Raw genomic sequence first — 144179 nt, 5'->3', positions numbered from 1 at the left:
GAGGAGGAAGCAGGCTCTCCGTGGAGCAGAGAGCCAGATGTGGAGCTGAGTCCCAGGACTCTGGGATCATGACCTGAGCCGAAGGCAGAAGCTTTAACCCACTGAGCCACCCAGGCGCCCCAAATGAAGTGGTTTTTGTTGGTCTTCTTTCCCTGTGAGAGAAGGAATGTGAATTAGCATGACAGTTGATTTGAGTAATTAAATAGTATTCAGGATTAATTAGATTTGAAGCTTTGTCTTCCCAACTATTCTGAATCAGTTTTCTCATGATATTCTATGGTATAGTTTGTTGAAAAGAGTTACCTGCTATGACTCTTGGTCTCACTGATAGATTCAGTGCTGACAGTACTATTTAATTCTGTTATTACTCAACCACTGTATAAGGATTACATAACTTTTATGAATATTACATATTTATCTTTCAAGTTCTAGGTGGCTGAATCTTTATCTTGTGGGAATATGTACTCCTCAACAATGAAAATATTGAAAAGGTGATTAAAATTTAATAAAGCTGCTAAGTCAATGAGATTGATTTCTTTAGAGATAATTTCCCTTGTGAGATTGTAGAAATCTAAAATTCATTTTCAAACATTTGTCTGCAAAGCTTTTCAGATTTACTTACACTAAGGAGATAACATTGAAGCTCCAGGAGAAAGAATTTCAGCTTTAAAGGCGTCAGAGATTTTTTTTTTTTTTTTAATTTGCTTGCTAAGACAAAGAAAAGCATTCTAGCAAAGGTACCAAGTTACAAACAGCCTTATATTATCTAAATTTGCTTTGGAAAGAAAATTAAAAAGTTTTGTGGAATTGTTTGATGCTATTTCTTTTGCATGGTTTTCTTAAAATTCTGAAGCCACAGAATGAACAAAAAGATCAGCTGATAAAATGCTTATATTTGGAAGAAACCACTGCTCAGAAATGAAGATGACAGTATCTCTCAAGCTTTTGATTTTAAAAATGATTTGATGAATATGCTTATTTTTGAATTTAACAAAGCATCACACTTACCTACTAAGAATCAAGAATAAGAGAGTCTGCTTCTAGCAGTAGGGGAGACAGGTGGGTGTTTTGTTTTGTTTTGTTTTTTAATCCTCCTGCAACAGAACATCTATCTAGATGCCAGATGTATTTCACAAAAAAAAAAAAAAATGTGTAGCTGAGATCATACAAAAGTAAGAGAATGCTTAGGGATCTTACATAAGAAAAGAATAATGTCTGAGTGCCAACCTAGTTATGAAGTCTCAGCTGATCTCAAGGTATCAGAAGGGAAGGGAAGGGAAGTAGAGCCTCGTTTCTTCTTCTTCCTCTTCCTCCCCCTCCCACTCTCCTAGCTCTTCCCCCGCCACTGCCTGCACTCCTCCCCTGTAGAGTCAGTTTATTAATAACCACCCTGAAGATCTACATATGTTGCAACTTTCAGGTTTACAGAGAAGGAGCTTTTTACCATGATGTGTTAGGATTCCCAGCTCTCTGGCAAGTTCTTCAAATACTGAAATAGAGAAGCTGCTCAAGGGACTCTAGCCTCTCTTTGGCCCAATATGCATGAGGTAGTGGTTCCCCAAAGTAAATCTAAACTAGATATCCTTAGGGGAGTCTTTTGGTTAATCTACAGCTGGTCTCTATCCTGGAAAACAACAAACTCCTACAGAGATCTATAATCTCTACCAATATATTTACATGAAAAGTGGTTGGCTTATTCCCATTTAATAGCATTCCAGGAAAAAAAAAAAAAGTGTTAACCTCTAAAAAGAGTCATACCCTTCACCAATCTATTAATAAGGATAGAATTTGTATGAAACACCACAGTAGATGGATTTTGTATGAAATGAGCATTAGGGACAGTGAGCTCCTTTTTAGTGGAATTATTTCCAAAGATGTGTTGACTTCACATGGTTTAAACTACAGTTTTTCTGTGAACTACTCTCAGTGTACACCTGCATACTCATGGGTCACAGCTACATGACCCTTTCACTTGGATGTGTGGTTCAAATTACACTACCTACAGCGTCCAGGAAACACCAAACATTTTTTTTTTAATTTATTTATTTGAGAGACAGAGAGAGAGCATGAGAGGGGAAGTCAGAGGGAGAAGCAGACTCCCCATGGAGCTGGGAGCCCGATGTGGGACTCGATCCCAGGACTCCGGGATCATGACCTGAGCCGAAGGCAGTTGCTTAACCAACTGAGCCACCCAGGCGCCCTGGAAACACCAAACATTTAAAGGGGTCTCAGGCTGATAGTGAATGGGAGCACCTGGCAGAATGGAATACAAGTCCTCCATGGATAAGTATCTCCTCAACTGAGAACTCAGGATGCCCCAAGTCAGCCAAATAGAGCTCCCAATATGAAATGGCAGAACACATGAACAAATAAACCACCATGGGCAAAAGTCATCAGAAACTGAAATGTCTGAATAAAACATGGAAGGATTTCACATACTGAAATTATTAGATGGATAATATAAAATAAATATTTACAGAGGCTGGCTGTCAGTTACATTGTGGTTCCTTTAAAGGTATCAAAATATGAATAAAGAATAACAGTATTATAAGTGACAAGGCAATTTTGGGAAAGAGCAAGTGTTGGCAAGGATGTGGGGAAAAAAAACCCTTGTACACTGTTGGTGGGATTGTAAATTGGTGCAGCCACTGTGGAATATAAAGAACTAAGAGAACTAAAAATAGTTCCTCAAAGAACTAAAAATAGAAATACCATATGATATAATTCCACTAGTGGGTATTTATCCAAAGAAAACAAAAATAGTAATTTGAAAAGATATATGCATGCACCCCTGTGGTTATTGTAGCATTATTTATATTAGCCAAGATGTGGAAGCAACTAAAGTGTCATTAATAGATGATAAAGAAGATGTGTATATATAGACAATGGAATATTACACAGTCATAGAAAGGGATAAGTTCATGCTATTTGAGGCAGCATGGATGGAACTATAAGGTATAATGCTAAGTGAAATAAGTCATATTGAGAGAGACAAATACCATTATTTCATTCATATGTGGAATCTAAATAAGTAAATAAATAAAAAGCAGAATCAGACATATAAATACAGAGAACAAACTAACGGTTGCCAGAGGGGAGAAGAGTAGGGAGTTACATAGATGAAGGAGAGAGGGAGATACAGGCTTCCAGTTATGGAATGAGTAAGACAGAACAAAAAAGCACGGCATTAAGTAGGCAGGGATACTGTAGTAGTGATGTGTGGGGACCAATGGTAACTACACTTGTGGGGAACATATGAACCTTGTTGAATCACTGTGCTGTCTCCCTGAAGCTAATTATGTAACATTGTATGTCAACTATACTCAATTTTTTACCAAATAAATAAATAAATAAATAAAAAGGAAACGTGAGTGTACATTAGAAAAAAAAAAAAAGGAAAGAAAGAAAGACATTTTCCTAACGATATACTTCAGAAAGAAGTAAAGTTCTAGAAGGTAGAACTGAGAGAAAGAATGGTAAAGAAGTTTCCAAATATGGATAAGTAGACACAATTACCAAATTTGGAAGATAAAATATGGTAGGGTCATCAGACCATTTAATCTGCTTCAGAAATCTCTTCTCCATCATATTCCTTTCTCCAATCATGGAAATTTTCCAATATCTGAGCAGCCTTGGCTTTGTCTTTCAAAGATTTTAACATGTAGGCTCCCTCTTTCTCCTTTTTTTCTCCTCTCTCCTTTCAGTGCTTATAATACTGTTATTCTTTATTCATATTTTGAAAATTTATAAATTTAGGACTTTTATTCATCTTTTCAACAAATATTCATTGAATGCTTGCTATATGCAACAGATTGTTTCAGGCAATGAATATACAAAACATCTTGCTGTCTAGATACATATATGAATGAGTACATGGACTACAATACTAAAGAAGTTGCGATAGAAATATTCAGATCAAAGAAAGGAGTGACTGATTCTGAAACTTGAGGGGACTGAAAAGACTTCATAGAAAAAGTATTTCCAAGTCAGCAGGAGAAATCAAGGACATCCCAGGCAGAAGTATGCATGTGTGTATAGAGAGGATTGGTATGAAATCCTATGACATGTTAGAGGAACCTCAAAAAAAGTTTCACATCGGGGCACCTGGGTGGCTCAGTGGTTAAGCCTCTGCCTTCAGCTCAGGTCATGATCTCAGGGTCCTGGGATCGAGTCCCACATCGGGCTCTCTGCTCTGCAGGGAGCCTGCTTCCTCCTCTCTCTCTCTCTCTGCTTGCCTCTCTGCCCACTTGTGATCTCTCTCTGTCAAATAAATAAAATCTTAAAAAAAAAAAAAAGTTTCACATGGCCTTGGCATGGAAAAGGAAGGGTTGAGTCCGTAGCAAAAGATAAGACTGGAGAGAAAATCAGGGTTAGCCCATGAAGCACTTGTCTACCACTCTAAGAAGTTTAGGCCTTACTGCATGGACAGCAGGAAATCATTGAAGGGTTTTTAAGCTGGGAAGTTACATAGTTTGCCTTTAAGATATATCATGTGCCGTTGGTGTGGTAGGTAAACAAACCAAAAGACATAATTTCCAGGGGCGCCTGGGTGGCTCAGTGTGTTAAGCCGCTGCCTTCGGCTCAGGTCATGATCTCAGGGTCCTGGGATCCAGTCCCGCATCGGGCTCTCTGCTCAGCAGGGAGCCTGCTTCCCTCCCTCTTTCTGCCTGCCTCTCTGTCTACTTGTGATCTCTCTCTGTCAAATAAATAAATAAAATCTTTAAAAAAAAAAAAGACATAATTTCCATTTAAATACTAAGATATATAGCCAATCTGTAGAGCAATGTAAGAAAACATCTGAAAATTTTAAGGGTAAGGTCAGAAAATATGACATTCTAACCTAAAAAACCAGAGGATTAACAAAATGCTGATGAGGTTAACCAACCTTAAACTACTTCATAGATATATGCATCAGCCAGATAAGCTTTAGAGGTGTAACATACATATATCAAGAAGACCAGACAGGCCCTCAACTACCTGAGACACCAGAGGACTACTGAAGAGGATCCAGTATTTGGATGAGTCTCCAGAGTTGCAAAGAGCTTTCATCATTGGTCAATAACTAACCCTCTTCCATCTCTTTGCTTAGCCTTTGATTTACTCTTCAGAGCATATACCAGGACAGAGTGCCCTGAGCAAAATGCAAGTACCAAATTATTCTGCCAGCTATCACTCTCACTATAAATAAACAATATTTTTCAGGTCTACTAGTCTTTTTATTTTGCTTTGAATAAGTCAACCCCCAGAATTTCATCAATTTCAAACAAACCAGTAATATTTATTTTTCTGAGCCTAACAATGCTGAGTACTATGAATTTATCCAAGGTAATGCTCACCTGCAAGAAAGTTTCTCCCAGGGTGCCTGGGTGGCTCAGTGGATTAAGCCTCTGCTTTCGGCTCAGGTTATGATCTCAGAGTCCTGGGATCAAGTCCCGCATCGGGCTCTTTGCTTGGCGGGGAGCCTGCTTCCTCCTCTCTCTCTCTCTGCCTGCCTTTCTGCCTATTTGTGACCTCTCTGTGTCAAATAAATAAATAAAATCTTTAAAAAAAAGTTTCTCCTTGGCAATATCTCTATTGCAATAATATATATGAGTGTCCTAAAAAACACACCTGTCCTCCTCTTTTCTCCTTCAGTCTATATCCAACTATGCACCATGAAGTGGTAGATCTCTGAATTTTATTCTGGAAACCTGTCTTCAAGTTTTCATTGGTTGAACAGCTAGTTGCCTTTTACTGCATAAACCAATGGTAACATTTTAGAATTCACTGGGAGAATTTTAACAGATACATGTTTTATATTTATGAGTTTTTGATCTAAGGACTTTAAAATAAATTAGGACCAGTTTCATCTTAATAATTTCTGTTCACTGGCCATGGCCTGAAATTCTGTACATTAACATTCCACAGATTTTTAAAAATTATTTTCTTTCCTTTAAATTCATTTAGCCAAAGTATAGTACATTCTTGGTTTCAGATGTAGAAATCATTAATTCATCAGTTGCTTAAAACATCCAGTGCTCATCATATCACATGCCCTCCTCAATGCCCATCACCCATTTACCCCACCCCCACCCACCTCTCCTCCAGCAACCTTCAGTTTGTTTCCCATAGTTAATCATGGTTTGCCTCCCTCTTTGATTTCTTCCCATTCAGTTTTCCTTCCCTTCTGCTGTGATCCTCTGCCCTGTTTCTTATATTCCACAAGTGAGTGAAGCCACATGATAATTGTCTTTTCTGACTGACTTATTTCTCTCAGCATTATTCTCTGCAGTTCTGTCCATGTCAATGTAAATTTAACTATTCATCATTTTATTTTTTTTTAAATTTGACAGAAAGACAGCAAGAGAGGGAACACAACCAGGGGAGTGGGAGAAGGAGAAGCAGGCTTCCCACTGGGCACAGGGAGCCTGATGCTGGGCTCAATCCCAGGACCCTGGGATCATGACCTGAACCAAAGGCAGAGGCTTAACGACTGAGCCATTCAGGCACCCCAGTACTCATCCTTTCTGATGGCTAAGTAATATTCCATTGTGTGTATGCATATATACATATGCATACACATTTACATATATTTATACCATATCTTCTTTATCCATTCATCTGTTGATGGGCATCTTGGCTCTTTCCATAGTTTGGCTATTGTGGATATTGCTGCTATATAAACATTGGGGTGCATGTGCCCCTTTGTATCACTACATCTGTATCTTTAGGGTAAATACCCAGTAGTGCAATTGCTGGGTTGTAGGGGAGCTCTATTTTTAACATCTTGAGAAACCTCCATACTGTTTTCCAGAGTGGCGGTACCAGCTTGCATTCCCACCAACAGTGTAAGAGGGTTCCCCTTTCTTCACATCCTTGCCAATCTTTGTTGTTTCCTGACTTGTTAATTTTAGCCATTCTGACTGGTGGGGTGGTATCTCATTGTGGTTTTGATTTGTATTTCCCTGATGCCAGATGATATTGAACATTTTTTTCATGTGTCTGTTGACCATCTGTATGTAGTCTTTGGAGAAATGTCTGTTCATGTCTTCTGCCCATTTCTTGACTAGATTATTTTTTGGGGGGATATTGAGTTTGTTTAGTTCTTTATAGATCTTGGATACTAGCCTTTTATCTGATATGTCATTGGCAAATATCTTCTCCCATTCCATAGGTTGCCTTTAGTTTTGTTGACTGTTTGCTTTGCTCTGCAGAAGATTTTTATCTTGATGAAGTCACAATAGTTCATTTTTGCTTTTGTTTCTCTTGCCTTTGGAGATGTGTTTAGCAAGAAGTTACTGCAGCCAAAGTCAAAGAGGTTGCTGCATGTGTTCTCCTCTAGGATTTTGATGGATTCCTGTCTCACATTTAGGTATTTCATCCATTTTGAGCTTATTTTTGTGTATGGTGTAAGAAAATGGTCCATTTTCATTCTTCTACATCTGGCTTTCCAATTTTCCCAACACCATTTGTTGAAGAGACTGTTTTTTTTTCCATTGGATATTCTTTCCTGCTCTGTCAAAGATTGGTTGATCATACAGTTGAGGGTCCATTTCTGGGTTCTCTGTTTCATTGATCTATGTGTCTGTTTTTGTGCCAATACCGTATTGTCTTGATGATCACAGCTTTATAATACAACTTAAAGTCCAGAATTTTGATGCCTCCAGCTTTGGTTTTCTTTTTCAACATTCCTCCAGCTATTCAGGGACTTTTTGGTTCCATACAAATTTTAGAGTTATTTGTTCTGGCTCTGTGAAAAATGTCAATGGTACTTTGGTAGGGATTGCATTGAATATGTAGATTGCTCTGGGTAGCAAAGACATTTTAACAATATTTACTCTTCAAATCCATGAGCATGGAATGTTTTTCCATTTCTTTGTGTCTTCCTCAATTTCTTTCCTAAGTGTTCTATAGTACGTAGAGTACAGATCCTTTACCTCTTTGGTTACTTTTATTCCTAGGGATCTTATGGGTTTTGGTACAATTGTAAATGGGACCAATTCCTTAATTTGTCTTTCTTCTGTCTCATTGTTAGTGTATAGAAATGCAATTACAGTATGAGTTTTAGCAATTTGGGAGTGGAGTCTTTTAGATTTTCTACAGAGTATCATGTCATCTGCAAAGAGTGAGAGTTTGACTTATTCTTTGCAAATTCAGAAGCCTGTCTTTCTTTTTGTTGTCTAACTTCTGAGGCTAGGATTTCTAGTACTATGTTGAATAACAGTAGTGGAAGTGGGCAACCTGTCATGTTCCTGATCTGAAGAGAAAAGCTGTCAGTTTATCCCCATTGAGAATGATATTTGCTGTGGGCTTTTCATAGCTGGCTTTTATGATATTGAGGTATATTCGCTCTATCCCTACACTGGAAAGTTTTAATCAAGAAGGAATGCTATGTTTTGTCAGATGCTTTTTCTGCATCAATTGAAAGGATCATATGGTGCTTGTCCTTTCTTTTGTTAATGTCATGTATTATTTTGATTGATTTGCAGATGTTGAATCACCCTTGCAGCCCAGGAATAAATCCCACTTGGTCAGGGTGAATAATCCTTTTAATTTACTGTTGGATCCCATTGACTAGTATCTTCATAAGAATTTTGGCATCCATGTTCATCAGGGATATTGGTCTGTAATTCTCCTTTTTGGTGGGGTCTTTATCTGGTTTTGGGATCAAGGTAATGCTGACATCATAGAACGAGTTTGGAAGTTTTCCTTCCATTTCTATTTTTTTAAATAGCTTCAGAATAATAGGTTTTAGTTCTTCTTTAAATGTTTGGTAGAATTTCCCTGGGAAGCCACCTGGCCATGGACTCTTATTTCTTGGCAGATTTTTGATTACTGCTTCAATTTCCTTGCTGGTTATGGGTCTATTCATATTTTCTATTTCTTCCTGTTTCAGTTTTGGTGTTCATTTTTATTTATTTTTAATTTTATTTTTATTTTATTTTTTCAGTGTTCCAAAATTCATTGTTTATGCACTGCACCCAGTGCTCCATGCAATACGTGCCCTCCTTAATACCCACCACCTGGCTCACCTAACCCCCCCCACCCCCCTCCCTTCCAAAACCCTCAATTTGTTTCTCAGAGTCCACAGTCTCTCATGGTTTGTCTCCCCCTCCGATTTCCCCCATCTCACTTCTCCTCTCCATCTCCCAATGTTCTCCATATTATTTCTTATGCTCCACAAGAAAGTGAAACCATATGATACTTGACTCTCTCTGCTTGACTTATTTCACTCAGCATAATCTCTTCCAGTCCCATCCATGTTGATACAAAAGTTGTATATTCATCCTTTCTGATGGAAGCATAATACTCCATAGTATATATGGACCATATCTTCTTTATCCATTTTTCCATTGAAAGGCATCTTGGTTTTTTCCATAGTTTGGCAACTGTGGCTGTTGCTGCTATGAACATTGGGATACAGATGGCTCTTCTTTTCACTACATCTGTATCTTTGGGGTAAATGCCCAGTAGATACATAGGATCATAGGGTAGCTCTATTTTTAATTTCTTAAGGAATCTCCACACCGTTCTCCAAAGTGGCTGCACCAACTTGCATTCCCACCCACAGTGTAAGAGGGTTGCCCTTTCTCCACATTCTCTCCAACACTTGTTGTTTACTGTCTTGTTAATTTTGGCCATTCTAACTGGTGTAAGGCGGTATCTCAGTGTGGTTTTGATTTGAATCTCCCTGATGGCTAATGATGATAAACATTTTTCCAGGTGTCTGTTAACCATTTGTATGTCTTCTTTGGAGAAGTGTCTGCTCATGTCTTCTGCCCATTTTTTGAAGCGTGTTTATAAGTTTCTAGGAATGCATCCATTCTTCCAGATTGCTTAATGTGTTGGCATATAGTTACTCATAACATGTTCTTAAAATTGTTTGTATTTCCTTATTGTTGATCTTAATATCTCTTCTTTCATTCATGATTTTATTAATTTGGGTCCATTCTCTTTTCTTTTTGATAAGTATGGCTAGGGGTTTATCAATCTTATTAATTCTTTCAAAAAACCAACTTCTAGTTCCATTGATCTGATCTACTGTTCTTTTGGTTTCTATTTAATCACTTTCTGCTCCAATCTTTATTATTTCTTATCTTCTGCTTGGTTTAGCCTCTATTTGCTGTTCTTTCTCCAGCTCCTTTAGGTGTAAGTTTAGCTTGTATATTTGAGACTTTTCTAGTTTTTTTTAGAAAGTCTTGTATTTCTATGTACTCCCCTCTTAGGATGGTCTTTGCTGCATCCTAAAGGTTTTGAAGAGTTATATATTCATTTTAATTTGTTTCCTTTAATTTTTTAAATTCTTCTTTAATTTCCTGGTTGACCCATGCATTCCTTAGTAGGATGCTCTTTAACCTCCAAGTATGTGAGTTCCTTCCAAATTTCCTCCTATGCTTGAGTTCCAGTTTCAAAGCATAGTGGTCTGAAAATACACAGGGAATAATCCCAATCATTTGGTACCAATTAAGACCTGATTTGTGACCCAGTATGTTTTCTATTCTGTAGAATGTTCCATGTGTACTCAAGAAGAATGTGTATTGTGTTGCTTTAGGATGGAATGTTCTGAATATATCTGTGAAGTCCATCTGGTCCACTGTGTTGTTCAAACCCTTTGTTTCCTTGTTAATCTTCTGCTTAGATGATCTGTCCATTGTACTGAGTGGGGTGTTAAAGTCCCCTACCATTATTGTGTTATTATCAATGTGTTCCTTTAATTTTGTTGTTAATTGGTTTATAGAATTGGCTGCTCCCAAGTTAGGAATGTAATTATTTACCATTATTAGATCTTCTTGTTGGATAGACCCTTTAAGTATGATATAGTGTCCCTCTTCATCTCTTACTACAGTCATTGGTTTAAAATCTAATTTGTCTGATATAAGGATTGCTACCCCAACTTTCTTTTGATGTCCATTAGTATGATACATTGTTCTGCATCTCCCCACTTTCAATCTGAAGGTGTCTTTGGGTCTAAAATGAGTCTCTTACAGACAGCATATGGATGGGTCTTGCTTTTTTTTAACCAATCTAATATCTGTGACTTTTGACTGCAGCATTTGGCCCATTTACATTCAGAATAACTGTTGAAAGATATGAATTTAATGCCACTGTATTACCTGTACAATCATTTTCTGTATATTGTCTCTGTTCCTTTATGGTCTGTGTTACTGTGGGGGTTTCTTTTTGCTTACAGAATCCCCTTTAATATTTCTTGCAGTGCTGGTTTAGTGATCACAAATTCCTTAAGTTTTTGTTTGCCTGGAAGCTCTTTATCTCTCCCTCCATTTTGAATGACAGCCATGCTGGGTAAAGGATTCTTGGCTGCATGTTTTTCTCCTTTAGTACCGTGAATTTAAAAAAAAAAAAAATGTGTATATATATATATATATATATATATATAGAGAGAGAGAGAGAGAGAGAGATATCATGCCAGCCCTTTCTGGCCTTCCAGGTCTCTGTGGATAGGTATGCTGCCAATCTTAATGTTTCTAAGTTAAGGACTTGTCTCAAGCTGTGTTCAGGATTTTCTCTTTATCTCCAAAATTTGCAAGCTTCACTGTTATATGTTGGGGTGAGTGTTGATCTATTTTTGTTGATTTTGAGGGGGGTTCTCTATTCCTCTGTACTTGAATGCCTGTTTCCTTCCACAGATTAGGGAGGTTCTCAGCTATGACTTGCTCAAATATACTGTCTCTCTCTCTCTCTCTCTCTCTCTCTCTCTGTCTTTTATCTTCCTCTGGAACCCCAATCTAATATTATTTCACTCTACAGAATTGCTGATTTCTCAAAGCCTCCCCTCATGATCCCTTAGTTGTTTTTCTCTTTTCTCAGCCTCCTTACATTCCAACATTTCATCTTCTATGTCACTGACTTTCTCTTCTGCCTCCTTTACCCTGGACACTACAGCATCCCTTTTAGACTGCATCTCAGTTAAAGCATTTTAATTCCAGCCTGATTAGATTTTAGTTCTTTTATTTCTGTACTGAGGGATTCTCTAGTGTCTTTTATGCTTTTTTCAAGCCCAGCTAGTATCTTTATAATCATAATTCTCAATTCCATGTCTGACATTTTACTTATAGCCATATAAATCTATGGCAGAGAGTATTTCTTTTTTTAATTTCTTTTCAGCATAACAGAATTCATTGTTTTTGCACCACACCCAGTGCTCTGTGCAATCCGTGCCCTCCTTAATACCCACCACCTGGCTCCCCCAACCTCCCACCCACTGCCCCTTCCAAACCCTCAGATTGTTTTTCAGAGTCCATAGTCTCTCATGGTTCACCTCCCCTTCCAATTTCCCTTAACTCCCTTCTCCTCTCCATCTCCCTATGTCCTCCAAGTTATTTGTTATGCTCCACAAATAAGTGAAACCATATGATACTTGACTCTCTCTGCTTGACTTATTTCATTCAGCATAATCTCTTCCAGTCCCATCCATGTTGCTACAAAAGTTGGGTATTCATCCTTTCTGATGGAGGCATAATACTCCATAGTGTATATGGACCACATCTTCCTTATCCATTTGTCTGTTGAAGAGCATCTTGGTTCTTTCGACAGTTTGGCGACCGTGGCCATTGCTGCTATAAACATTGGGATACAGATGGCCCTTCTTTTCACTACATCTGTATCTTTGGGGTAAATACCCAGTAGTGCAATTGCAGAGTCATAGGGAAGCTCTATTTTTAATTTCTTAAGGAATCTCCACACTGTTCTCCAAAGTGGCTGCACCAGCTTGCATTCCCACAACAGTGTAAGAGGGCTCCCCTTTCTCCACAATCTCTCCAACACACGTTGTTTCCTGTCTTGCTAATTTTGGCCATTCTAACTGGTGTAAGGTGGTATCTCAATGTGGTTTTAATTTGAATCTCCCTGATGGCTAATGATGATGAACATTTTTTCATCTGTCTGATAATGGCAGAGAGTATTACTTCTGGTTCTTTCTTTTGTGGTGAATTCCTCCTTCTAGTCATTTCTCTTCTAGTCATTCCTCCAGCTAGTCCGGAGAAGAACAGATCAATGAAAGAAGGAAAAATAAATAAAGAATTAAAAGTTTAAAAAATATATCAACCATGACCCTAGTGAAATATATACCAGACAAATCAGAAGTCAGAAACCAAAAAAGAAAGAAAAGGGAGGGAAAGAATATAGTCAAACAAGTCAACAGAACAGGGTGATACACTTGGTCCTGGGTATATTTTGGTCTGTTTGCTAGGAGACACTTGATCCCACAATTGTAAAGATAGGGGGAGAAAAAAAAAATATATACACACACACACACACACACACATATATATGTACACACACATATATACACAAAACTAAAATTGAATACAGTGAAAAGAAGCCAAATATCTATAAAACATGACAATAAAAGTAAAAGTTTAAAAAGATGTAAAAACAAAGAGTTGATAAAATAACTATTTGAAAAGGAAAACTTTAAACTGAAAGATAAAAGAATCACAAGAAAAAAACCTGAATTCTATATACTACTTTCCCCTAGCGCTGGTGTTTTGCTATTCTGTGTGCTCCATACACTTGGTATTGACCTGATGTTCTTGCTGGTCTTCTGGGGGAGGGTCCTGCTGCACTGATTCTCAGGTGTCTTTGCCTGGGCGAGTTGTACCACCCCTTGCTGGGGGCCAGGCTCAGTGTAAGCTTCTTTGGTTGGTTCTACCTGGCTTTTGTTCCCTAAAGGCTCTCCATGCCACTCCAGAGGATGAAAATGAAATGGTCCAGCCCTGATCTCCAGCTCTGGAGCTGGAAGACCATGGTCCCTTCTCTTCAGTAAAGCCTCAAGGAAGAGCAGTCTTCACTTTTGTATGCACCAAACTCTGCAGACTCCTGTGGTGTGCACCCATGCGTTGCCCCTTCCAGGGGAAGGAGGAAGGTCATGGAGTTTCTGCCCTCTGCAGGTCCATGTATGGAGAATGGTCACCCTATCATGCCGCAGTTTGCGTTTTATGTCAAACAGAGCTAAAAGCCCACTCCCAAGGCTTGCTATCTGTGGCCACTTTCCCCCCTCTGATGCTTGGGAACTGTGCCGGCTCAGGCACCCCTGTCCTTTCTGTGACCCTGGGGATCCTGAGACCACACTGTCCCACCCAGGATTCATCCCACTTCACCACCTGAGCACCTTTCAGGCAGGGATGTCTCTCATGGGAGCATACTTCTAAAAGTCCTGATTTTGTGCTTTGGAGCTCTATCACTTTTCTCTGGCCGGTTTAAAGAGGCTCCCTCCCCCATGCCATTTATCTTTAGATATATCCCCTTAGATTCACTTCTCCATATCTCCTACTTTGCAAAAAGTGGTCAGGTTTCTATTTGTAGGATTCTAGCAATTCTCTTCTTACAACTCAGGTTGAATTCACTGGTGTTCAGAATTTGATAGCTATCTAGCAAAATTCAAGGGACCAGGATGAAACAAGGTCCCCTACTTCCCTGACATCTTGCCTCCCTCCTAGCATCCCACAGATTTTAATAAAATGTTTATGAAGCAGTTTTAAAATTTCCATTGACTCATAATTTCAAAAATGTTAATGCTTACTTTTTTAAGGTTTTATTTCTTTTAGAGAGAGAGGGAGAATGTGAGTTGGGGGGAGAGAAGAGGGAGAGAATCTCAAACTGAGAGCAGAGCCCCCATATGGGGCAGGTCTCAATCCCAGGACCCCAAGATCATGACCTAAGCCAAAATTAAAGAGGCAGTCACTCACCCAACTGGGCCACCCAGGTGCCCCTAATTCCTACTTTTAAACATCCTCAGGTTTGTTCATATTTATAACAAAAAGCAGGTTTTGAAAATAATTGGAAGCATTTCAAGCACCATCTATCAACCTCCCAAAAGAAGTTGTAACCTTGTATATAATGACATTTTTGTAACTAAATTTACACATCTTTTTGGTTACAAGATATATATGGTACGAAGTAATTATCAGCTTCAGACTGTACCTAAATCTTGTCACTTTAAAGTTGTTAATGAGTGTGATTTTCTGTAAAAACTAATGCTTAAAACAAATAATTAATGTACTTTCTTCCTGAAGTAATCACTAACTTGCTATCACATCTTTTTCTTTTCTTTTTTTTCTTATTTCACAGCTACAGTATTAATTGGCAAATACCAGCTGCATAGTCAGTCTGTATCTCACTGTCCTTTAATTCCTTCTCCAACCCACATACCATTCTAAACACTCACTGCCTTACCTCCATGTCCCTTTGTTCCATTCTGTGACATCCACCCTCATATTTCCAAACTGGATCAGCTGCTGCTGATTTTACAACTGTTGGCATATTGTGATGGTGAGAATAAAAATTTGTTCTGGGATAGCTGAATGTATAGGTTAAGTAGAAGCCAAAGGATACCTTCCCGCAACTGCATCTTACAATCTGTGATTTCTCACTCACCCCTCATAATCTTGACTCGCCGGTGGGATAGGGCTTGGTTAGAAAGAATCAGATGATATGAGTACGATAATGTGCAATTTCATTCAGCTGCAGTATTTATTGAGCCTTATCCTCTGTGTAGCATTATGGACATGAGATGCTAGGTTATGTTTTAAGATCAAGCATAGACTCAATCCCTTTCTTTGGCTGATACTCATAAGAGTTTTAAGAGAGTCTCCAGCTGAGAAGAAATTGCTGTACAAGTAACACCTGCCTTTGCAACAACATAAATGAATCTAGAGGACATTATGCTAAGTGAAATTGGCCAAACAGAGAAAGAAAAATGCTACATGACTTCACTTAAATGTGGAATCTTTAAGAAAGGCTGAACTCATAGAAGCAGAATGGTGAAAGAGTGGGGGAGATGGGGAAATGCTGGCCAAAGGTACAAGCATTCAGTTAGAAGATGAGTAAGTTCTGGGGATCTAATGTACAGCATGGTGACTGGTTTATCATGCTGTGTTGCCTGCTTGAAATTTGCTATGAAGTAGACCATAAGCATTCTCACACACACACAGAGTAGCTTTGTATAAGTTGATATACATGTCAACTTAATTGTGGTAATCATTTCACAAAGTATATGTCAGATATTCACATGGTATTATATTCTTTATAGATGTAAAATTTGTCAATTCTGCCTAAATAAAGCTCAGAAATCAGTGATGGAGACTCTTCTGGTTGGGATGATATTTTCTTAGATGCACAGAGCTAGAGATGACATAAATATTAACATGGGTATCATACTTGTAGAGTTTACAAAATATATTTTTTCTCCATTTGAGAGGCTTACAGAAGTCAAATAACTGACTATGGTTACTCAGTGTGATAGACTGAATAAAGGATATAAAAATATCCACACCCTAATCCCTGGAACCTGTGAATGTTACCTCACATGGTAAAAGGGATTTCATAGAGGTAAAGGCAAAGATCTTGAGACGGGGAGATGATCCTGGATTATCTGGGTGAGTCCAAAGGAATCACCAGGGTCCTTATGAGAGAGAGCAGTAAAAGATTTCAAGAGGGAAGGAAAAGATTGGAGCGATGGGAGGCAGTGGTTATGAGCCAAGGAATGTGGGAGCCTCTAGAAGCTGGTAGAGGCAAGGAATGGACTGTCCCCTGGAGGGACCAAAAGGGGGACCTTCTGAGCCTTATAAGGCTCATTTTGGGCTTTTGAGCTGCAGAATTGTGAGGATAAATGTGTGTTTTAAGACACTAAATTTGTGGTATTGTGTTATAGCAGCAACACTATCACCAATGAAACTAGGAAACACTGGTGTTTGCAGTGCTGGGTAGAATTGATACGCTCATTACTCAGCGCTCATAGTGCTCGTACTGTCCATAACTTGCTGAGATTTTTCAAAATTCCACATCATCGGGTAAGTGTTATATCAAGTCCAAGCCTTTTCCAAGGAGAAAGCAAGACATCCTTTTAAATTGTATGGTTCAGAAATTTTCTTTCTAAATTATAGATGCAAAGGGAAATTCCTACTTTTTTCAGTTGCCCAATAGGAAATCTCTTTGGGCTTAGACAAAGTTTTAATTATTCCTTGACTAATTAACATTCTTAATATTAAGCATAACTAGAATATCATAAAAACTATTTTTTAATAAAGTTCTCAAATGGGATGGACTTGGTAGATCTTAAAATTACCCTGCTGCTCTAAAATCTTATTTCTTATTGTCTTGTTTTACACAGTTTCACTGAAAGTATAAACACCAAAATATAGTCTGTATTATAGCTTCTAACTAGTGGTCCCATTTTTGTCTCCAATAATTCCTAATGTGGTAATAATAGGTTTGTCTTTTTTTTTTTAACTGTTGTGGGTTTTTTTGTTTTGTTTTGGTTTTGTTTTTGAAGATTTTATTTATTTATTTGACAGAGAGACACCGCAAGAGAGGGAATGCAAGCAGGGAGAGTGGGAGAGGGAGAAGCAGGCTTCTCATTGAGCAGGAAGCCTGATGTGAGGATCCCAGGACCCTGGGATCATGACCTGAGCTGAAGGCAGATGCTTAATGACTGAGCCACCCAGGTGCCCCAATAGGTTTGTCTTTTACCAAAATCCATTCAGCCAATTTGCTGAGACTAAAAGAAAATTAATTTTTTTTAGCAAGAAAGATTGTAAAGCTAATTTTTCTAATGCTTTATGATTCACATAAGCCAAAGTTAAAAGATTATATATATTCAAATTTCAGAACTCTAGTGGTTACTTGGATTTCCTAAGAGAGCTTCAGAAAGAGAAAAAAAGAATAGTCAATCCTATTTCAGGGAAGACAAGTGGTATTATAATTTAAAGTAGGCGAAGTAGACTTCACCCATGGGCATTGTTTCAGATGGACGTGGGAAATTGTGTCAGGAGTCAGAGAAGCCATCTAAGAAAGAAAAGCAGGACTGTTTGGGCTGAGAATAGGAGGAGGGTTCCCATTCCCTTCTTGGCCAACCTCAAACGACTTCCAGAACATTTGAGTTTTAGGAGCGCCTGGGACCAAGAATATTTCATACGTAAACTCCGAGAATAGAATGTAAAGAAAGAGGACCTCAGACTCACCCTCATGCCACTATAATCATAGTTCCTAGAACAGTGCTTGACATACAACAGACACTCAGTAGTATTTGTGGAATCCATGCACAAGTGCATGAATGAATAAATATAAAAGCAGTTGCTTCCCTGAATCCCTATTTTAGTAACTAATGACATGTCTAAATTGCACTGAGCTTATTTACTGCTAGTGGAATCACCATCATTCTCAACAAACATTTGAGATGGCCGGGGGTATTGGATATTATATCAAGTCAAGCATGTTTAATTATCAAAAGATCTTCCTCTGAAAGCAATGCCTTCTCCAACTGAGCATATAACAATTTATTGTTCTTAAGGAAGGAAGAATCCCCTTGTGGCTTGATAGGTTTCATAACAACTAGTTGTTTTTGAGGCTGCCTTGCAGACTCAGTGGTCTAAGAGGGGAGAGATCAGAACACTTGGATCCAACAGTCTCTCTCTCTGAAATAGAGACATGTCACCAGGATGAGGATGTAGTTATCTCCAACCAATATGTATCATGTAATGTTCTTCATCGTAAGAGAGCTGAGATTCTTGATTAGCATTTGATATAGATGAATATGGTAAATGACTTCCTCCCAAACTATAAGCAGCAATTTTTCCACAGAAGTCTGAATCTATGAAAACGAAGAGAATGTGGGGCACCTGGTGGCTCAGTGGGTTAAGGGTCTGCCTTCATCTTGGGTCCTGATCTCAGCGTCCTGGAATTAAGCCCTGTGTCAGGCTCCCTCTGCCCGTCTCCAACCCTGCTTCTGTGCTCTCTCTCGAGCATGCTTGTTCTTCCTCTCCCTCTCTCAAGTAAATAAATAAAACCTTTAAAAAGGGGCGGGGGGCACCTGGGTGGCTTAGTGAGATAAGCCTCTGCCTTGAGCCTAGGTCATGATCTCAGGGTCCTGGGAGGCCCATGTCATGATCTCAGGGTTCTGTGATCGAGCCCTGCATTGGGCTCTCTGCTCAGCAGGGAGCATGCTTCCCCCTCTCTCTCTTCCTGCCTCTCTGCCTACTTGTGAGCTCTCTGTCTCTGTCAAATAAATAAATAAAATCTTTAAAAGAAATGGTATTTCAAGCAGTGCCTCTAGCCTGCCTTCACAGACCTAACACACGTGTACTGGGATCTGGGGACAGTAATAAGGCAGAGGAAGTGGGTGGCACATGCATCTGTCCTGTCAGCCCTCAAATAAACAGGGCAGCAGAGTTAAGAACCTAAGCCAGAGGGAGAGAGTAAAGCATGATATACAATCTCCCAGTCACAGGCGGAGGGACAGTTAAGGCCATAGATGGAAGGTGCACATCTCAGGCAAGGTAACATTCCACGGAGGAGGGTGAAGCCAGATGAAGAGGGAGGGAGCCTGACTGGTCAGGCAGCAATGGACTCAAGTGTGATTCTGGTGCAAGCATGGTCAGGGTGGCTGTGTAGATTTCAAGACAGAGGCAAAGACATTGATTAGGAGCAAATATCAGGAAGGGCATTTTAGATTTGGAAGTGGCAAGCTGATCTCTAGGAAGACATAAAGTTGATCTTTGTTTTGTGATTTTTTTATTGTGATAAAACAGAAAAACCATGAAGTTTACCATTTTAATTAATTTTAAGTGTATAATTCCTGGCCATTAAGACTATTCACAATCATTTCACACCAAAAGCAAGGCAACAAAAGGAAAAATATACATGTGACTACATCAAACTAAAAAGCTGCACAGCAAAGGAAACCATCAACAAAATGAAAAAGCAACCTATCAAATCGGAGAAAATACCTTCAAATCATATATGAAGAGTTAATATCCTGTAAGGGCCTATTCAGCCAGAGTAGCCCCACCCCGTTGAACTGCCATTTTGCTGTAAAGCTTAAATTGACCTTGCCCGCCCCCAGGGGAACTTATTTAAAAGCAAGTCTGTGGAGTTTACTGTGTGCGTGTGTTACAGTCTCATTGGCCACCTGTGTGTGGCCAGGCCCAACCACATGGCCTTTGCTCTATAAAAGTTAGTCTGGAAAGCAGTGAGGGGTCATCCTCTCTGTAGGGGCGGCCCCGACCGGTCTGTTTGACGGTTGGTCTGATTCCTGATGCTTGGCGCGAAATAAAGCTTGCTTGACCTTCGCTTTGTATCAGTCTCGCTCCTTTAATCACGGACCCATTATTGGGGTACCCAATTTTGGGGGGACCCAACAATCCAAAATATATAAAGAACTACTACCACACAAGCAAAAAAAAAAAAAAAAAAAAAAAAAAACAAAACAACAACAACAACAAAACTGATTAAAAATCAACAGAGAATGGGTGCCTGGATGGCTCAGTATGTTAAGCATCTGCTTTCAGCTCAGGTCATGATCTCAGGGTCCTAGGATCAAGTTCCGTCAGGCTCCCTGCTCAGCAGGGAGCCTGCTTCTCCCTCTGCCTGTTTCTCCCTTTGTTGCTCCCCCTGCTTGTGCTAACCCACTGAGCCACCGAGGCGCCCCTGAATAGATATTTTTACAAAGAATACCTACAAATGGCCAACAGGTATGTGAAAAGGTGCTCAACATCCCTAGCCATCAGGAGAATGCTAATCAAAACCACAGTGAGAGATGACCTCATACCTGTTAGAAATGCCTATCGTCGAAAAGACAAGAAACAAGTCTTGGCAAGGATATGGAGAAAAGGGGACCCTTGTGCCCTGTTGGTGAGAATGAAAACTGGTAGAAAACAGAGGTTCCTCAAAAAATTAAAAATAGAACTGTCGGGGGGCACCTGGGTGGCTCAGTGGGTGAAAGCCTCTGCCTTCAGCTCAGGTCATAATCCCAGGGTCCTGGGATCGAGCCCCGCATTGGGCTCTCTGCTCAGCCGGAAGCCTGCTTCCCTCTCTCTCTCTGCCTGCCTCTCTGCCTACTTGTGATCTCTGTCTGTCAAATAAATAAATAAATAATCTTAAAAAAAAAAACTGTCATGTGATGCAGCAATTCCACTTCTGAATCTTTGTCTGAAAAAAACCAAAACACTAATTCAAAAAGATATCTGCACCCCTATGTTCCTCGCAGCACTTTTTACAGTAGTCAAGATATGGAAGCAGCCTAAGCATCTATGGATGGATGGCTGACAGGCCAGCAACCATAAGCTCTCCCCTAGACACAGAATGCCTTACCTTCTGGGAGCTCAGAGTGTGAGCATTTGGAGCAAAGTGAGGCCTCCTATGCTGAACTATAAAAGAAAACAACTGAAATTTTTTTAAAGATTTTTTATCTATTTATTTGACAGACAGAGATCACAAGCAGGCAGAGAGGCAAGCAGAGAGAGAGAGGAGGAAGCAGACTCCCTGCTAAGCAGAGAGTCTGATGTGGGGCTCCATCTCAAGACCCAGGGGTCATAACCTGAGCCGAAGGCAGAGGCTTTAAACCACTGAGCCACCCAGGCACCCCGCAAACAACTGAATTTAAAATAAACCTGCCAAAGAGAAAGAGTTGTTAAATTACGAACTTTCACACCAGTTGTCTAGTAAGAGAGAACCAATGTGCACTTCTAGAATAAAGAGGTACTTCTTTAGAATGCCCAAATTGACCTGTGACTGCAGCAGGCTATTTTGTATGCTGTGGTCTGTCTCCTTTTCAAAATCCACTCTCTTGTGAAAGTGATAAGCATTGGAATGATTATTTAAAAAAAAAAAAAAAGAAAAAAAAGAATATTTCCCTCTGAGGGAAATCCAGGCTCTCAGTCTTCGCACCACCACAAAGGCGATTTTGAGCTGCTGAGAGAACTTGGCTTCAAATGTATCTTCCTTGCCAAATTCCCTTCAGCCTAGGGTCTTCATTTCCCTCAGGAGCAAGGCTTGTCTGTAGTGTCATTTGTGAATATCTTCTCCCATTCCGTGGTCTGCCTCTTTGTTTAGTTGACTGTGCAGAAACTTTTTATCTTGAATAAGTCCCAAGAGTTCATTTTTGCTTTTGTTTCCTTTGCCTTTGGAGACATGTATTGAAAGAAGTTGCTGTGGCTGATGTCGAAGAGGTTACTGCCTATGTTCTCCTCTAGGATTTTGATAGATTCCTGACTCACGTTGAGGTTTTTCATCCATTTTGAGTTTATCTTTGTGTATGGTGTAAGAGAATGGTCAAGTTTCATTCTTCTGTATATAGCTGTCCAATTTCCCCAGCACCATTTATTGAAGAGACTGTCTTTTTTCTATTGGATATTTTTTCCTGCTTTGTCGAACATTTGTTGACCATAGAGTTGAGGGTCTATTTCTGGGCCCTCTATTCTGTTCCATTGATCTATGTGCCTGTTTTTGTGCCAGTATCATGCTGTCTTGGGCTGATATCTAAGATCTATAAAGAACTTCTCAAGCTCAACACCCAAAAAACAAATAATCAGGCCAAAAAATGGGCAGAAGACATGAACAGACACGTCTCCAAAGAAGACATACAAATGTCTAACAGACACATGAAAAAATGTTCATCATCATTAGCCATCAGGGAAATTCAAATCAAAACCACATTAAGGCGTGCCTCAATGTGTACTATAACTGGGTGTTATAAGCAAACAATGAATCATGGAACATTACACCAAAAACTAATGATGTACTGTATGGTGACATAACATAATAGAAATTTAAATTTAAATTTAGAAAAAAAAAAAGGAGCAAGGCTTCAGATTTGACACACATCTCCCCAAGTCACACTTCATATACAGTGGCTCTTTTTTCCTTGGACGACCAACAGAGTGGTCTGGGGAGCAGGAAAAGGGAGAATAGGAAATGGTCAGTGCCTGGTATCAGAGGAACAGTCCTGACTGTAGGCTGAGCAGGAAAGTCAAACTGCTAACTGACCACTTGGCATGGGCCTGTCGCTACCATTCTTCCACTTTAATGGGCCCACAGTGCCCCCTGCAGGGAGGAGAGGAGGAGAGGCGAGGTTTGGCTGTGTTTTAGGTTATTTCACTATTTGGGTAGAAACTGATAAGCTGAAAAATATGAAATGGCTCGATCTACCAGATTAATAGGAGTTTAGCTTTCCCAGCTTGCCTCTGAGCTCACCAGATTTGTGGTCAACAGAATCAGTACATCCGGGAATGACGACCTTTCTTTCAAAAGACAAGCAGAAGTCATTTAAAGTTTAATCTTAGAGGAACACATGACCCCTTTCTCTTCGCCTTAATTGACATATCGTGCAACCTTTATGACTTTTATGATTTTTAATTCTGTGTATGCAAATTAGTCTTAAATGATTATAATTATAGCTACACCAAAGTACATTTAATTTGTTATCAATCTATTTTATAATGCTTCAATGGCCACATAAGTCTATTAATATTAAGTTGCTGGATAACAATTTACTTAATCATATTCATATTTTTGCACCTTGATGCTTTGGCCTGTATCTAATCTAAACGATGTGTACAAATGACTTGTTTCCCCTGAATTAATTTTTTAGGATAACAGGCGTAGTGATAGATGTGGCAGATGTGTAGACTCTTGAGGAAGAAAGATTTGAATTGAGACCTGGATTTTTCCACTTTTAGGCAATGTGCCTGTGGGAATATTAATAATTCTCTCTGCAGCTCAGATGTCTCCCCTTTATTACAGGGCTGGTAAGACTTCGATGACAAAACACAAATGCTGTGTCTAATATGTGGTTGCAGTGTAGTCATAACATAATGAAGAGCAGCTATTGTGTTGCAGCAAAGATTATTAAGTTTAAAATTAAGTACTCCTCCTGAAGGAAGAGTAAATTTAAGTAAAATTAAGATCTCCTGATCCTCTGCTTCCAAATCCCAGTCCAGGGCACCTGGGTGGCTCAGTTGGCTAACCAAATCCCAGTCCAGCAACACAGTAAACACAATGCCTATCTAGTTGTCCCCATCTCTCATCCACTTAAAGAGGATGTGTTTTTCATTGCTGGACTTAGAAGTCAGTGGAGAGGGGCGCCTGGATGGCTCAGTGGGTTAAAGCCTCTGTCTTCAGCTCAGGTCATGATCTCAGGGTCCTGGGATCGAGCCCCTCATCGGGTTCTCTGCTCAGCAGGGAGCCTGCTTCCCTCTCTCTCTCTCTCTCTGCCTGCCTCTCTGCCTACTTGTGATCTCTCTCTGTCAAATAAATAAAATCTTTAAAAAAAAAAAAAAAGAAGTCAGTGGAGAGCAGGGAAGAAGGGGCGCCTGCAGGGCTCAGTCAGTTAAGTGTCTGCCTTCAGCTCAGGTCATGATCTCCAGGTTCTGGAGTCAAGTGCTGAGTCAGGCTCCTTGCCCCGTGAGGAGTCTGCTTCTCCCCTCTCTCACTCTGCCCCTTCCCACCACTTGTGCTCTCTTGCTTTCTCTCTCTCTCAAATAAAATTAAATTAAAAATCTTTTTTAAAAAGCGGGGGAAGAGGAAGAGCTCAGTGTAAGGAAGATGGTGCCTGAAGGGACAGTGTTAGAGCACTGATACAGGAGAGACCCTGGACCGTACAGGAAAATCAGAGAATGTAGGAAAGGGCTTTTAAAATGTGTTGCCCCAGATTATGAATCATATCTCTCTACTGTTCTTCAATGAATAAAAATAAAGAATGTAAATACTTCATAAAATTTGGGGCTGTTGATTCTGCCTCTGGAATGTGACTTTGCTCTGCAAACAATGTGGATCCCTAGATGTGGAAGAATTAAACATCATTATCATCTTTATTAATATTATCACGTACTTATTCATAGACTGGAGATTACAGTATGAGGGATGAATTCATTTTCATGACTAAGCTTTTCATAGGTTTACACTGATCTGAGTACCTTTCAAAAGGGAGTACCAAGCTCTTCCCCTGGTCATCTGTTGTACCAGGGGCTCCTGCTGGTTGAAATAGGTCAGTCATCAAGTATCCTCTCTCTAGAAACCTGTGTGTGTCTGGGCTTACTGGTGGTGGGACTCACTTAATCTCGGGGGGGGGGTGGGGTGGGGAAAGGGATGCTTCTGGAGAATGCTGTTGTCTTCATGAGAAGTAAAGGCAAGACAAGTTCTCTCCCCAGGCCACTTGCTTTGGCCCTTCTGGCAGGCATATCATGGTGGGGGCAGGGGTGGGCGATCGTTAATGTTTATTGTCTCAGCAGCTCCACAACTATATCAACAACTATATCACAGATCACAAAAGGTCTAATCTAGATTTATGAGGCTAATGAGAATGGCAGTTTCAGCCTTGAAGGGACCCTCAAGGACTTCTGTTTTCAGAGTTCAAGCAGATCTGTTATCTTCTTGACCTGAATACCTAGTGAAAAACTAAAAACAATATCCATATTAGCTCAAGGTTATTATTAAATGGAAAGCAAAATTTAGAACAAGAGCAGAACCATGGATGTAGACCAGTTCACAAGAGTCATAAAACATTACCAGCTCTGTAAATAAATAATGCCCCTGGCCAGAGTAAATAATTAGCAGGTATCCATCTTTGCATTATGAATAGCAGTAGAACTGAGAATATTCACTTACTAAAGCAATGGCTACTTCAGTAACTCAGTCTAATTAAAGATGAAAAAAATGTAAGACATCTAGAAAAAGGAACTGTTTAGATCCGCCAGTCTATTCTGATAAAAGTCATGGAGTAATACGATAGCTTCTGCCCGTAGTAATAATTCACAACACTGCCACGAGAGTCAGGGCATTGTGTTTGGTTCGGTTTTGGGGTATTTTTTTAAGATTTTATTTATTTATTTGACAGAGAGAAACACAGCAAGAGAGGGAACGCAAGCAGCGGGAGTGGGAGGGGCAGAAGCAGACTTCCTGCTGAGCAGGGAGCCCTATGTGGGGCTGGATTCCAGGACCCTGGGACCATGACCTGACCCGAAGGCAGATGCTTATCCAACTAAACCAGCCAGGCGCCCCAAAGCATTGTGTTGATAAGTTTTGTGTGACACTGGAATCTCTTTAGTAAAATATGATAGATGTTTCTGGAAACGTAAAGTAGTCAAAGATGTCACTGAGTGAGTAGCTTTCAAAAAAAGAAATTATTTAATATATTTAAGCCATTTTAATGGGGAGCTTAAAGTTCTATTGAACAGATTAAATGTAGCAGAAAGTTCTAATTCAGAAGCATGAGATGAAAAGAAGTTTGGAATTCTTGAGATGGAGGACAGTGGCTAGGATAGTGAAGCCCAAAGCATGGTAACCCTTACTCTTACACTTATACACACACACACACACACACAGAGCACATACTAAAAATATACATGTAATTTTTAAAATTAGTCATAATGGCCATGAATGGAAAAAGATGCCTTAGTACCTGGGAAGGCCATTGATTGAGCAGAACTTAGAAGAGCTGGGATGAGTGGCTGGTTTCAGCAAGCTTGTCTGTAAGTGAAACTTGGATCCTTTTAGTACTAGGGTGAAATTCTCCCACCCCGTGCCAGCAGGACTGTTTCATCTGTTCCAACTGGACACCCCCTGACTCACGCCTCTTTCTGCCAAATGCCAAGACTCTATGAGCAGGAAAGGAAGTGGGAAGGAGGGGCAGGAAACAGAAGAGTGGATCTTGCTTTATCAGCTTAAAAGAGGGCCATTGGCTGGCTCAGTTAATAAGGCATGTGACTCTTGATCTCAGGGTTGTGAGTTCAAGCCCCATCTTGAGGGTACTTAAAAAAAGAAAGAGCCTTGCTAAATAAGCCTCCAGAATTGTTGTGTTTAAATGCTGGCCCATCTAACAAATCAGGTTGGTTCCTCATATTGGCAGATAAAAAGAAAATAGGGTATGTAACTATACCTCTAGCATAAGGTATCAGCCTTTTAAGGAATTAAGTCATATAAGTACCTTAAGAAATTATAGTTTTACCTGGTGGTGGGTATTAAGGAGGGCATGTATTGCATGGACCACTGGGTGTGGTACATAAACGATGAATTCTGGAGCACTGAAATTAAAAAAATAAATAAAAATTTAAAAAAAAGAAATTACAGTTTTTATTTCATACAAATAAACACCCCTTCTCCTCTTTATTGCTGTATGACAGATGTATGTATGATAAACATAATTTATTCTCTAGACCCCTCTTTGGAGATAGGGACCTACCACATTGATTATAACCACGTTGGTTGTAAAGAGGCATTAACTGAAAAGCATTTCCTGTGATTAGGGGTATAAAGCTGTTTCCCTGTTACCAAAGACTATTGGCTAAATACTACAAAATAAACATTTTAAGCTGAATCCTTCCACAATCTTAGGCTTATATCCTGCTTCAGACAAAAATGAACACTGGGTACAACAGACACGATACTGCCCCTCTATGCACGTTAGCGAAACGCGCTGCGAACGTTCGGCCTTGCTGCCCTGACTAGGCTGGCCTCGCTCTCTTCCATTTATTTTGTGTTCTGGGCAGCACAGAACTTTTGGCAGAGTTTTGGACCACAATGGCTGAGGGATTAAAAAGGGATACATGCTAGTGATAATTCTTAATCTGCTGCAAAAATAAAACAGAAGGAAAACTAGGTATTAAAATGCAAGATTTACAGTGTCTTGAAATCCTGTGAAGGAAATAGTCAAGAGAACAGAGAAATCGGTGGGCAGTTGGTGAGGAATAGGTGGAAAGTTCTTTGACGTGAAGAAAAACAACCATTATCATCAGGACTTGCTGACAGTGGACAAACGGTAGAGCGGAGAAACTAGTGCCTAAGGCACATTCCGACTTGAAGGGATTTGAAGAAAACAGAAGCTGGGACTAGGTCCCCATGGGAATTCTGCTAAAAAGCAGCATTTTTCGGAGCGTGGTCCTGGACCAGCAGCATCAGTATCACTTAGAATTTCTTAAAAACTAACTCTTGTGCTCCCTTTACCTACCAAATTAGTTAGGCGATTCTAATGGCTGCTGAAGTTTGGGAACCACGGGGTTACGTTTTAGCTGGGCCTTCATTTCCATGCTGTGTCACCAGCTATGTGTGTGTGTCTATAATTAAAATTTTGGTTTGGAATAGAAACCTTTATAGTTTTGCTTGTTTTAAGCCGGGGATGTTAGTGGAGGAATAATCAACACAAAGTGGAGTCACTAAATTATAATAGGTAATCTTTTTCTTTTTAAAGATTTTATTTATTTATTTGACAGAGAGAGTGAGAGAGCACAAGCAGGGGGAGCAGCAGAGGCAGAGGGAGAAGCAGACTCCTGGCTGGGCAGGGAGCCCGATGCAGGGCTTGATCCCAGGACTCTGGGATCATGACCTGAGCCAAAGGCAGATGCTTAACCACCTGAGCTACCCAGGTTCCCCTATTAAAATGATAGAAAAAGGCCAACAGGAAAATAGGCAGATTCTTTTTTGTTTTTATGTTCTTCTTCTTAACAGTCAAATGTGAGTCACTTGAAATTCTCTTGATTTAAACATAATATCTGTTTTCATTTGGAAGGAAACTTAGAAACATCTATTACCACCTTCTCGTTTTACAGTTGAGGAAGCCGATGGGGTAAGGATAGAACTAATGTGCCCACGTTAATCAGAAATTCACCATCCTGATTCTAAGGCAGAGGGATTACAGGTAGAAGTTTAAATCAGTAGCTATTCTTGATTTGGAGGGAAAATAAAATGTGCAAGCACATTTTATAAAATTAAATGGGTCATTTAACTGCCTTCCCCATCTCCTGGCTGCTGCCCACAGCTGGTGGCTAAGACTCGGATCATGAGAGGAACACATGCTCTCTCGCAGGAGGCCGGGGCTCCACAGAGCAGACCGTGGCCCCAGCTGCAAGGCTGTCTTTGCCAGAGGAATGAAAGAGCCTTTTCATTGCCTGCTTCTTCCTGCCCCCATGCCAGGCACAGCACCACCAGCAGCAGCCCCACCTTCCTTCTGCAAATGCGTTCTTCAGTTCTAGAAGGAAATCATAAGCGACCTCCCAGGGAGGATTGCTTGTGAGTAAAGGAATAAACTTTATGATAATTATTAATCACTATTATTTTACTTATGCACTATATCCCTCCTATCAGAAGGTATTTAAGGAAGCACTTTGTTGTTTAAGGGGCTGGATATCTGTCCCATCCTCTACCAGGCCTCAGCGACCTCAGAAGGCAAGGGGACGGAGAGTCAGCCGTGAATCCACGTCTCAGTGCTTCCTGCAGCGCTGAGTTGGCTGCCTTGCACACACTAAGGGTTCCAAATATCCACGGAGAGAGGGATTAGGGAAAGTGGCAAGGGAAATTTTCCCATTTGTCAGATGAGAGGGATAATTCCTAAGAACTGAATCCTTTGGGTTTTGCTTTACTTTTAGGAGTAAAGATAGTAAGAGTACACAAAGTGGTGTTAAGGTCACCCTGAAGTCAAGCATGGCAGCCCAGGTCCTTAGGTATTTCCAAGTCTGGGCAAAGAGTATTTTCTAAGAGGGTAATGCTGGGGTTGGGAAACATTCCAAACCAGAGTCCAGGGAGGCTTCACAACTGGGATAAGTTTTGGTTCCAAATGAAAATGAAAACTCAGAGTTAACCAAAAAAGCAATGGTGAAATCATTCTGAGATTTGGAGACAGATTGTTGTAAGTCATTTAACTAAGGTGTCTGCCAATACTCTGATACCAGTTATCCTGAGGAGTATAAAACTAGAATGTCAGATAAATTCTCCATTGCAATACTCCTAATCTATTTTTTTCCTACTACAGCTTCTGCAATAGATCTTAAGTGACTAGATGAATTAATATGGTTTTTTTTTTTTTTTCATTCTGTCTGGGCCTTTTGCTATTTAAAGTCTTAATAAACAGTGACGTGGACAAGATGTTGACATTTGGAAGAAAAAAAGCTGGGACAATGACCGTGGCAGCAAATTAATAGCTGATTTAGTTTAGAAGAAAGTGGAAGTATTTGAAGAAAAACCCTACAATTTATTTTTTGAAACATTATATTTATGCTCAAAAAGATTTTGGTTTGATACATTAAGGTTTTAAATTTTCACTTTAGTAAAAATTGATTAAAATATAAAACAAACATCTAAATATATAGATAGCTTGACTTTGTAAATATTGAATTTGACACACACAGTAACCAACCAATTAAGTTACAGATGTTTTAGTTTCTAACACCTTAGCTTGCAACTCTATTAGGAAAGGCATAGAAATGACATATTAGAAATAACTTCCTATTGGTGATTTTTTAAAAGTTAAGAGGAATAAAAATATCTTGACTGGGAACATGGAGATTGTGGGGAAGTCATATTCTATTCCAGTGACTGATAAACATGATCTGAACACTGAAATTTTCTGTTTTGTTTTGGATGGCCCTTCTTCCTCAAAAGCTTTCCAGATTGGTTTTTCTTTATTTGGAAGCTCAGGTAAGCCCTATGAGGGAAGAGGCCCTGCCTGTGTTGTTTATTCCTGTATGCCTGTAAGCAGCTAATGAAATGCCCAGCTCATGTGCATAAAATAGAAGGGAGATGGAAGCAACCAAAGAAACAGTATTTTGTTGTTGTTGTTGACATGTGTAAAATATCTTAAACTGATCATTTCCTTGAAAGAAAAACAATGAGCTTTAAAATTTTGTAGCCATGATCATTTTATGAATTGTCATATACATCCCTTGAATCCTTTTTTTGTTTGTTTGTTTATAATATTTAGACTTCAAGCATGTTGCAGCAAGAACAGGGAATGCACCAAAAAAGTATGGACTGTGAATGTGCTGAGGAAAGTGATTATTCATACTTACCAGAGAATATATTATTTTTTAAAAGCTTAATAAAAGTAATTTTAATATATGTGTCTATGAACCAAAAATTTTGGGGGTTAAGGACTATCCATGACACTGGTGAGTGAGAAGGTGTCACCAGGGGAGCAGAAGTTCTGCTTCTCCTTTGCCTGTGTAACTAACAAAGCTGACAAAACATGGACATTTACCTCCCCATTTATTCTCAGAATCCCTACTCTGAGAGAAGCTCAAATTACACTATTTTTAAAAATGCACATAGGCTTCCAGCCTTTTATAACTAACATACTTTCAGAATTCAGCTGTGCTCAAAATTTCAACTGGAAACTGAATTGAGTATCAGAAATAGAGTCAGTGTTTCATACGTGATAGGTAATCAGATATTTGACTGTTTCTTTGAAATTGCTGAATCAGAATTCCTATCCAGGCAAGAAGATGGAATGGGAAGAGAAATATAAGATTAGCTTCAAAATAATGAGCGAGTCCAGAAACTTGGAGGGAGGTGCCCAAGGCAAGGGTGGCCGTGGTGGTGCTGGTGGGGTTGATGGTGGGGAGAAGGGTGTGATCATCTCGGTGGAGGAAGAGGACAAGTTTCCAGGGCAGTTGTGGCATTTGAGATAGATCTAGAAAGCGTAGTCTGTTCTGGAGCAGCTGAAAGTGCAGTGTGGCTGAAGCGTAGAAGTGTACAGAGAGGGAAGGAGGAGGGATGAGGCTGAGAAGGGACATCCGGCCAGCTGTTATGGAGACCCTTAGACTCTTTCTAAATACCTTACATTCAGTCTCCAGGCAATGTGGAATCATTAAAGAATTTTAAGCAGGAGAGTAAAGTGAACAGATTATGTTTTAGAAAACTGTGCTCGCAGATGGAGAAAAGATTGAGTTAGAGAGACCGGAAAGAGGAAGCCTATTACGGAAACCCAGGTAAGGAATGACAATAGTCTGAACTAGAGTGGCAATAGTGGGATGTTTAAAGACATTTTGAAGGTAGAGTTCACAGGATTTTCTCGTGGTTCTGTGTGAGAAAGGATAAGGAAATCAGAGGATGAGACCATATCCCCAGTACCTGGGCACCCTAAAATGAGGAGATGTGGCTTTACTCCTCTCATTCATTCCCCAAATATTTGTTCACCAAGGATTCTATTTCAGGCATTCTGCTCGATTGTGGTGCTACAGAAGTAAATATATAGGGTTGTAATTCTAAAGGCACCAACAGTATATGAAATTACATCACTCCAAATTACATCATTACAAAGTCAAAGCACTAAGGATAAGGTTGAAAAAGTATTATAACATGTATAACCAATATCCTTAGTAGAAACTCAGTAGAGAAGGGTAGATATCTATAGGCAGTTCTTAATAGAAGAAACACATAAAGAGAGCTTGGCTTTCCCAAAAACCAAAGAGATGTACATTAAAATAACAAGTAAATATTTAGGGGAAGAGTCGAGTGGATTGATAAAAATGAAAAAATAAACATAGTAACATATCCCAATTTTATAGACTGGAACACACACACACACACTGACATGAAGGAAAAATGAAAAATGTAAACAATAAATTGTTAATAGTGCTTCTTCCCAGACCATGAGGTTATAGACCTGGCGGTTTTCATTTAATTCTTCATGACTTTTTGTATTATAAAATTTTTTTTCTTTTTAACTATGCATTACTCCTATAAGCTGAAAGTAACTAAGAATGCTATTTCTAATTCAGAAAAAAATGGTAAAGAGCATTGCATGTAGGGGGGATGGGAAGAGAGCCATCCCGGCAGTGGAAAGGAGTTGGAAGTGTTGCGTGTTAGAGACTCATAGTATTTCAACATTCCACAGCATCAGGTGCCACAGACAGCCCAGAAGTCATGCACCAGAGTTTTTAACACTTACCCTAAAAGTAGTAAGGAACTAGGTACAGTTTCCGATCAGGAGAGACATGGTCTGTGAGCCGATGCCTCTGGGGTCAGCATGGAGAATGGACAAAGGGGAGTTGTTGAGTGGTCGGGAGGTCACAGTAGGAGGCCAATGGGTGATGGGACCTCCCGTGGCAAGAGGACCCTCGTCAAGTTAAGTGTGTGACCTTCCTTACCTCAGTTGTCTAATTGTAAAACAGAAGTAAGAATAGCACCTGCCTTGAGGCTGGATGTGTCCTGAAACTAACGAAGGCCAATTTTCAGGACCCATCCCTTGTGCCTGTGGAAGTGTTTATTTTTTAGTACTAATTTTGATATTTGTAATTTTCTTCTCTTTTATTTTCTTGTGATAAGAACAAACATGAGATCTATCCTCTTTTAAAAGAAATGTAAATGTAAAAAAAAATATATGTGTTCCATATAGTGCTATTAACTGTGGTACTATGTTGCCTAGCAGATCTCTAGAACTTATTCATCGTGTGTGTAATTGAAACTTTATATCCATTGATTAGCAACTCCCCAACTCCCTCTGCTACCAGCCCCTGGTAACCACCATTCTAGTCTTGGATTCTATGAGTTTAACTATTCCAAGCATCTCATACATGTGACATCATGCAGCATTTGTCCTTTGTGACCAGCTTCGTTCACTTAGCACAATATCTTTCTTCAAAGTTCATCCATGTTGTAGCATACTGCAAGATTTCCTGACAGTTGTATTTTTCTGTTCTTTTTCTTCAAAAGGGTTGGACCCTATAATGGTACAAGTTTTAGGCTTCAGGGAACTCGGAGCCATTTCTGACAATGCTTAGGATTGCTCTCAGGGTGTAATGAGCTAATTTATATTGAGTGTGTCAGCCACGGTACCTGCCAGAGGGGTGTCAGCTGTTTGTATTATGAGCAGGTTTGGGGCCAGTATGAAGAAGGAGAGCTGAATAGGGCTCAGGGCTGAATCCTGGGGGACACCAGACTTCAACAATCAGATAGCGATGGTGGTTACATGAATCTGTATAATGTCATGGTCGCGTATACTCCCCCTGCCAAAAAGCGTGTGTAAAAACTGGTGAGATCCAGTCTTACAATTAACTGTACTGTGCCTGTATAGATTTCCTATTTTTAATACTGTACAATTGTTTTGTAAGATGTTATCCTTGTGGAAAGCTGGCTGAAGAGTGCATGAGACCACTCTTCTTGCATCTTTTTCTGAGTCTTTGTTTCAAAATAAAAAGTTAAAAATATTGGACCCACCAAAATAGCCAAATAGTTTAGAGTAAGATATTGTGTGCTGATATTATTTTTATGGCGCTCTCTTGAGCAGTGATCCGATTTCAGGCTAATTTAAAAAGAATGTAACCAACTGCTCAAGCTAAAACAGCTGTGACATTCCTGCTATCACCTGTCTCCGGTCCATAAGAACCCTAAATCTTTATAGAACAACAACAACAAAAAATCAGGCAGAGGCAAGACGACTAGGCAGGAAAATTCTGAGAAGGGCCTGAGCCAACAGGGAGCAGCTTGGGATTTCCCTGTGGCACTGGGGATTGAAGAGAGGGAGAAATGCCTAGTCAACACAACCCCTGATTTATTCCCAAGACACTAGGAAAACAAATTCTATTTCATTTACATATTTCTACAGAAATATTAATAAAGGGAAAATAGAATCAGCTAGCTTTTTCTTTTTTTCTTTCTTCTTCTTTTTTTTTTTTTTTTGGTTGTCTGTTGCTTTGAGAAAAAATAAAATCATTAATAATCTTTAGATTTTCCTCTTCTCATAGATCCTGGGGGATAGATGTTCTGTTTGAAGTGATTTGGTTCCATACTATTCAAAATTTGGTCTGTGGATGCCAGCAACATTGTCATACTATGGGGTCTTGCCAGAAATACAGAATCTCAGGCCCCACCCCAGACCTACTGAAGATGAGTCTGTATTTTTCAAAGTATTTAGAGGATGTGTATGCACATTAAAGAAAAGCCTTGGTCTTGCCAATCCTGCGTTTCCACCACGTTCATTATCACCAACAGAAATTTAATAAAGAGGACAATTAACTGCCAGCAGTTGGGAAAATAACTTCCCATCACCAAAAAGATCCAAGGAGTAAGATACTAATTTTTAAATACTCTATGAACAAAATCTCATTTTTTAAAAAACGATTTTATTTATTTATTTATTTGTCAGAGAAAGAGTGCACAAGCAGGGATGAGGGGCAGAGGGAGAAGTAGGTGCCCCCGCTGAGCCAGGAGCCTGATGTGGGACTCCAGGGACATAACCCTGGGATTATGACCTGAGCCCAAGGCAGCTGCTTAACCAACTGAACCATCAAGGTGTCCCACAAAATCTCATTTTAAAAAAATCTTCCTGTTCCACGTGATGGTCTGCTTTCTTCTGCTGGTTTTGGGTTAGCAGTGGAGAGGCAGTGGGCTAGAGGGCCTTCGCAGGCATCAAGCCGCCCCTTATTCCTAAGACATAGGTGGGAGAGCTTGGTAGAGGAAAGGGCCCACACTTGTGGCCCCTACAGCTTCCACCTGGCCAAAGCCAGGAGCTTTCTCTTCCCTATAGTGTGGAGGCTGCCCTCGGGGCTGCAGCTCAGAAAGAACCAGAGAGGAGAGAGGCAATAGGGATTCTATATCCTGAGGTATGTCCCTATCCGACTCCCGTGCTTCCTTCTGAGTGTGATACTGGAATGCGTGTTTTGTTCAGTGACGGACTCACTCCCGGACAGGTTGTTTCACAGTGATGTAGTGAATCCATTGCACTCAGTTATGACCCAGGAGATCTGGGGTTAGCCAAGCCCCTCCTGGACAGGTCATCTCACTGAACCTCTGTTTCTTCTTCCATAATACATGGGTAATATTTGCCCACATCTGGTGTGAGGGCTGGAGTGATAATAAATGCCCAACTAAAATGAAGGGCCATAGGGATCACATAACATAGTACCTGCACAGGCCTGCTGACAACTGCAAAGCATCACAGGAGCATAAGACATTTTTATCATTGATATTCACGAAGGCAAGAGTTGGTCTTAAAACCAAAGAGCAAAAATATCAATTGTAAATATATCTGCTGCAATTAGTACAGCTTGATTATAAGAATGTTGTAACATGAAAAGTAAGTAGTAACCATAAATAGTAAAGCTTAGTAAGTTTTCAGTTTTGGCTTTCCATTAGAATAAAAAGAGGGCTTTCAAAGAATGCAGGGATTTTAAAAATAACTATGGTAGTTAATGTTCCTTGAGATTTATGAACTATGCTTTTTATGATCTATTAGGTGGAACCACTTGAAAGTGCTTGTATTCGCATTTTAATATGGTTCCATCCAATATTTGCGTTATGGTAAACTTGAAAAACAGATGGGAAATTTGCTTTGGTGGTGCTTTCGTTGACAACTTCATGGATTCTATGATTCAGAACTTTGTTGTTGTTAGAGAGTTTGGAAATACCACCCTTAAACAGACAAATTCTTTTAACCAGTTGAGGTTCTGCTTAATGCATTTTGTTCCCCAAAGTTTGAGGTAATGCAGATGGCTTGCATTATTCAGAAGATTGGAATAGAAATGGATATACTTTGATTTGCTTCCAGTTGGAACCAGTTACATTATATCAATGGTGAAATCGATATAGACAACATTACTGGGTTAAGGGGCAATATCGTTACAATGAATTTTAGCTCTATGATAGTATGTCTGTGCCTAATGTAAGTATTAGAGAAAGAAAGCAATTCCCATGACATTTCTGGGCAGAGTAATCTAACTATTACAGATTTCCAAGTTATAACTGAACTTTTAGAGTCTTGCTGGCATCTCAAAAGATTCTTTGTCCATGGAGGTATTAAAGGACTACAGGGAATAGGAAAGTGTTGCTTTGGGTTGAAAGTGGTGGCTACGTTAACATACCAATGTAAATATTGTTGTGAACATTCAGGACTTAAGGGGAGGGGGAGGGAGCGGGGGCTATAAAAAAATTCTTACCACCTTATGCAAAAAACTCTTATTTGAGAAGTTGAACTCATTGTTTCTCCCGCACAACACACTTCTTCAGAGATTTTCACAGATCTGTGAAACTGGTGGGTGTGAAACACCCACGGGGTGTTTCTGAGAGTGGAATGAGGTAATGTGGACACAGATATTACTTGGGAGATACTAAACAATTGTTGGTTCTCTTTCTCCCCACTTTTCCCGTATGTACAATCCTCTCCAGTGTCTCCCATCTCAGTAAATGCATCTAGAGGCATGTCCAGTTGCTTAACCCCAAATCTGAAAGACACCCTAACACCTTCTTCTCGCTCCACCTCCCCTCCCCGCACTCAAACTTCAGGGAACCTATTAGGATGGCTCTAGGACTCATCACTCTGGGCTGCAGATTTCTGTTTTACATGTTATTTTATTGGTAATGGAGGAATTTTCTCCAAAGATAAAAAATTTAAGTACCAGTAGAAATATATACATATAGGGGTGCCTGGGTGGCTCAGTGGGTTAAAGCCTCTGCCTTCGGCTTGGGTCATGATCCCAGGGTCCTGGGATCGAGCCCCGCGTCGGGCTCCCTGCTTGGCAGGGAGCCAGCTCCCCCCCCCCCACTTTCTGCCTGCCTCTCTGCCTATTTGTGATCTCCGTCTTTCAGATAAATAAATAAAATCTTAAAAAAAAAAAAAATATATATATATATATATATATATATATATATATATGATTTTAAAATCACCCAAGTGATTTTAGGGTAAACTAGCTACAATTTGTCCAGCATCTGCTATGTTCAATGTGTATTTTTGAAATTTAACAACCGCTTAAATCATGAAGTAGTTATTATCACTAATTCATTTTACCACGAGGCAACAGTGGTACAAATGGGTAAGAAAATTTGCCCAAGATCACAGAGGTGATCAGTGGCAGACTGAGAATTTGAACTCAGGTAGCTGAGTTCAAAGCACAGACCTTTTAAGGTCTGTGCTCTTGACCGCTCCAGTCCGCTGCCCTTTGTGAGGTACAGAACACTGCATACCTTATCTTACTTAATCCCCAATGTAGTATTACAAAGTAGCTCTTGTTACCTGAATTATACAAAGGTGGGAACTGAAGCACTGAGGGGAAATTGCCCAAATTTATGAAGGTGGTAGGTGTGACAGCTAGGAGTCCAACACAAATTCATCTGATAGTCCATGATTCTAGTATATATTTAATTTTAGAGCCAAATCAAAGAACCCAGAAAATTTGTAGTCTTGACAAAATTTTCTCTGTCCTAGGATGTTTCAGATTCTTCCAAAGTATGTTGCCTTTTGGGAACTGGATAACCAACCCTAAGATACTGTGTTACAGTAGAAAATGCTAAGGTTTTTTTTTTTTTTTTAAGATTTTATTTATTCATTTGACAGACAGAGATCACAAGGAGGCAGAGAGGCAGGCAGAGGTGGGGGGGGCGGGGAGTCGGCTCCCTGCTGAGCAGAGAGCCTGATGCGGGGCTCCATTGCAGGACCCTGAGATCACGACCTAAACTGAAGGCAGAGGCTTAACCCTCTGAGCCACCCAGGTGCCCAATGCTAAGGTTTTAAAGTCAAAAATTCCAGTTTAAATTATAGTTCTGCCACTTATCGTTGTGAGATTTTGATTACATTACTTAGTGTTTAAAAAAAACTTCATTCTAATTTGCAGAGAGTGGGAATTCAAATGCATGGAAACTACTCATACTGAGCATAGAGTAATAGTTACTCAACAAAACATTAATTTTGACAAAATAGTAATTCTGAAAACAATCTTTAGGAATCTTGACTTTGTTAGGTGTTTGCTGTGTTGTTTGGAATATATTAAACTTCCTGAGCTTCCATTTCTTCATCTCACGATAGCCTCCTTATTGGTTTGTTGGGGGGTGAAATAAAATGAGGGAGGTCAAAGGACTAGCTAAGGACATTCCGCACAGTTGGGCTTCAAAAAATTGATACTACTAAGGCCCCAAATTTGACTTTTCAGAAAATTTAATGGAAACTGTTTTCATCTGAAAGAGGTAAATACCACAGTCCGTCCTTAATATATCCCAATGGAGTAATTTACAGACTCTGAGAGAAGGCTTAATACATGCATAGTTTCTGTGGGCTGTTTAAAACTGTTAACATTTTAATTTCAGTGGGAAGCACCCACTGTTACAAGTAAGCCTTGTGATTAAATACAGTTCAGTGATGCTTAGCTATGCTGTGATCTGACACCATAGGAACTTGTCTATACGTAAATTAAAGAATTTCTCTGGATGACAGAACTGGTTCTTTTAAAAAGAAACCAGTATTTTCAAGTTCCACCTCTGTCCTGAATATGATTTTGTAATAGCCAATAACTTTTTTTTGTTGGTAATAACAATACCAATTGTTCCAAACAGACTGAGCCTATAGAAAAAAATAAATTCAAATTTATTTGATTTCTCATTTTCATATGGGCCCAAGTCTTTGCAGCCATACTAGGTTGATGAGTGTTTTTTTAACGTTTGTGTTGCTTTAGGAAAAGAGACTTTATTTTTAAAGAAACAGCTTCAATTAGAAATCCAAACTAACCAAAAAAAAGAGAGAGAGAGAGAGACCACGAAACATAAACTGTTCAGAAAATAAGTATGATTAAATGATGAAGAAAGAATTTCTGGAAAGAATTGCTTGAAATTTTTAACTATAAAAATATAACCCTTGGCATGCCTGGGTGGCTCAGTGGGTTAAAGCCTCTGCCTTTGGCTCAGGGCATGATCCCAAGGTCCTGGGATTGAGCCCCTGGGGAGCAGGGAGCCTGCTTCTCCCTCTCCCACTCCCCCTGCTTGTGTTCCCTCTTTCACTGTCTCTCTCTCTCAAATAAATAAATAAAATCTTTAAAATATATATATATAACCCTTGGTATATTTTTATAAAGTGTCACAAAATTAGCAGGCTTTTGTTTTTTCTTTCTTTTTTTATTTCATGAACAGCATCTTTGCTTATGAACTCTCTATGAACTGATGCATTCAAATCTGTGTTTGCTGAGTATTGTGTTCCTGGTTATCTGCTCGAACATCAGTTTATTTGGGCAGTCAGGCTGGGATGGGCCAGCTCCAAGAACTGAGAGTGCTGAAGAAGGAATTTCCAGATCTAGATCTTTCCATTGAAATTGCCTGGATATTGCCAGAGAAGTGTTAGCTGTTCTGCAATGGGAATCCCTCCAAGACAATCAGGATACCCAATAATGAATTCCTAGTGTTCAATGGATTTTGCCAGCAAGTCATCACACATTTTTCCTCTTAGCTTCCCTAAAAAGTGACATACTCAAGAGGGAAAGGAGCTAGTGTCTAACTAGTATCATAGCCAATCAGCACTAAAGATAGCTTCTTGAGTCTTTATTCTTATAATCCCTAATTACATGGAACTTGAAAAACCTTTATAAGTATACATGGATGCTTAAATATAATCACAATTTTAAAAATGTTGAAGATGTAACCGCTTTGGTGTTTTATCAAGGAGTACTCTTTCACATTCCACTTACAGGTTTCTTCTGTAAAAAGACAAGCAGTGTTTAAACAGAAGTTCAAACTTCAGGTGTATTCTTGGTGCTCTTGGACTGAAGGGCACTGACATTTTCTTTGAGCTCCATCTTTACCTCTTGTAGAAAATCTGATGCTGTCTTCGAGATGTCCAAAAATTCCCAAGGGGTTTACAGTCTCAAGAACACCTCTGGGTCTGGGCCTTTACTTTCCCTAATTGAGCTCATGGATTCTCCCAGCATTATTCATGTATTCGTCTTGTTCTCTACCATGTAAACAAGATGGTATTGAGACTCTTTTCTAAATTTCTCACCAAAACAAAACAAAACAAAACAGAACATAAAGAATTTTTTGAAAACTGCACTGACGGATTCAGGAAATTTAGGCTTCTTACATCACAACAGCAAAAACAACTTCAAATGCAAAATCTGGCAATTTTTTCCTTCTGAGTTCTTTGTCAATCTACCATGTTGCTTTTCCTCCGTTCTCAGTTGTCACTGCCCCTCATTCTTCACTCCAGCTGCTGCCAGTCTGCTCATTTCTAATGTAGTATTACAAAATGCTCTAAGTGTTCTTTCATTTATTTTCTCTTATTTGCCTGTGTCCTTGGGAACTCACCCTGACCCTAAGTGGCTTACCAAAACTCCCTTAAAGCAATGCAGCTGCTATAAGGAGAATTCTGGTGTTTGGTTTTAAACTCTTCTGCCATTTCATTATGCATTTTAAGCATATAGAAAACGAAGTACTTTACTATACCAGCCATTAGTCCCTTTTTAACATAATATAAAAAATACCAACTTGGCTAGAACAAAGCCGAATCAGGCTAGTAAGAAATACTAAAGGAATTGTTTTCCATACTATGATTGGTTTTTTTAAGGATATATATATTTGCTAAGGAAGAGACTCAATATTTCATATGGAAATATAAACTTACAAGGCCTACATAAGTATCTCTAACTCTGTAAGTACGAAATTACTTTTATCTATTTATTACTCCATTTTTAAAATACTGCATTTGTCCAACATCCACTATTTGCTCAGCAAAGGGAGATTATACTGTACTAAGAACATCACAATTATTGACCTTTGGTCAAATTCGTGCTTTCCACATGCAAAAAGTTTAAGGAAGAAAAGTGTAATGACATCATACATTGAAGACCTAGCCTCATGTGGAACTTTTAGAATATTATCATCACATAGCCTTCAACATATTGTACTTACTGGGAGTTTTATTTTACATTGAGTCATTTTATTGAATTTAACATGAGCTGGGAGCAATTAGGTAATAACACCAGTGATAACCTAAATCAGTTCATTTTATGTGGACAGAATTTCTCAGCCTTTACATTTATAAATATTAAAATTAGAATAGACTTGAAGCTGAGTTCTGTCCCATTCTAGAAATAAATGATAATCATCTAGAAGTATATGAATTAATTGAAAAAAGTTCTGTCACCTCTTCAAGATATATTTCCAATAAATATATATTTTTGTTCAACAAATACTTATCCAAACATAAAATACATACAAATAAAAATAGTTATAATAATCCTTCTACCCAGCAGGTATTTTTCAAACTGCTTTAAATATGATACATATACCATAAAATTCACTCATTTTAAATGTACAATACAATGAATTTTATTATATTTACAGAATTATACAACCATCATCACAATCTAATTTTAGAATATTTCTTTCACCCTAAAAAGAAAACTCCATGCCCATTTATAGTCCATTCCAATTACTCACCATAGCCCTAAGCAGCTACTACTTTCTGTCTCTATATATTTGCCATTAAAAAAAAATTATAAAAACAGAATCATACAATATATGCTCATGTCTGGCTTCTTTCACTGAGGTTCACCCATGTTGCTATTTTGGGGACTGAATAATATCCCACTGTATGAAATTACCACATTTTCAAAAATCTATGAACCAGTTGAGTGATACCTGTTTGGGTTATTTTTTACTTTCTGGCTATTTTTAAAATGCTATGAACATTTCTGTCAAGTATACCTGTACACTTTGTATATGTATGCCAGTATTTGTATTGTTTGTATCATATGTATTATAGATGTTCTATTTCCAGAATAAGGCAGGATTTAGCATCAATTTTATCTCAGTTTTAACAATGCTGAGAAACTCTTCCATCTAAACTAAATAAAGAGAAATGGAAGGAATTTTATAATAACAGCATCACTTGATTTTTTCGAACCAAGAGAAATGAAAACATGAACACAATTTCACTTCTGATGGGAATTGCAGACCATAAAGTAAGACCACATATAACTTTTTAAACAAACAAATTGATTACCAAAACATGGCTGCATCATTTTACATTGGTACCAGTAATACATGAGGGTTTCAATTTCTCCACATCCTTGTCAACCCTTGTTCGTATCTATCTTTTTTATTACAGGTAATCTAGTGGATAAATAATGACATATTGTGTTTTGTTTTTTTTTTTTTTTTTAAGATTTTATTTATTTGTCAGAGCGAGGGAGAGAGAGAGAGCACAGGCAGACAGAATGGCAGGCAGAGGCAGAGGGAGAAGCAGGTTCCCCGACGAGCAAGGAGCCCGATGCGGGACTCGATCCCAGGACGCTGGGATCATGACCTGAGCTGAAGGCAGCCGCTCAACCAACTGAGCCACCCAGGCGTCCCCATATTGTGTTTTTTATATCCACTTTTCTAAATACTAATTACATTGAACATATTTTCATATCCTTTCTGGCCATTTGTATGTCTTTGGAGAAATGCCTATTCAAATCCTTTGCCCATTTTTAAATTGTATTACATATCCTTTTAGTTATTAAGTTATAATAGTTCTTTATATAGTCTAAATACAAATCAGATATAATTTGCAAATCATTTCTCGTAGTCTGTGGGTTGTATCTTCCATTTCTTGACACTGTCTTTTGAAGAGCAAAAGGTTTTAATTTTAATGATGTACAATTTACCAATTTTTCTTCTATTGCTTATATTTTGGGGGTAGTAACTAAGAAACAGTTGCTTCACCCAAGTTTATGAAGATTTACTCATGTTTTCTTCTAAAGGATTTATAGTTTTGGTTCTTACAGTTAAGTCTTTGATCCATTTTGTGTTAATTTTTTAGTATAGTATGAGATAGGGGTCCACATTCACCTTTTTAAATGAATTTCCAATCGTTCCATTTGCTGAGAATATTTCTTTCCCATCAAATTTTCTTGGCACTTTTGTCGAAAATCAGTTAACTGTAAATGGGCTTATTTATGGGTTCTTAATTCTACTCCTTTGTTCAGTTCTATCCTACATATGTTTGTCCTTATGCTAGTACCAAACTGAATTGGTTACTGAGGCTCTATAGTAAATTTTGGTATCAGAAAGTATGGGGGAGCTAAGATGGTGGCATAATGGAAGACCCTACGGTTGCCTCGTCCCTCAAACACAGCTAGATAACTATCAAATTATTCTGAATATCCAACAAATTGATCTGTGGACTGCCAGACAGACTGCACTAGAGGGAGGGAAGAGGCCACATTGTGAAAGGTAGGAAGTGTGGAGATGGGCTTTAGGGGAGAAATGGATCATGGGTGCTGCAGAGGGGAGAGAACCCTGGTTGTAGAAACAAGCAAGACAGAGTAGAGCACGCAAGGATATACACAAGGGAACATCCTCAAAGCCACTGGCTGGGTAAACAAGAGGGGCTGATTTTCCTGAATTTTTGTAACCACTGGGACTCTAAAACTGGAGTTTTAGGGGTCCATGGCCTTGTCTGGGATAATGCCTTGAGGGCACTCCCCTACTCCAGGAGAGAAGGAACGCAAGCAACCCTGGATATGTGGCACAATCTGAAAATCACCAAAGGCACATAGGGAGAGACTGTTCACTCTTCCTAGAGTGACATTTGCAGAGTTGCTTCTCAGGTGACAAAAGATCCAGCTGGCAACCATTTCCCTCCCCCGCCCCTCAGCATAGGCAGAGAGACACCTGCTGAGGGCAGCTCACCCAGACACTGGAGCTTTAGCCTACTTTCCAAATTGCACACCCCTGTGCTCTAGCATGACTGCCCTACTCAGTCAAACTTGCATTAGTCCCAGCATGGTGAGACCTTCCCCTGGAAGACCAGTGCAGGTCCCCACCACACCAGGTCCCTAAAGTTTGGAGTTTTAAAGTCAGCAGGTTTAGCTGGGATAGAACTCAAACTGCAGTGCACTGCTCCAGGCAGACAAGCAACCCAACCCGGAGAAGACAGCATGAAAACAGTGACCTGAAAAATGCCTGGGATGCACTAGGGGACATTATTTGCTCTTCTGGGGGGTGTTTCCCTAAGAGTAACAAGCACTGAGTACCCTCTCTGGGCACAAAGGAACTGGTCGGCGCTGTTTCCCTTCTCCACCCCACAGCATAAACCAACTTCACTCAACAGCACAGTGCCAACTCTGGCTGCCTAACCTGCTTACACCAAGTGCCACCTCCCTGCACTCTGCTGGTACTGCTTTTCTTGGGCAAGAGTGCCTACGGACCAGCACAGCAGGCCCCTTCCCCAGGAGACCAACACAAAATCCTGAACGCAGCATGTCTACAGACCAGAGTTCTGCAAGGTTTCAGTTCTAGCAGAAGTAGCATCAGGTTTCAATTAACAAGCAGACCAGAGCACATCTAGTTAAAACTCACCACTCTGGCCAAGGTCCAAACACTACCCACTGCAAACAAGAAGAACTTTTGCTGGTGACTGACCCGAGGGAAAGAGCAGCCAAACACAGCAGCAGAGTACAAACAGCACATACCAGAGACACTCCCTGGAGCACCAGGCCCTTGACACTATATGGCCTCTTCTTTTAAAAGCCATTACTCTCAGGAATAGGAGACATAACAGGCTTTTCTAATGCACAGAAGAAGACAGAGACCTAGACAACATGTCAAGACAGAGGAATTCATCCCAAAAGAAAGAACAAAAAAGGTCACAGGCAGAGATCTAATTGAAACAGATAAGTAATGTGCCTGATGGGAAATTTAAAGCAACAATCATAAGGATATTCACTGGACTTGAGAAAAGCTGGAAAGACCCTTACCATAGAGATAAAAGAGCTGAAAAACAATTAGACAGAAATTAAAAATGCAATATCTGAAATTTGAAACCAACTGTCTATAATGACCTCATGGATGGAAGAAGCAGAGGATCAAAAAGTGATATAGAAGATAGAATTATGGAAAATAACGAAGCTGAACAGAAGAGAGAAAGAAAAACTATGGATCATAAGAGCAGACTTAGGAAACTCAGTGACCATATCAAATATAGTAACATTTGTATCCTAGGAGTCCCAAGATAAGAGAGACAAAAGGGAGCTGCAGGTTTGTTTGAGGAAATAACAGCTGAAAATTTACCTAATCAGGGGAAGGAAACAGACATCCAAATCCACAAGGCACAGAGAACTCCCATCAAAATCAACAAAAGCAGGCCAACATTAAGACATATTGTAGTTAAATTTGCAAAATATAGTGATAAGGAAAAAAAAATCCTAAAAGCAGCAAGACAAAAGAAGTCCCTCACTTGCAAGGGAAGACCCATAATCTACCAGCAGATCTCTCCAAAGAAAACTGGCAAGCCAGAAGGGAGTGACATGATATATTCAACCTGCTGAACTGGAAAAATGTGCAGCCAAGAATACTCTATCCAGCAAGGCTATCATTCAGAATAGAAGAAGAGATAAAGTTTTCCAGACAAACAAAGACTAAAGGAGTTTGTGAACACTAACCCAGCCCTGCAAAAAATATTAAAGGGGATGTTTTGAGTGGGAAGGAAAGACCAAAAGTGACAAAAACTAGAAAGGAACAGAGAAGAGTCTCCAGAAACAATGACAAAATAAGTAATAAAATGACACTAAATATTTATCAATCAATAATCTCTGTAAATGTAATTGGACTAAATGCTCCAATCAAAAGACATAGGGTATCAGAATGTATAAGAAAACAAGACCCACCTATACGCTGCCTATAAGACTCATTTTAGATTTAAAGACATGTGCAGATTGAAAGTGAGGGGATGCAGAAATATTTATCATACAAATGGACATCAAAAGAGAGCCAGAGTAGCAATACTTATATCAGACAAACTAGATTTTAAACCAAAGACTGTAACAAAGGATGAAGAAGGGCACTATGTCATAATAAAGGGGGATGTCAAACAAAAAGACCTAAGAATTATAAATATTTATGCCCCGAACTTGGGAGCACCCAAATGTATATATGTGAAACAACAACAAACATAAAGGAATTTATTGATAATAATACAATAATAGTAGAGGACTTTTACACTCCTTTTCCAACAAGGGACAGATCAGCTAAGCAGAAAATCAACAAGGAAATAATGGTTTTGAATGACACACTGGACCATATGGATTTAACATATATATTCAGAACATTCCATCCTAAAGCAGCAGAATACACATTTTTTTCAAGTGCACATGGGACATTCTCCAAAATAGATCACATATTAAGTCACAAATCAGTGCTCAACAAGTACAAAAAAACTGAAATCATACCATGCATATTTTCTGACCATGATGTTATGAAACTTGAAATCAACCATAAGAAAAAGTTTTGAAAGATGACAAATACATGGAGGCTAAACAACATGCAACTAAAGAATAAATGGGTCAATTAGGAAATTAAACAAGAAATTTTTAAAATACATGAAAACAAATGAAAATGAAAACACAATCATCCAAAACCTTTGGGATGCATCAAAAGTGATCTTAAGAGGGAAATATATTGCAATACAGGCCTACCTCAAGAAGCAAGAAAAATCTCAAATAAATAACCTAACATTAAACTTAAAGGAGCTAGAAAAAGAACAACAAACAAAGCCTAAAGCCAGCAGAAGAAAGGAATTAATATAGATTAGAGCAGAAATAAATGATATACAAACTAAAAAAAGAAAGAAAGAAAGGAAGAAAGCAGAAAACATAAACAGAACAGATCAATGAAAGTAGGAGATGGTTCTTGGGAAAAATTAATGAAATTGATAATCCCCTAGCCAGACTTATCAAAAAGAAAAAAAAAAAGGACCCAAATAAATAAAATCACAAGTGAGAGGGGAGAAATAGCACCATAAAAGTACAAAGAGAAAATTATGAAAAATTATATGCCAACAAATCAGACAATCTAAAAGAAATGGACAAATTCCTACAAATACATAATATACATAACTACCAAGATCTTAATAGAAAGCTAGAACAGACCAATAGCCAGCAAAGAAACTGAATCAGTAATCAAAAATCCCCCAACAAATAAAAGTCCAGTCCAGATGGTTTCACAGGGGAATTCTACCAAACAGTTAAAGAAGAGTTAATACCTTCTGTTCCAAGAAACAGAAATAGAAAGAAAACTTCCAAACTTGTTCTGTGAAGCCAGCATTACCCTGATTCCAAAAACAGATAAAAACTCCACTAAAAAAAGAGAACTACAGGTCAATATCCCTGATGAACATAGATGCAAAAATTCTCAACAAAATACTAGCAAATCAAATCCGACAGTACATTAAAAGAATCATTCACTTCAATCAAGTGGGATTTATTCCTGGGCTGCAAGGGTGGTTCAATATTCACAAATCCATCAATGTGATACACCACATTAATAAAAGAACAGAGAAGAGCCATATGATCCTTTCAATAGATGTAGAAAAAGCATTTGACAAAGTACAATATCAATTCATGACAAAAACCCTCAACAAAGTAGGGAAAGAGGGAACACACTTCAACATCCTAAAGGCCATACACGAAAAATCCACAGATAATATAATCTTCAATGAGGAAACACTGAGCTTTTCCTCTACAGTCAGGAATAAGCCATGATGTGCACTCTCACCACTGTTATTTAAGATAGTACTTGAAGTCCTAGACTTGGCAATCAGACAACAAAAAGAAATAAAAGGTATCCAGACTGGCAAGGAAATAGTAAAACTTTCACTACTTGCAGATGACATGGTACTCTATATAGAAAACTCAAATACTCCACCAAACAATTGTTAGAACTGACACACAATTTCAGTAAGGTTGCAGGATACAGAAATCAATGTACAGACATCCACTGCATTTCTATACAGCAATAATGAAGCAGCAGAAAGAGAAATAAAGGAATCAGTCCCATTTACAAAAGCACCAGAAACAGTAAGATACTTAGGAATAAACCTAACCAAAAATGTAAAAGATCTGTACTCTGAAACTATAGAATGCTGATAAAAGTAATCGAAGATGACACAAAGAAATGGAAAAACATTCTATGCTTATGGGCTGGAAGAACAAATATTGTAAAAATGTCTATACTACCCAAAACAATACACATTTTATGTAATCCTTATCAAAATACTACCAGCATTTTTCACAGAGCTAGAACAAACAATCCTAAAATTTGTATGGAACCACAAAAGACCGAGAATAGCCAAAGCAAACTTGAAAAAGAAAAGCAAAGCTGGAAGCATCCCAATTCTGGACTTTGAGTTATATAAAAAGCTATCATGATTAAGATGTATGGTAGTGGCACAAAAACAGACACATAGATCAATGCAACAAAATGCAAAATCCAGAAATGGACCCACAATTATATGGTCAAGTAATCTTCAACAAAGCAGGAAAGAATATCCAACAGGAAAGAGTGTCTTCAACAAATGGTGTTGGACACCATTTGGAAAACTGGACAACAATATGCAAAAGAATGAAACTGAACTACTTTCTTACACACCATATATAAAAATAAATTCAAAATGAATGAAAGACCTGAATGTGAGATAGGAAACCATCTAAATCCTAGAGAAGAACACAGCCAATAACCTCTTTTACCCTGGCCATAGCAAATTCTTACTAGGTATGTCTCCCAAGACCAAGGAAACAAAAGCAAAAATAAACTATAGGGACTTCCTCAAAATAAAAAGCTTCTGCACAGTGAAGGAAACAAGCAACAGAACTAAAAGGTAACCTAGAGAATGGGAGAAGATATTTGCAAGTAACATATCTGATAAAGGGTTAGTATCCAAAATATATAAAGAACTTATAAAACTGAACACCCAAAAAAAACAAATAATCCAGATTAAAAAATGGGCAGATGACATAGACATTATTCCAAAGAAGACATATAGATAGCTAACAGACAAATGAAAATATGCTCAACATCACTCATCATCAGGGAAATACAAACTAAAACCACAATGAGATATCACCTCACATCAGTCAGAATGGCTAAAATTAACAGCTCAGGAAACAACAGACATAGGCAAGGATGCAGAAAAAGAGGAACCCTCTTGGACTGTTGGTAGGTATGCAAATGGGTGCAGCCACTCCAGAGAACAGTATGGAGGTTCCCCAAAAAGTTAAAAATAGAACTACTCAACCATCCAGCAATTGCACTACTAGGTATTTACCCCAAAGATAAAAAAGTACTGATTCGAAGGCAGAGATGTACCTTGATGTTTATGGCAGCATTATCAACAATAGCTAAATTATGGAAAGAACCCAGATGTATATGAATATTACACAGCCATCAGAAAGAGTGAAATGGTGCCATTTGGAATGACGTGGATAGAACCAGAGAGCATTATGCTAAGCAAAATAAATCAGGCAGAGAAAGACAAATACTATATATCACTCATATGTGGAATTTAAGAAACAAAACAGATGAACCTATGAAAAAAAGAGAGAGGCAAACCAGGAAACAGACTCAACTATAGGGAACAAACCAAGGGTTCCTGGAGCAGAGAGGTAGGCAGGGGGATGGATTAAATGGATAATGGTTAACGGAGGGCACTTGTAGTGATGAGCCCTGGGTGTTGTATATAAGTGATCAATCACTAAATTCTACACTTAAAACTAATATGAGACTGTTAAGTAATGGAAATTCAAATAAAAACTTGAAAAAGGCAAACAAAACAAAGGAAATGTCCTTTCACCTTTTTTTTTTTTTTTTTCAAGATTGTTTTGGCTATTCTGACTCCCTTGCATTTCCATGTGAGTTTAGGATTAGCTTGCCAATTTCTTCAAAATAGTTGTCTGGGATTTTCTTAGGGATTATGTTCCATCTGTAGATCAATTTAGGGAATATTGCCATTATAACAATATTAAATCTGTCTGCAATGTGGAATGTCTTTCCATTCATTCAGGTCTTCAATAAACCCTCTCAACAAAGTTTTGTAGTTTTGGGTGTACAAGTCTTGCACTTATTTTGTTAAATTTATTCCCAAGTATTTTGTTCTTGATAGTATTCTCAGTGACATTCTTTTTTTTTTTTTTAGATTTTTTATTTATTTATTTGACAGACAGAGATCACAGTAGGCAGAGAGGCAGGCAGAGAGAGAGAGGAGGAAGCAGGCTCCCCACTGAGCAGGGAGCCTGATGTGGGGCTCGATCCCAGGACCCTGGGATCATGACCTGAGCGGAAGGCAGAGGCTTAACCCACTGAGCCACCCAGGCGCCCCCTCAGTGACATTCTTAATTTCATTTTTGGAACGTTCATTGCTAGTGTTTAGAAATACTATTGATTTTTGTATGTTGATCTTTTATCCTGAAACTTTGATGTAGTTAGTAGCTTTGTAGTAAATTTTAGAGTTTTCTATATATGACTTTGTATTTAGAAATTTCACGTTTTTAAACACTTTAACTTTTATGGCTATTTCAATATTTTAAAATTAGACTTAAGTTTATGTACTAATGATGCAGAGAAGTATGATAGGTGATCAAGAAAAGACTTTCCCGAATAAAGAAATACTGTATTGGGATAAAATTTCATGAAGAACTATGGAAATACAGGTTCAGGAATAAAAGGAATGATGTAAAATTTCATATTAAAGACAATTTTGTTCATGTAGTTTTAAAAATTGATGAAGGATATCAAGTTGCCTGGTATTTAGGTACCACTGTCTACAATTTAGAAGGGTTATATAACAATTTTTTTAAAATGTCAATTTACCATAAAACAATTTGCATCTTTTGCAACTATTTACATCAGATGAAAATTTTTATGTATGGTCAATCTAAAAATGAGGGGAAAGGTGCACAGTCACATTTTCCAGAATTCTTTTAGGGAGTAGAAGAGCAAAATCATTTAAACCATTGTACTAACGTATATCTTTCTAACAGGTTTTTCTCTCTGGGATGACCGTTACCTTTCTTCGATTTGGGGAAATTCCCAAATGGCCCCTACCTTAAAAGCCTTGCCCAGTGTTCATCATTAATTAATTTTGACATTAATTAATGTCATCTATAGCATTTTAGTAATTTTATTTATTTTTTTTTAAGATTTTATTTATTCATTTGTCAGAGAGAGAGGGAGAGACAGCAAGCACAGGCAGACAGAATGGCAGGCAGAGGCAGAGGGAGAAGCAGGCTGCCCGATGAGCAAGGAGCCCGATGTGGGACTCGATCCCAGGACGCTGGGATCATGACCCGAGCCGAAGGCAGCTGCTTAACCAACTGAGCCACCCAGGCGTCCCAACATTTTAGTAATTTTAAAGACGTTTTGGGAAAAGGTAAGGTATGTTCATTTTGATTTTTTCCCTTTTTAACCTCTCACATTCATAAATGGTATTCGTACAGTTGCTATTTAATCTGAGGAGTCAGGAATTTAACATTGACCTACTGTTACATAGACTTTTAGCGCGCACGCACACACACTTCTAGACTTTTACCATTGGAGGTTAACTGTCTTAGAATACATTAATAACAAAGATTAGGTTCCAGAAGAGTTGAGAGAATCAGCCTTTGTTCTCCCACGTGCACTGTGTCCAGGGCTCCCTCTAGCCGTGACGGCTCTCACTGCCCACCACTCTTTCCTAGCCCCTCCAGCGGCCTTGGTTCCGCTGCGGAGAAAGATATTGCGCAAGCGCGGGGGCTGACGACGTGGCCGCGGAGACCTGGACTGGGGGGTCCGCGCTGAGCGCCTGGTTCACGTGATTCTCTAAGGGCCTTCTGCCCTCGTCCTTTTTTCTTGGCAGAGTTTCACCTAGACTCTGCGATTCGAAGCCGAGTGACGTCTCCCTACACACCATTTTGAAGGTCAGCGTGGGAATGACTTGGGCTGGACGGGCCGTGGGTAATCAGCCGCAGTGGGCGTCACGCGAAAGCCGACCTGTGGGTTCCTGCCGCGGGAGCGAAGGCTGACGGGCGGGGCGGCCGCGTGACGTGGCGCGCTCTGGAGCGCGCGACTTGTTATGCTTTGTGAGTCCCGGCCTTGGGTCGCGCGCGCGTGTGAGGCGCTAAGAACCACGGGACCGGTCCCGGCCCAGCGCTTCGTAGCGGCGCGGCGTCTGAGGGAGCTGGTCGCTGGGCCGCGGCAGCCGCGCGGGGAACTCTTCAGGTGGCGCCGAAGCGCCCGAGGTCTGGAAGGCGCAGGTGGGGCAGCGGTTGGCGGGGAAGGATTCGCCCTTGGTGCGGGCCCCCCACCCCGAGACGGGCGGGGTCGCGTGAGCGCCCAGGTCCCCGCGGCCGGACCGGGCGGGGGGAGGGGCAGGGTAGAGAAGGCCGGGAGCCCTCATCCAAGATATCAGACATGGAACTTTAGTTGAAGGAAACAATTTCGAGAGGATACTTTGAGAAGTTCTCTTAGCTCCCATCGTATATTTATGGGACCTTTGAGCCCCGCGCTCCCTACGCCCTTCACTACTGTTTACTGGCTAACGCCGCCTCCCACTCGCACCCCTTTGATCGTGCACTTGGAACATCTCTGTCCACCATTCTTGCTGCCTCATACGCGCTGTTTACTTGGCTTCGAAAATGGCTGTGGTTTTGCGCCCTTACAGCTTCGTGAAAGTTCGGTGGTTTTTACAGAACGTCAGCAACCAATAGCAATTGTTTTGGGCATGGATAGCGTTCGGGTTTTGCTCTTTCGAATGCATTTGTTCATGTTCCTTAGGGATGGAGCATCGCAGAGGCCCTCTCCGACCTAATTTCTATGTCTGGAAAAAGGTTCTCTTGAAATGTGCACTGTTTCGTGACACGGCATTATTGCGTTACCGTAGAGTTGGCTCATTTTTCCACCCACTAATGAATTGTTTTACTCTGTCACTTAAGGATCCTCAAAATTTACTTTATTGCACTGTAACTTAATGGATTTGCGTTCAAATTCTTGCAGCTTCTGAAATACTGGTATTTAAGTATTCAACACATATATTTATATTATATATATATTATATATTTAAGAATTCAACACTTTTTCTTTGAAATGTCCAAAAGCAAAACCAAGAAAAAGGGAATGTAAGAATGTCCCCAGTTACAAACGGAGCTCTTTTTCAATTGCTTTCCTTTGCAATAACGGATCCCATTTGGAGACATTTTATAGGAAACCTGTTTGAAACAGGAGGGTTTTATGTTGGTACTTTCTCACCTGTGGGGCTTTCTGAAACGTCATTTGTGTAGTTCCTCTGACAAGAATGGATGGGAAGCTATTGGAGTGAGTTGCATACAGGTATTTGAAAAAGTTCCATCTTCGTTTTTCTTGTAAAGGGCCAGGTAGGCAGGCATTGGAGCATTTTCTGTATTAGAGGCTATTTGTGATGTTGCCCGTAGCTTGTTACTGCTTTTAGGGTTTGTGGGGTTGAACTAAGTTGTCAGGTGTTTGATTCAGAATTTTGCCTTTTCTCCGGGGATTTTTTTTTTTTTAAGCTTACACATATGCACACCCACAACTAGCTATGTCTGAAACAAACACGTTTTACTTCTTTTATTAGAACGTTTCAAAAAATAAATGTGCTATTTATATCTGGAACCAGGGTTTGGGTTGGGATTTAACATGATTATACTGGTGTGGGTACTGTTTTATTTAACACTACAGATTGACATTTCAAATCCTTCCGTTCTCAACTTTAAAAATGAAAGTATGTGAGGGGCGCCTGGGTAGTACAGTCCTTTAACCTGCTGACTCTTGGTTTCGGCTCAGGTGGTGATCTCAGGGTGGTTTCCGCTCAGGTGGTGAGAAAGTGCCCGGCCTCCTGCTCCACACTCACCACCGGAGTTGGCTTAAGACTCCCTGTCCTCTCCTGTGCCCCTCCTCACCTTAAATAAATAAATCAATCTTTATTTTTTCTTCTTTTTTAAAGACTTTAGTTATTTGAGAAAGAGCACAAGTTGGGAGAGAGGCAGGGGGAGAAGCAAGCTCCCTGCTAAGTAGAGAGCCTGAGGCAACTGGATCCCAGGACCCCATGATCATGACCTGGGCTGAAGGCAGACCCTTAACTGAGAGACTCAGGCGCCCTTGAATCTTTAAAAGAAATTTTAAAAATAAAAAAGTATGTGGAATCATGTAATAACGGTTTTTGTCTTTTCAAGCCACTTGATAAGCTCTTAACTGTGATTAGGGATATCACAGGTATTATTTTTAAAAATCTTTTTTTATTCTTTTAAGTTCTATTCTGCAGTTCTTACCCTTGTGAAATGCATTTTCTCAGAGACTTCTGAAAATATATAAAATCCTGGAATAAATCCCAAATTAAAAATGCAGTATTTTAGTACAAACTTTTACTTTCTGTGCTGAAATTCCCCACTACATTTCCCCTGATAGATTTCCAGGTTTTTTTCCCCTGCTAAACTTTTTTTTCTGTCCCAAGATGAAGATGCTAGCAAGAAATGCTATTTAGCAACTGACCAATGGAATTACACCATCATCACCACTCCCCCCCCCCACACTTTCCTTTTCATTTTCTCCAGTGACACATTATTTCAGGAAATCTTTCAGCATACTATGCAACATAAGCTTTGATATGTAGGTATATACAAGATCAGGTGTTGAACATCTTTTCACGTGCCATTTAAAGGTCCTCTTTTGTGAAGTACCTGTTCATTTTTTTTCTCATTAACAAGAATGAGAAGTTATGCATTTTAATCTGTTAGAGTTATTTTAATGGAGTTTTGGGAGAGAACAGGGCTAACTGCATGTGAGTAACCTGGCACCTTTAAGTGGAAGTAGGTAACTTTAAACTTTCATCCAAATAATTTTTTCTCATTTCTATCCTCTCCAGTGTGTAATTCAACCTCATTTCTTTTTTTAAAGATTTTATTTATTTTTATGACAGAGATCACAAGTAAGCAGAGAGGCAGGCGGGGTGTGGGGAGCAGGCTCCCTGCTGAGCAGATAGCCAGGTGTGGGGCTCCATCCCAGCACCCTGGGATCATGACCCAAACCAAAGGCAGAGGCTTTAACCCACTGAGCCACCCAGGTGCCCCCTCATTTTTTTTTTAAAAGGATTTATTTATTTATTTATTTATTTGAGAGAGAGAGTGTGGGCATGAGCAGGAGGAGCAGAGGAAGAGAGAATCCAAAGCAGACTCCTTGCTCAGCACAGAGCCTGACTCAGGGCTCAATCTCAGGACTCTGAGATCATGACCTGAACTGAAATCAAGAGTCAGATGATTAACTGAGAGAACCACCCAGGCGCCCCTCAACCTCATTCTTAATTAGTTGGATATAATCTGGATTTATATTATAATGAATTTTAAAATGAGGCTCTTTGGTTCCAACATTAGGTACATGGTAGGAAACATTTATTACATGAAACTGTAACAAAATTATTCAGTAGATATATTCTAACTTATTCTCTCCTATTTTTAATTAAAGGATTTAGGAACAAGGGAATTTAGGAATTTAGGAATTCCTCTCTTCTTGAAATATGTTTAGGTAGGAGAAATTGATGATAATTCAGTAAACAAATAGTTAAATTAGATAATTAAAATAATATTTTCTCTTTGACAGAAATGGAGCAAGAGCCACAAAATGGAGAACCTACTGAAATTAAGATCATCAAGGAAGCATACAAGAAGGCCTTTTTATTTGTTAATAAGGGACTGAATACAGACGAATTAGGTCAGAAGGAAGAAGCAAAGAATTACTATAAGCAAGGAATAGGACACCTGCTCAGAGGAATCAGCATATCATTGACAGAGCCTGAACACATAGGTGCTGGGTGGGAATCTGCTAGACAGATGCAACAGAAAATGAAAGAAACACTACAGAATGTACGTACCAGGTTGGAAATTCTGGAGAAGGGTCTTGCCACTTCTCTACGGAATGATCTTCAGGAGGTGCCCAAGTTATATCCAGAATTTCCACCTAAAGACATGTCTGAAAAGTCACCAGAGCCTCAGTCCTTTAGTTCACCTCCTCAGCACACTGAAGCAAACGGAAACACTTCAACAGCAAGTACAGGGTTGGTTCCTGCACCTAGTTCTTTATCCTTACCATCTCAAAGTCATCCAGCAGAAGCACCTCCTGCTTATACTCCTCAAGCTGCTGAGGGTCACTACACTGTATCCTATGGAACAGAATCTGGGGAATTTTCATCAGTTGGAGAAGACTTTTATAGGAATCATTCTCAACCACCTCCTCTTGAGACCTTAGGGCTAGATGCAGATGAGTTGATTTTGATACCAAATGGAGTACAGATTTTTTTTGTAAATCCTGCAGGGGAAGTTAGTGCACCTTCATATCCAGGGTACCTTCGAATTGTGAGGTTCTTGGATAATTCTCTTGATACTGTTCTAAACCGTCCTCCTGGGTTTCTTCAGGTAAGCCAAAGAAAAATGTAAACATAATTTGAAATATGTATATATACCTTATTATTGTTTGCCAGTATATATTATGCGTCCATGACAATAAGTGCAAAAAGATCATTCTAGTTCTTTATTAATATATTCTGTGAAATTTATGAGCCTTAAGTTGTCTACGTGTTTAATAGTTTCTTTTTTTAAAGATACAAAATTTTGTTATTGTTTTTTCAGAATTGTGTTTTAGTATTAAAATTGTGATGACAAGACCTAAGGGGCATCGGAGCATTCATCCTTAAAATTTTAATTCTTTATTGAAGAAGAAACCTAACAACTTCAATTCCAAAAGTGATTTATGTAACTCGTGGATGTGTTAATGTAAACTGCCACAAATGTTGTCAAGCCCCACCTGAGGGGTTGATCTGGGCTAGACCCAGCCCGGTATGTAGAACAGTGGTCCTCAACCAGGAATGATCCCCCCACCCACCCACCCTCCAACCCAAGGACATTTTGACAATGTCTGGAGACATTTTTGGTTGTCACAGCTGGGAGGTGGGTTGTACTACTGCTACAGGTATATAGTAGATAGAGGCCAGGGGGGACTGCTAAACCTCAAAACAGGATCATTTTCATCAGTCAAAATTAACCCAAAATGTTAATCATGCAGAGGTTAAGAAACTTTGGTATAGAAGTAGAGATTGTGATGATAATTTAAGATGCATTTCTAACATTCCAAGCAGATAAATTTATTGGCATGCCCTTGGTTGAAGAGTAAAAACTGTTGCTGAATAACAGCTGGTGTTGTTAGGGCACTGCTGTGCAATTAATGAAATATTCTAAAGGCAGTGTTTTGAAGGTGATATTGGAGTAACAATCTGTTTTTAAAAAATTGGACATCAGTACAGAGAGTTGGGTTCTAGAAATGAGGACTCCTTTACACTGGGTATAACAAAGAATTTTGCATGCATGTAAAGAAGATGATTGAGCAAAGCAAGTCTTTTTGTTCACAGTCCAGATGATGCAGTTGGTTTAGTTACAGCAGTAGTAACCTAGATTGATTTTGTCTTTTTTTGGTATACTCCACTTTCAGTTCTTAATGCAGCTTTTACATGGAATCAACTTGAAAGTTGTTTAAAATAATTGGAGACTTACTAGGTGTGTTTGAAGGAGTTATTGGGGGCGTTGGTGAAAAAAAAAAAGACTTCATTATTGGATAGGAAGAATATTTTATATCTCTGTAGGTTATTTTAGGAAAGAATCTTTGAGGTAGAAAGGGTAGACATTATTGATTGGGATTGTGAGGAGGCTGATTAAAGCTGTAATATTTTCTGCTGACCTGGTAGTAGAGCTGTGTCGTAATACTGGAATTTAAAACCTTTGGTTGGGGAGGTGAGCGAGTGCCTGGATGGCTCAGTCAGTTAAGTGTTAGACTCTTGATTTCAGAGCAGGTCATGATCTCAGGGTTGTGTTATGGAGCAGAGCTCCATATTGGGCATGGAGCCTGCTTAAGATTGTCTTCTCTCCTGGCATACCTGGATAGCTCAGTTGGTTGAGTATCTGCCTTTGGCTCGGGTCATGATCTCAGGGTCCTGGGATTGAGCCCCATGTCTGGCTCCCTGCTCTGCAGGGAGTCTGCTTCTCCTTCTCTCTCTGCCCTTCCCCTCCTGCTGTGCTTCTCTCTCTCTCAACTGAATAAATAAAATCTTTTAAAAAAAAAAATTCTCTCTCTCCTCCCTCTCCCCCCCCCAATGTACACACATTCATAATACATATGTACATACATACATAAAATAAAGTACAATAAAAAATAAAGAACCTTTGGGGCCCAGGCTACTGGAGATGATGGAAAATGAGTATCAGAAACACTCTACTTGGTTACATGAGCTCAACCATTAAAATGATTTGTTCTCTAGTAAAAATTTGTCCTGTTTGAGTGCTTTAAATACAGTGCTTTTAGTCTTTCTAGTATCTCCTATTTTTGGTTGTAAATAATAAATAAATTGCACCCAAAGTTTAATTTGAGTCTTTTGAAGAGGCTCTTATTTCCATGTATTCAGATATTTCTAACAGTGACCTAAAGGCAGTTAACATGTGTTCACTGAATGTCTCTGTTCTAAGAAACAAACACTAAATCAACTGAGTATTAGAAGTTAAATATAATTTTTTAAAATATAACTTCTTATACTGCAGAAACCACTGTAGGTCTGTTTATGAAATTAGAAATTAATTTGGTCTTAAGTAGGCAGGCATAGAATTCCAGGGTTTCTAAAAACTATATTTCTTTAGGTTTTAGTTTAATATACTTTTTAAACCTATTAAATTTGTAGTCATTTCATTAGAATTTAAACATAAGGTTTTTCTCTGAAAGCAAATCTGGGAGAAATCAGCCTGTGGTGGATAAGCCCTCCAACCTGTAATGATCTACCATGAGACAGGTCTATAAAGTTTAGGTTTGGAAGATTTGGATACCCCAGTTAAATCAAGGTGTCCAGAATGTAGAGTTCATAACAATAAAGGAAACTTTATCAAATTTTAGTTCTTTTAAGTACAACCTTTGCAACATTTTTTTTTGTCAGTTTCATATCTCCGCTATTATTACTTTCTTAATATTTCAATTTAAATGTCTCATTTGTTGGTGTTCCTTGGTGGCTCAGTCAGTTAAGTGTCCAATTCTTGACTTCTGCTCAGATCATGGTCTCATGGTTAAGATTCTCCCTCTTCCTCTGCTCTACCTCCCTTCTCTTAAATAAATAGATAAAGAGATACATAGATAAATAGATAAATAAATGTCTTATTTGTTAATTTTATCATCCCAACCAAAATAACAGCTGGGAAGTTGAGGGATAGATGTATTTTTTCTTAATATATTGAAATACATTGCTATTCAAATTTAAATAATCTGGTATATTACTTAAAGTCATTTCGTATACCACTTATGGCAATACATCATACTTTGGAAGACACAGTAATCAGTTTTATTATGACTTCTCCAAAGCTTGACTTGTAAAAGATGAAGAGTGACGTTTGAGGTGACTGAAAAAGAGAATCTATAAAAGAAGAATTTAAAAAGGTTTATTAAGGATTTTCTAAGAAAGAATCAGACTTGAATACTCTAATCCTTTTAGGTTTATATTTTGTTGGTCAGAGATGATGGCAGTGTACCAGAATTTTCCATTTTTGTTATATGAAATCTTTCGTCCTTTTTGACTCATTTAACAATATTTTGATAGAACTTAATGTTCTATTCTAGCTATGTCACGTCAGGTTCTCAGACTTAGTAAAAAAAAAAAATTAAGCAGCATTGTGAATGCTGGGTTTCTTTTTTGTTTTTTTGTTTTAGATTCTGTTATTAAGAGAGCATACTGTGGGGTGAGGGGCAGAGGGAGAGGAGAGAGAGAATCTTAAAGCAGACTCCGTGTTATCTCATGACCCCGAGATTGTGACCTGAGCCAGAATAAGTCAAATGTTTAGCCAACTGAGCCACCCAGATGCCTCTGTGAATGCTGGGTTCTAATTAAAGGAATTGTTTGGCTTCTCTGGTGCCAGATTGCTTGTGTCTAAATATTGTCTCCACTTTTTTCACAGACTCAGAGCAACTTAATTAAACTCTCTGTGCCTCAATTTTCTTGTACATAAAATGACAATATCTAACTTCATGGAATTGCAAGCATTAAATCAGTAAATACATGTACTTGAAAATGGTTTGATTTTATTTCCACAAAAGCATGTCTAATTTGAATTATAAAGAAAGTCTTAATTTACTTTGTTATTTACTTTAAACTAAACTTATTATTGGTTATCTGTGGGCTATTTAAGGCCACTAATTTGAAGACTATAATAGAGCAATAACATTTTTAGGACAGTTCTTGTGAGTGATCTACACAAAGATCAGACCAGCAAATGGCTAATTTTTAGTGGGGATTTGTTGATGCTAATGATTCTGTAAAGCCTTGTAAAATGCATTTAGAATTTTGAAATGTTCTATGGTATAACAATTCTCAAACCAGTGAAAACCTAGTTTTATTCATTGATTTTTTTTTTTCTAATTAATCCTTTCAGGTTTGTGACTGGTTGTATCCTCTAGTTCCTGATAGATCTCCAGTTCTTAAATGTACCGTGGGAGCCTACATGTTTCCTGATACCATGTTACAAGCGTCAGGATGCTTTGTGGGGGTTGTCTTGTCTTCTGAATTACCAGAGGATGATAGAGAACTTTTTGAGGATTTATTAAGACAGATGTCTGACCTTCGGCTTCAGGTAACATGTGTGATCATCGTTAGAATGAAATCTACTTTAATGTAGCACTCACTTTTAAAGAAATTGTAATAGGATGTTATATGATCAAAATTAGAAAAATGAGAATATATAATTTGCTCGTGTGTTCACAAATACTAGTTAGAAATTGGCCATAAATAGTGATAAAGATCTTGGGCTTTAGGGTCAGTTTACCTGGATTTGAACTTGAACTCTTGCATTAATAGCTGTTTTACTGTTTTTTTAGTTTCTCTATCATAAAATGGGAATAATATCTACTTTATTGGGTTGTGGTAAAGTTTAAAGTTTAATACATTAACTGTCTCATATCATTGCTGACAAGCAATAATGTTCTGTGAATGTTAGCTCTTGTTATCACTACAGTCTTCCTGTTCAATTGGAAAAATAGCCTAATGGGACTGAATGGTGAAGTGAAGGTAATTTTGACATTAGCAGATAGGTTATGTTGGACATTTTAGGGATATGATTGTCATTTTGAGGAAGAAACAGGTTTTACTTGAGGGAATCGTCTTTGTTCTTGTGATAAATAAAACTAAAGGAGAAAATAAAGTGCAATTTAAAATATGGTCTGTCATCCTATGAACTTGCCTAATTAAGCTTTTATTTATTTTTTCTCCCCATGTGTTGATCTGTCATAAGGAGTTAAAATACAGAGTATTAAGGAGAGGTGTTCTCAGGTATTCTTCCCCATCCTGATGTAGGACAATAGGGGGAAAATATTTTTGATTATGAAGATGAAGGAGATTGACGGCATGATAGTATACTCTTTTATTCACCACTTCAGTCAATGTATATTTAGAATCTCTTCTTTAGGTAATATGTTAAATGATGGATGGGAAGACAGAACAAGAGACTGACTTTAAAGATACCATTTAATAGCTCCTATTCTCAGGCACTTACAGTCTGCTAAAATAGTCACAGTGCAGGATGATGATAGGTAATGAAATAAAAGTTCAGGAAGGAGATCAGGGAATATTTCACAAAATATTTGCCTTTGGGTTCAGTCTTAAAACTTCCGTTCCTGTTTTCTTAGGAAGTAGAATACACTTTCATTCTACATCTATCTTGAAAAGATCACAGGTGACAAGAACAGACTACTCACTAAGCATAAGATCAGAGTCCTCTCTAGCGTTAGGTGTATGGACCATATTATGAGAATGATCTGGTGATCAACATACACTTTAGCATAGCCAATGCTATACACTTAAACTATGGTAACAAAACATGTGGTACCCTTACAGAAATGTGTGTAGCCTCAGTGTGCTCATGGAGAGTAGTTGACAAAGGCAAAAATGTGGTCAAATGGGAAGAGTTCAAGTCTTAGCTTTGCTGTTTACTGGGTGAATGAAATGACATTCTTATTTCAGACCTATCATGGAACAGTTTCTCCCTTCACCCCTACATTCATTGGACCTATCTTACTTTTATATGTTTACTTTTTGGTTGTGCATCATTTTTAGCTTGCTGTGTTGTCCCAGAACTCCCAACTGTAAATGGAAGTTAATTACTAGCTATAATTTTGACTTGTCTTTACTCTTAAGTATTCATTCAGCAAAGTATATGTGAGCAAAATACCTTCAGTATTAAGTGCAAAAACAGAAAACAAAATCAGTCTTCCAACAATGCAGAGTGGTTAAACTGGACATGAGTTTTGTTCATTGCCTTTGATGGCATTTAGTTTTACACATGTTTCCTAAAACTTACCATTTGTTATTTAATTAAATTCAAATGTAGCTACATCTGACTTAGTGACAACTTATACTAACAGCTTCTCTAAGTTTATCTTTTATGCTTTGTCTTTAGAAATTTGGTTTAGCCCATATGCTGTGAACTAAAGAACTCAAGGGATTGAGGTTTGGTGATGAGATAAAACAAAAGTATAGAGGAAAGACTGGCAAAAGTGGTTGTATTTATAGACTGTCAAACACATCAGTGTTTGAACAAGTACATTATTATAACATAATTCAGAGAAAATTCAAATTTGATCTAAGGTTTAGTCTACCTCCTAGGCAAACTGGAACCGGGCAGAAGGAGAAAATGAATTCCAAATCCCTGGAAGAGCTAGATGCTCCTCTGACCAACTGAAGGAAGCCAGTGGCACTGATGTAAGACAGTTGGACCAAGACAATAAGGATGTGCGTCATAAAGGAAAAAGGGGGAAAAAAGTAAGTAAAGTAAGTAAAAAAGCAATAAGGTGGTATGTGTGTGTGTCCTATTCTAATGGTACCTTTACCAGTTTCAATTATTTATAAAGTCTTATCCCTGTTTACTAAAGCAGAGCAACTTCCAAATTCACAAAATGATCACTGGCAAATATAATTAGAATCAGCTTTAATATTGTTTTTATTGTTTAATATTGTTTATTTAATATTGTTTATTGTTTAATATTGTTACTTACACTGTTTTAAAACATATTCTATGTTTTGGGGGATAGATTTTTTTGAAGTATTTGAGAAATTTTTGTATTTACATTAATGCATATCTTTTCTCTTTTGTTTTGTGTTGTTCTCTACCTTCCTTAATACACCAGAATCTTGGGGTTAGGTATGCTTTTCCTTACACCACCATTTTTATTCAGTCCCTTGTTTCTTTATGGATGGTGATCAGGAAAGAGAATGAATTTTTTAAAAATATGTTTAGTAGTGGAACGCCTTGGCACAGTCACTTGAACATTTGACTTTTGGTTTTGACTCAGGTCTAGATCTTGGGGTCCTGGGATTGAGCTCCACGTCCAGTTTTATGCTCAGCACAGTCTGCTTAAGACTCTTTCTCCCTTTCCATCAGCCCTTCCACCCCCCACTTGAGCATTTACTTTCTTATAAGTAAATAAGTCTTTAAAAAATATGTTTAGTAGTTTTTCATTTCTTTGATATGTTCCAAGTGGCAGTAAGTTCAGTAAGTTTTTTTTTAGTGCTAGAATGCTGAGCATTCTGGAAAAGTTAAATTTCTTATCTCAAGAAATTTCTTGTCTATTGGGGAGGACAGATTAGTAAAGAGCATTTCTAGCCAGTGTGATCATTAGATGAAGGTACATAGGTTATATAGTAGGCTAGATTGCACCATCTAATGTACAACCTAGCTTCATCAATAAGTATGAGCCTATAGTGGTGTGGGAAGCAGTAAGGAAGGCTTCTGAGAAGGCATTGTGACTAAGATGACTCCTGAAAGATGAAGCAAAATTTGGTCATACACATAGCAGTTTGAAGGAGATTCTAGGCATAAGTAGTAACATAAGCAAATGCATGAAGAAAGAAAATACCATTGCGTGAGTATTGAATTACAAACAGTTTTGTATTGTTCATTGTTTTATTCCATAACTAAGTGCTCAATAATTATCTTAGAATTATCATACCACTTGAATAGTCTGCACTTTTAAATTATTTTTTAAAATTGTATTTATTTGAGAGAGGGAGAGAGCACAAGCAAGATGGGGGCAGAGGGAGAAGGAGAAGCGGACTCTTGCCCAGCAGGGAGCCTAACATGGGGCTAGACCCCAGGACCCTGGGATCATAACCTGAGCTGAAGGCAGACACTTAACTAACTGAGCCACCCAAGTACCCCTTGAATATTCTACATTTATTTGTGGATTATGTTGAACATCTTAGATTAGCTTTGTGGAGGACACTGGGAGTCCAAGATGGTGCCAAGAAATATTTTATTAAAAATTTTTTTAAAAAATTAATTTGCATAAAAAACAAATACAAATGATACTTAGTGAAAAGTAATTCTACCTCCCATTCCTTTCTATTCCTTAGCCACCTACCTCCTTGCTCTAGATATATTATTGCTAGCTTCTTATCCTTGCAGATACATTCAAACATATATGCATACACATTTATTTTATATGTGAATATACGTGTATATGCACACATTCACATAAGAATACGAATGGAAGCATGGAAGACATACTGTTTTGCTCCTTTCTTTTTACTTAGTATGTTTGGAAATTTTTCACATCATTTAAAACTTCCATTTTTAAGAAATTTAATTTGTTAACTTAAAAAATCAAATTATATAAACAGGTATATACATTGAAAAACTCTACTCCCACCTTTGTCCATACCATTGTCCCTGCCATAGTAGGTAATCACTTTTTATCAAGATCTTGTGTTTCTTCCCTAGGTTTCTTGAGGCAGGTAAAAGCAAATAAAAACAGATTTCTCTCCCTTTCTTACGCCAAAAGTAACATCATAGAATATCTTGTATTTTTTTTTTTTAATTTGAATAAATTCTGAGGCTTTTTCAGTGTTATAAATGGAGAACCCTCTCAGTCTTTTTTATAGCTACCTCATATTTCATTGTATGGATTTATGATAGTTTTCTCTAACCAATCTATTTATTGAGTCTTTGGATGATTGTAGACATTTGCTATTAGAAACCGCTTCAGTGAGTAGCTTTGTAGATCCATTGATTCATACATTTGCAGGTAATTCATCAGATACATTCTTAGAAGTGGGGTCACTGAGTCAGTAAATAAATACATTTGTAATTTTGATAGATTTTGCTAAGTTGCCCTCCCTAAGGACTATACTCTTTAGCACTTCCACCAGCATTATAGGAAACCTGTTTCTTCATAGCTTAGTCCACAGAGTGGGTGATCAGCCTCTGTATTTTGGCAGTCTGGTAGATAAGAAATTATGTATTGGAATATCTTAATTTGCATTGATTTTATTGTGAGTGCTGTTGTGTATCTGCTTAGGGGTTCTTTGAATTTTGTGTCCTGTGGGATGTCTGTTCTTGTCATTTGTCCATTTTTTATTACTGGGTTGCTAGTCTTTCTTCCTGATTTCCAGGGGCTCTCTGTGTATTAGGACTTTGGCTCATTATTTAAGATAGAAGTTCCTAGGGTCGAGGGGGTAGGAGAAGAGTAAATGAAACAAGATGGGATTGGGAGGGAGACAAACCATAAGTGACTCTTAATCTCACAAAACAAACTGAGGGTTGATGGGGGGAGGGGGTTGGGAGAGGGGGTGGGGTTATGGATATCGGGGAGGGTATGTGCTATGGTGAGTGTTGCGAAGTGTGTAAACCTGGCGATTCGCAGACCTGTACCCCTGGGGATAAAAATATATGTTTATAAAGCTGTAAAAAAAAAAAAAAAGAAAGAAAGGATGAATCCCCAAGTTTTGTAGCAACATGGACGGGACTGGAAGAGATTATGCTGAGTGAAATAAGTCAAGCAGAGAGAGTCAATTATCATATGGTTTCACTTATTTGTGGAGCATAACAAATAACATGGAGGACAAGGGGAGATGGAGAGGAGAAGGGAGTTGAGGGAAATTGGAAGGGGAGGTGAACCATGAGAGACTATGGACTCTGAAAAACGATCTGAGAATTTTGAAGGGGTGGGGGGTGGGAGGTTGGGGGCACCAGGTGGTGGGTATTGTAGAGGGCACGGATTGCATGGAGCACTGGGTGTGGTGCAAAAATAATGAATACTGTTATGCTGAAAAAAAAATAAAAAATAAAAAAAAGTAAAAAAAAAAAAAAGATAGAAGTTCCTAATATTATGTTCATTTTGTCTTTGGATTTTTTTTTTTTTTAATTTATTTGACAGACAGAGATCACAAGTAGGCAGAGAGGCAGGCAGAGAGAGAGGAAGGAAAGCAGGCTCCCTGCTGAGCAGAGAGCCCGATGCGGGGCTCGATCCCAGGACCCTGGGATCATGACCTGAGCCAAAAGCAGAGGCTTTAACCCACTGAGCCACCCAGGCGCCCCTGTCTTTGGGTTTTAATTAGGAATGGCTTCCCCTCCCCCCATAGAAGTTTTCGTTTCGTTTTTAATGTTTTATATTTTAAGTGAAGTTCTCTTCATATTTCCATTGGGAAGTTTGATTTTCAAGAAATTTTATAGTATTACGAGGTCCGAGTTAGCCTGCTGTTAATTTCTTAGAATGAATAAATTTAGCTTAAGTGTTGGCCCTAGTTCTCATAACAACTGTTAAATTAGCAAAATGCAGGTATATCTGTGTCCCTATTTCCATTTAGATGGAATAGCAGTGTTTATTTTACTTGCTTTTACTTGATTTCTATCAAAACCAGTTTATTTGGATACATCCTTCCTTACTGATTGAGTCATATAACAAATCTTTTAAATCTTACTGAGTATCGTGTACATACTACCATCAAGGGGTTGATAAGTTTATGAAGGAACTCATAGTCTCATCAGTTTAAATATGATTTGATAAATGCTATATTGGAAGTATGTTGGTATTTAAACCTTACTTTCCAGGGAGACCTTATATAAGACCAGGAAATTTTTAAGCTTTATGGCAGTTGTGGTATTTTGCTTTCTGTTATAAAATATACTGGTAACTGTGTTGGCTGGAGGTATTTTTATTAATTATATCTAATATTTGTTGGCTTAATATTTTATTACATAATGCTTATAATATTTTCCCATTATAATTTTTCTTTATTGTTTTACATTTGAAACATTTTTACTAGGCTAAAGACACTTCAAGTGAAGAAGTTAATCTGAGTCACATTGTACCCTATGAGCCAGTTTCAGAAGAAAAGCAAAGGAATTACCTGAATGGAGTGAAAAAGTGGCTCAAAATATTTTGTCAGGTATTACAGTAATGTTAATTTTTTTTCCCCTATAGTGTGAAACCTTTGGAATCCATAAGAGAATATTTAGAAAGACAGTATTTTGTATTTTGGTTCTAAATGAACATTTTATAAATACTTTAAAACAGAAGGAACTAGTCTTTTAGAACATTACATATTATCACATAGGTAGAAATTCTTGACTATTTTCTGTTTCACTCTAGGGAAAATTGGTAGTCAAAATCTTTGGGAATCCCCAAACTCTCAGGATAGCTCTTCTGAACATAAAATTAGTTATTTTCCATTCTTCTTCGAAATTCCTCTTCTTCTAAAAAAAAATGGTGAGATATTCATCCTGTCTTTGGAAGCAAAGTAGCATTCCCTAACCACACTGCAATGGAGGTATGAAGAGACCTGAGGATTATAGCTAAGTTGTTTGGGATGTAGGCTGTACTATTTAATTCTGGTTAGAAAGGGTATCAGATCAATTATTTTAAAACCAGAATGATCGGGGCACCTGGGTGGCTCAGTGGGTTGAAGCCTCTGCCCTCAGCTCAGGTCATGATCCCAGGGTCCTGGGATCGAGCCCCACATCTGACTGTCCTCTCAGCAGGGAGCCTGCTTCCCTTCCTCTCTCTCTGCCTGCCTCTCTGCCTACTTATGATCTCTGTCTGTCAAATAAATAAATAAAATCTTAAAAAAAAAAAGCCAGAATGATCATTACTGACGTATGTCTTTCCACGTTCATTTGTTAACATTTTGGCTTTTCAACTGTTTTAGCTTTCAGATTTTTAGACCATCTATTTTGTTTTTAAAAACATTGCCAGTCACTCTTTAGTAAGCCAAATTTGTGACCCTGTAAAGAGATCTTGACCAGTCATTTAAACGACTGTCAATATAGATTTCCATCACTGCACTAAAAACCCATTAAAATAATAAAGATGTCTAAAGCAGAGGAAACCTTCAACATGAAACACCAACAAACTAAAATAAGTGAAAATTAATTAACTAGGAACTAACATAATATTTTGCCCATGTCAGAGAGCTGCTAGAGATAAGACAAAGATTTTTCAGTTACAATTTTAACAGTTAAAATTGAGCCTTGATAAAGATTTTCAAAGATGTTCTAAAGAAAAATCTTCACTCTTACTATCCTGTCCCATAACTTTACAGATTGCTAGGCTATTAAGTCAGCATTCAGAAAATTTGCCTATATTCACGTATACATAGATAACTAATTTAGAAGGTTATTAAGGTTTTTTAATTCATACTGCTGAAGATAGTTCTATTTATTATTGCTGTGTGACAAACCATCCCAAACTTAATGGCATGAAACAACAAATATTTGTTTGTGGTACTGTGGGCCAGGTATTCCAAAAGTTCACAACAGGGATGGCTTACATCTGCTTCATGATGGCAGGACCTCAGCTAGGAAGACCCAAAGACTGAGTAGTGACTCAGCAGCTGGGGGCTGGAATCATCTGAAGTCTCCTTCATTCACAAATCTGGCGTCTGGGTTAGAAGAGCTCAAAATCTAGGACTGCCAAATAGAGTACCTAGAGCCAAATAGACCTAGACATGGTCTCCATGTGTTTGACAGCTTAGCAGCCTTAAGCTAGTCAGGCTTCTACATGGTAGCCCAGGGTTCCAAGCCTGAATGATATAGCAAACAGGCAGAAGCCAAATACCCTTTCTAACAAATTCTTGGAAGTTTCCAGTATCTCTCACTACAAGAAGATAACAGATTTAAGGGGATGTGACATAGACCTACCCCACATCTCAATGGGAGGAATGTCAAGGTCATGTTGAAAGAACATGAACAGTGATACTGTTTGGCTACCTTTGGAAAGTATTGTATGCCACTAAGTCTTTTTTTTTTTTTTTTTTAAGATTTTATTTATTTATTTGACAGACAGTGAGAGAAGGAACACAAGCCGGGAGAGTGGGAGAGGAGAAGCAGTCTTCTTGTTGAGCAGGGAGCCCAATGCAGGGCTCGATCCTAGGACTCTGGTATCATGACTTGAGCCAAGAGCAGACACTTAACTACTGAGCCATCCAGGCACCCCTCTATGCCACTAAGTCTTAGGCCTCCTAAGTACCACACAGATTGCATGTATTGGTTCTATTCAAAGAGCAGAGTACCCTTAGAATCCGCTAATTCTGGGAACAGATCTCTTTAGAGATTTCAGAAAAACTCTGAGCAGTGCATCATTTGAAAATGAGCAAAAATCACACTCTGATAACACTTAGGGGCCTGCTTTACTACTTGAGACTTTAGTAGGCTTTTGTAACTCTTTTCTTTTCTTCTTATCTCCTCAGTTCTAGCAATAGCCCTAATAGTTGGTTATGTTAAAATTATTTAACTGCCACTCAGAGTACATACCTCTTTATGTGCTTTTTAATAGGTAGAATGAAAACCAACTAGCTCATCAAATACTTAAGGTACAGGTAATAAAAAAAGTGGCAGAAAATATTCAAGATTTACTCCAGGGAAAGTGATCTGATCTGTCTGGAGACAGTTTCTACCTGACTCATGCAGGCTCTATACAAAGATAAGTAATCAGGGATCTAAAGAGCTTATTCACTTTATCCCATGGTTTGTTCCTATCTAGTGTCTGAAGATCAGTAAAGATCAGTAAAAGTTACAGTATGGTGTTTTGTGAATATAAAAAGTGAAAAAACATGAAGTTACTGTTTAAAGTTTACCTGTGTCGCATATTGGCTTGAAAGGCTAGAATTACACTTTCAAGAAGGCAACTGCCAAACATTTTAGATGGACATTTTAATAAGCTCATTTGGGAAGAGCTAGAGAGATCATCAACAATAGACTGATAAGAGCACCAGCCGCATTGGGTTAGATTTGAGTGAGATCATTTTAAGTCATCTGGCAATTTCTCATTTATTCAGTATACATCCATTGCCTGGATGGCATGCCATTAAATGGTTGTATATAAGATGAATATGGATAGAATAAATCTGTATCTGGATCTACACACGCCATTTAAAAGATCTTAATAGCTACCAGTAAAACACTACACTTCCTGATCTTCTATTGTAATATCTTAGGTTTTAAAGTATTATCTTTATTATACACTCTTCCGTGGTGATAACTTCTTTATAATTTGCATCTAGTATTTCTCTTTCTCAGTCTTACGACTTTTCACTTATCTAATTTCCATTTATTCTTAGTCATCAATGGACTCTTGTTTATTTTATTGTAGGAGTATAGTCTACTTAAGCATTCCTTTGCTTCATTGTCATTTATGATTTCTCAGTCTTCCTTCTTCAAGTTCAGCCAGTTTTTTACTTCTTAAATCTTTTCAACCTGTAAGTTAACTGCAAACACCTTATGTATATTTTTAATAGAGGTCTTCAGTCCCTTCATTGTTATGGGAATTCCTTGCTGGAAGATACTTGTCTGGGTTTGAGACCTGGTCCTCCTGCAGGGGAGGACAGCGGGGTAGTGTTTGAGCTAGAGGTGGACATGTTGACTAAAACAGGAAGAGAAACACAACAGTTTTTCTAATCAGTTACCACTTGGCAACTTTATTTCATTGTTTTTTATTTATTTTTATTTTTCATTGTTCATATTTTTAAATAAACAGGCTTTTCACATGTCACTGCATGCCTACTCACTCACAGGCCAGAGTAATTACATAAAAACCATGCCACAGACATTTGGAGAATATACTTAGGTATTTTATATGTCTAGCTTTAAAAGCTGCTTTTTTCAGGGTATAGCCAAAAAGGAAATATTTAAAATTGTAAGCTCTCCAAGGCAAGGTAACACCTTCTTCTTCCTCTTAGGGGAAACTATTCTCCTGGGGATTTTTCCTTGCTTTTTCCATCTCTTCCCACTTCTTCTTTCCTCAAGTGTACACAGGGACTTTTCACTAGAGAAGTCTATGCTATCCTGCTTTCTGTTGACAGTCTCATTTTTTGTGTATGCTCTAAGAAACATTGAGCAAAACCAAAGGGCTGGAACTACTCTCATGAGAAATGGCTAAACCATCTAGGCTTCCCGTTTTCTTCTTATGTATTGAGTATTCTTCTCTCTTTGTCATTCAGGTTTATGTTATAAATTAAAAGGTGTGGAGATCATGGGATTTGGGTTTGGGATTGAGGGAGGAACAGGACCCCTGCCTTGTGCCTTTTGTCTAAAGCAAGCAAGCAAGAGTTCTGCCTTGATGTTCGAGATCTAGCAGGTTTATTGGTTTCTAATTTGCATCATTTGTGTCTAAACCCCTCAGCACTTCATAGAGGAAAAGTGGTACCTGGACTAAGGCAAGAACAAGGAAGCCTGGGTCCTCAAGCCAAATACTGTGTTATTGGCACCAAAACCCAAAATAGTCCCTAACAATAGTAATAATAGTGTGATAAATAACGTATAGAGAGATACCTACAAGTTGTAGTAGCAGCAGAGTAATACAGAACTATGTTACTGAGTGTTCTGTGACCTAAGTACTGAAAGATAAATTTACTTAGAAAAAGTGTATTCCAGGCAGAAAATTACAATTGTAAAGTTGGCTTAAAAGTTTATGGTGTGTTTAGGATCTGAACATTGAATTCCTTGGGTTTTTTCCTTTGATTTATTAAAGGGTTTATAGGTATAATCAGCTCTAATATTGTGGACTTCTTAATTTTCGTATAAAAAGGTGCTTCCTGGGTGAGCTGGGGTTTGGTCAAAGGTGCTGAATTTACCGGCAAAGCAATCCAGAAAGGTGCTTCTAAACTCCGTGAACGGATTCAACCAGAAGAAAAACCAGTGGAAGTTAGTCCTGCTGTGACCAAGGGACTTTATATAGCAAAGCAGGCTACAGGAGGAGCAGCAAAAGTCAGTCAGTTCCTGGGTAAAGTAACTTTGGAGGACTTTACTTCTTTCAGTTAAATTAAAAATGATCTCTTAATTCAGGTTAATCTAAATGTTCATTTAGATGGTTTAACCTTAAGAGTAAAGGATTAGGACAAAGCAGTATCGTCTTGCTACTCATAGTGGGATCTATAGCAACAACATCAACCTGTCTGAGAGCCCTAGAAATATTTCAAATACTTGGTACACATTACTGATTCAGAAACAAGATCTCTAGGTGATTGTTATTTGCATATTAGTTTGAGAAACATTGGTTAAAGGATTATTTTGATGTGTCAGAAAGAGGAGTGTCCATGCCTTTGAAAAGGAATGGCTCTAAATGTATTTGCTATCCTTGAATATGACACGTTCTTTTAAGGACAGCTCACTGTGTCTTAGTTGGGGTGGGGTGGGAGGGATGTATTGTTTGAATTAAGCTGATTCGGTGATTCTGATGTCAGCCTTCTCAAGTAATATGTCTCTTCATCTTCCTTGAGAATCATAGATCTAAAGTTTGGTATTTTAAGATGGCCAGATAACTCCTTAATGAATTATCATTAGATTTAGTAAGATTATCTTTTTGGTATTCAATGTTCTTCCAATCAGATTTTGGTTTGTTTACTTTTATATAGACTTAAATACTTTATTACTATTTCAGTGAAATATTTGTCAATGTGGAGAAAACAGAAGTACACATAGCTGGAAAACATGAAAGATGGACCTACAAGTCTTGTATTGCAGCAATCTTGGTTTTTTTTTTTAAGCAAATTGCCAAAAGAACATTATGTTTAAGAGGCAAAGTTTTATCATTAGGTTCTGCAAACGTATCTTTAAACCAAATAATAACCTTTGTTTAAAAACTGGCCAGCCTTGGTTCTCATCCTTATATAGAAATGCTAAATTATGCAATAAAACGACTTTAGATGCTCATGTAAGAATTTTGCTAAAAAGTGGTAAAATCAAGGAAAGAATACATTTTTTCTAAGTGTTTCCCCTTTTTTATGGTTTCATTAGTTGACGGAGTTTGCACTGTAGCAAATTGTGTTGGGAAGGAACTAGCTCCACACGTCAAGAAGCATGGAAGCAAACTTGTTCCAGAATCTCTTAAAAAAGACAGAAATGGGAAGTCTACCTTGGATGGTGCTATGGTTGTAGCTGCAAGTAGTGTTCAAGGTAACAAAGAACCATAAATTTAACTAGGAAGGTCCATTTGTTTTGCTGTAGTTTTACTTACTTCTAAATATATTTGCAGGATTTTCAACTGTCTGGCAGGGATTGGAATGTGCAGCCAAATGTATTGTTAACAATGTTTCAGCAGAAACTGTACAAACTGTCAGATACAAGTAAGTTGAGTTTTATCATTTTAATGAATAAATCTGTTCTAACATTTGCAAAAATTCAGGACAGTTAAAATGACTGTGCCATTATTGAATATCTAATAAAACAGTTTTTTTACTCTGTTTTTCTTAATATTTTTGACAAATTAATAGAAATATGTGACTTTGCCTTATATTACTAATGGTTATATTTGTTCATCATTCATGCAATGAGTAAGCTTAATGAAAAAGAATCCTGTAGTTTCTGAATACCTTATTAACTGCATGTTCTTGTGATGGGTGATGTTTGCCAGTAGTTTTGATGGGAAAAACTTGAATTTTAATTAATCTGTTGTACCTTGTTAACGTTAGCCCCTTCTGTATACAAAGAATGTTAAATATTGTCACATCTTATTTGACTCTACCATTATTCATTCTTATTGGAATGGACAGATATTTAATATTTCCTATATTAAAATGTGAGCAAACATAGAAATGAGGGATCTGCCCAGGCTAATCTGATAAGCATTAAAGGTGATACTTAAAACAGGATCATCTGATTTTAGCTCTTTATTCTTTATTAGTCCTCGAGGAATCTAGGTCTAAAAAATAAATCTAGTATGAAGGACCCGAGTTTCTTTCTTAGCTTTGAATTAGTTTAAAGTCTAATATTAAATTTTTACTTAGAGACCAAAAAGTAATATTCATGGTATTCTCAACTCTCAGTTATTTGTTTTAATTATCTACTCACAACATTTCAGATCATACTTACGTATCAGACATTTGTGTTCAGTGCTTTTTAATATATGTATTTAATCTTCAATACTATTTTTTTTTTTGAGAGAAAGGGAGAGAAAGAAGGGTGGGGGAGGAGCAGAGGGAGAGAGAGAGAGAGAATCTTAAGCAGGCTTTGTGCCCAGTGCAGAGTCCAATGTGGGGCTCCATCTCACAAACCTGAGGTCATGACCCCAGCCAAAATCAAGAGTCAGACACTTAACCCACCGAGCCATCCAGGCACCTCTAATCTTTAACACTATTATCTCCATTTTACAAATGAGGAAGCCAAAGCATAGAGCTGTTAAATAACCTTGTTGAAGATTATATCCCTAGTAAGTGGTAGAGCTGGGATGTAAGCCAGGTCTCTCTGTGTCATGCATTGTGAAGAATAGTACTGGACCAACCCTGTGCTTGATGGGACTTCTGTGCAAGTTTAGTATCTAGAGTTAGAAATCACGATCTATCATGCATTTACATTCTCTCCCACTATAGTAAATTACTAGTGGCTTAGGAAAAACTAACTTAGTTTCCAGACTGAGTTGATTTGATCTCCAACTGGAGCATGCATATCTTTTGAATCAAAGCAACATAACATCTTGATCAAAAGATTTGGCAAAGAAAATATAGAATAGATCTGAAATTTTTTTTTGTGGAAATAAAAAAAACAAGTCTTCCAACTTTCTACCTCTGGGTACTTTTAACCTTGATCTCTAGTACTCTTTGTGTTGTGACTCTGAGGTTATTTTGGTGGATAAATCGTAATTAGAAAAATAGTTTTTTCTTTTGTTGCAAGAGTCCAAGAAAATCATCTGTGCCTTTTCGGCCAAAAGTGAATTATTTTTAGATATCAGTATCATTTGTTGCCTAAATTGTTAGGCAGTCATGTTAGAAAGTAGTAAATGCTTCCAGCAGCTTTGCCTATTTCCTACTTTATTAAAAAAAAAAATGCTTATCTAAGTACAATTAAGTAGAGCTTTATGAAAGATTAGCAAGGTTTTGTGTAGATACTGTATTTTTGGTCCTTAGTGAGGAGACCTTAATATGATGAAAAGGACACTTTTTAACAGTGGTGCTGAGCTAATTTATTTTTATTATGGTATGTATTGCTGTTCTTTTTATCCTTTACTCCAAAGATTTGTGGGGTGAAAAAACAGGTGAGAATTTAGTTAAGTAAGTTTATATTTCTAACTATAAAGCTACTTTGGTCTTAGTAATAATTTAATTAGAAACTTGGAAAGATATGATGTGCAGTGGGGATGTAAAGGGTTTTGTAATACTGTTTCCTCACTTATGAATAATCTGGCCCAGAAGTAGAAATTGTCTTTTAAATGAAAAAACTACAAGTATCAAACCAGTAATAACTTAATATTTATCACTGAAGAAATGGAAGAGCTAGTTATTCATTTAATTTAGTTCTGATTTATTTACATACATTTACATTTCTGAATGTAAATGTAATCTATATTTTTATATTTATGATTTTACACTTTGAAAAAGTATTTGATAGCATAAGCATTTGTGTTTCTTTTCTAGTCCAACTGATGGTAGTGTAATAAAATTTGTATTCTTATTGACTATAAGTTATTCTCCCAAGTTGTTTTGAGTCTGCCATAATTATATGCATTATGCCTAGGAGAAAAACAAATGTATTATATATACTTCCTTATCTGATTTGTGGTGTTGAAAGCCAATACAGAAGATTATCTTTTCATTTAGGCATATTTAAAAGCAGATTGTGTTAGAGAAGTATATTATTTATACCTTTCATGGATTTATTTATTTATTTTTTATACCTACAAATACCTATTTTTATTTATTTACTTATTTAATTTTAGTTTATTTTTTCAGTGTTCCAAGATTCATTGTTTATGTATCACACCCAGTGCTCCATGCAATATATGCCCTCCTCAATACCTCCCACCAGGCTCACCCATCCCCCACCCCCTTCCCTTGCAAAACCCTCAGTTTGTCTCTCAGAGTCCACAGTCTCACATGGTTCGTCTCCTCCTCCAACTTCCCCCAATTCACTTTTCCTTTCCTTCTTCTAATGTCCTCCATGTTATTCCTTACTCTCCACAAGTAAGTGAAACCATATGATAATTGACTCTCTCTGCTTGACTTACTTCACTCAGCATAATCTTCTCTAGACCCATCCATGTTGATACAAAAGTTGGGTGTTCATCCTTTCTGATGGAGGCATAATATTCTATTGTATATATGAACCATATCTTCTTTATCCATTTGTCTGTTGAAGGGCATCTTGGCTCTTTCCACAGTTTGACAACTGTGGCCATTGCTGCTATAAACATTGGGGTACAGATGGCCCTTTTCACTGCATCTGTATCTTTGCAGTAAATACCCAGTAGTGCAATTGCAGGATCATAGGGTAGCTCTACTTTTAATTTCTTAAGGAATCTCACACTGTTTTCCTAAGTGGCTGCACCAACTTGCCTTCCCACCAACAGTGTAAGAGTGTTCTCCTTTCTCCACATCCTCTCCAACACTTGTTGTTTCTTGTCTTGTTAATTTTGGCCATCCTAACTGGTGTAAGGTGGTGTCTCAATGTGGTTTTGATTTTAATCTCCCTGATGGCTAATGATGATGAACATTTTTTCATATGTCTGTTAGCCATTTGTATGACTTCTTTGGAGAAGTGTCTGTTCATGTCTTCTGCCCATTTTTTGATGTGATTATCTGTTTTTTGAGTGTTGAATTTGAGGAGTTCTTTATAGATCTTAGATATCAGCCCTTTGACTGCAGTGTCATTTGCAAATATCTTCTCCCATTCTGTGGGTCGCCTCTTTGTTTTGTTGACTGTTTCCTTTGCTGTACAGAAGCTTTTGATCTTGATGAAGTCCCAAAAGTTCATTTTCACTTTTGTTTCCTTTGCCTTTGGAGACATGTCTTGAAAGAAGTTGCTGTGACGATGTCGAAGAGGTTACTGCCTGTGTTCTCTAGGATTTTAATAGATTCCTGTCTCACATTGAGGTCTTTTATCCATTTCGAGCTTATCTTTGTATATGGTGTAAGAGAATGGTCGAGTTTCATTCTTCTATACATGGCTGTCCAATTTTCCCAGCACCATTTATTGAAGAGAATGCCTTTTCAACTAGATATTTTTTTCCTGCTTTATCAAAGATTATTTTAGCATAGAGTTGCAGGCCCATATCTGGACTCTCTACTCTGTTTCACTGCTCTGTGTGTCTGTTTTGTGCCAGTACCATGCTGTCTTGGTGATCACAGCTTTGTAGTAAAGCCTGAAATCAAGCAACATGATGCCTCCAGTTTTGTTTTTCTTTTTCAACATTTCCTTAGCAATTTGGGGTCTTTTCTGGTTCCATACAAATTTCAGGATTGTTTGTTCCAGTACTTTGAAAAATGCTGGTGGAATTTTGTTCGGGATGGCATTTGAAGTATAGATTGCTCTGGGCAGTATAGACATTTTAACAATGTTTATTCTTCCGATCCATGAGCATGGAATGCTTTTCCATCTTTTGTGTCTTCTTCAGTTTCTTTCATGAGTGTTCTGTAGTTCCTCGAGTACAGATCATTTACCTCTTTGGTTAGGTTTATTCCAAGGTATCTATGGTTCTTGGTGCTATAGTAAATGGAATTGATTCTCTAATTTCCATTTCTATAATTTCATTTTTAGTGTATAAGAAAGCATTCGATTTCTGTACATTGATTTTGTATCCTGCCACACTACTGAATTGCTGTATGAGTTCTAGTAGTTTGGGGGTGGAGTCTTTTGGGCTTCCATATAAAGTATCATGTCATCTTTGAAGAGAATTTGACTTCTTCTTTGCCTATTTGAATACCTTTTATTTCTTTTTGTTGTTTGATTGCTGTTGCTGGGACTTCTAATACTATGTTGAGCAGCAGTGGCAGGAGTAGGCATCCTTGTCGTGTTCCTGATCTCAAAGGGAAGGCTGCCAGCTTTTCCCCATTGGGAATAATATTCACTGTGGGTTTTTCATAGATAGATTTTAGGAAGTGAGAAATGTTCCCTCTATCCCTATGCTTTGAAGAGTTTTAATCAGGAACAGATGCTGTATTTTGTCAAATGCTTTTTCTGAATCAATTGAGAGGACCAAGTGATTCTTCTCTATTCTCTTATTGATTTGTTCTATTACATTGATTGACTTGTGAATGTGGAACCACCCTTGCATCCCAGGGATAAATCCCACCTGGTCATGGTGGGTAATCTTTTTAATGTACAGTTGTTGGATCCTATTAGCTAAGATCTTGTTGAGAATCTTGGTGTCCATATTCATTAGGGATACTGGGCTGAAATTCTCCTTTTTAATGGGCTCTTTGCCTGGTTTGGGGATCAGGGTAATGCTGCTTCATAGGAAGAGTCTGGAAGTTTTCCTTCTGTTTCTATTTTTTTGAAACAGGTTCAGGAGAATAGGTATTATTTCTTCTTTGAATGCTTGGTAGGATTCCTCAGGGAATCCATCAGGTCCTGGGCTCTTGTTTTTTGGGAGGTTTTTGATCAACTGCTTCAATCTCATTACTAGATATTGGTCTGTTCAGGTTGTCAGTTTCTTCCTGTTTCAGTCTTGGAAGTGTATAGGTTTCCAGGAATGCATCCATTTCTTCTAGGTTGCTTAACTTATTGGCATATAGCTGTTGATAATAATTTCTGATGATTGTTTCTATTTCCTTGGTGTTAGTTGTGATCTCTCCCCTTTTGTTCATAATTTTATTAATTTGGTTCCTCTCTCTTTTCTTTTGGATTAGTTTGGCTAGTGGTTTATCAATCTTATTAATTCTTTCCAAGAATCAGCTTCTAGTTTTGTTGATGTGTTCTGCTGTATCTCTAGTTTCTAACTCATTGATCTCAGCTCTGAGCTTAATTATTTCCTTTCTTGTGCATGGGGTTGGCTTAATTTCTTGTTGATTTTCCAGTTCTTTAAGGTGTAAAGAGAGTTGGCACATTCAGGGTTTTTCAGTTTTTTTGAGTAAGGCTTGGATGGCTATGTGTTTCCCCCATAGGACTGCCTTTGCTGTATCCCGTAAGTTTTGGACCAATGTGTCTTCATTCTCATTGGTTTCTATGAATTGTTTAAGTTCTTCTTTGATTTCCTGGTTGATCCAAACATTCTTGAGCAGGATGATCTTTAGCTACCAAGTGTTTGTATTCCTTCTAACCTTTTTTTTAATGGTTGAGTTCCAGTTCTAAAGCATTGTGGTCTGAGAATGTGCAGGGAATAATCTCAGTCTTTTAGTATCGGTTGAGCCCTGATTTGTGACCCAGTATGTGGTCTATTCTGAAGAAAGTTCCATGTGCGCTTGAGAAGAATGAGTATTCTGTTGTTTTAGGGTGGAATGTTCTGTATATATCTTTGAGGTCCATCTAGTCCAATGTGTCATTCAAAGCTCTTGGTTCTTTATTGATTTTCTGCTTAGATGATCTGTCTATTGCTGACAATGGCGTGTTAAGATCCCCTACAATTAATATGTTCATATCAGTAGGACTCTTTATATTGATTAACAGTTGGCTTATGTAGTTGGCTGCTCCCTTATTGGGGGCATAAATACTTAGAATTGTTAGATCTTCCTGTGGATAGACCCATTAAAAATGATGTGGTGTCCTTCTGTATATCTGACCACAGTCTTTAGCTTAAAATCTAATTTATCTGATATGAGAATTGCTACCCCAGCTTTCTTTTGAGGCCTGTTGGAATGAAAGATGGTTTTCCATCCCTTCACTCTCAGTCTGGATGTATCTTTAGGTCCCGAATTGTCTCTTGTAGAGAGCATATGGACAGATACTGTAATTTTATCCAGTCTGCAACCCTGTGCTGTTTTATGGAAGCATTTAGGCTGTTCATATTGAGAATGATTATTGAAAGATAAGTTTTTATTGACATCATGTTGCCTGTTTCTATCAGTTGTTTCTTGTTTCTATAGGTTGTTTCTGTAAATTTCTGTTCTATGTCACTCTTGGGTTCTTTCCTCTTTTATGGACCCCCCCGCCCAATATTTCTTGTAGTGCTGGCTTGGTGGTCACATACTCTTTCAAACCTTGCCGGTCTTGGAAGCTCTTTATCTCTCCATCCATTTCGAATGTCAGCCTTGCTGGATAAAGTATTCTTGGCTGCATGTTCTTCTCATTTAGTGCCTTGAATATGTCTTGCCAGCCCTTTCTGGCTTGCCAGGTTTGTGTGGACAGGTCTGATGTTATTCTAGTGGACCTTCTTCTGTATGTAAGGAATCTCTTCCCCCTAGCTGCCCTTAGGACCCCGTTTCTAAAATTATGATTTGTGAATTTCATAGTTATGTGTCTGGAGGTCTTTCTAGATTTGTTGGTCTTGGGGGGTATCCTTTCTGCCTCTAGGACAGAAACACTTGTTCCATTCCCCAGACTAGGGAAATTTGTTAGGCATCCCAGTAATTTGTTAGGCATCCCAATAATTGTGACATTGGAACGTTTCATGGTGTCATTTTTTCCCCTAATTCTGTTTTCATGGCTTCTAAGCTGTTTGTTCCAGGCCTCCTCCAGATCCTTCCTTTCTATTAGTTTGTCTTCTAGATCACTAATTCAATCTTTTGCCTTGGTTACTCTAGGTGTTAGAGTATTTAGATTAGATTGATCTCACTGATAGCATTTTTTAGTACTGCCAGATCAGCCCTCACTTCCACCCTTAGAGTTTCTATGTTGCCACTAATGGTTTCCTCCAAGCCAGCCATTGCCTGGATAATTGTTACCCTGAATTCCCTTTCCAACATACTGTTTATGTCTTTATCCAGTAGATCGTGGCAGAGGGCACAGTCTCTGATTTTTCCTCTGTTGAGTGTTCCTCCTCCTAGTCATTTTGGTGAGAGGTGGTTGAGGGGATGTATAGCTGAATATATCAGCCACACTCTAGGCAAGGTGCACCCTGGAAAGTTTTGGAGCAATTAGAAGTCACCACCAAAAAGAAAGAAAAAAGAGAGAGAAAAAAAAAGAGAAAACCCTGCCAAAATGCACCTCAAAAGTAAGATTTATAAGGTACATGAACAAAACAAACAAAAAGACCAACAAAAGTAAAAGACAAGAGAAAAAAAAGAAACACCCAGCCAAAAGGAACCCCAAGAATAAGATTTATATAGTACAAAAACAAATACACAGAAACACTAACAGAAGAATAAGATGGGAAGATGGTTATAAACTCTCGATGTGGGCGAGGAAGGTTATTTCAGTTCTTCCTGTGTGAATCTTGTTATTTTTGTTAAAGGACTTAACTTTCCAGAGATACAGGGAAATTGAAACTGGTTTATATATAGGGGTGGCATTGAATAGGGAAAAAAGATTATATTGAAGCTTATATCTATATGTATTAAAAAAAAAGAAAAGAAAAAAATACAGGTATATTATACAGGTATATAAATACAGGTATGAAAGAAGTTCCAGTTAAAAAGCTATTATGGAATATGTTGCATTAAACCTCTAGTCATAATGGAAAGTAGGCTAAAAAAATTAAAAGAATAAGAATCATAAGAACGAATTAAAAAAAAAAAAGTTGTTATCTATGAAATATACAGGTTTGGGGGCAATACCAGGAGATTAATATATTGTTTTCCCCTGATGTTGGGGTTTTACATTTTTATGGGGACTCTGTGGTGGTTATCCTCTTGTTCTTTTGGCTTATCTTCTTGGGGAGGGTCCTGCTTGGGCTGAGTCACCCTGCCCCCTATTAGGGGATTGGCTCTGTGGAAACGGGTTTTTCAGGCTTTTGTTCTCTGGAGGTTTTGTTCTTTGGCGGCTTTTTGTGGCTTTTGTGGTTTTCGGAGGTTTAGTGGAAAGCAAACTGTCCACACCCAGACCTCTGCCTCAGAGAGAAGCCTCAGACTCCTTCCCTCTGGGTGGTCCAGAACACACAGACGCCCCCCATGCAAACTCCGCTGAACACCACAGCTCCCCACAGGTGGTGCGCACTCCCAGCCACTGTTAATGGTGGTCACCCGAGGCCCCCGCTTGTTTCTGCACCCCTGTGCCACTAAAACCGTGATATTGGTCCAGGCAAGCCCAAACCCAGGTTGCTGCCATTACCGGTACCGCTGTCTGGGGCCCACGCCCACAACTGACGCACTTGCACCAGGCGGAGGCGCAGGTCTTGTAATGCTGCCGGTCAAGGGACCCTGACCTGAGACTGCCCTGGGTTCTCTCAGGCACAGGCTGCACACCCCGCGGCCACACAGGTTGTAATCGGCTGCAGCCCAGAGACTGCAGGCTGGCGCCTACACCGGACTCCCTGAGGCACAGGCGGGGGTGCACCCAGCCGGAGAGGTGGTACAAGCCCCTGAAAGCCACAGGCTCAGGGACCACGGACTGGACTCCCTTGCCGGACTCTCTCTGGCTCGAGTGGTTGCTGGTGGTAACCACCCTGGGATCCTGGGCTTAGGTCTGTGCCCCTAACTGCCCAGTTCCACCAGTTGCCCCTTAAGATCTTTTGCTCTTTTTGAGTGCTTTTAACCAGTCTCCAAGTTAATGCGGTCCCCAATCACAGGGCACTTTCGTATTGGGGTATTACTTTCAAATGGTTTGCTTCTGGTGGCTCCCTCCCCCTTCTGTTTATTCTCCAATATCTGTCCAAGTGTTCCCACTCCCATTACCTCTCCACTGATATCTTCTGCCCCTATAGAGATCTAGAAGTGTACAGTCTTACATCTCAGGCTGATTTCATGGGTGTTCAGAGTGTTCTGGTAGATACTTAGCTTACTTTAGGAGACTGGTTGAAACAGGGTCTCCCACTTCTCTGCCATCCTGCCCCTCCTTTCATGGTTTTATGATTAAAGATTATGTTCATTGACTATGAGTGGTTTATTTAAAGAGCTGTATAATTATTTATATTCTTAAAACTTTTAGGTAAATATGTAGGAACTGTTCATTAAGACTGTTTTTGTCAGTTACATTAATACTTTTGTCTTTAAATTTAGGATCATGAAGACATACAGGAACAATAAAAATAAGTAACTTCAAATCTACTGTATTTAATTGCAGCATGGTATCTACTAAATAATTCCTCACTCTTGTACATAGCTTCTAAGTTTCAGCTTTAAGCTCCTTTTTTTTCCCCATTTGAAATTGTTTAGAGGATGGGGTGCCTGGCTGGCTCTGTCAAAAGAGGGTGTGACTCTTGATCTTGAGGTCCTATGTTCAAGCCCCACACTGGGTAATAGAGATTACTAAAAAAAAAAATAAATAAACTTTAAAAAATTAAACAAATAGTTTAGAGGAAAATCATATAAATTCAGAAAGTTAGATCCATTCTTGTTTTCCCCTTATTAAAATTTTATCTTATTCTAAGATAAAATGTGTTCTCCATTTTTCAGAAGAATAAGCTTAGTAAAATTGTTTTTCTATAAGGAATTTACCTTTTCAAGATACAGTATTTTATTGGTTTGTTTAGTGAATTTTAATTAAAATTCCCCTTAAATTTGCACTAGGTGAAGGGGCAAATTCAAATTCATTGATGGTAATTTTTTTGGCAGATGTCATATTACCCAAAACCAGTTCTGTATAGCATCGATTCAGGAGTTCTATAAGATCAGTCTTCTCTTTTCCATATGGTAACTATATAAGTATTTAAAGATTATCATCATGTGTTCCACTTAACCTTTTCTTAACTTCGAAATACTCCCTGTTCCTTTAATTCCGTATATAGTATGGTTTCCAAATCCTTCATTTACCAGTGTTCTTCTCAAAATGGAACCCAGAATTGAATGTAGTGTTATGTATTGTGACCAGATAGAATACAGTGGGATTTGCCTCCCTCATTTGGTCATATTTAGCATTTGAGAAATAGGGCATACAACCAAAGAGTGTATCTTTTTAGTAGATGTTACTTCATTGACCCATATCAAACTTGGGCTTTTTAAAGAAATGAACCTTTTATTTAAAATCTGGGCCTTCGTCTTATTTTTGGACAGTTGATACATGTACCTAAAACTAAGAACTTTGTATTTACATTTGCTTAATTTCTTGTTGTTGATTTTGACTCATCATTAAGTCTGTCTTTCAGTTTGGCTTCAGATTTAGTGTATATCATATTAGCCAGAGTTCCATTTAATGTTATCTTTAGATTTGAAAGACTTGTCTTTTTAATGTCTTAGATATTTTCCTTCATTTTTCATGAATAAAGTCTAATCACATGCTCACTGTAGCCTCTCCTTCTGATTGATCTTGCTCAAAGACTTACTGCTTGTTAAGATTAGTGGGTCAGCTGTCCACAAATTTTAACAGTATTCTCATTTAACTCACAGTTCAATTTTGTCTTATAAGACTACTTCTCAGGGTTGTTGTCTTCCATATACATTCATTAAATATTGGTTCTAAGGTTTCACTCTTTGCTCAGTCTTTTTCTGTTCTTTGTGGATATTATCTATACTGGTGTCTATAGTTACAACCTCTCAAATCTATGTTTCCAGTTAATTTTTGTTTTAAACTTTAAGCTTCATGAATCCCAACTGCATCACCCTACAGCTGTTCATTCGCTAAATCCTGTTTTTTATATTTATCTTTTCCTCTCCAGTCTCGTGACCACTACTATAGAATAGAGATTCATCATTTCTCATCCATCTTATAGCTTGTTTCCTAACTGGTTCCTCTGTCTCCCTCTTACACCCTTACAATTCACAATGCAACCTGATGACTTAGGTATCTAAAACATAAATGTGGTTGTGCCATTCCCATTAGTTTCAAGATAAAGTTTAAATTCCTCAGCTTCACTTATAAGGTCCTTCTTAAATTGGCCACAACCCACCTGCCTTGGATGGATAGACTAAGAAGATGCTATTTCTAATTCAAATATTTAAGATTAATGTTTCCAAGAATATTTTTGAAGGTTGCATGTAAAGTAAATTGAATTTTAGGCAGATTTACTAGAAATTTGTTATGACTGAAATTTTGTTATAATTAATGAAATCTAGAATCAATGCCAATTTGTTGTCTTTGTAGACATCACTAAACGTGCTGGAGAATTTTTTTCTGGAGAAATTTCTGAAAAGTCTCATTTAAATTGTATATTAAGTCTCATTGACTTATTTAGAGCATACTTTATATTCATTTTTAATTCTCTTCAATTGGTAGTGTTACTTGGCATATAAAATCTAAAATCTATAATAAAATCTAATTATAAAAGCTATAATTAAACTTTTTAAAAAGAAATAAAAAATAAACGTCTTTTTACCAGAAATAGGCTTTTTAGTTTTTAGCAGTGTAGTCCAAATCTACGGTATAGTTTGAATGAAGAAAAGAACTGAGCAGTTACTTATCAAGGAAGAGAAGAACAGATTTCTGCCAGAAATACTGGTTCTAAGGCATACTAGGAAGCAGAAGTGTTAGATGAGGATATATTAAAGTAAATAAACACAACTGCTTAAAAGCCATTTTATAGGGTCTTTAAAAATAATTACACATATTGTATAATGGAATTATCAAAGTGCTTTAACCTAGACATTTCATTTTATTAAATGAAGTAATAATTGATGAAATGTAAAGATGTTGAGACCTCACCAACATCATATGATTAGTTTGGGGCACAATTGGTATTAAAATGTAGTTTTTTGACTCCTAGTTTGGTACTGTTAACCAAATTAACAGGAATTGCTGCTGAAATGGAGATAGCATGGGAAAACAAAACCTCAGTGTATCAACACAGACTCCTTTTTAGCACATTACTACTAATAATGTAGCCTTTAGAATTGTTTCATATAAAAATATCATGAGTGCAGTTAGAGGTATCAGAATGCATCAGTAGAATAGGGAAGTGGAAGGTCCTGAATCTGGAGGATTTCCTATATTCACAAACAATGATACGGCCAAATTCTTAGGTTAACCATGTCACTTCCTTATAGCTCACACAGACGTGGAAAAGAAAAGCTCTAAGAGAAACCTGTTCAACCAAGAGTTAAGCTCACTCTTCCAGTGCTGAAACTGCTGCCACCTCTTTCTTCTCATTTAGCTTTAGCCATTGCCACCTGATGATAGTATTTGTGGGGGCTTGATTGACAGTGAGAAGGTTCCATGTCTTCTGCAAAATCAGCAAATGCTGTGGAATGTCGAGGGACTGCAAAGCAACAGGTACTGGCAGGTGGCTGTTAAGGAAGCTTTGATGTCTGGTAACTGTGAGAAAGCCCCAATCAAGAGTGGTATGGGGTCTCCTGGGTGGCTCAGTCAGTTAAGCATCTCACCCTTGATTTTGGCTCAGGTCATGATCTTGGGGTCCTGGTATTGAGCCCTATGGCTCTGCACTCATTGAGGCGTCTGCTTTGGGATTCTCTCTCCTCTTTCCATCTGCCTCTTCCCCGAAGCACATGTGCTTTGTCTTAAATAAATAATAAATCTTTTTTAAAAAGAATGTATAGCTATACAGTTTGACAAACTGTAGATTCTGTCATCCTCTGGTTCTAATTATTATTATTATTTTTTAAAGATTTTATTTATTTATTTGACAGACAGAGATCACAAGCAGGCAGAGAGGCAGGCAGAGAGAGAGGAAGGGAAGCAGGCTCCCTGCCGAGCAGAGAGCCCGATGTGGGACTCGATCCCAGGACCCTGAGATCATGACCCGAGCCGAAGGCAGCGGCTTAACCCACTGAGCCACCCAGGCGCCCCTCTGGTTCTAATTATTAACATGAGGCACAGGAATGAATGGAATCCTCATTCAGGAACATAATAAGATTCACACTTCTAGCACTGAGATTGAAAAAAAAAAGCATGAGCAAGCTAGTAGGATCACAATCCACTGTTCCAGACCAGAGTAATGGTAATAGAGGACTTGGGAATTCAAAGGACAGATCCAATATTAGTATAAAATGTCCAGATACAGGTCACAAATCATCTAGGAAATTTCAGTGTGTCCTGGAGAAAAATGTAAAATGTTGCCTTTTTGTTGGTTGTTGCTAGGCAAGAAAAAACCTGGTACTTTGAAAAGGGTAAAGAGAAACAGCAGTGGGATAATTTTTAGTACCTTTGTGTAGCCCTTTAACTTGTATTTTCTTATAGAAACAGTATTAAGCACAGATATTGGTAATTGTCAATAAGGACTACTTTTGTATAGTGCTTTTATAATTTCCCAAGCACTTTGCTATACATTTTGATGTACTAGAAACTGTGTGTTTAATAGAATTAAATCTATTCATTCAACAAATATTGAATGACAGGCAGTGTTCTCACGGCGTAGTATACATTAAAGAACATGGCAGAGTCCTTTTTCTAATAGGGTTTCTATTCTGGCAAGACAATAAGCAAAGCAAAAACAATGGGAGTTCCTAAGGTCTATAGTCTGTAGCAGGTGGTAAATTATACAATAAGAACAGCTTAAGGACAGATTGATGGGCAGTGGGGTAGAGCATGTGGAGTAAGGCAGTTGAAATAGGGGCGCCTGGGTGGCTCAGTGGGTTAAGCCGCTGCCTTCGGCTTAGGTCATGATCTCAGGGTCCTGGGATCGAGTCCCACATCGGGCTCTCTGCTCAGCAAGAAGCCTGCTTCCCTCTCTCTCTCTCTGCCTTCCTCTCCGTCTACTTGTGATCTCTCTCTGTCAAATAAATAAATAAAATCTTTAAAAAAAAAAAAGTTGAGGGGCGCCTGGGTGGCTCAGTGGGTTAAGCCACTGCCTTCGGCTCAGGTCATGGTCTCAGGGTCCTGGGATCGAGCCCCGCATCGGGCTCTCTGCTCCGCGGGGAGCCTGCTTCCCCCTCTCTCTCTGCCTGCTGCTCTGCCTACTTGTGATCTCTCTCTCTCTCTGTGTCAAATAAATAAATAAAATATTAAAAAAAAAAAGTTGAAATAGGTGAGATAGTGAGAAGACAATTAGCTGATTTGAAGAAGCTTAGGCAGTGAGACATGTGAATACCTAGGGTGAGAATAGTTTAGGCAGATTTCAGCCAGTACAGAGGTCTTAAGGTGGCTCATGTGTGTTTGATGGCTTCGAAGAACATAAGAAGGCCAGTGAGTCTGCCGCAGAGTGGAGTGAGGGAGGAAGTGTGGTAGAATCTTTGCTTAAAGACAACCTCAGAGGGGCGCCTGGGTGGCTCAGTGGGTTAAGCCTCTGCCTTCGGCTCAGGTCATGATCTCAGGGTTCTGGGATCGAGCCCCGCATCGGGCTCTCTGTTCAGCAGGGAGCCTGCTTCCTCCTCTCTCTCTGTCTGCCTCTCTACCTACTTGTGATCTCTATCTGTCAAATTAAAAAAAAAAAAAAAGACAACCTCAGATTCTGGCGCCTGGGTGGCTTAGTTGTTTAAGCATCTGACTCTAGATTTCTACTCAGGTCATGATCTCAAGTTTGTGAGATCAAGCTCCCTGTCGGGCTCTGCTCTGGGCATGGAGCCTGGTTAAGATTCCTCTCCCTCTCCTTCTGCTTCTCACCTCTCTTATCCTACCCACTATCCCTCATTAAAAAATAAATAAATAAAAGACCTAACCAAAGTCTAGTTAAGGTAGAACTCAAAACCATTTATAGTGACTATAGATTCTTTGTGCCCTACAGTTGGCTTCATTGACAATTCTCTATTTCCAGAAGGGGTGGGTTAAAGGGAAATAGTGACTGATAAATAATCTTTATTATAATTTACATTTTATTCTTCAACATAAACCATCTTTATTAAATAAATCTCAGCCAGCCTGAGTTTATTTTCACAGTTTTTGCTAAAGGAGAAATGCAGCCTTGGCACAGTTTGATTTTATTCTTTACTGTGTTTTAAGTTATTAATTAACTTGAAGCATAACCTTTGATTTTGCTTTCAGGAATAACATACTAAACATGGGACTATTTAACACTAATTCGAAAGATCTTAATTTATATTTATAATTTCATTACACTTTTTTCTAATCCTTTCTTTTAAAGATATGGGCATACTGCTGGAGAAGCTACACATGATGCAGTAGATTCTGCCATCAATGTTGGTGTAACTGCCTATAATATTGACAACATTGGTATCAAAGCAATGGTGAAGAAAACTGCAAAAGAAACGGGACAAACACTCCTTGAAGACTATAAAATAGTTGATAATTCTAAGGGAAGAAATCAAGAAGGAAGAGCAAACGTAAACATGAAAAGGGAGAAGGGTGAGGAGACAAAGGAACTAGAGAAGAGTGAGGCAAAGAAGAAAGAGAAATGATGGAAGTGCTGTGAATCACCTATACCAAAGCCTTACAAGGTGGATACATTTTTGTTAAATAGGCAAATGTGGAATTCCCCACAGATTAACCAGTGTTTTTAAAATGTATTCATTCCTATGAAGTGACTATTTCATAAGCTTTATAGCATGTATTCTATTTACAAGGAAGAGAATCAGTATTCTTGCATATGGCCTTTAGAATATAGGGTTATATTCTCATTATTTTTTCTAAATGTGGCTGAAATATTTTTGCAGTTAAAATAAGATTAATAATACATATGCTATAAACCTCATTAAACCTGATGTTAAACTATTTTTGTATTTGCTGTCTTTCAAAAAGCAAGATAGGAAATTATATATTTACATAAAATTTGGCATTTAGTAACCTTAGCTCTAGTTGTACTTGAAAGAATGACTTAAAATATTGTCTGCTGGCTTTGCACTAATTGTGGATTTTTTTTTCCCCTAGGTGCTTATCAGAATTTTCAGTGTGTAAGCTAAAAATAACTATAATCCTAAACTAAAAGAATTCTCAGATAACATTTAAAAGACTTTTTTAATCATGAAAAATAAGATGAGGTTCTATAAAATTATTTGGTAGCTTATATCTTCGTTAGGAAGGGGGATGGTCTTTCTGATTTAGAATGAATACAAAGATTTTTTTTTTAATCTTCTAGATTTAGACTGCTATTGATCTACTAGGAGCCTAGGAAGTTTTGGTATATGATTGATATTGTATTAAAATTTGTGAATATCATCACCTTAATTGGACAAAAAAGTACTTTAAGAAATTATTTTACCATATCTACTTCTTTAAGTTACTCCAAGAGGCTAAATTTGTATAAAAAATATAAACAGAATTTTTTGGATGGTAAATGTATTTTCATTTTGAGATTTAGTCATTGGAATTTTTATGTTAAAGCCAATAAATTATTAGAAAAGCTTCTATTTATAATCATGGTTAAGAATGTGAAGAATTCAGGCTTAATCCATGGTGGGTGAGGTATAATGGTTTCCACTCTGGCAGAAGACAGGACATTCACACACTTATAAGGTACAAATACATAAGTAAATACCTAATGGCATTTTATTTTTGTTTACTGATTATAAATGATTGGTATTGATTTTCATATCTATTGTCCATTCTGATATTTCTGGCTACTTTAGTTTAATGGCTACTTAGTTTGTTAGACCTTATTTGAAACTGTCTTAAAAACACCCTTTATGAATAAACTGTTTCTGAATTACTTGGCCTCAAATGTATGCACAGGATCGTATTTTGGGAACACCTAGAATTAATGGATCCTTTCCCTAAGGCTAAGGATAATGTGGAAATAAAACTGAATTGGTAAATAGCTTCCAGTTAATCTCTGCCTTAAATTTGAGAAGTGGAATGACAAATAGTGGACCCTAAAGTTTACAAAGTTAACTTAGAGCAGTGGTCAGCAAAACTGGATTTGTCAAAAATTGGATTTGTATTTAGTTGTCCATTTTACTTCATTCTGCTTTGCTTATTTGGTTGTGGGTTGCTTTTTTAGATTAATAGACATAATCTTTATAAGTATAACTTCTATATTAGAGTGTTCCAGAGAAACAGGACCATTAGGAGAGAGAAATAAACATGTGCATGCATGTGTGTATATAAAGAGATTACGAGGAATTGGCTCACTGTTATTTCTGAATAGCTTGTTTTCATCAAAATTTTTTTCTATTCATATTTAAAGATATAGAAAGCTGAATATCTTTAAGAACATAGATTAGGTGGGGGGGAGGCCCCAAATAATATCTTCAGATGTATTCTATGCAAAAAGTTGTCACATGTGAAGAAATAATTTGATCACCCTGAAAGTTGTTCATTAAGAGGAAACAGTGACTAATGGCAAGTGTCCTCTACACAGGCACATACACACACACACACCCCAATCCATTTTGGAAGCCAGCTGAGGAGCAAATTGCTAGAGTGTGCTGTTAAGGAAGCAAGATCACTGTGAAAAGGGATAGGGTCCCAGCATTTACAGATTTAAGAAGCTCCATAGACAATTAGTTAATAAAACATTGCTCTTTAGGGAGTAACTGAATTGGGAGCTGAAAGAATGAGGTTTTGGTTGATAGCAGTTTTTGAACTTAAGTTTTCTCAGGTAAAGCCACTCTGGTGACAGGATTCAGAGTATTTATAGCTATGGAAGTGGAGTGGAGATTAAAGCAATGAGAGTTGCAAGTTGAAGGGCAAGGTTATGGGAAAACTTTCCATGGAAAGACTTTTTTTTTTTTTTTTTTAAAGATTTTACCTATTTATTTGACAGAGAGATCACAAGCAGGCAGAGAGGCAGGCAGAGAGAGAGGAGGAAGCAGGCTCCCTGCCGAGCAGAGAGCCCGATGCGGGGCTCGATCCCAGGACTCCGAGATCACGACCCAAGCCGAAGGCAGCGGCCCAACCCACTGAGCCACCCAGGAGCCCCTGGAAAGACACTTTTAATGTCATAGTCAGTAGATAAGGAATGACCGTGAAGTCTCTGGGTAGAAAAAATGAGAAGGAGTAGAAGGTTGTTACATCAGGAATGCATCCCATTTATAGTTGCACCAAAAATACAATACCTAGGAATACACTTAACCAAAGAGGTGAAAGGTCTTTACTCCGAAAACTGTAACATTGAAAGAAATTGAAGACACAAACAAATGGAAAGATACCGCATGCCCATGGATTGGAAGAACAAATACTGTTAAAATGTCCATACTACCCAAAGAAATCTACAGATTTGATGCAATCCCTATCAAAATACCAATAGCATTTTTCACAGAACTAGATCAAATAATCCTAAAGTTTGTATGGAACCACAAAAGACCCTAAATAGCCAGACAATCTTGAAAAAGAAGAACAAAACTGGTATCACAATCTCAGATTTCAAGATATAGTACAAAGCTATAGTAATCAAAATAGTGGGGTTCTGATAAAAAAAAAAATCAACACATAATGGGATAGAGAGCCCAGAAATAAACTCATGATTACATTGTCAATTAATATTTGACAAAAGAAGCAAGAATATGCAATGGGGAAAAGAACAGTCTCCTCAACAAATGGTGCTGGGAAAATTGGACAGCCATAATGCAAAAGAATGGAACTGGACCACTTGTACACAAAAACTCAAAATTGATCAATCTAAAATGGTTCTAACCTAAATGTGAGAACTGAAACCATAAAAACTCCATTATTAAGAAGATACCAAAATAAAAAGCTTCTGCACTGCAAAGGAAATAAAACTAAAAGACAACTTACTGAATAGGAAAAAATATTTGTAAATGATATCCAATAAAGGATTAGTATCCAAAATATATAAAGAACTTCTATAACAACACCAGAAAGCCAAGTGATCCAATTAAAAATAGGCAGAAGACATGAACAGACATTTCTTCAAAGAAGACACACAGATGGCCAAGATGAGATACCACCTCACACCTGTCAGAATGGCTAAACTCAAAAACACAAGTGTTGGCAAGGGTGTGGAGAAAAGAGAACACTTGTGCACTGTTGGTGGGAATGCAAACTGGTACAGCCAGCATGGAGGTTCCTTAAAAAAAAGGGGGGGGGGGGGTGGGGGGGGGGGGGGGTTATGGATATTGGGGAGGGTATGTGCTATGGTGAGTGCTGTGAAGTGTGTAAACCTGGCGATTCGCAGACCTGTACCCCTGGGGATAAAAATACATGTTTATAAAAAATAAAATTTATAGGTGGAAAAAAAAATAGAACTACCATATGATTCAGTAATTCTATTACTGGGTATTTACCCAAAGAATACAAAAACACCTATTTAAAAGATTTATTTACCCCTATGTTTACTGCAGCATTATTGACAATAGCCAAATTATGGAAGCAGCCCACAATTCCTTCTATAGATGAGTGGATAAAGAAGACATTATATAATACATGTAATGGAAAGTTACTCAGAAAAAAAGAATGAAACTTTGCCATTTTCAACTAGATGGATGGTTGTAAAGAATACGATGCTAAGTGAAGGAAGTCAGAGAAAGGTTAAATGCCATATGATTTCACTTATATGTGGAATGTAAGAAAACAAATGAACAAAAAAAGACTAAAACAAAAGAAACCCACCAGATTCTTAAGTATAAACAAACTGATAGTTGCCAGAGGAAAGGTAGGTGGGCAGATGGGTGAAATAGATGAAAGGGATTAAGAGTACACTTATGATGAGCACTGAATAATGTATAGAATTGTTGAATCACTATATCCCTGAAACTAATACTATGTTAACTTCTGGAATTATTTTTCTTTTAATTAAAAAGGGAGTGGGTTTTTACATGAGGATGGAAGAGTAGTGATCTAGAAATGACATTAGAGGTGGAGAGAATTCTTGACCCTTCTGACCCAAAGAGGCAGGGGGTTCTGTAAAGAAACCAGAGAATAAAAACCATCCCCAGCTCACTTCCATCCCTACCCCTTCAGTCTGTGAGAGACAGAAACTAATAATTCTGGCTGGGAAAGAACAAAGAAAGCCACCAAGGCAGGGAATAGACACTGTTGAGTGTCTGAGACCTGCAACTTGCTCCCCACAACCTGTCTTAGGCTGAGCACAAAAGTGGGAGTAAAGAATTTGCCATACTCCATGACTTAATTGACGGAATTCTTCCATATTAAACTTTTAAAATTAACTAGAGGGTTTTTTGAAAGCGATGAACCTATTTAGCATTTCTTACAAATCACTTTGTACATAATAAACCCTCGATTGTTATTAATTAATTCCTCAAAATGCTTCAAATTCTCTTTTCACCTACTAATCTGGGTTGTTCTTGACACTAAACAGGTACCAATCAAATGTGCTACTTACTAAACTTAATGTTCAATTCAAACAATTAAATTCTAAATTGTCCCCATGCTTAAAATATCTCCCAATACAGTCTTTCCAAATTTCCAGAATCTCCCTTCTCTCTTTTAAAACCCACTTTTTAATTGAAGACTTGACTTATTTCCAGCATGTTATCTAATGAACCATTCTACCGTTTTATACAAACTAAGTGTAGCAACCATGGGTTCAAAGGTTTTTTCTATTTTTCCCACAAATGATCAAGTTTCCATAAGTATGTTGGTAAGCAGCAACCCAATGAAACAAGCATTTACCAAATATGATTTTTATGCTTAAAAAAAAAATCTTTTAAAGAGTATCCTGCAGATATAACCAATATGTATATAGTGACCACTACCATGGGTCACTCTTCTCAACACTAAAGACAAAGCAATAAGCAGAATAAAGAAATTCTTTACCAGAGTACTTGTGCTGATTTGTGTCAGAAAATGTCCCATGCTCACACTTCTTAAATTGATTCAGGATATGGAAAATGTAACAGAGAAGTCAGAGGTAAAGGCAGCCCATCTTTCTACTCAAAGATGGATGGGAGCCAGGGATAATACTAAAGCCCAGACATATCAGGAGCAGAATGCAAAATTTGTGATTACAAATATAAGCATGAAACTTCAATCAGTTGTAAGCAGCTTTGTGTCCACGCACAGTCTGCAGATTTGGCAAAACAAAGAATAATCTGTACTGGAAACTCAGTTCAGGCCCTGCCTTCTCAAAGGCTGCTCCTCAGGCACTCCGAACCAGAGCCTGTAGTATGCAGTAAACTTGAAGAAAGGCACTGCCATTCTTGAATTCCGCATTTCCCTAACAAGGGATAAGAGTAAAGTAAACATCAGGCCTGGGTCAGTGTTTTAAAAAAGCACCAAGGCCAACAGTCCCTACTCCCTTACAGTCAGCCATGTAGCTGGTACACATCCTCCTTCCACCTGGAAAGAGGAATGGGGCCCCAGCTTTTGGGCCTTGGGAGGCGCTTTAGAACACCGTCTTTCCAGGACAATGAGACCTCTTTACGTTTTAGCTACACTCGGTGGCGGCGGAGCCTGTGTCCCATTCCTGCACTAGGACCGTGAGCTATCCTCCGCCCCCCCGGGCGATGCCCTCTGACGTCACTGCGAGGCGCCGGGAAGCCGGCGACTGTGAGTACACCATGACAACAGCTCCTGACAATACCCGCCTCCCCAGCTTCTGGATGTCCCTTCAGGTCTTGTGGTCTTAGCTGTAAAAGACGAAGGGCATGGGGCCGTTTCTGATCCCACAGTATGGAGGAAGGGAGAGGCGATAACTTCGACGGTGTGAGCACCGACCCCCTTAAAATGGAGTTACTGGAAGAAATCCGTTTGAAGTGAGTTGGAGGGCGGCGCGCGGGCTACCGCGCGGGTGTCTGGTTCAGGTACACGCCGCCTGAGATGCCCATGTGTGTGCCCTGCTGTTGAAAGCTGGAGCCACTGAGGTCGATGTGACGTCAGCAATGTGATTAATACTCCGGCAGTCTGGCGACTTGGAGACACTGTTTTGTAGGAAAGATTCATTTGCCTCTTTGACTAAGTGGCAATAAAATAAAATAAAAATAGGCAGATTATGAGGTAGGATCTTCTGTCTTTAGCATCAGGTCAAATGGAGTGTATGGTGTGCATATACTGTAATGCTAAAATATGTCTTTGATTTTCACGTTCCGCTAAATTGAGCTTTTCTGTTTCAGAGAAACAAAGGTTTTGTTTAGTTATGCTTGTCTTAATATCCCTTGAGGAGAAGTTATGAAACGGTGACATTTTAAATAATGCTCCTCCTGTGTACTTTTAAAAAATACTCAATATCATAGTTTTTATTAAATCTTTGAGACATTTTAAGTGTTTTGTTTTTTTGTTTTTTGGGGGGTTTTTTTGATACCCACAGTCTCACCAGCAGGCCCCATGAGATTTATACTCACCTCTGTGCCCCTAAAGCTTCCTGTGCTTTCCTCTGTTGTAGCTCTAACAACACTTGTTTAATTGCTCGGTTATTTCTTGGCCTAATATTAAGCTGTAAGCATTCTGAGAATGCTTACATTCTGAGAATGTTCCCTGAGTCAGTAGAGTATAAAAGAAAGCACTTTAGAGGAATCCTACATAAATTTAAATTGCAGCTCTTACCACTGAGTAACTACATGATCTTGGGCTAGTTAATGAACCACTAAGTTTCAGTTTACTCAACTCTAAGATTGGTGTGCAAATCATTATGCCCCATGTGGTTGTTGCCAGGATTGAAAGAAAAGTGTGTAAAGCACTTAACATCAGCTTATAATAAGCACTCGATGGATGTTAGCCACTGTTAGTGTCATTGTTCAGTTCATTCAGGCACTGTAGTATTTGCAGCATTTATCACAATGCCTTGACATAATAGGCAATCAAAAGTACATATTGCATAAATGATTTTGCCATATTTTGATAATTAATGTGCTATTTTACTGATGTCCTAAGTAGATAATTTCTGGAATGCTATTTGTGTGTATGTGGATTTTTTAAAAATTATTAATTTTTTTAATTTTTAATTTTTTTAATTTATATATATATTTATATTTTATTTATTTTTTTATTAGTTCCTCTTTTACTCTTTGTTTCAGATTTTCAGTTACCTGTTGCCCTAGCTATTCCATTCTCTCATCCCAGTTAATTTTTTAGGCCTTGAGAAACCAGATAACAACTTCTTGGGATCATATTTAAGTTAAGAGTAAAGGGTTTCTAAAGGTCACCAGGGGGCTTCTGAGCTTTAGTGCATATTAGGGTCTCTATGGACCTTGGTAATCAGAAGTCTCCATTTGCCTGATTTCAGATTCTCAACCATCCCTTCAATAAGTGATGTTTCATAATAAATTGTTCCTAAAGTAGTGGTGTGTTATTATGTGTTATTATTTATATATTATAATTGGATCATAACAAGATATTTTAAATAATAGGGATATAGTGCAACTATCAATGCTTGAAATAAGACACAAGGTAGCGGAACTGGAAGCCAAACTCAATACTGATGATGAAGGTATATAAGTATATATTTTTATATGTGGCTCTTATATAATTATTGTTTATTTTGCCAAGATACTTACAGTGCATTAAATACATAGGAAATAATAGTACCAAGGTTTCAGTACTGCTTTTTGGCAGCATTAATAATAATTTATTATAGAGACTTTTAAAACTAATATTTCAGTATCAAACCTGTTAATGCATAATTATTCATCTACTTACAAGTTCAAAATGTTCATTCAATAGTTAGTAAAACCTTTATTACATGACATCAATACATTATTGTTTTTGGTAAATAACAAAATGCCACAAGTTTTCTATTTAACTCAAGTAATACCCTTTGTATCTTAACTTCTGGATTTGGCTATAACTTGAAAATCTTTAGCTAGGTTTTGGCTATTTGCATTGGAAGAAAGGTGGGGGTAGGGTGTGTGGTGAGTGTTGTGCACACACACACACACCCTCGCATACCCACATATCCATATAACCTTAAAATTTATAATGTATGTAAGATATTAATTCATTCTACAAATATCAAGACCCTGCCATGTGTCAACACTTTGAATGGAAGACCTTTCCCTATTTTGAAGAGATTCATTGACTATAGGGAGAAAGTATCAAACAAAATGTGAATATTAGAAGAGATGTAAGGAGAAATGGAAACTTAGTTAAGGAAACCTAACACAACTTGGATGAAGACATAAAGGCAGCCTTTCCAGAGGAGGCAGTGTTTGAACTGAATGCTAAAGGAGTTTCTTAGGTTAAGGTGGTAGAGTTTTGTTTTGTTTTGTTTTAAGATTTTATTTATTTGAGAGAGAGAGAGAAAGACAGAGATAGCAAAGAGAGTACAAGTGGGGAGGAGAGGGAGAAGCAGGCTCCCCACTGAGCAGGAAGTCTGATGTGGGGCTTAGTCCCAGGACCCTGGCATCATGACCTGAGCTATAAAGGCAGAGGCTTAATCAACTGAGGCACCCAAGTACCCCTGGACTTTGGTTCTTAAATCCATTTATACTTTTCTGTTGGGGAAGCCATGAACAAACACAGTTAGTAGTCCTATGATAAATAAAATACTATTTTTTTTAAGTACCCAATGCTCTTTTAAAGCTTGATTGGAGAACACTACTTTGTCCTAAGGCTGAAGTAGCTTCCTATGTCTCCACATCTATATCTGGGATATATATAACTGGCTTTGGTGGGGAGACTGTGAGTGCACTTACCAAATAGTTGAATTGGCAAGACTAGCTTGAATTTTCTCATCTATCCAGTTACAGACAAAACAGGTCACATGCACAGCAATGCAGGTCACACTCACAGATACACATGCAATTCAATAACCATGCCCATTAGTAAAATGTAAGCCCAACAAATGGTATCAGTAAATCTTACAGGGCAAAACTGGTATGTGCGTATAAAAAGAAAAGGTAAAATGATGGACAAGTAAGTTATTTCCTCCATGGGCCAAAGCTAAACTCTAAGGTGAAGGGGTCAGAAATATATACCCCTTCTTTAAATAAAGCCAGGAACTATGTCAGGTGAGGTCCTTATTATTATCCCCATTGATGGAAATATGGATTTTAGGAATTTAAGTAACTTGCTAAGATTATATAGCATATCATTTCTTCCTAAATTATCTATCTGCCAGTACCACTATTCCTATGACAACTGCTATCTACCACATCAGCATTGAACAGTTCTAGTTATCTATTGCTGCAGAGCAAACCACCTAATAACTTTGGAGCTTGAATTAGCAAATTATCTCACAATTTTGTAGATTGACTGGGTTCACCTGAGAAGTTAGTGACTGGGGTCTCATGTGATTACAGTCAGATGTCTGGAGCACAGTTATCTGAAGGTTCAACTGGGATGGACATTCCCAAATGACTTACTCACATAGCCAGCATTTGTTACTGGCTGTTGGCTGCGAGTCTGGCAGGGTACTGCCTATCAGAGATACCTACTCCTGGCTCTTGTAGCTTTTGCTTCTCACAGATGGTGCCTGGGTTCCCAGAAAATGTATCCCAACAGCAAGCATTTCAAAAGGCACAAGTGACAGAAACTGCCAGGCCAGTTAAGGACTGCTCCCAGAACTGGTACAATATCGATTCCACTGTATTCTATTGGTCAAAACAGTCACAGATTCAAGGGGCTGTAGAAGGAAACTCTACTTATCAAGTTGACAGTACAGAAGAATATAGGGGATGGTATATGTTATTTCAGTCGTCTTTGGAAAATACAATCTGTCACAGGGGGCATTAAACATAATGCCATTTGAGGAGAACTGTTATGTAATTGATAAAGATGGAATAGAGATTGTCCTGAAAATATGACAGGAGATGAGATTAAGGTTTATGAAGAAGACAAATGAAGAATAGTCTTTGATATGATGCTAATTCGTTTGTATTGATCCTGAAGCCAATAGGGCAATATTAAACATGTTCTAAAATTAACTTTTTAGGGGCGCCTGGGTGGCTCAGTGGGTTAAGCTGCTGCCTTCGGCTCAGGTCATGATTCCAGGATCCTGGGATTGAGTCCCGCATCAGGCTCTCTGCTCAGCAGGGAGCCTGCTTCCCTTCCTCTCTCTCTGCCTGCCTCTCTGCCTACTTGTGATCTCTGTCTGTCAAATAAAAAAATAAAATCTTTAAAAAAAAATAAAATAAAAATAAAATTAACTTTTTAGGGCGCCTGGGTGGCTCAGTTGGTTAAGGACTGCTTTCGGCTCAGGTCATGATCCCAGAATCCCGGGATCGAGTCCCACATCAGGTTCCCTGCTCAGCAAGGAGTCTGCTTCTCCTTCTGACCTTCCCCCTCTCATGTTCTCTCTCAATGTCTCTCTGTCAGATAAATAAATAAAATCTTTAAAAAATAATAATAAAATAAAATTTTTACTTTTTTTAAGACTTGATTTGAGAGAGATCACAAGCAGGGGGAGCAGCGGAGGGAGAGGAAGAAGCAGACTTCCTGCTGAACAGGGAGCCGGTTGTGGGGCTCAATCTCAAGACCCTGGGATCATGATCTGAACTGAAGGCAGACGCTTAACCAACTGAGCCACCCAGGCGCCCAATTTATTACTTTTCATATTATAAAAGAAATAGTGCACAAGGGGTCACTCTGGGTACATTTGTTTAGATGATTCTTTCATACTTACCACTGTCCCCAAATCTCCATCACCCTTCTCCCCATCTCCTTATCAGCTAATGAGCTTACTTTCAAAGAGAAAAGAGAAACAATCAGAAGATTTCCACATGTTTCTACCAAGAAAGCTACCCACCTGCCTGTTTCTTTGCACATCCTCTTCCTTCCCTCCTGTTCTTCTGCATGTTCTTATCTAAGGTGACTCCTTCACTTGTGTGACAGATCCTAACTACTCTGCCTACCGAGCACATTACTCCAAGCATTTGTCCTCTCTCTTTGCTCGGTTTCCCTGCTCCACTGGATCTTTTCCAAGAGCATACAGATGGGCTTAATTTATTTTGTTGAGAAAACAAAAGACAAAGCTCCTTTGGCCCCACAGTTCCTCTTCTTCTGTCATCTTTCACTGCTCTATGTGCAGCAGAACTCTTCAAGAGTGGTTACTGTTTCTACTCTGACCTGCTTATACTTCTTTAGTCTATCTGGATTATAACTATTAAATTTTAGGCTAAATGGCAAACTTCAAAGGGCTTCACATTTCTATAGTGGCCTCTCGAAGCCCTTTAGGGTTCATAGGAAACTATATGCAGAAAAAGCGGTTTAGGGGCGCCTGGGTGGCTCAGTGGGTTAAGCCGCTGCCTTCCGCTCAGGTCATGGTCTCAGGGTCCTGGGATCGAGTCCCACATCGGGCTCTCTGCTCAGCAAGAAGCCTGCTTCCCTCTCTCTCTCTCTCTGCCTGCCTCTCCGTCTACTTGTGATCTCTCTCTGTCAAATAAATAAATAAAAAATCTTTAAAAAAAAAAAGAAAAAGTGGTTTATATTTTAGTATATATGCTGCTGAGGTGAGCACAAAAGTGGTTTATGTTTTGATTAAATCTGAAGTTCATCTTAAAGCTCAGTGAAAAGACAAAGAGCAGGAAAGGATGTTCAGGTGGCTTTTTAAAAAAAGTGAGAAGAATCAGCATTTATGTAGAGCTCTAAGTGTATTTTAAAAATTGAAACTTATTATTACCCCATTTTATAGATGAAAAGGCTGAGACTTATGTATCTCTCTCAAGGCTACAGAAGTGGTGAGTGATCTGCATTTGAATCTAGACATTCTGGCATCAAAGCCCACACTCTTAGCCTCTTGTTCCACCGCTTATGCTTATTTGTTTCTCAGTATTTTTCATCTAGAGAAGAGAAACTTGATTTATGGAGGCTCTGGAACATTTGTTCATCTAGGGTTAAAAATGGGCTGGATTTGCTCAGCACAGGCAGTTTTGTTCTCTCCTGAACTCATGCACCCACTACTTAGGTGATCTCCTCTGATCATATGCTACTAAATCCCAGCTGTATACTGACAACACAAAAATTTACATCTAAATCTAGGACCTGTCCTTTGAGCTCTTTCAAATATTTATTTATGGGTTGGTTTCTATCCACAAGCCACTTTGGCTATTAACTAATATATTCACAAATCAAATAGTTTTCTAACTCATCTCAGTAAATGCTAAAAAATATTTTGATGAAATTCAATTTATGTTCCTTTTTTTTTTTTAAAACAGAAGAACACTTCTATTTATCTTAAACTGGTCTAATACTTAGTGATGAAACATTAGAGGCATTCCTATTCCCGGGGAAAAAAAACAAAAAACAACCCCCCCACCCAAAAAAACACAGAGATGCCAACTGCCACCATTAAAATTTAATATTTTTGAAAGTTTCAGTCAAGCAATAAAATATGAACAGACATAAGAGTTGTAGATTTTAGATAAGAAGAGATAAAATTATTATAATTTTTAGCTTTTATAATCTGATATCCAGAATTTTCCAGAGATCAGTTGAAAAACTGTATTAGTAAAGAATTAAGAAGTGGTTTAATGCAGTAATGGAAGAAATGCTTATTTAAGGGGAAAAAAAATCCACCAACAAAAATCAGTTCAAAAATAGGATTTTTAAATGATTATGCTCCCAATTTCAGCCCAAACTATAAAATATCTGATAATATCCTTGATAAGAAATATTCCAAACTTATATGAAGGACAGCAGAAGACTGTAAGGCAGTAATAACAGTTTAACCAGAATTCTCACCTTTTTCAATATAAGAGATTTTACACTAGAAAGAAACCCAGGAATAAAATAAAATTGGGAAAGTTTGTAGCCTTAGCACATGCCTTGCTGAGTCCAAGATCAAGATGTTGGCAAGGTTGGTTTCTTTTATGTCCTCTCTCCTTGGCCTGTAGATGGCCACCATCCTGTGTCTTCTCATGGTCTTCCTTCTGTATGTTTGTTCTAATCTCTTCTTCTAAAACCAGTCATACTGGATTATGGCTATTCATATGATTCATTTTACCTTAATTACCTCTTTTATTTTTTATTAGTAGTATTTTTTTCCTTAATTACCTCTTTTAAAGGCCCTATCCCTAATTAGGATCACATTCTGAGTCTTTGGGATTAGGACTTTAGCATATGAATTTGGGAGGAGGAAGGAAGTGATCACAACTCAGCCGGTAGCAGAGAGAAGAGAAAGAGATTCTGGTTTGTTAAAACCATATCCTAATGCTGTGAAATTCAGGGTCAAGATATTGTTAATTTTTAAAAACTCCCATCTTTTCAATCATCTTCCGTTTACCTATGAAAAAAAGAAGAAAACTATTTTCATTTATGAGACTTGTGGGAAATAGATTATCACAAACAAAACCTGAACCATACATTGAAATAGGAAAGTACCAAATGATCCTTATTTTAGTCTGCTCTGGTTGCCATAACAATATACCATAAACTGGGTGACTTAAACAACAGAAATTTATTTCCTCATAGTTCTAGAGGCTAGGAAGTCTAAGATCAAGCCAATTTGGATCCCAGTGAGGGCCCACTTCCTGTCTTGCAGATGGCCACCTTCTCATTGTTTTCTTACATGGCAGAGACAGCAGATTCTGGTATCTCTTCCTCTTCTTATGAGGGTACCAGCCATTTTGACTTCATTTAACATTTAGCACTTCCTCATAGGTTCCATCTCTAAATAAAGTCACATGGGGGGTTAGGTCTTCAACACAGGAATTTTAGGGGGACACAAACATTCAGTCCACAACAACTTTCTAATTGCTATGTGGTCCTTTCTCCCACCATCAAGAAATACGAACTTTGGCCTGCCTGCCCAAGTTTGAGAAGAGGCTTCTGAGCGGAGAATTGGAGCCAAAGAGCCAATTATCAATAATGTTTTATTGGAATTTGTGTCATCACATAGACCTTTAAAGGAGCTAAAGGAAAAGGGATGAATTATTCAATAAGTTCTGTTTGGAAAATTGGTATAACATTTAGAGAAAAATCCCTTTAGATCGTCACTGCTTGCTTAATTCTAAAAACCTTCCAGATGCATTATAGGATTAAATATTTTTTAATTACAAGAAAATATTGATGAGCATATATCCTTTTATGGCTAAAGAAGGCCTTTCTTAGTTTAAGACAATAGATCATTGAGGAAAATATGTTTCATTTTGACAAATACCTTCCCTTAAATAAAAAATGGTGTGAGAAGTGAGACAGCATTAAAGGAAATATATTAGTAGCCAACATGGTGGACAAAAGGTCCATATTTTTACTACATCTATATCCTCTGCAATTTGATTAGAAAATACAAAGTTCCCAGTAGATAAATATGAGTAGAACAGAGACAGTTTATGCATATGGAAGATATCCAGTTTGTTCTTTCTTCAAAGAAACTTGAAACAATTTGTTGCTATTGAAGAAGTAAAGTTTTTTTTTTTTTTTTTAAGTGAAATTGTAACTTCATACATTACTGCTAACAATATAGTGCTACCCTTTTGGAGAACAATTTTGCAGTAAATTTCTGCTGGTGTTGATGATGATGTGATGAAGAAGAAGGAGGAGGAGGAGAAGGAGAAAAAGAACAGGAAGAGGAGGAGGAGGAAGGGGAAGAGAAAGAGGAAGAAGAAGAAGAAGGAAAAGAAGAAGAAGGAGAAGTTGAAAATAATTACAGTATCAACTAACTTTTATAGTATTTGCTGTGTGCTCTGTTCTATTCTAAGTATTTTACATATTTTAATGACTGCTCCCAATATCCTATAATATAGGAACTTCAATTATCCTTATTTTAGAGATGAGAAATTGAGGCACAGAAAAGGTAACTTCCTCAAGATCACATAAATAAGCTAATAAGTGGTAGAGACATGACTCAACTAGTCCTACTTTGGGGATATTTTTCCTCATGAAATCTGAAAATTTTGTTGAGGACACCTTTGCCACAGGAGTTTCTTTCATTTGTTCATGTTGTTCTTGCTGCTTCAAAATCCTTTCTCACCTCCTCTGGCTTGGAACAAATGTCATTTCCCCCAAGAGCATTTCCTGAGCCTCTTCAATCTTGACCTCCCTATCTCTCAGTGTCTTCTGCCACCTTCCAGACTGGATATCCTTTTGTGTTTTCCATAGCATCCACTTAACCAAGTTTTCTCAAATGTTCTGGCTGTATGTTTTCCCTCACCACCATCTGTCCTACTGCTGATTGACTGCAGGGACTGTGTCTATCTTATTTTTGTATTCCTAATACCCAGTACAGTGCCACATATTAGGCCTTTTCCTTTCCTTGTTAACATTTTCTTATTTTACAAAGTCTTTGCAAATTAACATAACTTCATCACTGTTATCCTTATAAATACAGCGATCAGCACAACTAAACATGACTGAATTATTAAAGTCTATGCAGAGTCAAGTTTCAACCAATTCCACTATGTTGTTTTTAACACTTAAAAATGTATTATTTGGCATTGTTGCTTGGTGGGGGTTTGTTTTTGTTAACACTGCTATCTCTCTTAGGCTAAACAAATAAATAAATAAATAAAAATCCGTATATAAAAGGTAGAACTCTACCTAGTTTAATTTTTTTTATTTAAAAAATTTTTTTTTAGTTTATTTATTTACTTATTTTAGTTTAATTTTTTTTTTTTTTAGAGATTTTATTTAATTATTAGAGAGCAAGCACAGAAGCAGGGGGAGGGGTTGAGGAAGAGGGAGAAGCAGACTCCTGTGTTGAGCAGGGAACCCAACAATGAGGAGATTGATCCCAGGACCCTGGGATCATGACCTGAGCTGAAGGCGGCAGATCCTTAACTGACTGAGCCACCCACGCACCCCATAATTTAATTTTCTCTTACTTTATGAACTTCCTCTTCCAAGGTCAATTCACAAAACTGGCCATGAATCAAATTTCTACAATGTTTCAAATTTTGGTTTGATTTTGCTTTTCATTGCACTGATCCTAGCCAAGATCCTTCTTTGATAATGCAAAGCAATTTGATTTTTCTTTAAAAATTGGTGCTTGTTTTGGGCACTTGGGTGGCTCAGTCAGTTAAGCTTCATACTCTTGATTTTGGCTCAGGTCATTACCTCAAGGTTGAGAGATACAGCTGATATGGGGCTCCATGCTCAGTCGGGAGTCTGCTGGAGACTTTCTTTCTCCCTCTGCCCCTCCCCTTACCCCACTCCCAGGCATGTGTGCTCTCTTTCTCTCTCTCTCTCAAAATGAATCTTTTTAAAAAATTGGTGCTTATTTTTTTCTTTGTTTTTAGAATGACTGAAGGAGCAATGGTTCATGGAAGTATTGCTCAGGGTATTTTTTTCCACCAAGGGACACAAATGTTTCTGTTAAATTTTTATCCTCGTAATCTGTATTTTAAATAATGGCTTGTTTGTACGTTTATTATTGGCCTTTATAGGTTGGCTGCTATTGTGCTGAAGGTCAGGTATCATCTTTTTTGGCGTCAAGTGTATTGGGGCTGTCTCAAAGGTAGCATCACATCCCTTATTTGGCTGTTCCAGATGTCTCCTACCTACCTGCCCTTAGTATCAAGTGTATTAAAAAAAAACTTGCTATTTTTAACTGCCACTCTTATTCCCAATTAAAAATATAATTTAAACATTATTGCATTTTAAAGACCAATAAAGAATTATACAAAAATGATACACCTTAATATTTTTGGTACTTGGGTTATCATAGAACAAGATGTGGTAAGGAAAGAAATAATCAGTGTGGTCTTTTTTTAGAAAAAGGAAATACTTGGTAAGTAGGAAGTTGATGTGATTTGTGTGATAATTTTAGAGGCCAAAGAGATATTTTATTTTCACATGAGAAGAAAAAAAGGAATATGATTCAGTCTGGAGTATATTTGTCTTTATACCAACATAGTAGTAAAGTAGAATTTTTTTTTTTTTAAGATTTTATTTATTTATTTGACAGAGAGAGATCACAAGTAGACGGAGAGGCAGGCAGAGAGAGAGAAAGAGGGAAGCAGGCTCCCTGCTGAGCAGAGAGCCCGATGCAGGACTCGATCCCAGGACCCTGAGATCATGACCTGAGCCAAAGGCAGCGGCTTAACCCACTGAGCCACCCAGGCGCCCTAAAGTAGAATTTTTAATTTTTTTTTTTTTTATAGAAAAAGAGGCCCACAAAGGCAAAAGTACCATAAGGGCCGATGAAAGTCACCCTGTGACTCCACAGCAGCATAAGTCTATTTTTTCCCTTTTTATAGACACTACTATTTTAAATTTTTCTCCTGTAATTCAGCAGTCCATATGCTTTCTCTTTGTCCTTTGTGCCCTATAATTAGGAGCAGTCTGTGTATACTGAAGGAGTTACACGTTTGAGCGTGTACATACATTTGAGTTCAGTTCATCATATTGGGGAAGGTGAATATTGACATCATTACCACCATGGCCTGGCACTTATTAATATTAATACATGATGGTTAACTACTAGGCTTACTTATATTTGAGGATCTCTAGATCAATAATATTTTATTTTATTTTTTAAATTTTAAGATTTTATTTATTTATTTGGCAATAGAGATCACAAGTAGGCAGAGAGGCAGGCAGAGAGAGAGAGAGAGGAGGAAGCAGGCTCCCGCTGAGCAGAGAGCCGGATGTGAGGCTCGATCCCAGCCAGGACCCTGGGATCATGACCTGCGCCGAAGGCTTAACCCACTGAGCCACCCAGGCGCCCCATAGATCAATAATATTTTAAAGTGGAGGCAAACATTTCTAGACTATTGTCAGATGTGCTAAAAATAAATTACATTCTTAAATTTTTTGGTAGCTTCTGATTTTGCTCTGAAGCCCCCATTCCCATGGTGGGGGAAAGAGGTCCAATTACAAAGAGACTAGCTAGCCAGTTATATAGATAATTGCATCTGTTTGGACTCAGTGGTATCTTTTGGATAAATGTTCAGTCTCTCAGGCTTCTCTTTCCTTTTTGTTCTTAAAGCGTTTGGATTAATGACTTTCAACTTCAGTTTGGGAGGGTGTTCCTGCTTCTGTTTTTGGAACACGATATTTGCTAGAGGTGAGGGGGTTAAGGGAGACATGTGGCCGGGCTGAGGAGGTTAAGGCCAGTGGTATGTGCTAATACTCTTCCTACCTAGATTCCTCTGTCAACCATAATGGAGCAGAAATTGTCTCATATATGTAAAGAGCATTTTTTTTTTTTAAGTTTGACAGACAGAGATCACAAGCAGGCAGAGAGGCAGGTAGAGAGAGAGGAGGAAGCAGGCTCCCCGCTGAGCAGAGAGCCCCTTGCAGGGCTAGATCCTAGGACGCTGGGATCATGACCTGAGTGGAAGGCAGAGGCTTTAATCCACTGAGCCACCCAGGCGCCCCGAGCATTTAAAGTTTAGAAGCAAGCCAACTTTTTTCTCTCTATAAACCATGACTTTCAAGATTTAAAAAAAAATTAGCTTTGCACCTTGAAGCTGACCAAAGATGTTTTAATTCTAGGCTGTATTCTCCTCCCCTCCTATAGCAATTAGAAAATTGTTTTGGCCTTAATAATCCAAGGGGCTTGGTGAAAGAAACCTGCTTATGGATAAGAGAAGATGCCTGAATAGGCAGCTGCATGTATTAGCATAGCAATTAAGAGGATACACTTTGAAATCAGATAAAACCAGATTCAAATCCCAGTTCCCCCATTTATTGACTTTTTCACTTTAAAAATATTATTTGACATGTCTGAGCCATGGTTCCCTCATCTGTAGAAGAGGTAACAAAGTTTTTTCAAATGAGGATTAGTTAGTTAATATATGTGCTTATATATGTGATTATGTACTTTTTACATAGCAAACATGTAAGTGGTAGTTGTTAAAAGGACTTAAGAATTTGTTTGCAAAGGAAAAAAAAATGGACATGACTTTGGATGGAAGCTAGAACTATTTAAGCTGTCATGTATGGATATTTCAAGTTCCAAGGAAAGAAACACGTTCCTGATAGTCCCTTTAATAGAATTCCTTGTAAGGGTATGTGAGGAACTAACAAAGGACCTAGGGAGTGAGAAAACCAGGAATCACAATAGTCCTAGTGAGGTCTGACCGTGTGGTAATCTGCTGTGAATTTACTGTCTGCAATCTGAAAGATCCTATCAAACAGAGAAATGCAAACTTAAAAATTAGTTCACTCTTGTTCATCTACATTGCTAACAAAGTAAAGTACAGTAGGATTGGGCTGATTAATGTTGTTTTAAAGGAGATTTAAATGAGCTGATTAATGTTGTAGATAAATGAGAGGTGACAAGATGATCTTGATTTAACCCCATTTTCCCATCAGGTGGTGAATGGAAAGTTCGTTATGAGACACAACTTGAACTGAATGATCAACTAGAAAAGCAAATTGTTTCTCTAGAAGATAAAATGGAAAAAATCCATAGAAATTCTCCAGGTACAGTAGTAACTATATATATGTTTTGTAAGTTGAATTAAAAGTGATAAAATATTGTTAATATTTTCATATTTGTTTTGTTGTAGATAGATTGTCTTCTGTGTTTATGAACAAACACCAGTGGTAAGTAAAAGCTAGTTAAGCAAAAAGAATAATAGAAGGAAAAAAATTTTGTATTTTTTTTTAGGCAGCTTCCAAAAAATGCTTGAAGACTGTGGCAAGTTCCAAATAAAATATTTTGTTCAGTGGAACTGTTTCTAGGAAGTAAGGAATCCTATAGCAGATCCTTCAACTTAATCTCTACCTTATAAAGCTGGGCAGAGTTTCAGATACATACCAAATGGAAGAAAAAGAATCTCAATAGTTAGTCCAGGTGCAACCTGAGTGTGTCTACTTCCTGCAACCTAAAAGAGCTTATTAAATACAAAAATATATTTCATAACTATCTGAAAACATATCCATTCTATTTCCTCTAGAATATACATATACACATGTAGATATGCACACACACATATATTCACATTCACATACACAATGTATAAAATCCAACAGAGAACCCATAAAATTACCCTATGACATGAAAGAAACCTTATTGTACTGATCAACCTACTTTTTCTTTGGGCTGGCCTAGTGACAGCCTTTCCTCCAGAAAAAATCCTTGAATTTATATATGTTTTATACTTTACAAAGCACATTTATTTGTTTCTCGTTCGTTTAAATGCTTATTTTTTTTAAATGTAGAGAAGACCTAAAGCATGGCTTATGCCAGGTGTAGAGCATGCTTGAAAGTAGGCTTTTCTTTAGAACTCTTGCTAAATTTTAATTTCAAGAATATTCAGGAAAACATGGAAATCTTATAAAAAAAACCAAGGGTACTTTATATGAAAATGAAAACACAATACTCTGCTAAATTGGCAGGACTACACAATCCAATGAGATAAAATTTAATATTATTTCCTTTAATGCATGTGACACTGAACTTAAAAAATTAAGTGATTTGCTCAGAATCACAGTCTGGAAATGTGGAGGTCGATTCTCTTTTTAAAAAAATCTATGCCCATTTGACTAGACTGTGCAATGACAACAGCCATTCTATACAGCCTATCAGAAATAACATGTTTTTTAATAGCTTTAATGTAGAGCACTTAATTGACTGCTATATTCACAGAGATCCTGAGGACCAGAGCATTATAGAGATTGCTCTTTGAATAAGTGCAGACCTTTAGTGAAAAATACAGAAAAATATTATATTTTTAAAAATAATTATCAGGGGAGAAATAACCTAATTTGTACACCTCTGTTATTTTCAACCCAGAAATACCTTTATTTCTGTGTCTTGGAAAGTCAGGAAAAAATCATGAAGTCATATCTCCATCTTGTGGTGGTTAGAAGTTACTGCAAGGGCCATTTTAAGCCTTGTATTTACTAAACTGTGGATAGGACTTTAATTCTACCTATAGAATATAAAATATAATACTAGCTACAGAACATAAAATATTCTGACTCCAAGTTTCTTGATAACTCATCATCAGTGCTAGCCCAAGAAATTGGGTATTGCCAGAGTAGCAGCAAGTGCTGGTGGGACCTGCTATGATAATTTACAGCATATGTAAGAAGCAATTGATTGGCTTTCTAACTGCTACCTCAGACTCTGTAACATACTCATGTTGGCAAAAAAAGTTCTTTCCTTTGATGAGTTTGTGTTATTCTTGAAAAAAATGTGGTTCTCCAAGAGGTTTAGATCTGGAAGCAGAGAATTATATTTCTCTTCACTAAAGGACTTAAAAAATGGTAGAAATACCAAGAGTGGGACCATGTACCAGTAGAAAAGGAACATGATGAAAGTTCAGGCGCTTAAGGAACTGGTTCTTTCTATTCTGTGGGCAGAGGCATGCATGAGTATTTTTGGGTTTTCTTACACAGTGGAATCCGGGAGGAGTTTGTTAACAGCAGGTGTTAGGAATCTCGCCAAGGAGCTGGTGGTGGAAGTAGCCAAATATTGAGCAAAAAGCACTGGGACCCAAGAATCCTATATCTAATGATGAAATCTTTTATTCAAGGACAAAAGATAGTATAATAAGTCTTATTCTTTATATAAAAACAATATTTATGAAATTCAGATACATACTCTAAATGCAGACATTTTTGTTTTTCTCTTAGGTTGATATTTAGAGAAAAGGGTTTAAATTGTTTGGGGGGGATAGAATATGAATTAAAACACTATTTGTAAATTTACGACTTCTTTATCCTTGTAAATTGTTTGGTCTTTAAGAGTAACCTATACAGGGGCGCCTGGGTGGCTCAGTGGGTTTAAGCCTCTGCCTTCAGCTCAGGTCATGGTCTCGGGGTCCTGGGATCGAGCCCCACATCGGGCTCTCTGCTCAGCAGGGTGCCTGCTTCCCTTCCTCTCTCTCTCTCTGCCTGCCTCTCTGCCTACTTGTGATCTCTGTCTGTCAAATAAATAAATAAATAAAATCTTTTAAAAAAAAAGAGTAACCTATACAGACATACTTAAGAAATTGATGTCAGTTTGAATACCAATTTTGAGTAATTTCAAATTTCAAGCTTGCTTATGGGCAAAAACGGAGATGAATACAAATTTTTACCAATATAGATGGAATTTTTTTTTTAAATGTTACTATTTGGGGGCACTGGGGTGGCTCAGTTGCTTAAGCTACCGCCTTCAGCTCAGGTCGTGATCCTGGATGAGTCCTGCACCAGACTCCCTGCTCAGCTTGGAGTCTGCGTCTCCCTTTGACCTTCCCCCAACACTCAAGCGTGCTCTCTCTCAAATAAAAAAAAAGTTACCTTTGGAGAAAGAAATATGAAATACTAAATAAGTAATTTACAAACTGGAACATTAAAGTGGACTTGATTTTAACATTTTAGAACAAGGATTCACTTAAGTGAGGGTGAATTTCTGGTCCCTGTTCTGATACAGACTGGTTTCAAGCCTTCAATCTTTTTGAAGATTATTTTTCTGATCTTCAGGTACTATCGGTTAGGCAATCTTTAAAGTGCCTTTCAACAGTATAATTTATTAATTTTAGCAAGATGTTTCAGTAAATGGTTACATTTGGCTGTATGTAAAAGAAAGGCTTAAAGGGAGTAAGGTGTTTGGTTTTGCTTTCTCATGTACAGGAAGTGTTAGAGGGATGCAGTCCGGGTTGGCACAGCAGCTCCTCCAGGCTCCTGACTTGACGTTCCACTCTGTCATTCTTTAATGAATGACCTTTGTTCGCCATGCTCATAAGGTGGCTGCTTCACTTTCTCACCTGCTTCACCTTCTCTTTCAGTAGAAAGAAGTAGGTGAAGGGAAAAGGGCAAAGTAAAGGCCAGTCAAGTTTGTTTTCTTTCAAAGCATTTCCCAATATGCAGCACGCAGAGTCTCCGCTTACATCTCATTGGCTAGAACTGCATCATATGGCCTCCTGTATTTGCAAGAAAGGCTGCGAAATTTAGTGTTTTACCGAGTAAAGTAGCAGGAAGAAGGGTAGAAGGAGTATCTGTTATGCAGTTAGCTCTATTTGCCACACAAGGTCACTTTCAATGAGTACCATTTCATTTCTTTTTTTTCAAAGATTTTATTTATTTGAGAGAGAGCTCACACAAGTTGGGGAGGGGGGTTTGAGTTGGGTGGAGGGGCAGGGGCAGAGTGAGAGGGAGAAGCAGACTTCCCACTGAGCAGGTAGCCTGACTGTCGACTGGGGACTCTATCCCAGGGATCCTGATCCTGAGCCAACGTCAGACGCTTAGATAACTGAGTCACCCACGTGCCCGAAGTATCATTTCATTTTAAAGTAATATGTATTCATTTAATACTATTTGGAAAATAAAAGACAAAGATAAATATTAAGTCAAATATATCTACTGTTGACCTCTTTTTTAAAGTTTTGCATGCATGTTATATTGATTAAAAAAAATACAACCCAATAGGGGCGCCTGGGTGGCTCAGTGGGTTAAGCCTCTGCCTTCGGCTCAAGTCATGATCTCAGGGTCCTGGGATCGAGCCCCGCATGGGGCTCTCTGCTCAGCGGGGAGCCTGCTTCCCCCCCTTTCTCTCTGTCTGCCTCTCTGACTACTTGTGATCTCTCTCTCTCTCTGTGTCAAATAAATAAATAAAATATTTAATAAAAAAATACAACCCAATAAATAAATGAACCCCAAAAAGGAACAAATAAGGATAACCCTTTAAAATATATATATATATATATATATATATATATATATAATTTTATCCTTATTTCATGGACAATTAAACCAATAATTTCTCATGTTATATTTTCTTCATGTGTATTTTTAAGAGCTACATTATATTTCATTGCATTGGATTATTAATGTTCAATTCCTTTTCCCTATAGTTGAATATTTTAGGTTATTTGTGGTTTTAATTTTGAATAAAATAAAACCCACAGAGGATAATATGGCAAACAATATATTCTAGTATTAGCAAATCTTTAATTTTTGTCACTTTTTTATTTCAAATGTTTTAATGAAGTCTATAGATTTGAGGACTATCTATAGAGTTCAGGACTCTTTTATTCCCTTTTCTGTCTCTTTCCCTTTTATAGGCAAGTATGATCATGGCTTTGGTATATACCATTCTAATTTATTTTTAAATTCCTTTTAACAGATATTGTGTCTAAAAATGCATGTAAAAATATATTGTGTGTATCATCCCTTTTTATTCTCTCCATGTTAAGGCATAAAGATCTGATAAATTTTATTTACTACTATATTTTATTTATATACTATGTATATAGTAGAATATGTAGATATATACACACAGAGAGATATCTTTATTTATTTATTTATTCCCCTATTTACGTACATTGAGGATTTTTCAAAATCTCTCTGTGACAAACATTGCCACAGGGAACATACTTATGCACGTCTCCTGATATGAAGTGTTCCTCCAGAATTGGCTAATTTTTCTGTAAAGGGCTAGATACTTAATACTTTTGACTTTGCAGGCCATTTGATCTCTCCTGCAACTATTTGATACTGCTGTTAGAGTGTAAAAGGAGCCATAGATAATACCTAAATGAATAGGTAGGGTTTTATTCTAACAAATCTTGGCTTATAAAAACAGCCTGAGGCTGGATTTGGGCTTCAGGCTATAGCTTGCTGGCCCTTGCTTTAGGGCAGTGGTCCTCCAACTTTGGTAGGTAACAGAATCACGTAGGGAACTTCATAAAAATACAAAGGCCAGCCCTATCCTTCAACCAGCTTGCCACTTCTGAGTTCTTTATTAACTCTCCGGATAATTCAGATATACACCAGAGTTTGAGAACCACCGCTCTAGTGCACATGGAGTGAAAATTTTAGATCATGGGATATGCACATTTTCAAATAATGATAGAATCCCTCCGGATCAATTGAAAGACACCCCAGGTCTGCGGTTAGTTCAGTAGGTCTGTAATAAATAAAAGAGGTGATGAGAGCTAAGACTGGAAATATAAGCAGGGCCTCGATAACAAAGGATTTTGTACGTGTGTGAACCTTTCTATAAGTGGTGGGAAGCTTTTGAAGTATTTAATATACAGTTTAAAAGCCTTTTCCCCCATGGAGAAAGGCTTTCCCAGGGTGGGTGGGATTTGAGGCAGGGAAACCAGATAGGATGTGTCTGTTGCAGTCCAAGTAAGGGAAAGTGAGTTGTTCAGCTTGGGCAGTAGTATATGAGGATGGAGGCAAGGTGACAGATTGAAGAGATATTTATAGGAATGCAGATACTGTGAGTGCATGGACACTCGGGTGAGACTGGGAGGAGATTGGAGAAAGATTAAGGACTCTCCTTTGAACAATAATTACAGTGAACAGCACGGTAAGGATCAGAAGCAGGTGGAGTTTAAGAAATGAGTTTAGTTTTGTGTGTATTACACAGATGATAGTGATCAGCAAGCACCTGGACATGGCTGTAGTTTATGGAAAGTTGTCTCTCTGGATAGAGAATCTTAGAGTCATCAGTGTCACCTGCAGTCACGGAAGTATGAGATTGCTCGGAAAGAAATACACAGTCTGAAAAGAAGGGTTAAGGATGGAACACTTGAGGTGTTAGCTGAGGAGGCGATTGAGCGAAGGTAACTGAGAAGGAAAATTATTGAGAAAGGGAGCAGGGAGAACTGGAAAAGAGTGGTATCACAGAAGCCAAGGGAGGAGAAGGGTTTAATGAATGCTCAGCAGAAGGATGTTCTCCAAGTAATTTCAGGTGCAGGGTAGGATAAAGAACATGGTCCGAAGTTCCAGCCCATTATTAATTCAAAGGGAAAGACAGTAAGCAGGTTAGAAGCAAGTTAGAAGGTAGGGCTATTGAAAGAGAAGGTGGTGTAGTGGAAAAGAAGGGGCAAGACAGTGGTGTGGGTGTAACCCACTTTACCCAGAAACTTGGCTTTTAGAATTAGACTGTCCTGGTTCAAATTCAGACTATGAGGTACTAAGGAAATTATTTCATCTCTCTGAGGCTTAATTTCCTCATCTGTAAAATGGAGTTAATTAAGCACTCTTGCAAGATTGTCATAAAGATTATTAGAGAAATGTATAAAGCAAAGAGCATAGTGCCTAACACAGTAAGCATGTCTCTTGATAAAGTGTTAGTTCCCTTCTTCCCTTTCCTTAATAATGGGAACTTTAGAGGGAGCTCTAAGTTTTATTAGAACAAATCTGTTGTGAAATTAACCTTAACCCATTTCAAGGAAATAAGGGCAAGTGTAAGTTGGGCAATATATTTTCACCTACTCAGCTGTGCCGTTATATAAGTTGTGAATCTTCTGGTACCTCTTAAAAATGTAGAAGAATTCTGTGGCTTTTTAGTACCCTTCCAGAAAGTGGGGGCTTCTTCAGGGATATAATAAAATGCACTGAACTTTTACTTCTCTCGGGGTTACTGGGTGGGCATTTTCTAACCCCTCATATTTACATTCACCAGAAGAACCTGCTGCCTACCTCCAAGAATTTCCTGGTGTATTGAGCAAAGATCTATAGTCATTCACTGGAAGACTAGAGTCTGTTTTAACCATTCCAGATGACTGCAAGTTAAGGATAATTAGGCCATGTTGTCTCTGATGAACAGTAGCTATTTTTCAGGTTCTGATATGGCATTCTAGGCTTCTTTTATCTCCAGTTAGAATATGAAGCTGAGGGGCGCCTGGGTGGCTCAGCGGGTTAAAGCCTCTGCCTTCGGCTCAGGTCATGATCCCAGGGTCCTGGGATGGAGCCCCACATCAGGCTCTCTGCTCAGCAGGGAGCCTGCTTCCCTTCCTCTCTCTGCCTGCCTCTCTGCCTACCTGTGATCTCTGTCAAATAAATAAATAAAATCTTTAAAAAAAAAAAAAAGAATATGAAGCTGAGAATTCAGCTAAACTCTTCATCAGAACTTTATGGCTCCTGGTAGACAGGCCCGTAGGTGGTTCCCCAGCAACGTTTTGAGTAATCATCAGTGCTTTACTGTCACCATTAGCATACTGGTAGTTGATTCTTTGATTAGTTTATTTAGGCCCACTCAAGCTTAGTACCTATGACACTGTGCCACAAACAGGAACAGTATTTGACCCTTCTAGGTTCCTACTTTCCTTTACTGTCCAGCACTGCCTTGTCCCTAGCTGCTTGTCAATATGTAGAGTTGTGGTCCTTTAATTTTCAAACTGTCTAAGAATCATGTGAATAACTTACCAAAAGTGCACATTCTTGGGCTTATGCCCAGAAACCCTTATTTGGTAGGTCTGGGATAAGGCCTGGACATTTGTATTTTTTAGCATACATTTCAATAGGTTTTATTGCAAAGCACTATTATATATAAAATAACAACAACAATAACAACAGATTTAGGGGATCTCTATCCCTCAGAGAAAGATAGCCTCTCTTATGAAAAGATACTCTAAAGTCTTTATCAAAAACTTCTACCATATCCCTGTGGTCAACTCTATTTCATGGTGGAAGTCCTCTTCCTTGATTCATTAGGAGTCAGAAAATTGATGACCCCTTAAAGTCTGTTTCGGCTGCTATAAAAAAATAAAATAAAAAAAATAACCACAGACTGCGTGTCTTACAAATGATAGAAATTTATTTCTCACAGTTTTGTAGTCTGGAAGTCCAGGATCACGGTACCAGCAGATATGGTGTTTGGTAACAACTTGATTTCTGGTTCAGAAATGGCTCCTTCTTATTGTGTCCTCACATCATGGGAGTAGACTAAGGACTTCTGAAGGGTCTTTTTTTTTTTTTTTTTTAAGATTTTATTTATTTATTTGACAGAGATCGCAAGTAGGCAGAGAGGCAGGCAGAGAGCCTGATGCGGGGCTCAATCCCAGAACCCTGGGATCATGACCTAAACCGAAGACAGAGGCCTTAACCCACTGAGCCACCTAGGTGCCCCGTATAAGAGCATTAATACTATTCATGAGGCCTCTACCCTCATGACCTGAGCATCTCCCAAAGTCCACACCTCCTAATACCATCATATGAGTCATTAGGATTTCAACATTTGAATTTGGGGAGGACCCAGACATTCAGACCATAGCACTTCTATTTCTCTCTGCTTCTTTTTCCCATCAGTGCATCCCCTTGTTTCTCATTACACACAGACAGCTTGATCCCTTAAGGGAAACCTCTCACCAGAACACACACTCTGTCAGACAGAGATAGGACAGAAGATCCTGCTCCCAAAGCCAACAAGGCTATCTGGTGATGGGAGACATGAGGGAGAAAGTATGGAAACAGAGAAACATTATTTAGGAAAATATTGAGTTTGACATTAAATGTTCTCTGAAAGACTCTTGATCAATTTGTAGAAAATCAACTCATTGGGAAATTAACTTGCTGAAATCTAAATCTTTGAATACATTCCTATGATTATAACCTTAGCATTTTAAAGAATGTTCGATTTGTTAAAAACTAAAACTTAATGAAAATGGCTTAGCATTTAGTATCATCATGGAAAAATGTATTTGGAAAAAGAATATGTTTTGCTTATAAGTTTACATGCATGGAAGACTCTCCTAAAAGCAAGATTTGGACAAATTGGTTAATTTAGAATCCTAGGTGAATTGGCCTCTTTGTAAGTGAATCCTTTGGTCAATCGACTTCTTGAAATATTAACTTTTGGATATTTACCTAGCTTCCCTTCTGAAGTATGTTTCAGCTTTCCTTAGGACAAACCATAAAATCTCTCTCCTTGCCCTGCTTAGTGGGAAAAGCATGAAGGAAGAGATTCTTTCAAACAGCCAGACTAGTCTCTTCATCATGCACCTTGAGCCTTTAAAGAAACAAGACTCTCCCCTCGTATCGTTTTCTATTTTGGTCCATTTATGTTCTAACTGCTGATTTCTGATGTCCTTAATCATCACCCTGCTCTTTTTTTTTTTAAAGATTTTTATTTATTTATTTGACAGACAGAGACCACAGATAGGCAGAGAGGCAGGCAGAGAGAGAGGAAGGGAAACAGGCTCCCTGCTGAGCAGAGAGCCCCATGCGGGCTTGATCCCAGGACCCTGGGATCATGACCTGAGCCGAAGGCAGAGGCTTTAACCCACTGAGCCACCCAGGCGCCCCACTCCCTGCTCTTTTATTCATCCTGATGCCCCATACCATTTTCCTGAATGTGATTCCCTTATTGGGAGTCAGATTCTTCTTTTAGTTATGCTGCTTCATGGGGCCTGGAAACATCCAGCCCAGTTTTGACCTTCTATTGAGCTATTACCTCACTATAGTATCCGGTCATGATTCCGGTGGGTTCATTCTGGTCATTTCTACCTTAAGAACATTCTTAGAAATTTTGTTTTAAAATTCATAAGTATATAGTTAGAACCCAATAACCAAACATTGATAGTAGCGAGCCTAAAGCACTATTGACATCCCGAAATATATTTGTGTTTAAGTGATATATCAGCCACATAGTGAAAGGCCCACTGAGGAGATCTTGGATTCTCAAGAATGTGATAGAAACAAAGCAAGAAGAGGAATTCCCACTAGCCATCTGGCTAGTGGTAGATCTGTAGAACCCATCCGAGACTTCTTCCTGATGTATTCTTTCCCAGATATCACCAGATTTGTGTTCTCCCCAAAGATCATATGTCAGTTTGGACACAGGTGTGTAGCCTCTAAACACAAAACCAGTAACGCGGATTTTATATATAAATCTAATAACAATGTTGTCCACAAGGGGGCACTTGGTATTAAGCATGCAGAAGGCTGTACTCATTCATTGCAATTGCCTTCATTGAAAAAAGTACAGCATATATAGGAGCTGTGATTAATTGTATTTTATTTTTCTTTTGTAAGCATTCAGTAGAGTGATTTTTTTACTTGTGGTTTTTATATGTTCTTTAGTATAGTATAGCAATTACCATTGCTTAAAAGATAGGTGGCTAATACAGCTTTGTTTTTACTTAGGATAGAAGAAAAGGACTTAAAAAAAAAACAAACAATAACTAAGAATGTTTGATTTCACGTATGTAAAAGTATCCTGAAATTTCTTATTCTTACCCTGTTGTTTCAATGTACTGTTGGGAAGTTCCAAGCAAATTAAGACACGAGTGTAGGTGAAATATTAAGGACTGATTAACATCAGAAACAAAACAAAGCAACCCCTGTATGATAAGAGAAGAATTAATTTTTATGTACCTAATTTCTTTTTGGTTAATTTCCAGGGGAATCTTCAATTGAGCTATGGCTTTAGTATGTCTTTTCAGGCTATAGTTTTCTAGTATGTGGCCATTGATTATATAATGAGCTAAAACAAGCTCCTTGGAAAGAGCTTAAGTTATGGGTCTTCTAATGGATTATAAGTGATAGGATGAGAGAATATGTACCCTTGATAAAACCATTTTTAAAGAATAGTTCATTTTGGAGGCAGTAAAATAAAGAAGGAAAATCTAGAATGAATGTTGAAGTTACTATAGTATAATTTTTAAATTTTAGAGGATTTCTGATGTTTATAATAATTTTTAAATGGATAATTACAAATATCTTGCTTTTAATGACCCACGGTACTTAATGACTAATACAGTTTTTTTTAAAAGATTTTATTTATTTATTTGACAGAGAGAGATCACAAGTAGACGGAGAGGCAGGCAGAGAGAGAGAGAGAGGGAGAGGGAAGCAGGCTCCCTGCTGAGCAGAGAGACCGATGCAGGACTTGATCCCAGGACCCTGAGATCATGACCTGAGCTGAAGGCAGTGGCTTAACGCACTGAGCCACCCAGGCGCCCTGAGTAATACAGTTTTTACAAAATCCAGAATGTATTCTCATTTTCTCTCCAGGACAATTTTTTAAATTAATTAATTAATTAGTACCTTTTTAAATTTTTTAAAAAAGATTTTATTTATTTATTTGACAGAGATCACAAGTAGGCAGAGAGGCAGGCAGAGAGAGAGAGAGAAAGCAGGCTCCCTGCTGAGCAGAGAGCTCCATCCCAGGACCCTGAGTCAAAGGCAGAGGCTTTAACCCTCTGAGCCACCCAGGCGCCCCTTAATACCTTTTTTTAGAGCAGTTTTAGGTTCTTAACAAAATTGGAAGGAAGGTGCAGAGATTTCTCACATACTCCCTACCTCTCCACATGCATAGCCTTCCAATTATCAACATTATTCATTCCATTACTAGAATGAACCTACACTGACTCATCATAATCACCCAAAGTCCACAGTTTACCTTAGGGTTTACTCTTGTTGTACATTCTATGGGTTTGGAAAATGTATAATAACATATATCCATCCTTGTAGTATAATAAGGAGTATTTTTAGTGCCCTAAAAATCCTCTGTGCTCCACGTGTTCCTTCCCACTATCCACCCCCAACCTCTGGCAACCACCTAATCTTTTTATTGTCTGCATAGTTTTGCCTCTTCCAGAATGTCATATAGATGCAGTCATACGACATATAACCTTTTCAGATCGGCTTCTTTCATTTAGTAATATGCATTTAAGATTCCTCCATGTTTTTTCATGCCTTTATAGTTCATTTGTTTTTAGTGCTGAATAATATTTCACTGTCTGGGTGTATCACAGTTCATTTATCCATCCACCTACTGAAGGGCCTCTTGGTTACTTCCAAGTTTTAGCTATGAATAAAGCTTCTATACACATCCATATGCAGGTTTTTGTAGGGACATAAGTTTCAACTCCTTTGAGCAAACACCAAGGAGTGCAATCACAGGATCATATGGTAAGAGTATGTTTAGTTTTGTAAGAAACTGCCAGACTGTCTTCTTTTCTTCTTCTTCTTCTTCTTTTTTTTTTTTTTGAAAGATTTTATTTATTTATTTGAGAGAGAGAGAACAAGCAGGGGGAGGAGCAGAGGGAGGGAGAGGGACAAGCAGACTCCATGCAGAGCCTGACTCAGGGCTTGATCCCTTAACCCTGAGATCATGACCTGCAGAAATCAAGAGTCCTACCCTTAACCGACTGAGCCATCCAGGCACCCCTGCCAGACTGTCTTCGAAAGAAGCTGTACCATTTTGTGTTCGCACCAGCATTATATGACAGTTTCTATTGCTCCACATCCTCATTGGCATTTGGTACTTTCACTGTTGGTGGATTTTGGCCATTTTTCTAGATGAGTAGTGATATCTCCTTGTTGTTTTAATTTGCATTTCCCTGATGACATATGATGTGGAGCATTTTCTCATATGCTTCTTTTTCTTTTTTTTTTTTAAAGATTTTATTATTTATTTGACAGACAGAGATCACAAGTAGGCAGAGAGGCAGGCAGAGAGAGAGGGGGAAGCAGGTTCCCTCCCAAGCGAGAGCCCGATGCAGGACCGTGGGATCATGACCTGAGCTGAAGGCAGAAGCTTTAATGCACTGAGCCACCCAGGCGCCCCTCATGTGCTTATTTTTCATCTGTATATCTTCTCTGATGTATTTGTTAAGAGCTTTGGCCCATTTTTAAATCAGATTGTTTGTTGTTGAGTTTTAAGAGTTCTTTGTGTATTTTAGGTAACAGTCCATTATCAGATGTGTGTTTTGCAAGTATTTTCTCCCAGTATGTGGCTAATCTTCTAATTCTCTTGGCATTGTCTTTCATGGAACAGAGTTTTTAATTTTAATGAAGATCAGCTTATTTATTATTTCTTTTATGAATAGTGCATTTGGTGTTGTAATCTAACAAATATCACCATACCAAAGATCATCTAAGTTTTCTCTTATGTCATCTTATGATGTTATATATCAGGAATTATATATTTTTGCATTTCATTTTATTATTTTTTAAGATTTCATTTATTTATTTATCTGAGAGAGTGAGAGAGCATGAGTGGGGGCATGGAGAAGTAGGCTCCCCACTGAGCAGGGAGACTGATGGCTGGGCTTGATCCTAGGATCCTGGGATCATGACCTGAGCTGAAGTCCGACTCTTAACCAACTGAGCCACCCATGAGCCCCTAGTTTTGCATTTTACATTTAGGTCTGTGATCCACTTTGGATTAATTTTTATGAAGGGCATGGCTTAGATTTGTTTGTTTGCATGTGGATGTCCAGTTGTTCTGGCACCATTTGTTGGAGAAACTGTCTTTGCTCTGTGGCATTTCCTTTGTTCCTTTGCGAAAAAACAGTTGAAAAAAGATCTATTTGTTCTGGGTGGTCTATTTCTGGGCTTTCTATTCTATTTATATATATATCCTTTTGTTAATACCAATCTTGATTACTGTAGCTTTTTGGTAAGTCTTGAAGTTGGTAAACATCAGTCCTCCAATTTTTTTCTTTTTCAATGTCATATTGGCTCTTTGAATTTTTTACTTCTATAAACTTTAGAATAAGTTCATCAATATCCATAACATGTTGGAATTTTGATTGAGATTGATTGAGATTGCATTGAATATAAAAAAAAAAGATTATGTTGGGAAGAACTGACATCTTAATAATACTGAGTCTTCCTATCCATGAACATGGAATATCTTTTCCATTTATTTAGTTCTTTGATTTTGTTCATCACAGTTTTTTAGTTATCCTTATCCAGATCTTACCCATATCTTTTTAGATTTATATCTAAGTAGTTCCTTTTGGGGGTGCTAATGTAAATGATATTGGTTTTTTTTAATTTCAAAATTCTACTTGTTCATTGCCAGTATATAGGAAAACAATTGATTTTCATATATTAACCTTGTTATATATTCCATATATAACAAGATTGTCATTTGGCAACCTTGTTATAATCACTTATTACTTCCAGAGTTTGTTGTTGATTATTTTGGGTATTCCACATGGATGATCATGTTATCTGCAAACATAGTTTTTTCTTAATCTTCCTTCCCAGTCTATACACATTTTATTTCATTTTCTTGCCTTATTATATTAGCAAGGACTTTCAGTGTGATGTTGTAAGAAGTGGTGAGAAGGGTCATCCTTGCCTTGTACTATCTGATCTCAGTGGGAAAGCTTCACGATTCTAACCATGAAGTGTAGTATTATAGTTGTTGTTGTTCTTCTTCTTTTTATTTATTTATTTATTTATTTATTTGTCAGAGAGAGAGGGAGAGAGAGCAAGCACAGGCAGACAGAATGGCAGGCAGAGGCAGAGGGAGAAGCAGGCTCCCTGATGAGCAAGGAACCCGATGTGGGACTCGATCCCAGGACACTGGGATCATGACCTGAGCGGAAGGCAGCTGCTTAACCAACTGAGCCACCCAGGTGTCCCCTGTTCTTCTTCTTTAAGATATTCTTTATCAAGTGAAGAAAGCTCCTCTCTATTCCTAGTTTACTGTGACTTTTTGGTATAACTGGGTGTTGGATTTTGTCAATTGCCTTTTCTGCATCTATTGATTGATATGATCACGTGATTTTTTTAGTCCGTTGATATGATAAATTCCATTAATTGAGACCTTTTTTTTAATGCTTGCCTTATTACCATGAGGTTGCCCCAATGAACCACCCTACTTTCCTGAGTTATGGCATAATACCAAAGTATAGTGCATCTAAAATTCAACTAGGAAGCAGGCTCAAGGAAGAAAAGTAAAAGGGGTCCTAGGAATTCTACTTGTGGGAGTAGTCCAAAGGTTAACCAGAGAAAATAAAATACTTTGTGTTTCTATACTGAGTCTAGGGGAAACAAACAAGCACAAAGCTAGAGATGGTGTGTTATAGGCCGGAAGGATAAGAAATCAAGATGTTGGGACACCTGGGTGGCTCAGTTGGTTAAGCAGCTGCCTTCGGCTCAGGTCATGATCCCAGCGTCCTGGGATCGAGTCCCACATCAGGCTCCTTGTTCTGTGGGGAGCCTGCTTCTCCCTCTGCCTCTGTCTGCCACTTTGTCCGCCTGTGCTCGCTCTCTCTCTCTCTCTCTGACAAATAAATAAATAAAATCTTTAAAAAAAAAAAGAAATCAAGATGTTAAAGGTGAGGGTGGTTATAAAGAAAGTCAGAAGAACAAGCAAGGGGTCCACATCTGATATGAAGTTTCAGCTTAATAACATTTTCCATATATATCTACAAGTTTATGAAATTAGTATGTTGCCATTTTTTGTTGGATGGATTTACAAATTTATTTATTTATTTAGATTTATTTATTTGACAGAGAGAGAGAAAGATCACAAGTAGGCAGAGAGGCAGGCAGAGAGGGAGAGGGAAGCAGATTCCCCATCAAGTAGGGAGCCTAATGTGGAGCTCTATCCCAGGACCCTGAGATCATGACCTGAGCTGAAGGCAGAGGCTTAAGACACTGAACCACCCAGGTGCCCCCAATTTTATTTATTTAGAAATAACTTCAAACTTACAGGAAAAAATGCAAGAATAGTGCAAGAAACTTCTGTTTTCAAGAACCGTTTTAGAGTAAGTTGCTATCACTTCTGACTACAATACACAAGGACTTTCTCCTACACAATCATAATGTAGCCATCAAAATCAAGAAATTAGCACAGATTCTGCACTGCTCATACAGTTTCATCAGTTGTCCCAATAACGTTCTTTATACAAATAGGCCCTATTCAGGATCATATATTGCATTTAGTTGTCATGCACTTTAGTGACCTAAATCAAAATAATTTTTCTTTGATGGGGAATAGACTTTCACAATATCTATCTATCTACCTACCTATTTATCTCAAATCATTACATTGTACATTTTACATCTTATGTTGTAATTTATGTCTTTTACGTTGTAATTGTACATCTTACAATTTTAATTGTTAGACCTCAGTAAAGCTGGGGAAAAAATAGTTTTTCAGATTTTCTTTGACTTTCAACCTTGACACTTTCAAAGATTCCTTGCTAAACATTTTGTAGAATATCCTAGTATGTGTGTTTAATGAGTCCTTATGATTAAATGCTAATTATACATTTTTTGTAAGAATGCCACATAAGTCAAATCGTGTTCTTATTTCATCCAGTCAATTGAGAGGTTATTTCAGCTTGCCTCATAATTGTTAACATTAACTTTGATCAGTTAATTAAGAAGATGTCTGTCAGGCATCTCCATTGCAGTTATTCTTTTTCCCTTTGTAATTAGAAGGCATTTTATGGGGAAGTATTTTGACAGCATGTAAATATACCATTCCATATTGACTTTCATCCACTATTTTAGCATCTGTTGATATTTTTGGTTGATAATTACTATCATGTCCATGACCTTCACTATTTATTAGTCATTCTACTATGGAGAAAATCTTTCTTTTCTCTTTATTTACTTGAAAAATTTAGATCAGGATTAACTTTTGGATTTTTATAATATAATTTTATATTATGTACTTTTATATAATTTTTAGCATTATTATCTAATTTGATACTCAGATTTTCCCAGCTTTAGTATGTTGCCATTTTTAACTTAACACTTTTTAATTTAGGGATTCCTAATAAAAGTACCAGGACAGGTAGCTGACCTCTTGTATACAGCCTATTTTATAATTCATAGTGTTTGAGTACAAAATTATTGAAGAACTATTAGTGAAGTAGAATGGTGCTTTTAAAAATGTGCTTAATTATAATGGTTCTCATTTTGGCCAAGAGTTTTTTGGTTATAGAATTAAGAAGGGAGATAGTGTATGTAGTAGGCTCTCAGGCCTGAGCTCTGTTAGTAAAAAATTTTTAAAGACTCCTATAGTTCATTGTTTGACATATTCACTCTTACATGACCCTATCTTACAAACCCATACTCTTCTTCCCATGTACAAAATTCCTAAAATACTCCCACTTAATGAAATCCAAATGTCCCTTGCAAAATTAGAAATCTATGCTTAGTACCATTAAAACATTGAGTTTATTGGGATATAAATTGTGTAAAGTTGTAGAAAGTGGTTTTGGTAAAACTGAGCTTGAGGTGTCAAACAAATGTTAAGGATAGGCACACAGATTTAGATTTGGATGTGATATTTATTATCAGAGAAGTGATAGCTTATAATTGAAATGAATGGATAAGACATATATAGAAGGAGATCTCGGGAGGTGGCAGATTGATTGATTGAGTGATTGATTTTAAAGATTTTATTTATTTATTTGACAGAGAGATAGGGAGAGCAGGAACACAAGCAGGGAGAATGGGAGAGGGAGAAGCAGGCCTCCTGCCTGAATTTTATCTGTTTCATATGATTTCTTCTATGAGTTTGTAGAGTTTTGGGTCATATCTCACTCAGGTCATCTTTAATATAAAAATAACTTGTATTCCAGTAGTTTGTTGATAAGCTAATTTCTTTTAAAACTTAGAGTGCATTTTCCCATTGAAACAATATTAAAATGAGTAGGTTCTTTCTCTTTTACATTTATAAAAATGTATTTAACAAATGATATAACTAAACCATATTACTACAGTTATAGTATATACCGTATATATGGTACACTAAGCTAGAAATTCTCCTAGCAAAGGTCTGTCTATACAGCAAAATTTTGAACTACTTTCATCACTCCTTGATTATTTCTTCAAAAACTGTTCATACTTGAGCAGTGATTTATTTCATAAGGGTTTAATTTTCTATAAGATAACTCAGTTTAACCTCTTAAATTTGTGGGGCTTTCATGGACTTTCTTCTGGAGCAGATTTTTATTTGGGGAGGGAGACTGAAAGCCATTTATGACACCAGTGCATGGTTTTCAAAGACAAATAAGGCCTGCCTGTGAAATATTACCCAATTATGTTTTAATGGTAATCAAATATGCATAGTGGAGAGTTGTCATAACCAAGAGATTTGTATTATCACTGAGGTTATTTTTAGAGACAAGAACTTGCCTGTTTCAGTGACCTAATTATCCTATTGATACAGTTTTTTTATATTCTAGTAAGTATTAACAAGTATCTAGGAGAGAATAAGTTTTTAGAGAATTAGCTGTTTTTTAGGAGGAGGGTATGAGCTCTAAAATATCTTGCAATTTTGCTTTGTGGAGATTTAAATCAGATGCTTCTGTTTTTCTTTAAATGTTTCTTTTAATAACTTCAGTGACCTAAATCATGACCAACAAGAGTTATGTAGAATTCAGTCTGGAGGACTTTTTAATGTTAATGTGGTAATGTGTAAGAATATGAGAAAAAATTGAAGTTACTGCAAATAATTTGTTATTGGTTTAGGGATTAAAGTTTTAAACCAAATTACTATAATGCAGTATTTTTCTGGCATTTGACTAAACCTCTACTCAGCTCCAGTTATTTGTGATGAATGACATTTGGCTTGAGATCTTAGTTTCCAGAACTGTCCTACTCTGCAATATTTTCTTAATTTTCCTGGTCATCAACTATTTGTCTGTTCTTTTGTATTGTACTGTTGTTACACTGGTACCAGTCATGTGAAAAATATATAATAATATTGTTTAGCATGTGTGGCCTTTGGAGTCAGATTACCTGGGTCCTTTTTTTTTTTTTTTTTTTTTAAGATTTCATTTTTGAGTAATCTCTATATCCAACGTGGGGCTTGAGATCCAGAGTCTCATGGTCCAATGACTGAGCCAGCCAGGCACCCCAAAATACCTGGGTTCTAATTCCAGTTCTACCATTTATTAGCTGTGTGTCTTTGGACCAGTTACTTAACATCTAATAGATGCAATTTTCTCAACAGTAAAATGGAAATAAATATATTAGCCATCTTCATGGCTTTTATAAGGATTAAATGAAATCATCTGTGGAAAGCACTTAGCACAAGTACTGACTTGGAATATTGTTAGGGTTAAATATATATTGTAATTATTATTATTGTTATTACTTAAAAAGTACATATTATAGAATTTGAAGTCACAGAATGTTATGAGGTAAAGGCATTTGCCAGTGAAGAGAAATTTCTTACTATTATTTAGAATATGAGTTCATGTAAAATTTTACTATTTATACTTTCAGGAATACTTAAATACATTACTTAAACAGCTAGAGAAAGAGAAAAGAAGCCTTGAAAATCAAGTGAAAGATTGTGCACTGAGACTGGAACAAGAATCAACGGTTTGTTTTTATTCTATACTAGACATTTCTTAGTAACTGCCATTGCTTTTAGTATGTTATCTACAAACCTACTATATTATTATCACAAAATACTTACAAAACTATTTCTTATACTATTTTAAAAAAACAGCGTAGAGACATAAACTTGACTTAGTAATAGCCTTGCTAGTATTGCAAATCATCTCTGATGTTGAATTCTTTACTTTTGTATTTTTTCCTGTAGGCTTACCGCAAGACCAATGATGAGCGCTGTAGGTACCTAGCTGAAATGTCTCGGGTAACTTTTCTTGTCTTACTTCTAAATTTTAAGAGTTTTCTCCTACTGTAAATTACATTTTTCACTTTTCTAGGCGTTTGGTTTGGTTTGGTATACAAACATCCATTGGAATTATGGGAAAAAAATCTACCAAGTTTCTAAATATGAAAGGTAAAAGGAAAATTTATGGGTTTTATAAAAGGAGAAAAAGGAGTAAAATTTGCCCAGATTAAGGGAATATTTTGCATATTTGCTTCCTTAGTTATCCTTTGAGTTTGATCTATAATTTTTAGAATTCAAACAAATAAGCAGTTATCCCTCTGCTATCGTGAAATTCATGGTATTTTATGTCATAATTATGCACATATTATGCATCTGTCTTACATACAGCACTGCTGTTACTAGAAAGGTTGTATTTACGATACAGGATAGGAAAGTGTATACATACCTATGATAGGACAGGAAAGTGATCAATAAATTATGGATGATGTACATATTTTCCATAGTTTTTCATTTGCCTTTCAGTTTTATTTATGATGATGTTAGTATCACTGAGTTTTTGTTTTGATGTTATCAGAGCTATCTTTTATTTATGGCTTCTGATATCATAGTTTAAAAATCTTCATTGCAATATTTCATAACATTTATCACATCTTTTTTTAGTACTTGGCTAAATATTTTACATTTATTTAATCCTTGTTAACTTTATTTTGACATATGTTTTAAAATCAGTATATGAGTTTAGTTTTCAATGCACACTCTCTACATGGAAGTGTCCAGAGAGCAGTTGGATATATGAATCTCAGGGTAGAAAGATAAAAAATGGGAGATACAGACGTATCTCCCATTATTAACATATAGATAGTAAATGAAGCTATTTGAATGAATGAAATGCTTCGGGGAGAGTATACAGGGTGAAAAGAAAAGATAGTTTAGAATATAGCTCTGAAGAGTTTCAACAGTGATAGTCAGGGGAGGTAGACCCAAAAAGAAGGTTGGAGTCTTCGGGACATTAACTAGGTGAGGCAAGGAAGTAGAAGACCTTGAGGGCTTGGTTTGCCATAAAGAAAGTCTGCTAATTACTAATCTGGCATTTCCAGTAGATTCATGAGGGGATTGAGAGGAAGGGAGTTAAGATTGGGGGTTGGAGCTGATAAGGAGATGTATAGAACAATTTGGGAATGAAAGTCAGGGCAGTGGTGAATAATGGGAGGCCTGGACTTCTAGTAATGACTAAGATTAAGTTAGGAAATTGAGACAAAACAGAATCAATCCTTGTAGTTTCTTACTTGTAAAACAGTCAGTTCACACTTGATGGTTCCTGGATACTCCGTTGACATCACTGCTTACTCCTGCAGCACAGGCACTCTCATGCCTTTCCTCAGACCATGACTCCGCCTGGAATTTGCTGCTTTTCATACATGCTAATTCTGCTTCCTTCCAGTTCTAGCATAAATGCTAACTGCTTTACAAGACGTGATTTGGGGAAAGACCACAGATTTTGGAGTCATTTAAATTTGGATTTAAATCCCAGCTTGGTACTTAATTGTAATGTGACCTTTTGGGGCCTAATTTCTTTCCTTTTTGATAGAATGGGAAATAATAGTATTGTCTTGCAGGGGATTTGTGAGCATTTAGAGATGTAATGTATGTAAAGTGCTGAGTCAAGTGCCTAGCCCATAAATATGTTCTAAACTCTAGGAAATGGTGAACATTATTTTCCTGTGTTTTGTTTTGTTTTGTTTTGTTTTTTCCTGATCTCCCTAGCCTCTCTCTCTGTGACAGGGGCATTAGAATTTCTAGTTGCCTCAGCCTTCCTCCTTTGCCTTTGTTTGTCTGAAAAATTCACTTAGGTAGGATAGGTTCTACTCTGATTATGCAGGATCACTCAGCATATAATCAAAGCCTATTTTAACAGCTTCCCAGGAAGATGTTAATCCTGTTCCCCAGTATAAATGTTAATAAGGATTTTCACTCTAGAATGAATTGTTAATCTTTGTAGTCAAAGATGGTTCTAACCATGTGGATATTGGGGGGGGCCGGAAAGGTCAACAGATGATCTGCAGTTCTTTCCATGCTGAATACATAAATAATTGATTCTTAGGTAGATAACTAGAGCTCTTTGCTGAGACTGCTGTTTATACTTCTGCTGTCTTCACTGTTTTGAATGAAATTGTGTGTTTCCATATCTCAGGGGTTTTCTGATTTATGCAGTATGTATACAGTACAGACATTGAGTTTTAAGATATATAGGCTTATTGCATTAAAGTCAGGCAGAAAGGCTACATAGAACTTCTATTGTTATGTCTTTCTTAATGAGAGAACATACGTATTATTTATATTCAGTATCTATTACAAAAACTTTTAATGTTCTTTATGCCACAAAGATGATATGATTATCAAAATTTCCTCTATATTTATTTTAAAAATCACATGGAATGTGGGGTTGAGATGAAGGAGTTTACATAATCTTTAGAAACCTTTTAATACTAGAGAAAGCTGGAGTGCCTGGGTGGCTCAGTGGGTTGAGCCTCTGCTTTCGGCTCAGGTCATGATCTCAGGGTCCTGGGATCGAGCCCCACATCAGGCTCTCTGCTTGGCGGGGAGCCTGCTCCCCCCCTCTCTCTGCCTGCCTCTCTGCCTACTTGTGATCTCTCTCTTGCTCTGTCAAATAAATAAATAAAATCTTAAAAAAAAAAATACTGGAGAGAGCCAGAATTTCCCATTATTCTTTAGCTTCTCTTATGCATACCACTTAAGGGCCTGGTTATAAAAGAGTTAGTTGAGAATGGACTGTTCCTCTTATCTCCAAAATCAGTCATGAAATAAGAGAACAAATTCTCAAATGTTTGTATTTCAGGTCTCTGACTCATACCGAGTTTTTAAAAGGCAACAGATGGATCAACTGCCTAGAATGAAAGAGAATCTAGTGAAAATGTAAGTCTAACTATATCTTTCCTTTCTAATTAATTCTATTTGCATGTGAATGATACTGACAAAACAGGTGTCCATTATATTTTGGAAGTTGAACTTCTAGATTTTATAGCAATGATATAAAATAACAAACAGATGGTAAAAGAACCTAAAGAAATCTGTGCTCTCTACTCACTACTTATATACATTTTTGTAGATCCCAAGAATATGTTTTGTCTTCCAACATGACAAGTTCTTATTTTCTAGGCTAAAACAATACCCTACCCAAGAGGAGCCTAAATCTATACCATGAACAACATAAATACAATTAAACTACCAGCCTTAACTTTTTTACTGACAAAATATTGACAATGAAATTAGTGTAAGAAAACAGTGCAGTTTGAACTGCGTTTTCCAATGCAAACAAAAATAATTTAGGCTGAATAAAGAAGAGAGGAATGTTTTATGGGTTTAGGAGGTTATGTCTACACATAATTTTTCCTGTTCTGTACTAAGTACAGAATAATTTGTCAGGCAATTCTTGTCTTATATAACCTTTTCTATGTAGGGGAATATATTCATATATAACTTAACAATAGTAAAAAAGTAAACCAGGATATAACTTAGCTATCAATCAGAATTCTTTTGAAATACAGACATTCAAGATATATGCAATATAGCAAGTGTTTTTGGTAGAAATTCATGGGAAAGGAACATTTTGTCCAATATGTGGCTAGATGGATAAAAGTGTATTCTTCCTTGAGTAGTCATAAATATTATAAGTTATAACTTATTATCCTATACATTTATATCAACAGAAATATAATGTAGTTAAAGCATTAAATTCTGGAAAATGACTTCCCTATGAAAAATATTATACCTCTGTGCTGGGGAGCCTCAAGACCAGTCCCGTATTCAGTGATTTGCTAGAACAACTCACAAGACTCAGCATATATTTGTGCATACAGCTAAAATGTATTGCAGCCAGAGGATACAAAGAAAATGCATCAGAGGAAAAAGGTGTATGGGGAAGTTTGGAGGAAACTAGGTACAAGCTTCTAGAAGTCCTGTAGTGCGGTCACAGAGGACACACTTCATTCCTCCAGCCATAGGTCAGGGAACATGTGTGACAACACGTGAAATTTTATCTTCTGAGGAAATTCATTAGATACTTAGTGCCCACATTTTTTCCTGGGTCCAGTCGTGTAGGTACCCTCTGCTTACTTAGCACATAACAAATTCCAGATTTCCAGAAGGAAAACATGTTCACAGAAACCACATTTTTTGTACAGTTTAAGTACAGTAAGCCATTCTTTTTCATTTAAGGAAAGCTTTCTATCAGTGTAGGGAACTTTTTACCACTAAGTTCCCAGACATCAGCCAAAGGCCAACCAAAGGCAAAGGCAAGAAGGCCTTTCTAAGGAGAGAAGTTTCAGACCTGCTACAGTAACTCTTTCTGCATGATCACCCTACATATATTTTTTTTATTTTTACCATTTATCTTCCAATTCATATTTCTTTTTTATTTTTACATTTATCTTCCAATTATCTTTTAGAAAGATAATACTTCTTTTATTCAAATTTGCTTAAATGATAGAGAAATATTTTGAAAATACAAATAAAACTCATTCTATTCATCTATATACACATTCTATACACATCTATATCACTAGACTATAGGTCTATTAGGGCAGTTCAGTTTTCCACTGATACTGTTGTAGGTTGGATCTCTCAGAGAGTAGACTCTGAAATGGAAATCAGCACATAGGAGGTTTATTCATGAGCATTCTTAAAATGAGTACCTTGAGGGGCGCCTGGGTGGCTCAGTGGGTTAAGCCGCTGCCTTCGGCTCAGGTCATGATCTCAGAGTCCTGGGATCGAGCCCCCAGCAGGGGGCCTGCTTCCTCCTCTCTCTCTGCCTGCCTCTCTGCCTGCTTGTGATCTCTCTGTCAAATAAATAAATAAAATATTTTTAAAAAAATTGAGTACCTTGAGGGGAAGGGAAAGAAATAGATTTGGGCATAGAGAATAGGGCTACAGTCTCGTGTATCAAGCTGATTTATCAGTAAATGAAGTGTAGACTTTCTCTTCTTCTGATGGGGTGACCTATTGTGAGAATTGGAACCATGTTTGTCACATTCTTTCCAGGCCATGTATAAATGTTTCTCATCCACTTAACTGTCAAATTGGACAAGGTGGTACTAAAAGACACTCAAGTAGATGACCTGGATATCAAACCCATTCTTCCTTGCCCCTCGCTATATCATCATCCTGATGATCAGTTTCTCTTTGGGGCCCTCCGCACCATAGGTCTGAACTGAGCTGCAGGTACTGGTGCATTGGAGATGGATGACATGGTCTGGGATACCTGCTCAGTAAGCTTGTCTGTGCCCTCTGGCAATGCACATGCCCCATCTCATATAGGGCTCTTCCATCTTTGGTAGAGCCTAATGTTGAATACAGTGCCTGGAGTAAATAAATGTTTACCAATTTTTTAATGAATGTATGAGTGAATAAATGGTCATACAAATAGGAAAAAAATTCTTCACTTTCTGGAAATATAATAAACCAAATAACTCAAATGATAGAAACATTTCTATATACCTATAATCTTCTAAATTAGGTATATGTAATTGGTACTACTTTAAAGCATTGTTGTTCTGAGTTATTGCCTCAACTTTGGAATTTAGTATACTTTTTGAATCAAGTTTTAGTCTTTAAACCAACTTTTAGTGTTAAGAACCTCACAGGGGAGGATATCCTAATGGCCAATGGACTCAACACCATTACTTATTCAGTGGAATGCGAGTTAAAATTATGAGAGGCCACTACAGACTTTAAAGGTTGGTGATTCCAAGTGTTGTCAAAGATATGAAGTGTAAATTTATGCAACCATTTTGGAATAGTGTTTAGTATTACTTTCTACACTTAGCTGATCATACACCTACTCTATAACCCAACAATTACACTCTTAGTTGTACACCTAACAGAATGGTGCATATATTACACCAAAAAAACCTGTGCAAGAATGTTCATAACAGCTTTATTCATAACAGCCATAAACTGAACTCAAATATTTATCAGTAGTAGATCAGATAAAATTTTTAAGAGATATGTATTCATAATATATATTATTCTTATATAAAACAAATATTCATATATTTATGAATAGTAACATGAATATATTATACATATATGAATAATAACAACAATAAAAATAAATTACAGCTCACACAACATCATGGATAAATATTACAGTTTTGAGAAAGAGAGGCCAGAAATAAAAGAATACATATAATATGATTCTATTTATATGATGTTCAAAGACAGGCACAACTAAACTGTGGTGTCAGAAGACAGGACAGTGGTTACCAATGGGAAGGAGAAGGGGAATGATAATTGGGAGGAGCATAAGGTCTTCCAGTGTGATGGCAATGATCTGTTCTGTTGACCTGGGTGGTGGTTATATGAATATTTGCATTATTATAATTCATGGCACTTACATATCTATTTTGTGCACTCTTCTATTATGTGTTATACTTAAAGTGGTGTTTTAGAAATCAACTTTTAGTAGCTTTTAAGGTTTCCTTTGGTTGATATTCTTACATATGCTAATGTTAAATACTGACTTTTGGAGTTTTCCTAATGCTCAGAATAAATGAGAGAATTAGAAAATACCCATAACGGGGTACCTGGGTGGCTCAGTCGGTTGAGTGTCCGACTCTTGATTTCAGCTCAGATCATGATCTCAGGTTCATGAGATCAAGCCTCGCATTGGACTATGCACTGGGCACGGAGCCTGCTTAAAATTCTCTCTCCCCCTCTCTCTGCTCTTACCCTCACCCCACCCGTGCACACCCTCTTCATTCTCTTTTTCCTTCTCTTGAAAGAAAGATGGAAGGTGGGAAGAAAGGAAGGAAGGGAGGAAGGAAAGAAAAAAAGAAAATACCAATTTGACTGTGATATACTATTAAAAGAAATCTTTCAAAGAGGGATACTGAATATTATCTATTACATATAGTACTATAGAGTCTGCTCCTCCTTCTGTCTCTTCCCCCTCCCCCAACTCATGCATGCTTTCTCTCTCTCTCAAATAAATAAATAAAATCTTTAAAAAGAAAAAAAAGGACAAAAATCAAGAGGTACCTGGCTGGCTCACTGGTGAAGCGTGCAACACTTGATCTTGGGGTTATGAGTTCAAACCCCACATTGGATGTAGAGTTTACTTTAAAATTTAAAAAAAAAAAAAGAAAAAAAAGAAAAATTAAAAAAGAAAAAAGCATAAATATTCAATAAAATAGAAAAATAGAGAAAGTTCATCTGCTAGAATTACTATAGAATAGAATTACTATAGAATACCTCAAGTCAAAATACATGTGTAAATATTTGTGTAGGTAATGCAGTCTGATATTTTTAAAAATAGTGAGTGTGGTAAAAGTAAGGTGGTAAATGAAAATTTGCACTGTGTTTGGAGAAGACAGATGAATCAATTTTTGCCTCTGTCACTTATTATTTAATGTGGCTTTATGTAAGTAACCTCCTTCAAATTCAGTTTACTCACCTTTAAAATGGGGATGACAAAATCCAAATTAAATGGTTAATATGAGAATTAGAGATCATTGAAAAATCCCTAGTTCAGTAAATATCAGCTATTATTATTCCTCTACAATGTATAGTATTTTGTTGAATATAAAGAATTAATAAAGTAACAAAGAATTTATTTGTGGGAAGAGATAAAACATATGACAATAATTTGAAACTGCAGTGACAAAGCTACAACACTGTTAAGCTAGCATAATCTTGCCAAGGGTCTTAGCTACTATCATGTATGTAAAAACTACATACATGAATGGAATGGAATGGAAATGGTTCCATTTCCAGGAATGGAAAATTGTTTCCAAATGTTGTTGACCATGACTGATCGCATATTGTGATTCAGGATACCCATATATATTTTCATATATAACGGAAAAATATTATGAAACAGTACTTAGCCTTATTATGTGTGATGCATGCTGGTATTTTCTATTTTGTCCTGTTTTTTTATACTGCTGTTATAATTCACTAAATCAATCTACTATTGAGTTGCATTCTGTAGTTTGAAAAACACTGTTCTAAAAGAGGTCTAGGAAATTAAACATTTTTAGAGTTATGTACCTCACTTTGATGATTAGTGTCATAATCATGTCAGTTAGATCTTATAGAACTGATTGATATTAAGGAAACTATTTAAAATACCCTAAACATAATATAAAAGCATTTAGTAAACAATAAATATCTAGAATGAGCTTTTAATTGAATATGATATAATTGAATGCTTGTGGTTAATTCTGTATTACACCAGAAGATGAAATTATTCTAAAACATTGTTATTTGATTAAGGAAACTCTTTGCACAGGAAATGGTTTATTCCCAAAATACATTTAAAAATATTTATATTGAGTTATAATCGACATAACCCAAAATTTACCCTTTTTTTTCTTTCAAGATTTTATTTAAATTCAGATTAGTTCACATATAGTGTGCTATTAGTTTCAGGGGTGGAATTTAGTGATTCATCAGTTCCGTATAATATCCAGTGCTCATTACATCAAGTGCCCTCCTTAATGCCCATCACCCAATTACCCTATCCTCCTACACACCTCCCCTCCAGCAACTTTCATTTTGTTCCCTATAGACAAGAGTCTCTTATGGTTTGCCTCCTTGTCTGTCTTTATTTTACTTTTCCTTCCCTTCCCCTATGTTTATCTGTTTAATTTCTTAAATTCCACATATGAGTGAAATCATATGGTATTTGTCTTTCTCAGACTGACTTATTTGGCTTAGTATACTACTCTCTAGTTCCATCCACGTCATTGCAAATGGTAAGATTTAATTCTTTTTAATGGCTAAGTAATATTCTATTGTGTATATATATATATACCACATTTTCTTTACCCATTGATAAGTTGATGAACATTTGGGCTCTTTCCATGTTTTGGCTATTGTGGCTAGTGCTGCTATAAACATTGAAGTGCTTGTGGTGCTTTGAATCACTATTTTTGTATCCTTTAGATAAATACCTAATAGTACAATTGCTGCGTTGAAGGGTAGTTGTATTTTTAGCTTTTTAAGGAACCTCCATACTGCTTTCTAGAGTGGCTGCACCTGTTTGCATTCCCTCCACAATCCAAGAGGGTTCCCTTTTAGCTGTACCCTCACCGATGTCTGTTATTTCCTGAGTTGATAATTTTAGCCATTCTGACTGGTGTGAGGTGGAATCTCGCGGTTTTGATTTGTATTTCCCTAATGATCAGTGATGTTGAGCATTTTTTTATGTGTCTGTTAGCCATTTGTATGTCTTCTTTGGAGAAATGTCTATTCCTGTCTTAACTGTATGATTTGTTTTTTAGGTGTTGAGTTTGATAAGTTCTTAACTGTATGATTTGTCTTAACTGTATGATTTGTTTTTTAGGTGTTGAGTTTGGTAAGTTCTTTATAGATTTTGGATACTAGCTCTTTATCCAATCTGCCATTTTTAAGTGTCTTCTTCCATTCTACAGGTTACCTTTTAGTATTGTGGATTGTTTTCTTTGCTGTGCCGAAGATTTTTATCTTTTTTTTTTTTAAGATTTTATTTATTTATTTGACAGACAGAGATCACAAGTAGGCAGAGAGGCAGGCAGAGAGAGAGAGAGGAGGAAGCAGGCTCCCTGCTGAGCGGAGAGCCCAATGCGGGCCTCTATCCCAGGACCCTGGGATCATGACCTGAGCGGAAGGCAGAGGCTTAACCCACTGAGCCACCCAGGCGCCCAGAAGCTTTTTATCTTGATGAAGCCCTAATAATTCATTTTTGTTTTTGTTTCCCTTGTCTGTGGAGATACGTCTGGCAGAAGCTACTATGGCTGAGGTCAAAGAGATTGCTGTCTATGTTCTCCTCTAGGATTTTGATGGATTCCCGTCTCATGTTTAGGTCTTTCATTCCATTTTTTAATTTATTTTTGTGTATGGTGTAAGAAAGTGGTCCAGTTTTGTTCTTCTACATGTTCTTATCCAAAATTTACCCTTTTAAAGTGAAACTCATTGCTTTTTGGTATATACACAATGTTGCACAGCCATCACCACTATGTGCTTAAAAGAACATTTTCATCTCCCCCCAAAACCCTTTTACCCATTAGCATCATCACTCTCCATTCCTCCCTCACCCCAGCCTCTGGCAATCACTAATCTACTTTCTGTCTCTATAGATTTATTTCTTCTTGTTATTTCATATAAATGGAAGCAAACAGTATGTGTTCTTATGTGCCTAACTTTGTCACTTAGCATAATTTTTCAACGTTCATTCATGTAGGAGCATATATCAGTACTTTATTACTTTTTGTGGCTGAATAATATTCCAGTTCTTAGATCTGTCACATTTTGTTTGTCCATTAATCAGTTGATGGACATTTGGGTTGTTTATACCTTTTGACTGTTCTGAATAATGCTGCTATGAACATTCTTACATGAGGTTTTGTGCATATATGTTTTTAATTGCTTATATGCTTATAACATATATGTTATCAATTGCTGAGTCAATTGATAGCTGTTTTATCTTTTTAAGGAACTGCCAAACTATTTTGCAGAGCAACTGCACCATTTTATATTCCCACTAGCAATGTATGAAGGTTCCAATTTCTCCACATCTTTATCAATATTTGTTATTGTCCTTTTTTTTTTTTTTTTTTTTTTTTTAGCTATTCCAGTACTTGTGAATGGCCCCAGGGAAATCCAAGAACAGGAATTCCAATATAACTGGGCCCACAGATATTAAAACTAGAGGTCAAGGAAGCTTTAAAAGTCTGAGCAGAACTTCATAGTTCTTCTCTTTAATTGTCTGCCATACAGAAAAGTAGTTAAAGGCATAGACATTGAACTCAGCCTTTCTGGATTCAAATTCTAGATCCACTTACAAACTATATAACCTTGTTTTCTCACCTATCTAACAGGGCTAATAATCAAACATACATCATAGGGATTTTGTGAGGCTGATATGAATCAATTAATAAATAGAATTTAGAATAATTCCTGATATAACTTATGTGCTTTAAAACTGTTGCTGTTATTATTTCAACTAGTTCAGTCTTCTACTTCACTTTTCTTCTCATTACCAACTGCCATCTTCACTCTCTATATCTTTTTAATATCACAGACCTTGGTATATCTTAGTTTCAATTTTATTATAATTTTAGGTAACATACCTTTGGGTTACTCATGAATCTTATTTCTTTATTCTCCCTGCCCTACTTAATGGCTTCTCTCTATTTTCTTAGCTTTAATTCATATTTCCAGAGACAATATCAGAATGGCCCCTCTTATGCCTCTTGGTCAGAGCTTTCTACATTAGGACACTTCATGGACTCCTTCCTGGCTTTTGGATTATCTGCCCTTGAGTTGGTTTCCTCTCTATCTGTAATGAGATATTATGGTATAACATATGGCTGTTTACGATGGTACTATAAGCATATGTTTTTGTGATACACAATGATGACTTTAAAATAATGATTAACACTTGTTTTATTTCAGGGGAAGATATAAACCAGTTAACCAAAAGACAATGAATGCCAAGAGAGGACCAGTAAAAAAGATTACAAGATCAAACCATCTTCCAAAACTCAATCTGTAATTCTAAAACTGGGTGGATTTCTATTTCTTTCCTATTTTCATCTGTAATAGTCAACTTGTGAAGTTAATGTTTAACTCATTTTTCAGGGAATGAAATAGATAAGAAAGAGCTATCAAACTTCTTTTTAGCTCCTTTTCCAGAAGTTTATTCCTTTGTCTGTATGAAAGTAATTTTCTAAGTGATCTTAAAATATCTAATAGCATTGCCTATGATTTTAAAAATATCCTAGAAAGCCTGAAGGTTGGCACTATTAAACTTACTTTTAATAATATATCCATAATCTATGCTGATAGTAACATTGTTGTATTATATTTGGTTTCTAGTTGACTAGAAATGTGAATAATGTGAATTCATGAAAACATTTTGCTGTTATAGGCCATATCATGTTCAGGTCTTTTAAACTTACAGTTTAAACAAAACTACAAATCAGATGGACTTTAAACTTTGATTTGAACTATGATGGTGTTATGGAAATAGCCTTCAATCAGTAATCAGCTTGGTTATAATTCCCAACCTGCCATGAACTTAGGAGATCTTGGACAGGTTCCACTTTCTCATCTTTATGTCCCACATCTATAAAATGATGGCGGCAAATGATACAACCTCTAAGGTCTGTACTTTGCTAGAAAACCAATATTTATTCAACTACAAGGTCCTACTACTTAGCACATAGTGATTTAAATCATTTTATGATGTTTCTTAATTCATAGCGATGGCATAATTCTTTAGACCATACATTGCAAGCCTTCACAATACTTAAGCCTCAATGTGGAGATAGACTGAGGAGAGGAGAGGAGAGGTTTGTTTAAGGGATTAATACAGTTTATTGTATTTTTCTATATATGTTTAGGTTGTTTTATAACTTTTACCTAGGTTTGGAACATACCTATGATTTATTTGCCCAAGTTAATAAGTAAAATTATTGGGACTTTATATTTCTAGAAATAACTCACAGCTACCTTAGTTTCCCACTAATGGTATTCTCACCTTATATCTGGAACTAAAACTTCTATTCAATATCAACAGTAATGAATACTAAATGCATTTCTATAATAACTTTTATAGATACTCACTTTCTTTAAGGAAGCGTTCACAAATTTCATGTAGACAATTCTTTTATGTGACTTTATAAAGTAATACAGAAAATACAAAGTAACTTTCTATAAATTATTCCAAACAGGAACTGTTTGGAAATATCTCCCCTGCTCTTTTTTTTTTTTTTGAGGGAGAGAGTTAGTGAGAGAGGGGTGAGGGAGAAGCAGATCCCTTACTGAGCAGCGAACCTGATGTGGGGCTTGATTCTGGGCCTCCAGGATCATGACCTGAGCCGAAGGCAGATGCTTAACCAGCTGAGCCACACAGGCGCCCCATCCCCCCTGTCCTTAAGCTAACTGCAGAGATCAGATACCATAACCCATATTATTAAACAAATAATAGATTTTTAAATCTTATACAATCTCTTTTAGCATTAGTAACAAACTGATTACTTAAATTTTCATAATTATCATCACAGAGTCAACACTGAAAAATAAATTTATTTCTATCATACAGAGCAAGCCATTGTGGGGATTGGATTTGGAATATTTAAATTTATCGCCATCACTGGGACAGGATATTAGTTGAAGTTCTTTTTATGGTGAATCTGTCGTGTTTAAGCATTAGCTCTGCAGGAGCTACTCTGGGATACTTTCCAATGGCAGAAAAGGCCCGTCTTAAACAGAGGGATGGGGTAGCATAAAGAACTGGTAGGGGGACTGTCCAGCTTGCCACCTCTAAGCTTCTGAGATTGAGTAAGTCACTTTTACTTTTCATTGCCTCACTTTCATCATTTATAGAATTGGGAATAAATTTCTGTGGAGATCAAGGATACTTACTGCATATTTATTCGTTTACTTTTTTATACCCTATTTCTAAAAAGGATTGTGTTAGCTTTTACTAAATGTAGAGGTATAAAAACAATGATCATAACAGATAACAGTATTGTCTTGTGAGAATTCCCAACTAAAAGAAGCTCTAGCTTTTAAGATTTCTAGAAATAAGCACAAAGAATGAATGAATTATACAGCTCTCATTTTTTTTGTAGAAGGAAAATACAAGAGAAGTTTTGCCTAGTTCTGAGGTTTAAAGATAATGTATCATGTGAATTGTTATAAGAAAATGCAATTATTTATTGAAATAACTAGTGCAAAAATGATAGCTTGGGATTTTAACTTTAATACTGAAATATGTATTAATATCAGTGTTTTTAAGAGTTTAGAATTCATAAAGCAAAATATCAGTAAACAACACTTAATATAGTTCAAAATTTTGATGTCTAATATATTATAAAATATCAGTGTCATTTATAAAAACAAATGTTGCTATAAAAAAGGCAGATGATGGTGAGTAAAAGCAAGGATGTGGAGAAATTGGAGTCTTCATATACTGCTTATGGGAATGTAAACTGACACAGCCACTTTGAAACAAATTTACCATATGGCCCAGCAATTCCACTCCCAGGTATATACCCTAGATGAAACCTATGTCTACGTACTAGGTAGGTCTACGTAATGAAAATTTATGTCTACATAAAAATGTGTTTACAAGTGTTTATAGCACCATTATTCATGATAACTAAAAAGTAGAAACAATCCAAATGTCCATCAACTGATAAATAGATAAGCAAAATGTGGTATATCCAAACAATGGGGTATTACTCAGCAATAAGAAAGAAGGAAGTACTGACATTTGCTACAACTTGGATGGACCTTGAAAATATTATTCTAATTGAAAGAAGCCAGTCACAAGAGATCATATATTGTTTAATTCCATTTACATGAAAGGTGCAGAATAGGCAAATCCATACAGACAAAAGTAGGTTAGTAGTACTTGCCAAAGGCTGGTGGGGCAGGGGGAAGGGTGAGTGATGGGAAATGACCATTAATGTGTACAAGGTTTCTTTTTGGGGTGTGATGAAAATGTTTTAAAATTAATTGTGGTGATGGTTGCACAACTGTAGAATACTAAAAAACATTGAGCACTTTAAATGAGTTAGTGCACGTTATATGATTTGTACCTCAATAAAGCTGTTATTAAAGAAAACAAATATTGGGCACCTGGGTGGCTCAGTGGGTTAAAGCCTCTGCCTTCGGCTCAGGTCATGATCCCAGGGTCCTGGGATCGAGCCCCACATCGGGCTCTCTGCTCAGCAAGGAGCCTGCTTCCTCCTCTCTCTCTGCCTGCCTCTCTGCTTACTTGTGCTCTCTGTCTGTCAAATAAATAAATAAAATCTTAAAAAAAAAGAAAACAAATATTAAATATGCTAATATTTTAATAAATTAGCAGATAAATTTTAATGAAATGTTATTTGATCTTCCTCTGAAGATGTGATCTTAAAAATTAAGATGCATCATCATTTGGTGCTATTGTTGGGTGAAGAGCATAATTTTCAGCATGATTTTCCAACTAAAAAACTTTCAGATACTACACTAGTCAGAAAAATAGTGAGGATTAAAGGCTACTTCCCAATATTTCCTTGATATCTTTTGAATAATTTCATCTCTTGATAATCTTGTGGAGATATTTATAAAACACCTTTTGATTTTTTTATTCAGATTACATTTTTTAAATTTATGAAGTGCTATGTAGTTTTGTGTCGAAGAAATTATTTCTGGTTTCATCATCTTCATTTGTTTTATCATGTGCAGCTAGACATTCCAAAGCAGAGTTATCTATTTCAATTTTAGTACCATGATATTTGTATTCTACTGGACAAGAAATTCTTTATTTTGAACTAAAAACTATCCTTTTAACAATCTTATCAATAACACTCTTTGGTTTCTTTTTTGTTATGTGCACAATAACTAAGGACATGTCTAGACTTATAATAGTCCACATATTATGTGTCTTTTTTTCATAAATTAAGTAGTTATATGAATAATTTTGATTTTTTTTAAATACCAGAATAACAGAGGGGCGCCTGGGTGGCTCAGTGGGTTAAGCCGCTGCCTTCGGCTCAGGTCATGATCCCAGGTCCTGGGTTTGAGCCCCA

The 144179-nt window shown here is 37.6% G+C and overlaps 2 protein-coding genes across 2 annotated transcripts; both read left to right on the top strand.

Moving 5' to 3' along the window:
* The first annotated feature begins 52153 nt into the window (after positions 1-52153).
* SPART (spartin) lies at positions 52154-90658 on the top strand. The gene is given in 10 exon segments (XM_047723170.1): positions 52154-52286; positions 55639-56450; positions 60489-60686; positions 62714-62869; positions 67151-67220; positions 67223-67273; positions 71908-72102; positions 73116-73274; positions 73354-73444; positions 89029-90658. Coding segments are annotated over 9 exon segments (2004 nt in total). The 5' UTR covers positions 52154-52286; positions 55639-55640; the 3' UTR covers positions 89303-90658.
* A 4440-nt stretch (positions 90659-95098) lies between these two features.
* Positions 95099-142872, top strand: CCDC169 (coiled-coil domain containing 169). Its single transcript, XM_047722054.1, has 9 exons — positions 95099-95515; positions 97106-97185; positions 108891-109001; positions 109088-109124; positions 113573-113576; positions 128238-128336; positions 128560-128613; positions 131453-131529; positions 140050-142872. Exons 1-9 carry the CDS (start codon positions 95433-95435, stop codon positions 140147-140149), a joined length of 645 nt encoding a protein of 214 aa, XP_047578010.1. The 5' UTR covers positions 95099-95432; the 3' UTR covers positions 140150-142872.
* The last annotated feature ends 1307 nt before the right edge of the window (positions 142873-144179 follow it).

Source organism: Lutra lutra, chromosome 3 (genome assembly GCF_902655055.1).
Source record: "Lutra lutra chromosome 3, mLutLut1.2, whole genome shotgun sequence".
Lineage (NCBI taxonomy): Eukaryota > Metazoa > Chordata > Mammalia > Carnivora > Mustelidae > Lutra > Lutra lutra.
Note: the sequence above shows the minus strand (reverse complement) of the source record. Positions and strands in the feature narration are given on the sequence as shown.

Coding starts and splice junctions, on each gene's coding strand:
- CCDC169 (XM_047722054.1), top strand. CDS start 95,433: ATGGAGGAAGGGAGAGGCGATAACTTCGACGGTGTGAGCACCGACCCC. Junction 128,337..128,559: donor GACTGGAACAAGAATCAACG/GTTTGTTTTTAT, acceptor TTTTTCCTGTAG/GCTTACCGCAAGACCAATGA. Junction 131,530..140,049: donor AAAGAGAATCTAGTGAAAAT/GTAAGTCTAACT, acceptor GTTTTATTTCAG/GGGAAGATATAAACCAGTTA.